The sequence below is a fragment of the Meles meles genome, chromosome 19 (genome assembly GCF_922984935.1).
Source record: "Meles meles chromosome 19, mMelMel3.1 paternal haplotype, whole genome shotgun sequence".
NCBI lineage: Eukaryota > Metazoa > Chordata > Mammalia > Carnivora > Mustelidae > Meles > Meles meles.
In genome coordinates, this window is record NC_060084.1 from 53,034,081 (window position 1) to 53,170,327 (window position 136,247).

General features: G+C 51.2%; 11 protein-coding genes across 14 annotated transcripts in view; 4 read left to right on the forward strand and 7 right to left on the reverse strand.

Moving 5' to 3' along the window:
* LOC123931300 (sialic acid-binding Ig-like lectin 13) overlaps positions 1–2,563 on the forward strand; it is a 9,115-nt gene extending 6,552 nt beyond the window's left edge. Inside the window, exon 9 of one of the 2 annotated variants that reach the window (XM_045988252.1) lies at positions 861–2,563. In XM_045988252.1, the coding sequence (XP_045844208.1) occupies positions 861–1,085 (225 nt within the window). In that variant the 3' untranslated portion in view covers positions 1,086–2,563. The remainder of the gene's footprint in view (positions 1–860) is intronic. The other variant, XM_045988253.1, reaches the window with a different exon arrangement.
* An 18,164-nt stretch (positions 2,564–20,727) lies between these two features.
* Positions 20,728–26,239, forward strand: SIGLECL1 (SIGLEC family like 1). The gene is made up of 5 exons (XM_045986772.1): positions 20,728–20,752; positions 21,991–22,272; positions 22,394–22,499; positions 23,604–23,760; positions 26,231–26,239. Exons 1-5 carry the CDS (start codon positions 20,728–20,730, stop codon positions 26,237–26,239), a joined length of 579 nt encoding a protein of 192 aa, XP_045842728.1.
* An 8,062-nt stretch (positions 26,240–34,301) lies between these two features.
* Positions 34,302–44,165, forward strand: LOC123930556. Its single transcript, XM_045986773.1, has 6 exons — positions 34,302–34,390; positions 34,740–35,021; positions 35,167–35,269; positions 40,630–40,768; positions 40,875–41,126; positions 43,983–44,165. The coding sequence occupies exons 1-6, from the start codon at positions 34,351–34,353 to the stop codon at positions 44,163–44,165; spliced, it is 999 nt and encodes a 332-aa protein (XP_045842729.1). The 5' UTR covers positions 34,302–34,350.
* Positions 44,166–51,842: 7,677 nt separating this feature from the next.
* IGLON5 (IgLON family member 5) lies at positions 51,843–67,170 on the forward strand. The gene is made up of 8 exons (XM_045988307.1): positions 51,843–51,970; positions 59,708–59,786; positions 60,469–60,701; positions 62,056–62,175; positions 63,552–63,686; positions 63,851–63,971; positions 64,511–64,665; positions 65,687–67,170. Exons 1-8 carry the CDS (start codon positions 51,892–51,894, stop codon positions 65,773–65,775), a joined length of 1,011 nt encoding a protein of 336 aa, XP_045844263.1. The 5' UTR covers positions 51,843–51,891; the 3' UTR covers positions 65,776–67,170.
* Positions 67,171–68,913: 1,743 nt separating this feature from the next.
* On the reverse strand, positions 68,914–76,665 carry VSIG10L (V-set and immunoglobulin domain containing 10 like). The gene is made up of 10 exons (XM_045988205.1): positions 75,999–76,665; positions 75,082–75,918; positions 74,401–74,694; positions 73,947–74,231; positions 73,262–73,516; positions 72,534–72,812; positions 72,004–72,297; positions 71,026–71,139; positions 70,649–70,803; positions 68,914–70,167 (listed from the first exon to the last, which is right to left on the reverse strand). The coding sequence occupies exons 1-10, from the start codon at positions 76,240–76,242 to the stop codon at positions 70,096–70,098; spliced, it is 2,829 nt and encodes a 942-aa protein (XP_045844161.1). The 5' UTR covers positions 76,243–76,665; the 3' UTR covers positions 68,914–70,095.
* Positions 76,666–78,741: 2,076 nt separating this feature from the next.
* On the reverse strand, positions 78,742–89,980 carry ETFB (electron transfer flavoprotein subunit beta). Of its 2 annotated transcripts, none has more exons than XM_045988344.1 (6): positions 89,830–89,980; positions 82,452–82,610; positions 82,165–82,323; positions 81,788–81,850; positions 79,589–79,747; positions 78,742–78,955 (listed from the first exon to the last, which is right to left on the reverse strand). In XM_045988344.1, exons 1-6 carry the CDS (start codon positions 89,884–89,886, stop codon positions 78,785–78,787), a joined length of 768 nt encoding a protein of 255 aa, XP_045844300.1. In that variant the 5' UTR covers positions 89,887–89,980; the 3' UTR covers positions 78,742–78,784. The 2 variants fall into 2 exon arrangements, with proteins under 2 accessions (XP_045844300.1, XP_045844301.1); XM_045988345.1 differs by having other exon boundaries at positions 78,742–78,969.
* Positions 89,981–90,754: 774 nt separating this feature from the next.
* CLDND2 (claudin domain containing 2) lies at positions 90,755–92,022 on the reverse strand. Its single transcript, XM_045988383.1, is given in 5 exon segments — positions 90,755–90,831; positions 91,062–91,172; positions 91,400–91,492; positions 91,495–91,527; positions 91,834–92,022. Coding segments are annotated over 5 exon segments (483 nt in total). The 5' UTR covers positions 92,003–92,022.
* Positions 92,023–93,830: 1,808 nt separating this feature from the next.
* Positions 93,831–94,828, reverse strand: NKG7 (natural killer cell granule protein 7). Of its 2 annotated transcripts, none has more exons than XM_045988368.1 (4): positions 94,572–94,828; positions 94,352–94,495; positions 94,135–94,269; positions 93,831–94,039 (listed from the first exon to the last, which is right to left on the reverse strand). In XM_045988368.1, the coding sequence occupies exons 1-4, from the start codon at positions 94,726–94,728 to the stop codon at positions 93,981–93,983; spliced, it is 495 nt and encodes a 164-aa protein (XP_045844324.1). In that variant the 5' UTR covers positions 94,729–94,828; the 3' UTR covers positions 93,831–93,980. The 2 variants fall into 2 exon arrangements, with proteins under 2 accessions (XP_045844324.1, XP_045844323.1); XM_045988367.1 differs by having other exon boundaries at positions 94,352–94,498.
* A 3,846-nt stretch (positions 94,829–98,674) lies between these two features.
* On the reverse strand, positions 98,675–104,108 carry LIM2 (lens intrinsic membrane protein 2). The gene is made up of 4 exons (XM_045988370.1): positions 103,934–104,108; positions 100,141–100,290; positions 98,964–99,098; positions 98,675–98,736 (listed from the first exon to the last, which is right to left on the reverse strand). The coding sequence occupies exons 1-4, from the start codon at positions 104,106–104,108 to the stop codon at positions 98,675–98,677; spliced, it is 522 nt and encodes a 173-aa protein (XP_045844326.1).
* Positions 104,109–105,430: 1,322 nt separating this feature from the next.
* On the reverse strand, positions 105,431–106,666 carry C19H19orf84 (chromosome 19 C19orf84 homolog). Its single transcript, XM_045988365.1, has 2 exons — positions 106,632–106,666; positions 105,431–105,968 (listed from the first exon to the last, which is right to left on the reverse strand). Exons 1-2 carry the CDS (start codon positions 106,664–106,666, stop codon positions 105,431–105,433), a joined length of 573 nt encoding a protein of 190 aa, XP_045844321.1.
* Positions 106,667–119,454: 12,788 nt separating this feature from the next.
* Positions 119,455–126,361, reverse strand: SIGLEC10 (sialic acid binding Ig like lectin 10). The gene is made up of 12 exons (XM_045988227.1): positions 126,226–126,361; positions 125,764–126,147; positions 125,330–125,614; positions 125,024–125,071; positions 124,647–124,910; positions 123,537–123,584; positions 123,151–123,408; positions 122,784–123,068; positions 122,402–122,492; positions 122,122–122,308; positions 120,127–120,425; positions 119,455–119,544 (listed from the first exon to the last, which is right to left on the reverse strand). Exons 1-11 carry the CDS (start codon positions 126,260–126,262, stop codon positions 120,159–120,161), a joined length of 2,154 nt encoding a protein of 717 aa, XP_045844183.1. The 5' UTR covers positions 126,263–126,361; the 3' UTR covers positions 119,455–119,544; positions 120,127–120,158.
* Positions 126,362–136,247: the final 9,886 nt, after the last annotated feature.

The window sequence follows — 136,247 nt, forward strand, 5'->3', positions numbered from 1 at the left end:
TTCTCCTTCTTCTTCTTCCCCTTCTTCCTCTTCTTCTTCCCCTTCCTTTTCCCCTTCCCCTTCCCCTTCGTCCTCCTCCTCTCCCCCACCCCCCTGCCTTCTTCTTCTTCTCATACTAAGTCTTTGAAATCCAGGGTATGTCTCACACTCATGGCACACCTCCGCTCAGAATCTCCATGTTTCATGTACTCTAGGAGCTACCGTATGGGACATGTAGTCCAGTTTCCTTGGTCTGGTGTTCCGTGACCTGTCCTCTGCTGAGCTCTCCAGCCCACTTCCTTCCCCTGTCCACAAAATTAGCTCCTTAACCCCAGGCAGGGCTTGTTTTCTGTAACTTTGTGCCTTTGCATGCATAATTTCCTTTGACCCTCCCCATTTGCACTGGCCAGACCCCTAATTCACCTTTCATGCTCCAGTTTGAATATTCCCCTGTCCTATGCAGGCAGACTGTCACCATGCCTCCCTGTAATAATCACAGGCATGTTCCCAGCATCATTTGAGCCCCTGGTGGATGCTGCTTCTGTGTACCAGATCATAAGTTACAATTTTATCATTTGTGTGTGTGTGTGTGTGACAATTTGGTACTGTCTCCTTGCCCTGATAGGCTGTCTGAGGTCAGAGATCGTGTGCTGAAGAGTTTCTTGACCTTGCTTACTCTGTTTTAATATCTATAAAATGGGGATAACAGTTATATCATCCACAGGGGAGTGGGGGGAGTTGTAAGGATTCAATGCCATCATGAAAAAAAGATACAAATGAATGAATGAGTGAATGAATGAATGGATGGATGAATGCTCAGGAAACGGGCATGAAGTGGATAAATGAATAAGTGCACCCCAACCCCCTCTTCCCTTCTCCAGACCCAAAGGGCAGCTCCCATGCCTTTCCTTCATTCCACTCAGGATCACCTGAGCAAACGCTGCTCAGACAGCCCCTCAGACCACCTGCCCCCAGCTGCGGCCACCTCCCTCTCAGAGAAGGAGCAGGAGCTCTACTATGCCAACCTCAGCTTCCATGGGCTGAAGCCGCACAACTTTCAGAACCAGGAGAACACTGAGTATGCAGAGATCAAGATCCAGAAATGACGACCCCAACCTGATCCCTGCCTCCAGGAGGGCCAGCTCTGACTGGAGCCTGGACAGGACATCTCTGAATAAACGCATAGCAGACACTGATTCCTTAGAAGTTGACAGCACTCGGAGCCAAAGTTTATAAATTGGAATGTGACACTTCTTGGAGTGGCAGAAAATCACAGATTCCTGATTTCAAACATCAGGCGAGGCACTTCACCTCCCCATGCCTCCCTGTGTTCCCTCCTCTGTGAAATGGGGAATAATATTCATCAGGTAGATTGTTCAGTGGGGGAAAAAATGCACCATTGGCATTGTTAAGCATATCCTTATGTGTTAAGTTTACCTCAGGATGGAGGGAGAGATCAGCTTTTGAACATGTATTATTTTGTCTTTTGTTTTCTTTTTCTTTGCATTATTTTTAAAAGTAAATATATTTCTGAATGTAACTCTGGCAAGAGTAGATATTTCCCAATATAAGTGTCTAACGAAGGATTCATTCACAGTATAAAAAGAATATATAAGAATCTTCCAAAAATCAGTAAGAAAAAGGCACACAACCTAATTAAAAAGTGAGATATTCAAAGGGCCCATAGGCATATAGAAAGATGGTTAATGTCAGTAGCTTTCAAGGAAATGCAAGTAAAGACCTCGGTGCTGGTCACTGCACAGCCACCACTATGATTAAAATAGTAAAAATGGTATCAAGAACATCAAGTGTTGAAGACATTACACCAAGTGAAATAAGCCATCACCAAAAGACAAACATGGCATGAGTCCAGTTACACAAAGTATCTGAAGTAACTAAATTCTTAGAAACAGAAGGTAGAGGGGGCCCATGGGAGAGGAAACAAGAAACGGCTTTCAGCAGGTAGAGTTTCGGTTCTGCAAGATGAACACTTCCTAGAACTTAATGATGTACATGTAGTTAACACTATGGTACTACACACTTAAAAATATTTAAGATGGTAAAATTTATGTTTTTTTTAACTACAATAAAAAGGAGTACTTAAAAAAACCCATTATTTAAAAGGGGGTTGGGGATGTGGATGGACAATTAATGGTTAATGGGTATAGAATTTTATCCATTCTAGGGATGGATGATAGCGACAATTGCACAATGTGAATGTACTTCATGCCACTAAACATGCACTTGAAACAGTAGATTTTAAGTTGTGTCTACATTGCCACAATGACATTTTTTCCTTAAAGAATATCAAGTATGCTTCAGCAGCACCTATCCTAAAATTGGAAAGAGCCCAAGAAGATTAGCGTGGCCCTTGTGTAAAAATGTCAGTGTTGGTGAAGATGAGGAGCAACTGGAACTCTCCTACATTGTCAGGGGTGAGGGGAGTGAGAACTGGTACAAGACCCTGGGAAAAATGTTGGTCACTCTCTACTGACACTGCGCATGGAGCCAGCAATTTCACTCCAAGGTGTGTGTCCAGCACAAGTTCATAGAAGCATTCACCGGATGTGTACAAGAACGTTCATGGCAGCTGTGGCTGCCATGAAAAAATGGAACCCGTTCAAATGCCCATCAACAGTAAGACAGGTAAATGGACTGCAGCATATTCACGCAATGGAAGAAGCAAATAACAGCTCTGTACAAGGCGTGAGAAGCTTAGAGACATAATGTGAAATAATCCAGATGCAAGAGTCCTCACTATGTGACATCTTTGATGTGGGGTTTTGAAACAGACAAAACCAAGACGATTATCATATGATCTCTCTGATATGAGGAGTTTCTCTCTGATATGAGGAGTTTGAGAGGTAGGGTGGAGGGTTTGGGGGGTAGGGAAGGAAAAAATGAAACAAGATGGGATCGGGAGGGAGACAAACCGTAAGAGACTCTTAATCTCACAAAACAAACTGAGGGTCGCTGGTGGGAGGGGGTTTGGGAGAGGGTGGTTGGGTTATGGACACTGGGGAAGGTATGTGCTATGGTGAGTGCTATGAAGTGTATAAGCCTGACGATTCACAGACCTGTACCCTTGGGGCAAATAATATATTATATGTTAATAAAAATAATTTTTAAAAAAGAAACAGAAAAAACTGATCTTTGCCATTGGAAGTGCAGATACTGGTTGCCATTGGGGTGTAGTGACAGGAAGGGTCGAGTGGGGCCCTCCTGGGGTCTTCCAGTAAAGATTTGTGTCTTGATCTGGGTCCTAACTGCTCAGATGTGGTCACTCTCTGAAACATTTTTGAGTAAAACATTTGTGGTTTGTGTCCTTTTCTGTTTGAGTAGTACTCTTTAACAGAATTTACATTAAGATTTTTTTAAAAGATGGGGCACCTGGGGTTTCCACTCAGGTCATGAACTCAGGGTCTGGACCAAGCCCAGTACCGGGCTCAGGGGAGTCTGCTTCTCTTCCTTTCTCTCTCCCTCTGCCCACCTCAACTCACGCATGTACTCTCTCTTGAATAAATAAATAAAAATTTTAAAAGATTTATAAAAGACTATCCTTGTAATTATCTAACTCTGATTTCCACCGACTCTGAACTTCCCCAGGGCAGGGACTATGTCTGACCCTGTGGTTTTAGAACCCAGCCTTGGGCACAACACATGAAGTACACTCAGGAAACCGCAGAAATGCCTACCACTCAGATACAAGGGGACAACATGCCTGGGCTCTGCTGGGGCCTCCAGCTTGTATTTCTACCCCAGAGCTCTCTCCTGGACTCTAAACTTATATGTCTTCTTGGACATGTCACACTGAAGGACCACAGGCTCCTCACTTTCAATGCATCCCAGACTGGCTCCATGTCTTTCCTCACGTCTGGTTCTCCCCTCGGTTCTCCATCCAGGATGTGGGAATGTTCCACAGGACATACTGTCTGATACCCGCCATCTTAGCAAGGAGAGCATCATGCTCCCATGTCTCCATTAACTGGTACGTTCCACCAGGGCACAATTTCTGGTCTGGCACTCACTGGGATCTTGTGAAACAGGCCTCTTCCTCTTCTCCAATCTCATAGGCTCCAATTTACACTCCTCTCTGGCTGTTCCTCTAAGAGGTCACTGTCTGAATCACTTCCTGAATCTTGTGAGTCTGCATCTTTTCCTCCCCCACTGGAAGCCATGAGGTCCCCTTGGCCGTGGTATAAAGTGCCCCAAGGAGCAACAACATGGTCCAGTAGTACTCCAGGCCCAACTTGCAGCATTAAGCCTTCTTCCACCCCTTCCTGCTATCCTGGGGAAGACTCTGGAGCTCCCTCTTCTGGAACCCCACAGATCACATTCATCTCTCCACCATAGCTTTAATCTTTAATCACAGGGTCTAGAGACCGTCTAAGTGGTTTTTGTGATGTTGGTAGTGGACACTGGTTAAATGTTTAAGCCCCTTCATAGGAGCCAAAAAGTGGGAACAACCCAATGCCCATCAACGATTGAATGCAAAAACAAAATGTGGTCTATCCCTAAAACAGAATATTATTCAGCCATAGAAAAAGACTGAAGCTCTGATACATATGATGTGCATGAACCTCAAAAATATGCTAAGTGGGGTACTCCAGACACAAAGGCTACTTATTTCATTATTCCATTTATATGAAATATGTAAAATAGATAAATTCATAGAGCTGGAAAGCAGATTACAGGCTGCCATGGACTGTGGAAAAGGTGAAAGTTTAGTGGGTGTAGGGTTTCTCTTTGGAGTGATGAAAATGCTCCGGAATCAGATAGAGGTGGCGTTGCACAACATGGTGGATGTACTAAATGCCACTAAATCGTTCACTTTAAAATCATCTAGTTTTAGGGGCGCCTGGTGGCTCAGTGGGTTTAAGCCTCTGCTTTCGGCTCAGGTCATGATCTCAGGGTCCTGGGATCGAGCCCCGCATCGGGCTCTCTGCTCAGCAGGGAGCCTGCTTCCTCCCTTCTCTCTCTCCGCCTGCCTCTCTGCCTACTTGTGATCTGTCTGTCAAATAAATAAATAAAATCTTTTAAAAAAATAAAATCATCTAGTTTTTTTATTATTTTTTATTTATTATTATTTTTTTATTTTTTCAGCATAACAGTATTCGTTGTTTTTGCACAACACCCAGTGCTCCATGCAATACGTGCCCTCCCTATTACCCACCACCTGGTTCCTCAACCTCCCACCCCCCCACCCCGCCCCTTCAAAACCCTCTGGTTGTTTTTCAGAGTCCATAGTCTCTCATGGTTCATCTCCCCTTCCAGTTTCCCCCAACTTCCTTCTCCTCTCCATCTCCCAATGTCTTCCATGTGATTTGTTATGCTCCACAAATAAGTGAAACCATATGATACTTGACTCTCTCTGCTTGACTTATTTCACTCAGCATAATCACTTCCAGTCCCGTCCATGTTGCTACAAAAGTTGGGTATTCATCCTTTCTTTTTTTTTTTTTAATAAACATATAATGTATTTTTATCCCCAGGGGTACAGGTCTGTGAATCACCAGGTTTACACACTTCACAGCACTCACGATAGCACATACTCTCCCCAATGTCCATAACCCCCTCCCTCTCTCCCAACCCCACCTCCCCCCAGCAACCCCCAGTTTGTTTTGTGAGATTAAGAGTCATTTATGGTTTGTCTCCCTCCCAATCCCATCTTGTTTCATTTATTCTTCTCCTATCCCCCTAACCCCCCATGTTGCATCTAGTTTTAAATAAATAAATAAAATCATCCAGTTAATGTTACACGAATTTCCCCTTAATTAAGAAAAATAATTTAAGTTCTTCAAAGCCATTAAAATGCCCACTTCACCATTTGACCTGTTGCTGCTTCCACTTGCTCCTCCCTCCAATGAAGATAACATTTCCTAGTTCATTTGGTGGTTTTGAGAATGCACTGAATTAACACACACAGGGAGGCTCTGTCCCTAGTATGTGGTGAGCAACTCTTGGAGCCTGGTCAAAGTACACTCAGCCAAGGGCCAAACACTGCCCAGGTAATCATTCGACTGGTCAAATGACCTCTAGGCTTCAACCTATAGACGCGTGATATCAAGTTGTCCACCAGACCCTGATCAAGTGGGTGACTAACCCTGTGGTCCCAGGGAAAGGCCATTAATGTGCAAGCGAGGAAGGAGAAGTATAAGGCCTATTTCAAGTCTTCACAGCCAGGGTTTTGTTTCACTTCCCCCTCTCTCATCGCCCATTTCCATGAGTCACCAAGTTCCTGATCTGCCCCAACCCCCGCATGCCTGGATCAGGTCTTCTTGACCTTTCTCCCCAGGACCATTAAAACAGCCACCTCCTCAGCCTCTGGGCTCCCCGTTAGGCCATCTATCCCTCCCCTGCTAAACATCCTTCTGTGACTGCCCCTCTCCCTCCAGATGAGGGGTCAACTCCAATGAGAGATACTTAGGAATTTTCACAATCTCACTGTCACCTACCTCACCCCTTTCTCTCAACCACCATCCCTCACACACCTCAGCCACATCCTTGTCACTCCCGGAACATCCATGCCCTGTTGTGCTCTCCATGCTTTCTTCACATGGTTCCATCTCACTGAGATAGATGGAGAAAGGGGTTTCTCCATCCTTATGACACATACTTATCCTTTGAGATCCCCCTCAAATCCACCTCCTCAGACAAGCTACATTCCCTCCCTGATCCCCACCCCCTGCCCTGCAGTTTCCCATGTGTTGGATTAGGGCATGGTTTCACAACCTCAGTGCTACTGATATTTGGGCATTAGGGGCTGAATGATTCTTCATGGTGGGGAGCTGTCCTGTGCACTGTAGGATGTTAAGCAACTGCCTTGGCCTCTACCCCCAGAATGTCAGGAGCTTCCCCTACCCATCTTTGACTACCAAAAATGTCTCCAGACATTGCCAAGTGTAAATGGAGTGGGGAGGTTGATGCACAAAGGTCACTGCTTGAGAAACACTGGGTTAGGGCCACCCTTCTCTGCACTTATACAGATACTTCAACAGAATGACCAACTTTCTCTAGTTCTTCTTTTCAAGGTCACCACAAACACCACTTCACTCCTGGCCAGTTACAAAACAATTGAGTACAGTTCCGTTACTTTGCATAACATTCATGAGGGACACCTTGAGAAATCCCTACTTTTCTTTCCATTTCTTCATTCTCCAAACTTTTACTGCATGCCTATTCGGGGAACACCAAGGCGAAGAAGATACAGTTTCAGCCTCAGAAGAGCTCAAGTTCATCCATGGGGTTCAGGGAAGGGACAGAAATACACAACCTATTAAAACACAGAGTGATGAGGCCTCTATAAAGATGGGAACAGGATGTTAAACAGGTAAGTTGAGTCCATGGTCTGACAAGAGTGAAAGCTCTGACCTCTGCCTCAGAGGTGGGAAGAGGGTTAGAAAGGGATTTTGAGGGGAAACTCTTTTCAAGCTCCATCCTGAGGGGCAAGCAGGGCCAAGCCTAGGAGAGGAAAAGCAGCCCAGGTAGTGATAACATCAGATACAAAGCAAGGAAGTGGGAGTTGACCTGGCAGCTTTTTGGGCAAGGAAAGTCAGTTTGCAATAGGTGGAACCTGAGGTGAAGGAGACTAGGTTAATTTTCCCCCTGAAACTCTGGCTGGCATCTGGTCTCCAAGGGCCCCCTGTAGCCAGGCTAAGAAAGCTGGGCTTCATCCTCCAGTCTGCCACATAAAAAAATGAATGGATTTAGATAGGAACTTTGTTCAAAAGGATTATTGCAACAAGAAAAGGAGGACTACTGCAATAGGGGAAGGAGGATTCCTCTTGCCACAGAACAAGTTTGAATAAATCTGAAAAGATAGAAATGATTCAGGGCATCTTTTCTGATCACAGTGGAATGAAACTAGAAATTGATGACAAGAAGGAAAACTGGAAAACTCACAAATATGTGGAAGTAAAAAACACACTCCTAAACAACCAGGGTCAAAGAGGAAATCTCAAGGAACACTAGAAAATAACTCAGGCAAATAAAAGCTAAAACACAGAATACCAAAACTCATGGGATGCAGTGAAAGCAGTGCTCAGGGAAAATGGAAAGCTATAAATACTTACCTTAAAAAGGAAGAAAGATTTCAAATAAATTGCCTAACTTCATGTATTAAGGAACTAAATGAAGAAGAATAAATGAAACCCAATGTTAGCAGAAGGATTGAAATAAAAAGATTAAAATGCAGATGATTGAAAGAAAATGGAGCAACAATAGAGATAATCAACAAGACTAGAAGTTGGTTCTTTGAAAAAGATCAGCAAAATTGACCTACTTTTACCTAGATCAACTAAGAAAGTAAAAGACTCAAATTACAAAATGAGGAATAAAAGTGAGAACATTACTACTGATTTTACCAAAATAAAAAAAGATTATAAAAGCGTACTATGAACAATTGTACACCAACAAATTGGGTAACCTGGACAAATGAACACATTCCTAGAAACGCATAATCTAGCAAGACTCAATCACGAAGAAACAGAAAATATGATAGATCTATAATTAGTAAGATTGAATCAGTAATCAAAAATCTCCCGACAAAGAAAAGCTCAGGATCAGATGGTTTCATGGGTGAATTCTACCAAACATTTAAAGAAGAATTGGGGATGCCTGGCTGACTCAGTTGGTAGAGTGTGTGATCCTTGATCTTGGAGTTCTAAGTTCAAACCCCATATTGGCTGTAGAGATTACTTAAAAATAAAATCCTTAGAAAAAATAATAAAGAAGAATTAATACCACCCCATCTCACACTCTTCCAAAAAGATCAAAGAGAAAGGAATATTTCCTAACTCATTCAATGAGGCCAAGTTTATCCTGATGCCGAAGTCAGGTAAAAATTGAACTTCAACAACTATCATATGATCTCCCCGATATGAGGAAGTCGAGAAGCAACATGGGGGGCTTGGGGGGTAGGAAAAGAATAAATGAAACAAGATGGAATCTGGAGGGTGACAAACCATAAGAGACTCTTAATCTCACAAAACAAACTGAGGGTTGCCGGGGGGAGAGGGGGAGGGAGAGGGTGGTTGGGTTATGGACATTGGGGAGGGTATGTGCTACGGTGAGTGCTGTGAAGTGTGTAAACCTGGCGATTCACAGACCTGTGCCCCTGGGGCTAATAATACATTATATGTTAATTTAAAAAATTGAACTTCATCAGAATTGAACATTTTTGTGCTTCTAATGACACTTTAGACATTGTGAGAAGACAACCCACAGAATGAGAGAAAACATTTGCAAATCAGATATCTGAATCTGGAATTTAAGACACAAAACAAATGAACAAACAAAGGGAAAAAAAGACAAAAAATACACACTAAATACAGAGAACAAACTGGTGGTTGCAAGAGGAGAGGTGGTGGGGGGATGAGTGAAGTAAAGAATGGGAATTAAACTATACAGTTAAGATGATGAGTACTGAGTACGTATAGAATTGTTGAACAGCTATATTGTACTCCTAAAACTAACACCTCATTGTATGTTGGTTAAACTTTAATTAAAAAACATAAAAATAACATTACCCCTCAGGGATGTGCAATTAAAACTACAATAAAGTATCACTACAAAAACACCAGAATGGCTAAAATTAAAGATTAGCTATTACCAGGTGTTGACAAGGATGTGGAGCACCTCTAACTCACAGGTTGCTGGCATTAAGTGTAAATTGGTTCATCCACTTGGAAAATTCTTTGGCAGTATCTCACCAACTAAACACATGCCTAACCTGAAATTTTTTTGTTGCTGTTGTCCATTTAAGAAATATTTACTGGGGCACCTGTGTGGCTCAGGTCATGATCTCAGGGTCCTGGGATCAAGGCTGGCATTGGGCTCTCTGCTCAACAGGGAGCCTGCCTCCTCCTCTCTCTCTCTGCCTACTTGTGATCTCTGTATAATAAATAAATAAAAATAAAATCTTTAAAAATAAATAAATAAAAAAAATCTTTTTTAAAAGGGGAAGAAAGAAAAGAAATATTTATTGATAGGTACTGTGGGAGATAACAAAGATGACTCCGACACAGATCCTGCCCCAAAGGAGCTTACAGTCTGGTAGGGGAGATAGAACATGTGCAGGGGAGACATGGTCAGAGCTATATTTCAGTAAGATGAATCTGATACTGCTAACATGAAACTTTGAGTTCCTGTCCCCTCAGCTTGTCCAAGATTAAATGGAAACGTATTGATGAATATTAAATATCCTCAATATTCCAAGCATGCAAGAAACCAGTGAAAAAAGACAAAACAAAACTTTGCCCACAGTGAGCTTACCTTCTAGTGAAGGAGTCAGACCTTAAGCAAAACCGTAATTTAGCAGCAATAAGTGTTTTTGAAAATGTTCAGTGGGAAAAAAAAAAAAAAGGAAATGTTTAGTGGTTAAGAACGTGTTTAATGAGCAGAACTCATTAAACTGAGTTCTGAGGAACTGAACCATCAGAGTGAGGAAGGTAGAGTGGTTTTCATTAGCAACATCAAGAAAAGCTTCTCTAAAAAGAAAGCCGGCACCCACATTCCCACAGCACCGCCTGATTGGCTCAAGTCCTGCTTGCGGGTTACAGCTGCCTCTTTGATTGGCTGCAGCGTAAGAGCGCGTGCAGCCTCTGCTTGGCTGCGGTAGGTGTGTAGTCGCTGACTGCCTTCAGGTAGGCCTGTCCAGTCGCTGATTGGCTATAGAATAGTCCCATCAACCGCTGATTGGCTGCAGGCTAGACACACCCATCCGAGGCTCGAGGGCAGGACCAAAGGAGACTCCAGCCGCCGCACAGGCCTTCCCGGCGCCTCAGAGGAAAGGCTCCTGGCGTCGCGAGCCTCTCTTGGCTTGTTGGCTTTTCTGGCAACCGTTGAGTGCGAGATTTGCGTTGGGCCTGCCCGGACTGGGCTTCCAGGAAAGCGGGGCTTCTCAGTCAGGCGGTGGGTGCCCGGTTCGGGAGTCAGGTTCGTGGGGGGTGAGGGGGGGGGGCGACACCTTCAGGCTCCGGGTCGGCGACTCGAGCCTCCGGCGGGGCGGGGTCAGTCAGACTCGGCGGCCCCCTGAGAGCAGCCGCCCGCTCTTCAGTCCGTCCGTCGGTTCATCGGGGCCTGACTGCCTTCCGCCTGCCACCTGATGGGTCACCTGGTCAGCCTCAAGGGCCGCCCAGGGGTCACCAAGCGGTCAGTTGGTAATGATCACATTAGTGCCCTTAGGAGTCCACAGGTCGTCCGGTTGCAGACCAGTGACTGAGTTAATCCGATAATCCACCCGCACCGCAGCCCGCCCTGTTAGTTCACGACGCTCCCTCTGAACCAGTCAGTCCCTTAACAAGTTAATCCCCCGGTAAGGCCCTCAGCCGTTGGTCCCGTGGTTATCCCAAGTGAAAGCCAGCTAATCGGCTTCACTGTTAGTCTTCGGCGTTTTCTAGAAAATCAGCTTTCCAGTCAGCTAAGTAGGTCAGTCGTCCAACAGTGAGAGCTTCCCTCAGCAAGTCGGGAAAGCCCTCGGGACCGCTGGGACTCCGCCAAGGAAACGCGCGGTCGCAACAAAGTGTGCTGAGGCCGGTCTAGCCCGGAGCCCTTGGAACAAGAGCCGAAGGTAAACTGGACAGGAGAAATGATGGGCCCAGGGAAGGGTAAGGGGTGGGGTGGGGGGGGGAAGCAGCGGGGGCGCCTGAGGAGTCATTCTGCGTGTAACACCTGGCAGAAAAGGGCAGGAAGGGATTAGCATTTTAGAGTTGGATGGATCCCTGCATCTCCAGTCATAAAACCCACTGGTGTTACAGATGAGGAAGCCGACGGAAAAGCAGGTGAAAATATTTGACCAAGGTTATTCAGTGATTTACTAGCGGAGCTTGGGCCAGAACCCAGACAGGGTTCCCACGTGCAAAATGGGGTTTTAAATCGGAGAAGGGGGGAGGTGGGCAGTGCAAAAAGGGAGAGCAGGTGTGTCTTTCCTCCCTCTAGCTTTCTGCTCAGATGTCACTTCCTCAAAGAGGTCTTTTCTGATCACCCTATCTAAACTGTCTCCCCACTGTCCCCCATCCCATAACCCTCTATCCTATTATCCTGCATTATTTTTTTTTTGCATAGTACTTAATAGCTATCAAATTAGCTTGATTGCAAACTTGTTTACTGTCTGCCTTCCATACTAGAGTGAGGACAGATGCTGTCTCATTCTTGGTTACCACCTTATCCCCATGCCTGGCATAAAGGAGGTGCTCAAAATGTTGGTTGCTGGAGGGAATGAAGGAGTGTGCCATCACTAAAGAATGGGCTTCTTGAAATTCATTAGTGGGAGCAGACTGTGTTTGGAAGTAGAGAGCCTCCGTAGAGTGGCTGGTAGTGAGCTCAGAAGAGCAAAAGGAGAGGGCTACTACGTGCAGAACTTTGACTTTTTCTCTGAGATGAGAGCCACTGGAGAGTTTTGAGCAGAGAAGGGCCAGGATCTTGTTGAAATGTTGGTAGGTTCCCTCCGGCTGCCACTGTGGGGAATAGAATGGACAAGGACTAAAGGTAGAGCAGCAAGGCCAGTGAGCAGGTTACTGTAGCAACCTGTTACAGGGTGAGCGAGGATGGTGGCTTGGGCCAGGGTGGTCCCAGTGGACTGATTTGAAGTGGTGAGATTTTGAATATATTTTTAAAACAGTGCCAGGACGCCTGGGTGGCTCCGTCAATGAAGCGTCTGCCTTTGGCTCAGGTCATGATCCTGGAGTCCTAGGATCATGTCCCGCATCGGGCTCCTTGTTCATCGGGGATCCTGTTTCTCCCTCTGCCTGCCGCTCCCCCTGCTCATGCTCGCTCGCACTCGCTCGCTCTCTCTCTCTTTCTCTCTGACAAATAAATAAATAAAATCTTTAAAAAAATAAAATAAAAAATAAAAGCAGTTCCAACAGGATTTTCTGACATGGCTATGGAATATGAGAGAAAAGAGAGTAGTCAAAAAGGACTCTAAGGTTTTGATTCTTGATTTCTTCCTAGGTACAATTTCATTTGATTTAGAGATGTGTTTCCTAGGTTTGAGGTGATCGATTTTTTTTCCTTCTTCTGACATGAGAGTGAGGATTCTTAAACTTTTAATTTTACTTTCTACCCTTACTCTGTTGCCTGTTGGCCAAAGAATGTAGGTAGTGTACACATTTTCTTCTCTCTTGAAAGTTGGTGTGCGGTGGTCCCTGGGTGCCTCAGTCAGTTGGGCATCTGCCTTCAGCTCAGGTCGTGATCTCTGGGTCCTGGGATTGAGCTCCGTATCCGGCTCCCTGCTCAGTGGGGAGTCTGCTTCTCTCTCCCTCTGCCCCCCTGCCCTGCTTGTGTGCTCTCTTGCTCTCTCTCTAATGAATAAATAAAAGAAAGAAAGCTAGTTGGTGTGGAGAAAGACGAATTTGAGTTTTAAATCTGTCTCCAACTACACTTGCTCAGTGCATTGAGAAAATCACTTATTTCTCCAACCTTCAGTTTCCTCCCCCTTAAGGGGGAAATCATAAGACTTAATTCCTCAGAGTTTCTGGAAATAAATGAAGACTACCCAAATGAGAACAAATTACTTACTCAGAGCTTGCTGTAACAAGAGAGTCAGCCGCCAGCCCTTGTGTTCAGCCAGTGACTCAAAGGCAGGCAGCATCATAGGAAAAAAAAGTTTCAGATAGGGTCAGATTAGAGAGCGTGATCATGGCAAAGCTGAAGTTTAGCCAGTTAGAAGTGGGGGCACCTTATGTGATTGGATTGGGAACAGATTTGACTTTTTTTGATTGGTTCTCATCTGGAAGCAGGGGCAAAAAATAGGGAACTTAGTACTCATTGGCAAAGTTCTGAGTGTTCTGGGCCAGTTGCTGCAGAGACTGATTTGTGACTTCCTGGACTTGTGACTGCAAAGTGAGGCTCAGGGTCATATGCGCCACATAGTTGAGGCTCAAGTGTCACATACGGTATGGCCATTGTCTGTATATTCAGTCTCTCAGGTTGTTGGGAGGAATAAATGGGATGATGTATGTGGGAAGTTGCAGGATATTAGTAGCTAAATAAATATTGTTTAAAATATTTTAAGATTTCATTATGGCCTAATTACGCAAACCTGTCTTTGTTTTCATTTACTAAGTCATCTTTATGAAAAGAATTGGTTGTAATACATAAATGCAAACTTCTGTGGCAAACAATGCCAAAGTGTATGAAATAAAACTGACAATCCTACTTCATTTTTTCTCGAATCACTGCTCTACCCGGAGGTAAGTACTGGTACCAGCATATTATGTATCTTTTCAGATCTTTGTTTTATTTATGTTTATGTATTTATGTATTACATATGAACATATAACTTATATATGAGCATATATATTTACATGTAATACACATATATGAAGCTTTTGTATAAATGACAATGATCAAATTTTCATTTACATGAAATATTTCAGACAAATAGAAAGGTGTAAAATAGCATTCGAGCATGTATCTGCTACCCAACTTAAAATTTAAAGAACTGCCTCTTGTGTCTCGTTTCCCCAAATATATTTCCCACTCAAACCTGGAAATAACTGCTACCTTGGATTTGGCATTTATCATTTTGTGTCTGAACGTATTTAACCTAGCCTGAAGAAAGGTCTGGCCTTTGCCCTTGGCTTCTGGAAGATAGTCTTGAAGTCCGTAGAATGTCATGCCTGACAGGAGTGTTTTTGTTGCCTGGAGGCATCACACTGAATAGTCGGAAAATGTGATTAGCGGCAGCGGCTAGCCACACCAGATCATGTAATATGATTTAGAATAGGGTCTTTTGATCATGTGGTATCAGCTCACCTTCATAAGGAGCTGGAGACGGAGGGTCACCTGGGTGGCTCAGTCAGTTAGGTGGCCGTCTTCAGCTCAGGTCACGATTTAGGGTCCTGGGATCGTGCCCCATGTCAGGATCCTGGCTCAGCAGGGAATCTGCTTTTCCCTCTCCCTCTGCCCCTCCCGTTGCTCATGCTCTCTCTCTCTCTCTCTCTCAATCTCTCTCTCTCTCTCTCTCTCTCTCTCTGTGTCAAATAAATAAAAATCTTTTAAAAGAAAAAGAAGAAGGAGCTGGAGATGGAGACTTAAGATCAGCCATGGGGTAGTCAATCATGACCATATGATGAAGGGCCAGTAAAACCTCTGGGCACCAGGCTTGGGTGAGCTTCTTTGGTTGTCATATTCCATGCATTTTGTCACACATCATTACCAGGAAATGTTAGTTATACTGTCCATGACTCCACAAGGAAAGGGCGGCTGGAAACTCTCTGGTTGGAACTTTCCTGGACTCAGCCTATGTGATTCTTCCTTGGGCAGATTTTAATCTGAACCCTTTAGTTGTAACAAACAATAACCATGAGTGTAACAGCTTTCAGGGATTCTCTGAGTATTTCTGGTGAATTGTCAAACCAAAGAGTAGTCTTGACGACCTTAAAACTTGCATTTGGTGTTAGAAGTGAGGGTGGTTTTAGAGACATTTGAAATCTGCAGTTGATGTCAGAAGTGAGGACATCTTTTTAAACTATTCACTAACTTCACAGTTGACATCAGAAATTTGGTTTGTGAGAACTTGGCTCAATGAAACATAAGTGCTGGGAAGCACAAGCCCAAGGATGTGAAGTCAGGAGAGGATGAAACTTTCATGTCCCGAAAGTCACTTGTGGGCACGAAAATGCAACTGTTCTGCAAATAGTTACAGGAGGTTAATGTTACCAATTAAAAAAAAATTATATGGATCCAACTCTGTCTGGAAGAGTTGACTTACTGGATGCATAAAGAAATTCAAAGTCTCAAGAAACAAGCTAACTATACAATCTTTTGGTTATTTTTATCTGTAATAGTGAAAATGAAAGTAAAGAAAAGGGCTGGGGTGGAACCTAACACTGGGCCAAACTTTGGCTCTGTCCAGTCTGAGCTATGGCTGCTAGCCTCACGGCTGCTGTTAAAGAGAAAAGCCATGTTGAAACAACAGGTAGCAAAGAAAATTAGAGTGATTCACAGGAGAATGAAGAAAGATGAAGGGGAGGGGTCACTGGGTGGCTCAGTCAGTGAAGCCATGCTCATGCTTGTCCCTTCCCCTCTACTCCTCCCCCCAGTCATGCAATCTCTCTCTTAAATAAATAAATAAAATCTTTTAAAAAAAAAAAAAAAAGGAAAGATGAAGGGAAGTGTCAAAGGAACTCATCCCCGTGGAGAGGGAAATCTTTAAAACTTACTAAGAAATAGAGTGGACATTGATGGGGTCAAAACAAAGATCTTAGTGCAGTGCTCTTGGGAGTTTGGGTGGACCGGGGTGGGGAACCCCAGATGGTCTCTCAACTTTGAAGGATCTTAATCAAGTCCCTTCAAGTTCTATAGTTAGAGGAATTTCAAAAGCCAGAAGGCAAATGTGACAATGGGACCCTAACTTCAAATTGCCCGAGGTGATGATTCCATTATCTAATCAAGATAAAGATTGGTAAAAAGACCCGGGTCCCTTGGCTCCATGCCCAGCTGGAGACTCAAAGCCATAGGCACATTAGTGGTAAAATGGTCTGGAGAAGCATTTCTGGGACTCTTTAAACCAGAGGCCCAAGCATTGTGAGTCCTAGTGAGAAATATAGTTAGATTGGGAAGATATAAGAATACAAGGATTGGGGGGATTAAAATGAGGGTTTAGATGAAAAATGGAATACTTGAACAGATTCTATGTAAAGCCATTGTGTTTCCTCCTTTTTCTAAATATAAGTAGATACTGTGTCTGAAACACGACATGTATTATGAAACAGGAGGCATGTAAATCCTCCCTTCAACCACTTTGATCGGACATGCTAAATGGGAACCAATAAACTTGTCCAAGCTCACACAGGTTATTAATTTGAAAAATATAAGATATCTGGTGAAAAAAGCATGTCAGAAGCCTAGTGTTTGATTGGTTTATTTGGATTTTGGATGACGCATATTCAGCATTTAGGGATATGGCTAACCCCAAACCATAAAATTACTAGAATGAAGTCTTGGAGTCCTTATACAGACAAAAGCCAGTGAGCACCACCCAGTGGTGGCTCCTGGGGTTTTCTTTTCTTTTCTTTTTTTTTTTTTTTTAAAGATTTTATTTACTTATTTGACAGATAGAGATCACAAGTAGGGAGCGAGGCAGGCAGAGAGAGAGAGAGGAGGAAGCAGGCTCCCTGCCAAGCAGAGAGCCTGATGCGGGGCTCGATCCCAGGACCCTGGGATCATGACCTGAGCGAAAGGCAGAGGCTTTAACCCACTGAGCCACCCAGGCGCCCCTCCTGGGGTTTTCTTAAATCAGAAAATTTCCATTTGAGAGACAACGAGCTGCTGTTGGGCTTTGATTGAACCTGCTCATAAGACTAAAGGAAGTAAAATAATCCTGAAACCTAAAATACTCATAATTATCTTCGGTAATGTTGGATAAACATGCTAATTAGGAAGGCCGTGCCCAGAGGATTTCAGTAATAAAATGGAAATGGTTTATAGAGGAACATGTTGCTACCAGGGGAAAGTATTCAGGAGCAGGTGGTCTTCCCCCCTCTCCTTTTTTTTTTTTTTACCACCTGAGGAGCTGCCAGATCCTATTGCCACTTGGATGATAGCAGTGAATAGCTCTCGAATGACTAACAAAGAGCTGTTTGGTTTATGGAAGGCTGTTGCAAGATGAATGGTTTCCTTTGAGTGGGAAATATTAGCAAAGGTATGCTAGTAAATATTTAATAACCAGATCTCCAAAGGGAAAAAGAAGCCCTGAACTGTAGCATTGCCAACTTCCACTGTGTAGACACTTTGACCATAGACAGTTTCAAGCTACTGACTCATGATATGAAGTTAGGAAGAGATCCAATAACACACCACTATGTAGTATTTCCATCATACAAATACAATAGATGTAAATAACCTCAAGAACACAGATAACAGTGAGATGTGCTAGAAAAATTAGGTCATAGTTTCAAGTAATTACTGCCTTTGTTTTTAATATAATTTGTGAGTTTATATAATTTAAATTATAATAATGGCTGTGTTTGACAACCAGCTTGCAATATTCTTAAAAATTTAATAATCAGCTTTTTTAAAAAGTTGGTTTGTACAGGTTATTATTATGGATATTACTTAGAAACCAAGATATAGGTGCTAGGGATGTTTATCACTATGGATGTGTCATTGCTTCTAGGCTATTTCAATGAACAGAATATGGAACTAGAATTTTTTTTTCTTTTTTTTAAAGAAACAATACTTTTTTAAAAAAGATTATTTATTTATTTGTTTATTTGACAGAGATCACAAGTAGGCAGAGAGGCAGGTGAAGGGCAGGGGTGGGAAGCAGGCTCCCTGCTGAGCAGAGAGCCCAAGGAAAGACTCAATTCCAGGACCCTGAGATCATGACCTGAGCAGAAGGCAGAGGCTTTAACCCACTGAGCCACCAAGGCACCCCTAGAATGTGTTTTTTTTAAGCCAAGAGTTTGTACCAATATTGCAAATTAAATTTAAACTTTACTTTCTTCTCTTAAATTACTGTATTTTATATTGTTTTTCTTTTTCATTACTATGAAACTCTTTAAAACATAAGTAGTTTCAGAATTACAATACCAACACTGATAGCTTTCTTTGTCTCCCTTAAAACCCTACGGCCAGAGGCCAATGTTCAAAGGTCACTTGAAATAGATATTCTTCCAGAATTGTTCTGTTATCATTGTTTTCATTTGTTTACTAGATCTTGTTTGTGTTCAATTTTAGGGTTTTGCTTTCTTTTTCCCTTCTAGGTTTAAATGACCTTTCTGAACAATAAAATATCAGTATGGTTGGGAAGGTTTTTTTCTTTGACCAGATCTGTGCCACCTGACTACCAGGATATACATGTAAGAGAACCTGGGAACATTAGTATTTATTATGTTCAGTCTCTGTAGTGGAGGCAACAGGGACAATGGTGCTGGGATACCTGTTGAGTCAGAAGCCAGCAGTGTCTGCCCCAAGGTCTTATAGACTGGGGACACATCCCCTCATCCTGCCTTTTCCAGGAATTAATGCAGAAATGAGGGACTCATGGCCCAGAAAGGGAATGGATTCGTCTATGGTCCTCCAGTGAATCAGTGACATAGCTTACGTAATTGGTGTTCAAATCCTGGTCTCTTGCTCTTAAATCAATGCTTTGCTAAAAAAGTGGGGGGAGGTGAGGATTGTTTCTTGAAAAGTGAGACTGACATTTGAACATTTTATCAGTGACTATCAAAGATCATTTTCTAACCTCCTCTGAGGTCACAAAAGTCTGTTTGATGTAGGGCCTTGCCTTAAAGAGCTCAGTCTCAGGTAGATTCTCTTCTAAGACACTTGGTTAGTTTCCCAACAAAAGTGACCTGATCAAACGAGAGTTTGTCTTTCTCATGTAAGGAGATGGACAGAGATAGGCTGTGAGGAGCTAGTGCAGCAATCCCACAAGGCCGTCAAGGACCAGGCTCCCCAAATTGTTCTGCAAGAATGTCCTTCATGCGTGGCATCCATCTTCGTGCTTACCTCATGGCTGCCAAATGGCTGCTCGACCTCTAGCGTCATACCCATATTTCAGGGAAGAAGGAGAAGGAAGTGACAAGGAAGAAGGAAATGAGAATATCAGGAAAGGAAAACTTTCCCAGGAATCCCCAGCTCACTTCCACTAAAACAATGTCATGTGCCCCATCTTAACTACAAAGGAGTCTAGACCAAGTGGTGCTTTAGCTTTCAACATTGCACCCCTAAACAAAGTTGGATTTTTTAGGAACGGAGAGCAGGGTAGGTAGATGTTGTCTGGCTGCACAAAAACAAACAACTCTAGTAGGTGGAGAAAACGGATTCTTTCCTCAAAAAACAACAAATGAAACAACTTAGTAATTCTCAAAGGGGAGAGATCTACCCACTTCTAACTGGGTGGGGAGATCAGGAAAGGCTGCATGCAGGAGACGGCATTGAACTCAGCTCTGAAATTGAAGTAGGATGTGAATGTGGATGGAGTGGAGTTGCAAGAGGAAAAGCTGTGGAAGGGAGAAATCCTGAATGACTGGAAAAGGATGATGAGGGTGAACATTGGAGAAGGCAGCATTTTCCCTTTGGCATGGAAAATGTTGGGAAAGGCACAGGGAGGCAGAAAGCAAGGGTGAGGCAAATTGTGGAGAACCTCATTTACAAAACAAAGAAGTTTGGACCTTTTCTTATCAGCAGTGGGAATTCCTATTCATTTTCGTTTTCCCAAAGGATCTGTTAAGGCTTTTCCACCCTCTCCATCCCTCACAACCCACACAGTAACTCCAGCGTGTCATTCTTTCCCAACCAGCATTCCAGGCTCCTCCCTGGCCACCTGGCTGGAGTCGCTCCAGTCTAGGCCATTTCTCCTGTGTCCTCAGTGGGTTATTCCAAACACCCAGATTGGCCCTGTCCCTCTGAGGTACACAGCCCTTCCATGAATCCCAATTAGCTTTGAGACTCTAAATGAGCTCCTCCCAAGTGGGCTAGGACTAGGAGGGAAAGATCAGAGGAGAGAGAAGGACATGTGGCATTGGGGCCTCACAGAGGTCATAGGGGTGCTGCCTGTCCCTTGATGCTCTTGAACGTCTCATCCCGTGTGATTCCTGCTTTTGAGGGCAAACAGGCTTCCGGAATGACCAGAGACTAAAGCCTGTGTCTTGCTAAGTATACTTTCTGCCCTCCCATCCCCACATCCTCTTTCAGTTACTCATCTTCTCATCTTCTGAACCACACGGCTCTGATGTGAGAGCCAGCTGCGGTGAAGGCCCTAGCCCCTCCTCTTCCTGAGGACCACTGCTGCTGCAGATGGCAGAACCCTTGCCACAGCTGGGTGAGTGGGACCAGTGAGTTCTGGAGGTGCCTAAGGCTCCAGGACGGGGGCGGGCTGGGCTGCGGGGGTATGAGAAGAGAGGACAGAAAGGTGTAGGGTACCAAATAACCAATACAGACTAGATATCTGTGTGCTGGGTCCTGGCAGGGCTGGGAGCGGCTGGGGTGAATAGCAGATTGGGCCAGAGAGCAGAGTTGGGGGTGAGGGTGAGCACTCAGCCAGGGTGGTTGAAGATATGAGAGCATTAGGAGCTGGAAGGCCCAGGGTTAGTCAGGTTGCCCATATCTTCCAGCCACTGTCCACAGGCATGCTTTCCCAGATGTAAACATAAATAGTCCAGAGGACAGCAGTGGGGGAGTCCCTTCAAATTCTTCATCCCCCCAAGTGACCCAAATAAAAAGTTCAAATCAAGGGCTACTGTTTAAGAGAAAATTAGCCCTTTCTTCTTGTAACCTCAAACAAATCCAGTAGAAAAGCATGTGGAAACACTAAGAACTGATTCCTCATTGGAGACCTTGTAGAGTGTGACTATTCTTTATTAACTGACAAAATCACCAAGTGGACAATATATCCTACCTGTTCTACATAGAGTGAGGCAGGCTCAAATATTCTTACCCAGAACATGCCAAAGCAATCTCTGCTTAGGATAAATGCTCAATCAAAGGCAACCTGGGGCTGGGAAGAAAGAAGTCTAGAAAGGTATTCTGTTTATTGAATGGGTAACACTTTACCATATACTCAGCTAGTAACACTGTCAACCTTAGGGCATTCATTTTACATCCATGATAGCAGGATACAGGTTCAGCGAATACCCCTATTTTCCAAACTGGGAAAGAACAAAGAAAAGGAAAGTGACTTGGCCACCAGCATCCAGACAGGAGAAGTTGATCACAGGTGGAGCTAGGAAGGAGCAGAGCCTGAAGGATGGAAGGAAGAGGAAAGTAGGAGCTGAGGTGGGGAAGTCTAGCCTGGGGCTGGCAGTAGGGGACAGGTAAGGAGTCAGAAGCAGTGCAGATCCTCAGAAAGTTCCCTTGCCATTAGTTAGGTCCAGTGTTCACTTTCAGGCCAGGTGAGGAAGAGGATAAAGAGGAACTGGTCCGTGAAGCCTGGCTCCTCTGGGCTTCCAGAAGGTCTTTCCAAAGCTCCTTGGGAATCATGAGTAAGGAAAGGCTGGGTCCTAGAGAAGTGGAGAAAGGAAGTCAGGATGCTTTCTAACTGCTGACCCTCCCTCCCCACAGCACCCACCAGGCTGCTCTATTCCTCTTGCTCTGCGGAGAGGACTCTGCAGTGCAGCTGTTCCTTCCATGGGATCCCCACACCCTCTGTGCAGTGGTGGATGGAAGGTTCTCTTGTGGATGAGAACAACAAAGATGGCAACCTCCAGGTGACTTCCACCATAATTGCCCCCTGGGCCAACAGTACCATCAGCTTGGCGGAGAAGCCAAAAATGAGCACGAAGCTTCTCTGTAAGGGGAAGAACCAAAATGGAACCCATGCTTTGAGCATCCTACTGATACCAAGTGAGGATAGAGGGGGCCCAGTGACTGTGTGAGGAAGAGTGAAATGGGGAGGAAGAAGAACTTTGACTCCAATTCCAAGGCCTCAGGAGAGAAACCTTTCCCAAATGCTCTCTTTTTCCAGGAAAGAGTCCTTCATCTAGCAAGACTTTCCTTAATGGGCTGATCCAGGGCATTGTCTATGGAGCTGTTGCAACTGCATTGATGTTCCTCTGCTTCTCCCCACTCATGTGAGTACTAGGGATAAAATTCTACCTGGCAGGCCCCGAAAGGCTGCCATGGAAAGGGAAAGACAGGACCCTTGCACCCAAGGAGCTTAGAGTCTGGCAAGGGAAGAGGGCAACAAAATGCTCACCACAGTCCAGGGCCATCAGGACAATGCTGAGCCACATACAGTTCCCAAAGACAGAGGTTTTCAGCAAATTTCATAAAGGAGAAAGTAAAGCAGGAAGCGGCAGCCCTGGAGGAGGCAGCAGAATCCCCGGGGTACTGTCTGAAGTGGGCCTGGGGGGGTTGAGTACTCATTTATTTGGTGGAAAGTAGTATATGTGTATCCCAAAGACACATTTGAGGAATTGCCAGTGTCTTTGTGCAATGTCAGGTACATTGAGAGTGATAGGAAATGGCTAAAAATGAAGTTGAAAAGGCTTCTTGATGTTAGTTCATAAAGACTCTTGAAAGTTGGCTAAATGTATTGGCTACAAGCCCAGAATGAGAAGGGCAGAGTTGCCAGAGGTCAGGCCAGAGAGTTTGGCAGGGGGGCCTCTGGCCAGTCCAAGTGTCTTGGACTCAATCCTCAGTTGAGAGCCATGGAACAGTGCTTAAGTGGGAAGGAAAGCTCCTAGGGGAAGGTGTCTGTACAGAAACCAAAGAGCCGGGGCCCAGAGGCATGAAGCCAGGCCGGAAGTTGTTGCCATAGACTACACAGCAGAGAGCCAGGTTTGAGCCAGGCAAGTGATGAGGGGCAGTCAAAGAGATGGGACTTGAGACTGACTGACTATAAGGGGTGATAAGGGAGAGGCCCAAAGCAACAGGGCAAACTGGGGAGCTATTTTTAAAGTGTAATCAGCTGGACTTAAAGACCAATAACAATCCTTTACAGTTTGCAAAGCCCTTTCATAGCTGACCTCATCTGAGCCAGCCAGATAAATAAGGTCTCCCCATCTTACAGGGGATAAAACCAATTCCCAGGGAAGCTGTATGGCTTGCCCTCGATAACAAAACAAGCCAGTGGTGTCACTGAGGCTCTAAACCAGAACTTCTGGTCAAGGCTGGAGCCCATTGGGGGGAAAAATAACCAGAACTAATCGGGGGGGGGGGGGTCACTTCCTTAGAATGAAATCTGTCAGAATGAAGCTGACAAAGGAAGTTGCAGCAGTCAAAGCAGAAAACAACCCTACAGTCAGACCAAGCCAAGAAGCCAAGATGCCTCTGAAGCCTAAAGAGCCAGGAAAATCCACAATCAGCCCATCTTCAGAGAACCAAATATTGGTGGGTATCCATTGTGTCTGGAATCCAATCTACCAGAATGATGGCAATAAGATTCACAAAGAGAGGCACATACAGTGTTTAAAGGAATTATCATCCTCAATCCTACAGGGCATCTAGAATACCAGAATGTGCTGCCAGATCATCTTATAGGTGATGAAAAGAAGAAGGATGAAAATTAAGAGAAATAAAGACTAATTAGAATCAGCAATGTACACACACACACACACCCCGAATCCATATTGAGAAGGGGGTCAAAAGAGCCAACAGTGGTTGTGGCATCAGAGTAGAAACCAAAGGCTTTGGTCTCTTGAGTGTTTGGCAGGCTGTGGTTAACACAGTCTGTAGATGCCACAGGCCCAAGTTAGCCAGAAGTGCTTGAAGACCAGTCCTAAACCAAGGTACTTCTAAAGCAAGGTACTCTCAAAGCCAAGGTACTCTTTCATTTACCTTGGACCCCATATCCTTAGCAGGGCTTGGAAGAGACAGGCCTCACTGTTATTTACCATTTATAAGTCTTTGGGATCAGAAATGCCTGGATGCCCTCCTTACACTCTGCAATAGGAACTGGTGTTCCTTTGTGGATAAACCATGCATCTTAAATTCCAACAAAATGTCCTGCAGTATCTCCTAACCTCCATGTTGGGCAATGCTGGAGTCTCAGAAATGGGTGAGACCTGCACCCTGCCCTCAGAAAGCAATCGGGCTAGTAGAAAGGCAGCCTTACAGTAACAGGGCTGAGATGGGGGTTATGGTTGCCCAGAGGAAGGAGGAACTAACCCTACCTGGGCAAGTCAGACAAAACCTCCCAGAGGAGTCTGAGGAACACTGAGTGGGCTCCTGGTGCTGGGAATGCACATGGAAGACCAGCAGGATAAGACAGGGTTGCAGACTCCAGCCATGAGATTCTGAGAAAAGGTAAAGTCAGTGCTTGCTCCACATTACTATAATTCTGTGCTCAAAGAGAGAGACAGGATAATTTCCTTTTTAAGGTTTGGATACCTCACCTCTAGACCTGTCCCAACATCCTTCTTTCTTTTCCCTGCTCTGTAGCATCCCTTACCCTAAACTTCCAGTAAAAGCAAAATAAACTGGAACTGATGACACCTGTGAAGACTACATGCCTACCTGGAGTCCCCACTGTCCATGGAATTATCACAGTCTACAGAATTCTCAGCAATGCCAGAAACCCTGGAGTCTATGACAATCCCAAAGTCCCTGGAGTCCCCTCAGCTCCCAAAGATCCCTCAAGCCCCACCTGTCCCTCACACTGGTTCTCCATTGAATAGGGTTACTTTGGGACCTGGTCTTAGAACGTTTGAAAGCAAACTCTATGATTTGCTGTTCAGGTTAACTAGAAGAAATATGCTCTGGCCTGGGATGGTGTCAAAGGAAGGGAAAATTAATGTGAGACCATGGTCCACCAAAAAATAGCTTTTGAGCCCCCACTGTATGCCCAGAACCTACTGTATGCTCAGGCTTTAGACCCATCATACATGGATTGAATACCAACTTCAGGGCTTAGTGGCTTTATCTTTGGATAAGACCTTTCACCACTGCCCTGAGAGATACATGGGTGGAGAGTGAGTGAAAGGTGGTGTCCAGAGGTAGAGGTGGAAAAAAGACACTAAGTGAGTCCAAGGGCCTAGAGGGAATCTATACACTGGAGCTTAGATGGAAGGCTGAGTTCCTGAGGTCCCTGAATGCTAAGATAAGGCACTGGAGCTTTATCTGGTATGACCTTAATCCTGATTCCCTTAGAATGTAAGTTCCACAAGAACAGGGATCTTGTCTTGTTTTCTGCTTGTACCAGTGGCACCTAGAATGGTTCCTAAAATATAACAGTCTCTCAAAAATGTTTGTTGAATAATTGAGTGAATGAATGGAGGGGTGGATGGGTGGATTATAAGCTGTTGCAAGGTTTGAAGCAAAGTAGTGGCCAGATTTGCAATGATGTGGATGGAACTAGAAGGTACTAAGTGAAATAAGTCAGTTAGAGAAAGACAAATACCATATGATTTCATTCATATGTGGAATTTAAGAAACAAAACAGATGAACATAGGGGAAGGGAAGGAAAAAATAAAATGAAAGTTGAGAGGGATGCAAATCATAAGAGACTGAACTCTAGCGAACAGTGTTGCTGGAGGGGAGGTTGGTTGGAGAAATGGTAATTGGGTGATGGACATTAAGGAGGACACTTGATGTAATGAGCACTGGGGTTATATGCAACTAATGAATCACTAAATTCTCCCATTGAAACTAAAAAAAAAAAAAAAGTAGTGGCCAGATACATAGTGAAAGATCATTCTAGGAGTAGTTATTGAGGATGTTCTTAGAAGAAGACTGGAGGCAAAGAGATCACTTAGGAGATTAGTGGAGTATTTCTTGGCTAGGCTGAAAGGCAGGCGTACAAGGAATGAGAACAGGAATCTGGCATGAGAATGGGCCATAGCTGTGTACTGTTCCCCTCAGAATGGATGACATTCCCTTCTGGTGCAAGATGCTGGCAATTTTTAGAGGCTGCAAAAAGGGTCATCTCTTCCCTGGGGCATTATTTGTGTGTAAATCCAATAGTTCTCCATCCAGCACTAATGTGATGGTTATCTTGTACGCAAGAGCAGATGTTTATATAAGCCCTCACATGTATGGACACCCTTTTGGCATGCGGTTCACATGTTCCACAGAGACAGGAGCACATGCTTTGTGCCAGATAATGAGGTGAACAAGCCAGACACTGGCCTTGCCTCCATGAAGCTTGTGGTCTACACAGGGTCACAAGGAAATAAATGCAAAATTGCAGCTTAAAATATTGACAAGTGCTAGGAAGAAAAAGGACCTAACACTATGAGAAAATATAAGGGACCAGGGAGGGAACCTAGTTTGGATTAGAGAATTAGAGAAGGCCTCTCTGAGAAAGTGACATTTGTGCTGAGGCCGGAAGGATTATTAGGGGGTCAGCAGATTCTAGGCTCTGGGATAGGAGAAATTTAGTGTCCAAGAGCCCAGAGAGGGGGTCTATACACCCAAGCCCAGATGGAAGGGTGAGATCCTGAGGTGCCAGACCTCTCAGGGTTTCAAAGGTTCTGGTGAAAAGTTTAAGTTTTATCCTCACAGAGAGAGGGTTATTTCCTTGTGTGCTTTGTAATTTCAGAAAGTGGGCTCCTAAGGAGTGGAGAATGCCATCTAGAAGAGAAACGGGAGAGAGGATGGAAACTGGGTTGGGAATAGGTCGGGGATAGGTTTTTGGTTTTTTTGTTTTTTTTTTTTAAGATTTTATTTGACAGAGATCACAAGTAGGCAGAGAGGCAGGCAGAGAGAGAGGGGGAAGCAGGCTCCCCGCCCAGCAGAGAGCCCGATGTGGGGCTGGATCCCAGGACCCTGAGACCATGACCTGAGCAGAAGGCAGAGGCTTAACCCACTGAGCCACCCAGGTGCCCCTGGCGATAGGTTTTGACAGAGAATGGAGAACTGGGTCTTCCTCAGGTGTCTTGGTTCCTTGGTGAAGGAGACCCTACTTGCAAGAAGGAAAAGGGGGTACCAAGATGCCTATGGCCCTGGGGGTCAAGCACTTGGCATTTTGTTTCTGGTGGATGGCTTTCAATCCATCCCATCCCCTGTTTGCCCACAAGTACTGGCTTGAGGAAGGAGTGTCCCTTACAGATTGCCCCACGTCTCCAGGGCCAGCAGGGGTCTAGAACCTCTGGCTCAAGTTAAACGAAACACGGGTAGCTCCAAGCTGCCTCAAGCGCAGGAGACCAACGGTTCTACTTCATGGTTTCTCCCTGTCCCAGCAGCCCCCACGTGCATCCTCAGGCCCTGATTGGCTCTGGAGAGATTCGCGAGTGCTCACTGGTATGCTTGAGGGGCGGGGCTTTGGGGAGCAGCATCCCCACGTGACCTCAGGCCCTTGGGACGTTGGTGAAGCTGGGGACTCACATGCCACCTAGTGAACTGGTTATGAGTGAGCTAATCAGTTAGCTTTCCTCTACCTTAGTCCCTTCCCAGTGAGTCACTCAGAAGTTGTACACATGCTTATTGCACATGTCTGGGTTGTAGGAACCCATTAAATCAGCCAATCAATTCCTCCCTCTGGAAAGTAAGTTCCTGTAAGTAGTAAGTCAGCCAATGGTGAGGTTGGCTAAGTCCGCGTGATGCCCTTAACCAAACTCAAGGAGGACGTTGAGTTGTCAAGGAACTAGCAGAGTGGAGACGTGCTGAGGACAGTCCAGGCTGGAGCTGTGGGCACCCAAGACGAGGGTAAGTCTGGAAAGGGAAATGATTCTTCAGTGGGAAGAGGAAAGAGGTTTCTTGTGGAGACAGCCCATGGCTGCACCAGGCCCTGGAGAAGGGAGAGACTTGGAAGAGATCATAATTTTGAAGTCAGAAGTACCATTACACATGGGCAGTAACACCTGCTCCTTTTACAGATGGGGAAAATGGGGGAAACCAGAGGGGGAACAGCACTTGTCTAAACTTTCCAGCGAGTTACTGGCAAAGCCTTATCTGGAATCACCCCAGAGTTCTCCTTAATCTTTGATTCAAGGTTGTAAATAAATCACTATATTCAGTTAAATTCTGAGAATTCATTTCTAATTAAATTTTTTAATTTCAAAAATAAAAAAAGACCTAATCTAACTGAAAGGAGAACTAGGCTAATCAACTCTCCCCTCTCAGTAACTGAGCAAGCAGATGAAAAAAAATTGGTATGGATATAGAATACCAGCAACTGGGGTGGCTCAGTTGTTTGGCCCAGTTGGCTCAGTTGGTTAAGCATCCGCCTTTAGCTCAGGTCGTGATCCCGGTGTCCTGAGATTGAGCCCCAGGTTGGGATCCTTGCTCCGCAGGGAGCCTGCTTCTCCTTCTCCCTCTGCCTGCCACCCCCTGTGCTTGTGCGCTCTCTCTCTCTCTCTCTCTCTCTCTCTCGTCAAATAAATAAGTAAAATCTTTAAAAAATACCATTAGCCAAATTGACTTAAGTGACATTTATAGACTATCCCATCCAACAATATAGAATACTCATTGTACTCAATAGCTCCTGGAACACTTAGACCATATTCTGAGCTATAAAGTCTCAGCAAACTTAAATGAATTGTAATCATATAAAGTATGTTTTCTGACCCCAGTGGAATTAAACTGGAAACTAATAGTTGGAAAATCATCAAGATATGTGCATATTTTTTTCAGACAAGAAACTTTTTAAGACCCTGGAGGACACAGATCTATTTGATATAGGATCTTTCCTCAAGAATCTCACTCTTGGATAGTTCCCCTGTAGGATATTTGACCAGTTTCCCAAGTACAGCAACAACCGAATGAAGAGGAAGCATATTTGTAGGCTGTACAAGGTGCATGTAGCAGCTCCACAAAGCTGTCAGGGAACCAGGACCCCTATGTAGTTGTTTACAGTATCCTTAGTCTGTGGCTTTGATCTTTATGGTTATCTCATGGTTGCCAAATGGCTGTTCCGCCTCCAGCATCACATCCATATTCCAGGGAAAGAAGTGGAGAAGGAGGAAGAAGGGACGGGTTTTGAAAAAGAAGAAAGCAACAAAGAGAAAGTGGTGCTGATATCAGAAAAATAGACATCTCAAAAGTCTTTGGCAGGTAGCTTCATGGTTTGTATTCTAAGTAGACAAGTCTCTCAGAATATTTGCTTAATAATAAATCTAGCAGGGGTGCCTGGGTGGCTCAGTGGGTTAAAGCCTCTGCCTCTCGCTCAGGTCATGATCCCAGGGTCCTGGGATCGAGCCCCGCGTCGAGCTCTCTGCTTGGCAGGGAGCCTGCTTCCTCCTCTCTCTCTCTCTGCCTGCCTCTCTCCCTACTTGTGATCTCTATCTGTCAAATAAATAAATAAAATCTTTAAAAAAAAATAAATCTAGCAGAGTCCAGAGCTTTTATTTGCATTGCACATGTGGGAGAAAAGAAGAGTACAGTCCTACAGATAGGTGTACAATTTAAGAAAACAGAGATGTCAGTTACAATATTATTGTTATCAGAGCAAGAAGTTATCAAATAAGACAACTGGTCAGAATTCTATTTTATTTGAATATCATTTTCATAAGACATGGAATAATTTCTAATGTCTTTAGAGTCTCATAAGACCACTTTATTTAAATTGTTCTTCCAAGGGTGGATTTGTATCAACAGAGAACAGAACAAGTCAGTAACAGTCATGAATATTCATACAAAACTGTATATTGCAAAGGAGAACATAAATTATATTCTTATAAACATTCTCAGTTTTGTACAATATCAAATCAGATTCCTTGAGTCCTTTTATAACACAAAACAATATCTTTTGATTTATAGCTTCAGGAGGAGTGAACATCTTTTTCAATTCTTTCTAAGACTTGTTTCCTTTCATTATGAAAACTTATTTTTTTAAAACCAGGGTCTGGAATTCCATTAGCTAGCATTATATGCAAAAAGCAGACCCTCAGAGCTCAGTTGTAATGGTAAAGAAAGTAGGGTAAATGCTGAATAGGCTTTTATCCGCACAAGACATTCTTCTTGTACTTGTACTTGTATTGGCCACAACTAAGTCATACGTCACAAACCATTCCTGGATGTAGAGGAGGCAGAGAAAGTTGTTTTTTTGTTGTTGTTTGTTTTATTTTGTTTTGTTTTTAACTGGGGGTTGATCATCTGAACAAATTTGAAATTATAAGGATACACAGGAGGGTGGTTATCAGGTAGGCAATTCTCAGAGTTTGTCTGAGACATTGCCCTAAAAGAGATGAATGGATAGGGATGTTGAAGTGAGTCTAGGAATGGAGGCTTCTTTCTGGTTGTGGAGCTCATGGAAGGCTACCTGACGAGAGTTCATTTGGCCTGGACTTAGAAAGAGGGCTAGGATTGAATGTGGGCAGAGGGGAGAGTTGCAGAAGAAATGTAGTGAAAAGAAGAGTGGCCCAAGTAAACATACAGAGACAGGAATGTATAGACTATATGTGGAAAGGTACTTCTCCCTTTCACAGGCAAAGAATAGCAGAGGCTAGGGAAAGAAGCAGTGGAGATAGGGCAAGTGTGGAGCAAAATCATGGACAGTCTCAAATGGCAAGGCAAAGGAGTTTGGAATTTATCCTGTTGACCTAGAAATGTCTTCTGTTGTTTAAATACTACTTAAATATATTCTGTCCTCTCTACCCGCATGGCCACTATTTCTTCCTCTTGAACTATTTCTTTCTCCTTGATGCAGATCCATAATTATCTTTATGACACCCAAATATGTTCCCCATGGTTCAAAACCTTTGAAAGTGATTTTCATGACTTCCCCCATCGACTTGGGAGAGAGGTCAAACTTATCAGTCTGGCAGTTGAGGTCCTTCAAAGAGGGAAGGACCTGGGGGTGATGACTGAGGAGAAAGAAGAAAGACATGGTACTGGGGCTTCAGAGAGAGTCTCGGAAACACTGCTCTATCTTTGAAACTCCTTAGCATCTGTTCCCATGAAGCTCCTAATTCTCAAGTTGAACAGAATTTAAGAGTGGTTGAAGAGACAAAAGCCCCTAGTAGGCTATGAATTTACCTCATCCTCCACCTCAAGCCTCTTACTGCTGATTCTCTCTTCATCCATTCCAAATCCTGCCCTCCACAACATATGGATGAGGCCCGACTTAGCAGCCGGATATGTCCTGGCCCTTTCTTGTTCCTGAGATCCTGTTGGTGCTGATGTCATTGCCACTGTTATGGTTGGGTAAATAGAATGAGAATCAGGGTGGGAGGTGTCTGAGGAAGTGAAAAAAGAGTAGGGGTGAGGTGGGTATGGGTGGGGAGTGAAAGACAAGGCTGAAGTAAGGTGAAGAGGTAAAGACATAGAGAATTAAGTACTTGATAATTAATAAGTAATAGATGTCTTCCATGTGCATATTCTGTGACTCACAGTGTGTCCCATTTCATCTACCCAAAAACTCCCTGAGGAATTATTGTCCCATTTCACAGATGAGGAAACAGGCCTTGGGAGATTCAGCAACTTGCCACAAGTCATTAGAAATTTCACTATTGGAGTACCCAACTCCTGTGACTCCTATTTCCATTTTAATGCCATGCCCATGCCACTCCAGAACTTCAATGATAAATGTATACACACCTGCTTTCTCAACACCATCATCTGTATGGTGGGTGTTATTAAGTCTCGTCTTAGAGAAGAGAAATAGCATGGTGTTCCAGAACCAAGAGTGTTGAGATCCCTGGTGGTGATGTTTTGGAATACTGGACTTAACATGTGGAAAACCAGGTTCTAGTTGATGCTGTTACTCCTTTCTCTATAACCTGAAGCAGGCCCTTAACCTCTCTGAGCCCCAGTTTCTTACCTGTCTAAGAGACTATAAAAAACCATTATCAGGATGGCTTAAACTGATTTCTATGAAGGCGTTGGGAAATCTATAAACACTTATACAGGTCAGTATTACAACCATAATTTTAGAATGGCATTACTAGAAGTGGCCTCAGCCCCCCTCCATTTTATACATAAGGGACCTGTCACCTGGGAAATGAAGAAAGCAGGGAAAAGAATACTTGTTCAGTGAGAGTCAACAGCTAAGTTACTAAGTTCCCTATAGTATAGGGAACTATGTGCATCTGTAGTTAATATCTCTTAATTCCCACAACATTGCAGCTCTGGTAGTATTGTGCCCATTTTTCTGATTGAGAAACTGAGATTCAGAAATGGAGCTACATGGCCAACTTCGCAAGATAAAATTACTACCAACACTAAGAACAACAGAAAAACCCAGCAGGCTAAATTGGGGTGGTACACTTAGGAGTCCACAAGACCACCCTCAGGTTCAATGATTCACAAGAAAGACTCACAGAACTCAGCAGAACTGTTATACTCTCAGTTGCAATTTATTATAGCAAACAAATGGGGATTAAAATCAGCAGAGGGAAGAGGCATGAAGGACAGGATTTAGGAAAGACTAGGCATGAGCTTTCAGTTGTCTTCTCCCAGTAGAGTTGTGCATACAGTATTTATTTCTCCTAGCAATAATGTTTGGCAATATGCCCAGTGTTGCCAGGCAGGGAATCTCACTCAGCTTTAGAGTCCAGGGCTTTTACTGGGTGCCTGGTCCTATAGGCATGACTGACCTTAGTCTCTAGCTCCTCCAGAGGTCAAGCTGATACCACATATGGCCCAAGGTCCCCACCATAAATCACTTTGTTCATATAGACTATCTGGCATGACCCATGGCCCTAGGTAAATAGACAGTCTTATCAGGAGGACATCCAAGGGCTTAGAGGTTACCTCCCTAGAGCTGGGAAAGGGTCAAACCTTTCTAGGGTAAGGTTAATGCTTTAATGCACAAGTGGGATACTGGAGGACACTAAGTTAGTCAGTTTTTCAACTTAAATCCCTCCCCACAGGGTTACTTTCTCATGTTTTGGTGGAACTCAAGAAGATACAAGTGGAAGATGTGTAATCCTTTGAATATTTGAACTTCCCAAGGAATCCCCAAGCAATTCTGTGCCCATGGCCTACTGGCTCAATAAAAATATGAGGTCTCATGTAGCTATAAATCGACCCAGTGCTACCATAGATAATAACACCAAGGGCAGATTCCCCACTATTTAAAATCTTGAAGAACAAGACTGTACCCTGCTGATCCACAATGTACTTAAAAGGGACACCATGACATACTTATTCTGTGCAGATCTAGAACACGAGAGTCCTTCCTGTAGAGGATATCAAACTCACCATATCAGATGACAATCTCATTCAAATGGGTGGTTTGTAAAGGAGGAACTCCAAGAAGATGTTCTGGTAATTGTTTGGTTTTTACTTCATAGAGCTTTATAAAATCCTAGGTATTTCATTTTTACAATAATACAATGATATGGTACAATTGATAACTTTATTTTTCCAAATAGAAATGCAAAGAGGGGGGAAGTGACTTGCCCCACACCATCCAGCAAGTAAGAGGTGGATGGGGAAGCGATCACAGATCTGCTGGAAAGGGACAGAGCCTGAGGGGAGAGTTGGATTGGGAGGGAAGATGCACTTGTAGGAACTGACCCTAGGAGGTGTGGGCTGGGGGACAGGTAAGGAAGCAGAGGCAATGTAGATCTCAGAAAATTCTCTCACCCTTAGGCTTGAGAGTCCAGGGTTCAGGTTCAAGCTCTGCCTCCTTAAAGAAGTCTCCTCAGTTTGCTCACCCAGTGCAGGGAAGGGAAATATCCATGTGAAAATATATCCAACAGTAACAGTATCAGGTTCCATGAGGTTATCAGAGTGGGGAGGGGGTACCAGGTGAACTTATGGGTGAGAAAATGCTTTGTAACCTGGAGACACTGTGGATCATTGAAGTATCCATGAGGATCTCTCGTTTCAGTCCAATCTGTCTTTCCCTTCAGGGCAGACCCAGAAACCAGAGCTCCACATCCTAGAGATTCTCGTGGCTGGGGATCCTATGACCTTGACTTGTACCATTAAAGGCACCGAAAAGAAAACAAAGCCCCTTTCATTTCCTGGAATTGGTCCACCATGTTCACCAGCACAGATGGCTCCAGCAACTCCTCCTCCTACTGCTGTATCTCACCCTGAAGCCCCAGGATTATAACACCACCCTCAGACGTCATTTGAATTTCTCCCCAGCTATGTTCTCTGGAAGTGCCACGGTTGCATTCCAAGTGGTCTGTGAGTGCTGGTGGGCAAAGGAAGATCCAGAGTCTGGGAGAAGTGGTAGGCTCAGGAGAAATTCCTGAGACCTGGGGCAGGGTTCGGTGGGAGGATTCTGGCAAGCTGTCACATCTTTACCAGGCTTCAGTGGCTGAAAGACCAGAGGTAAGAGCTGAACAAGAATCAGACACAGGTGAGGAAGAGGATGAAGGGAAACTGGTCTGAGAAGCCCGGCTTCTCTGGGCTTCCAGAAGGCTTTTCTGAAGCTCCTTGGGAATCAGGAATAAGGAATAGAAATAAGGAAAAGGAGAAGGTGGAGAAAGGAAGTCAGGATGCCTTGGTGACTGCTGACCCTCTCTCCCCATAGCACCCACAAGGCTGCTTAATTCCTCTTGTTCCTTGGAGAAGACTCTGCAGTGTAGCTGTTCCTTCCATGGGCTCCCCACACCCTCTATGCAGTGGTTGTTGGAAGGTGTTCCTGTGAGTGTCAACAACACAAATAGCATCTTCAAGGTGACTTCCACGGTAATTGGTGCTTGGAACAACAGCACCATTAGCCTCACTGGGGAGCCAGATTTACTCATGAATCTCCGCTGTGAGGGGAAGAACCAATATGGAATCCATGCTTCACGTGTCTTCCTCCTACCAGGTCGGTACACAGGGGTCTACTGACTGGGCTAGAACACCACCGGGGGATCAAAATGAGGATGGGTGCAGGGCCAGAGGAAAGAGTGGTAGCTCACTCTTCACAGCTTTAGGAGAAACCCACCACTCTCACTTCCCTCTGATTCCAGATAAGCATTCAGGTTCCAGTGTGTTCGTGAAAGGGCTGACCCAGGGCATTGTATATGGATCCCTCATCTCCGCACTGTTCTTCTTCTTCCTTGTCCTCCTCACGTGAGTATCAGGTTAAAATTCATCATCAAGCCTTTTCCAACATTTACTACATTTATTTATGTTCTTTATTTCCTTCATTATAATCCTTCCAATCTGTTCTTCTTTGCCCCCTTAACATGGTCTCTTATATCATTTAATTTAGCCACTCTTCTCCCAATATGTGAGTGTAAGGCTATCAGTTTCCCTCTAAGCACGACTTTAGTTGCCTCTCACAAACTTTGGTATAAAATATTTTAGTATCTCTTGGTTAAAATAGTTCTAATTTCCATTTTGATTTTTGACCCAGGAGAGTTTTTCTTAGACATACCAATGTATTCTAATGATCCTATTTTCTTTATTTCTAGCTTAAATCCAATAAGTGGATTTAATACTATAAATTATTTCAATTCTGTATTTTCTTTTGGCAAAATTTTTGTGTAGTTTTTATAAATATTCCACACAGGCTTAAAAAGAATGTGTATTCTACATTTGATGAAGACAGTTTTCAACAGATACATAGGCTTTTTTTTTTTCAGATACATAGGCTTTAAAGCAAGTTCATCTTTTCTAGTTGTATTGTGATTTCTGCTCAGTGCCCTTCTCTGCACTTCACCTCCCATCCCTGCTCCCCTCTCTCACCAGGCTGACATTCCCTCATCATTAAGGGCTCAGCTCATAGCCTTTCCATCATGTGTTCCAGGAAACCTTCCCTGGCACTGGCTGGGTGCCTTTTCAGGGCCCCCACAGCCATCTGGGCTTTTGGATAGTATTAGTGCTAATGGTTCTACTCTGATGTGACTAAGTGTGGGTATCTGTTTTGTTTGTTTGCTGTTAGGTACATCTGCTTTGCCTCTTTCATCTGTGCCCTCGTGTCTGTTTCCTCCATCATTTCCTTTCACTGTGGACTTCTCATTTAATATTCTCAGATTTTCTTTTTTCCTCTGTTTGTCCTTTTGCCCTATGTCTTGCATTTTCCAGGGATATAGACAAGTATGCAAGTGCTAGGTTAAAGGTCCATATAAGGGAGATACTAAGGGGACCCCACCCTTCAGAATCTCCATCCTTGTAGGGGAGGGTGGCATCCATACTGCCTAGAAATCCTCCCACACAGGACACCTGGGTGGTTCAGTCAATTAAGTGTCTGATTCTTGATTTCAGCTCAGGTCATGATCTCAGGGTCCAGGAATCAAGCCCCACATCAGCTCCTTGCTGAATGGGGAGTCTGCTTCCTTCCCTCTCCCTCTGCCCCTCCTCCCCACTCTCTCTCTCAATAAATAAATCTTAAAAAAAAAAAAAGGAAATCCTCCCACACACACCCCCGAGAACCTTCCCCAAGGTGACGCCTTATCAGTATTACAGATGCTTTCTTTCCTTCCCCTCTTATCTCCTTCCCCTTACTCGGCAACAAGTTTTACCTACTTCACAGGAAAAAAGCAACTCCCCAACACCTACAGAGTTACTGCCACTGGCATTGGTGATTTACTTCTTGCCTTTTTCAGAGAAAGAGGCATCCCTCTTCCTGTCCAAGGTTAGCCTCACCTCCTTTGCCTGGGAATCCATCTCCTCCACACTCCATTAATCATCCCTTCTGTCTCCTAAATTTTCAGTCATTCTTTCTTCCCCAGTTCTATCTCTGAAGGGTATAAACGTGCCCAAATCTCTCCTACCTCAGCCCCACAAGCACCCTCTATGTACCAACCAATTTTTTTTGAGAGAAGAGCTTACACCCACTGCCTGATTCTCATCACCCTTACATTCGTCAGTCCCCTACAATCTGCTCTCCAGCACCACGCCATTGAAATGGCACTGTCTAAAGCAGTCAGTTATCCTTATTCTCAGAATTATTCTCAAAATCCAATGGCAGATGTTCTATATTTTTCTTGTTCACTTTAGGTAGCATTTATGATTCTGGTGGGTGGGGTGAGGCCCTCCTACCCATGGGTTGTTTTTTTTCACAGTGAAGGAGGATGGTGAGGCCATCTGCTGAAAGATGTGGGTGGGAGCAGGGGTGAGGGGAAGGGATCAAGAAAAGTGGTGATGGTGATGAGGTGATTGGAATAGCCACTGAGGAGAATGAGTGGGATCCACATGAAGACAAGGAAGATAATTGGTGACTAGCAGCAAAGGTCCAATGGTGACTGGAGATTGTTCAATATTAGCAGCAACAATGTCATTGCTGTGTGATGTTTTCTCCCAGTCGTGGTCATTGGAAGAGAAAGAGTGAAGGGTGGCATTGATCTAGATTTGGGAATTTGCAGACAGGATGCCATGGAAGGATGATGGGGCAGAACACCAGAGAGATATGAAAGCTGGAGGGAAAGAGCACTTTGAGGGGGTAGCTATTGTTCCCGGTGAGGCAGGGAAAAAAGGAAGAGAAACCAAGGTGCTAGAGAATGTGGTGTCTTGGATCTGAAGCCTCCATCTGTGAGATCAGGAACAGAAACCGAAGACTGAAAGAGAGCATAAGGAAGCTGAATAGGACAGAATGAGGCACAGCATAGAGTATTGGGATTTAAACTGTCATAGGTGGAAAAGTTTTGGGGAATAATGCATAAGGGATAATGGCTAAAGGAGATAAGTCACATTAGTTAGGACTCTTCCAGTTGTGAGCAATAAGAGCTGAATTCAGCAAGCTCAAAGAAAAAGGGAACAGTTATGGCTATTTGTTGCTATATTATAGTCCCATAAACTTAGTGACTTTAAACAATGGTCTATCACTTTAAACTTTAAACATTTTAGTATACTGCACAATTTCATGGATCAGGAATTTGAGTAGGGCCCAACTGAATGATTCTTCAGGTTCCTATGGTATCCACTGAGGTCACTTGGCGGTATTTAGCTAGTTGCTAGGCTGGGGCAGAGGGTCCAAGACGCCTTCACTCACATGCCTGGCATTTTGCTGTGGAGAGCCGAGGACGGGGCTCACCTGGGCCCCTCTTGCTTTCCATGCAGTGTTAGAGCCTCGTCTGTCATGGTCCCTTCCAAGGCCAAGTTGCCAGTCCTTTTAAGGCTAGGCCTGGAATTGATAGAATGTCACTTCCATCATATTCTCTCAGAACAAGTCACAGACTAGCCAAGATTCAAGGGGAAGGGAAATAGACCCCGTTTCTCCACGGGAGGAGTGCCAGAAATTTGCAGCCATCTGTACATAATCTGCTACAGGAACATATTGACCATCTGTTAAGTCTAAGACTTCAACAACAGAGATTTATTTTCTCATAGTTCTGGAGGCTGGAAGCCCAAGATCCAAGTGTCAGCAGGATTGGTTTCTCTTAAGACTCCTTGGCTTTGCACACGGCCACCCTCTTACCACTTCACACGATCATCCCTATACGCACACACACTTGGTGTCTGTCCCTCTTCTCCTTTTTTTTTTTTAAGATTTTTATTTATTTTAATATTTTTAAAAAGATTTTATTTATTTATTTGACAGATCACAAGTAGGCAGAGAGGCAGGCAGAGAGAGAGATGGGAGGAAGCAGGCTCCCCACTGAGCAGAGAGCCTGATGCGGGACTTGATCCCAGGACTCTGGGATCATGACCAGAGCCAAAGGCAGAGGCTTTAACCCACTGAGCCACCCAGGCGCCCCAGATTTTTATTTATTTTAGAGAGAGGGCAAGAGAAAATGAGTTGGGGGAGGACCTGAGGGAGAAGGACAAGCAGACACTGTGCTGAGTACAGAGCCCAGTGCAGAGCTCCATCCCACAACCCTGAGATCATGACCTCAGCCAACATCCAGAGTCTGCCACTTACCAACTAAGCCACCCAGGCACCTGTCCCTCTTCTTACAAGGACACAAGTCATATTGGATTAGGACCCACCTAAAAGCCTCAATTTAACTTAATCCCCTCATTGAAGGTCCTATCCAAGTACAGTCACGTGGATTAGGGTCCATCCGTATAACCTCATTTTACCTTAATTACCTTTTTAAAGGTCCTTTCTTCAAAAACAGTTACGTTCTGAGGAATGTTGGGATGAATTGGGTGGGATGAGGAAGACACAATTCAGCCCCTAACAGGGAATATCTATACTTCAGACATGACTGGATCTAGGTATGCAAATGACATTATTAAGGGTCTACTGTCCCCGTGCCTTTGCTCTGCTTCCTTCTGTGTGTACTTGACCCCTGGAGGTTCTCTCCGCCTAGTGGCAGGATGGCCAGGAGCAGCCACACGATTGTATCCTATCGCAGCAACTCTAGCTGAGACAGGACTTGTCTTCCTCTTGAGGGTGTATCAGTCCAGAGAAGACTCTGATTGTCCCTGCTTAAGTCACAGGGCCATCCTCGACTAATGTCCAGGTGCGTGAGGTACTTTGGTGGGCCAGTCCTAAACTTGCCTACTGTGCCATTCCAGTCCCATAGAAACTGTAACAAAAGCTCCCACATGTGCTTCCGCCTCCTACTTCCCTGACCAACCCTGGAGCTTCCCTGTGTGGGCCTGTGTGGCATGGTGTGCCCCTCTTGTGAACTTTGAGATTTTTTTTAAAAAGATTTTATTTATTTATTTGTCAGGGAGAGAGAGAGCACACACAAGCAAGAGGAGAGATAGAGGGAGAGGAAGAAGCAGACGCCCTGCTAAGCAGGGAGCCCAACACAGGGCTTGATCCCAGGGCCCTGGGATCATGATCCGAGCCAAAGGCAGAGGCTTAACCAACTGAGCCACCCAGGTGCCCCACCTCTTGGGAACTTTGAATAACAAACTGTCTATTCAATGGCAGCCATTCCCCAATCTGTTAGCTTCATCACAGCTGAATACAGACAAAAATCCCATGTGCATTCTCACTCCTGGGGAAGAACCAGACTGGGCAAAGCAGGGGGACCCATGAGCAGGGCAGTTGCAGTTGCCAGGGCAAGAAAGGAAGGGAACCAATTATGTAACCAACGATACATCTACACAACAGAGCACCACGCAACTGTGAAAAAGACTAAGGAGGCTGTCAATGTACCAATATGCACAGATACAGTGGAAATAGTAAAAGAAAAAAGGTGCAAAAAAATTAGTCTAGAAAAAAAATCATGTACATATTGAGACATCACAGGGCTGGGAGAGAAGCTGAGGAAAGGCACCACCGTGAAGGGACTGGGTTGGGGAGGGCTGGGACTTTGTCGTGGGGGTGCTGGGGAGCCATGGGATGGCTGGGAACAGGGAAGACGCAGCTCAGCTCTGGGGCAGGAGACTGGAAAAGAAGCTAGGAAGAAGATCCAGGCCAAGAGAGTAGGGATTTGTATGCCTGTTTGAGGAGGAGAGGGAGTTGCTGGTCACAGAACAAGCAAATGGAGGGAAAGGGTCTTCTGACCCCCAGCCCAGGGCTCCTTCTGGGAACAAGGAGGGGACGGGGAGACTGAGCACAGTATTAACCACAGGGCTCATTACTTCAGAATGAAGATGCTTCAATGGTGGGAGGACAGTTACATTTCCAAGGCTAAAGAGGCCCCAATTATCCAGATACCAGCGTTGCTGGAAGAGCCAGAAACCGCCATGAAGTCTGAAGCCAAAAGCACTGAGCATCAGTTGGAGGTAAGTCCCTGGGCTAGGACAGACACCAGACAGACTGCTGCCCAGCCGAGGCCAGCTGGCCTCCACATGCTGCCTGAACTCACCCACTGCCTGTTGACACCACCAGGGAACACTCTTTAGAAACAAAGGTTGTCCGGGACCCCTAGACCTGCAAATCCAACCCCTCAGGGTCAGAGCCCAGAGGTTCTGCACTGCCAGCAATGTCTCGGACTCATGCCGATACGTGGCCACTGGCAGGACGGCGCCTTACCCGAGTGTCTGTCTGGTGCCTCAAGCCGAGTCCCCTTCCAGCAGCAGAGTCCCCTTTGCTGTGGATGGTGAAGAACCTGAGGGCCTCCTGGCCCAGCCCCTGCCCCAGGTGGGAAGGCAGACTTGGCCACAAGTGGCTGCTGCCCTTCTAGGAGTAAACAGAAAATACTAGGGCGTGGGCCTTATTATTATTAGTCTCCTCAAGGCTGCCATAACAAAGTGCCCCAGACTCAGGAACAGCAGGCATTTTCACAGATCCGGAGGCCAGAAAACCAAGATCAAGGTGTCCGCAGGGCTGGTTCCTTGTGAGCGCTCTCCTCGGCTTACCGACGCCACCTTATGTGGCCTTCCCTGTGCACGTGTCTGTGTCCTAATCTCTTTATGTGAGGACACAGGTCAAAATGGATTATAGCCCACCCTAATGGCCTCAGTTTAATTTAATCATCCCTTTAAAGGTCCCGTCTCCAAATAAAGTCAGTACCAGGTACTGCAGGTGAGGGCTTCAGCATATGAATTGTAGGGGAAGGGGCTTACAAGGGGGAGGGCACGGTTTAGCTGGTGACACAGGCATCAAGGAGTTAGTCATAGCCTTCTATTGGTGGGGACCCAGAGAGGGGAAGGGCTTGGCCAAGGCAGAAGAATGACAGGATCTTGTTCTCCCACAGTCTAGCACTCTTGAGCCAGAAGGACTGACCACAGTCAAGAAAGCTCCCAGACGGATCAAGACAGACGCGTGGCTCTCAGATGCCTAGATCCACCAGCCCGGTCAGACTTCCAGACCTACAGAGCAGGAGCAGTATCTCCATCCAGAGACTCTAAGACCAGAAGCCAGCGCCAGGAGCTCACGCATTCACCCCACAGGGACTCCCATGAGCCGGACCTGTTTGTCAGTCCCCTCCCCAACCAAGGACCTGCCTGCTCTCTGCCCTTGAGCAACGTGGTCTGGGCAGGCCTGCCAACGCGCAGGACCACAGGTGACATACCCGGGACCCTGGGGGGAGACAGCACCAGCAGATGGGCTAACGCTATTCTTCACACGGGCACTGTGACCCAGAGTGACAGTGACCCTCCTGCAGCTTCAGGCACTGCCAAGCAAAGCTAACCTCCGCACGCTGCAGAGGGAAACTGAGACCTGTGGAAGGTAAGCACTTGAAACACCAATGAAGCCCCAGAGGTCTCTCTGCAGGGATACTCACAGGGCCCCCCCTCCACACCCCCACATTGCAAATAGGGAAACAGAGGCTCACAGTGCCTCGGGCCACACAGCAAGACTGCACAGCCCAGGACCCCCCATCCCCATCCCAGGACCCTTGCTCCCTGGAGCAGTTTGTCCCTGTCCCCTGGAGATTTTCTCCTGAGCTTATAAGACTATAGTGAGGAGGCTGCAAACTCAAAAGCCCACAGGGGCCGGGCAGGTAACAAAATGAGTGCCCCTGGTCCATATGGGAACCAAGTGGTCCTGAGAGCAGGTGCCCCACCTGAAGGGGGCAGCAGAGAACTCAGATCCGACTCTTACCTGTCCCCTCCTCCAGCAAGAATGAGAGCTGCTGGCTCTTCTGGTTTCTGTTTTACCTGTTTATCTATTTATTTGTTTTCAGAAGAATCCAGACATCTAGATTCCGGTGTGAACTTTCTGTATTCGAACTGTTAGTTACTGTTTTTAAAAAGCAGCATGGGCCCCCGAAAAGCCATATGTGGACCTATCGTTTGCAAAGTCTGGTCAGAACCATAGCTGTGGAAGAGACACCTTTCCCCTAAACACACCTCCTGCCCAAAGGTGTTGTTATTCAGAATGCAAATGCCTTGCCCAGTGGAAACAGAATCCCCAGACCCTGGGCAGAGGCTTGGGTCTGGAAGGATAAGGAAGAATTATTTAGACAGAGGACATTCCAGGAATTCATTATAGGTGTTGCCACAAACAGCTGTGGTGTCCCCATGTGGCAGGCCTTGGGTTGGGGACACCGATGAGTGAGGTTCATGTCCTGCATGCAAGGCCCTCCGGGGTCTGGTCGTGGCCTGCAGGGTCAAGGCTGCAGACAGGGGGCATCAGGGAGGGGCAGGGGCCAGTACTGTGAAGAGAGAGCATGACTGGGAGAACTGGGAGTGGGAGCATCTGGGCAGACATGCTGGGAGCCAGGAAGCCACAGGATGGAAAAGGGGAGACCTGGCATGCTCCAGGGAGGGCAGCACCGCAGGGGGCAACCGCAGGAAGGAATGAGCCAGTCAGGGCACCCCAGGCCGGCCAGAGGAAGCTGCCCGCTCTTGGGCCTCAGTCATCATCCAGCCGGCTCTCAGAAGCAAGAGGGACTGATGCCTGAAGGACACACAGGGCAGGGACAGCACCCTGGAGCTCAGCTTCGGAGGCCCAGCAGCCTGCCAGTTACCGACTCGTGGACGCCGGGATACCTAGCTCAGGAAAAAAAAACAAACATGCTGTCCCCTGGGTGGGTGTCAGGGAGCCAGCAGCAGCTCCACAAATGAAGATGAGGTTGGAAAGTGGATCTTTGACCAAGGAGCAGCTGCCCTGTGGGGTCTCTGGTTCACCGCTCACCCCTCCTCATCACTCTCTGCGTCCGATACCACCCCTCTCTCACCCACTCCCTCTGTTCCTCATCTAATACATGTTTTCCCAGGGCCCCCAAGTGCCACACTCATGCTGAGCCCTGCGGGGGACACCGGCATGGGTCCCTCCCAGTGCAGGTGCCTTGGGGGGAGGGGACTGTGAGTGGGGGACCACTGAGGTTCAGAGATGGGTGCCTAAGCTGCTTTATCCATCAGAGGAGGATGCTTCTGTCCCCATCTGGCCTGAGGTGACTACTCACTCCCCAGGACAAACCTCCGGTCTCTGATTGTGATATGACAGTCACTCATGTCACTGGGCAAATCTTGCTATTTCCTCACTCCACCTGGAGAGGAGATCATGGGGGAGGTGGGCTTTATAAATAGCCCTCCCCCATTCCTTCAGGAGATGACAGGCACAACCACGCCGATGGCACTGGCCAGCGCCCAGCGCCCTCCGAGCCCTCAGGCCTTCTTCATGCACAGAGCCCAGCAGCACTGTACAGCGGGTCTGGTGGTCATGCGCATTTTACAGAGGAGGAAACTGAGGCCCAGAGAGCTTCAGAAACCTCCCTATGGGGGCGGGTGAGGGGTGGGAGGGGGGAGAAACCTCCCCAAGGTCATACCTCAACTTTATGAGACAGGAGCTGGTCCCACAAGGGACCAGCTTTTCCCACAAGGAAGCTGACATTCAGAAAGGGGAGGGTCCTTCCCACCTGCTCCAGCACTTCTGCCCTCTCCTGCCCACTCCTGGGAGCCCCGTCCATCAGCATGACTTCTGCTGATCACGGGAGACCTGAAGGCTGCAGTTCATGCTGGGGAAGGAATGTCTCTGGGAGCAAGTCCCTACTCCCCACCCATCTCACTCTCATTCAACAGCCCCCATCTGGTTCCCTTCTTAGGTAAGCCTTTTTGTGCCTGCACCTTGCTAGGTTTGGAGGATGGTGGAGGACAGGGCTGCCACTGTCCCTTCCTCTCCAGGTTAGGGATCCTCACTCATCACTGCAGTGGGGCTGCGGGCGCATGAACCTTTGTGGCCGGCCACGCGGTACCGGTGATGGGATCCCGGCACCGCCCTGAGTGTGGGCTGATCATGCACCCCGTTTCCAGCTTCATCTGCAGAATGGGAGCATTACATCATGTGTTACTGTGAGCTGGGAATGTGTTCATGGCTGCCTGGCACCGAGCAGGGCACTGGGGCCACCAGAATGGCAGCTCATGTTTGTTGAGCTCTGTGTGTGCACCAGGTCCTGTTCTCAGCACGTTAAGACCCGTTTGTATCCATCAGCTTTCAACCCGAGAAACAGAACCAGTAGCCGACCCGTATTAGATTCAGTGCACAGAATTGGCTTATGTGACTGTGGGGCTAGGCAGGTCTGACGTCCTTCGGGCAGGCAGTTGTCAGGCAGGCAGGAGACTCTCAGGCACGGGATCTCTTGTCCCCAAGCAGAATTTCTTCTCCTGGGAATCCTCCGTTCTGCTCTAAAGGCCTTTCAACCGACTGAGTCAAGCCCACCCAGATAATTGAGAATTATCTCAACTGATTAGAGATGTCAGCCACATGTACAAAATCCCTTCAGGGCAACAGTAGCTGGCGGTTGACTGATGGGGGACTCTGGTCCAGCCAAGTTCATGGATAAAACTGGCCATCCCACCATTTGATCCCCACCCTAGCCCTGTGAGGTGGGAGCCGTTTTGCACATCCTCTGGAGAGGGACAAGGAACCTGCCTGATTGAACACAGGTGGAGGCGCTGGGAGCCGGGGCTCGGACACCCCCACCACCCCCACTCTGTCTCAGGCAGTGAGTGTCTTCAGCTGCTGTTACTAACACCCAGCACAGTCCCAGGGACCTGACAGTGGCAGGAAAAAGGAAAGTGTATTACAGGGTAGGTGGCCTTGGCTGACCTTTTGCGGGGAGGAAGCCAGTGAAGAGGGTAAGGAGTTATTCTTCCAAAAAAATGTATTGAGAGCCCTACTGTGTGTGAGGCACGGAGGGCATAGCACCCATGGGGGCAGACAAGGTCCCTGCCCTCAGGGAGCTTAGAGTCCCATGGGGGAGAAAGACACTAAGCCAGTGGACAAGAATAAATAAATGGGATACGTGACAAGTAAAGGGTGGTAAGGAAAACCATGGGTAACCCTGGCCAAGGGGCCAAGGGTGGCAGTGAAAAGCCTCTCTGAGGAGGTGAAGGTTTTAGAAGAGAGTCTAGGCAGAGGGCAGAGATGAGCAAAGGTCTGGGGGCTGAGTTCCCAGTGTGTTTGCAGAGAGGAAAAAAGTCAATGCAAGAATTCTCCAGGAGGAAGCTGCAGTTCCCACAGGACCCAACTGAGAGCCCCTTGAGAAGCCACAAACACAAGGTGTGGGCCACTTCCAATACCACCTGTTCTGATTTTAACTGCCAGCTTTTCGCTTTAGTGAGTTCCTCATTTTCAAAGAGGCTTAGCAGGTACACGTTACAAAGGGGAACAAAAGGAAAAAGCAAGACCCCTGCCTCATCCCACTCCTGAGAGACAACCATGGTCCCTGGCTCCTGTGTTTCTTCCCAGAGCGGTGGTTCCTCAAGGGAGCAACATTGCCCCTCCCTGGAGACACTCTGGGTTGTCCTGACCATTATGGGTGGCAGGAAGAGAGTTCCTTACATCTAGGGCTTGAGTCCTGGGTGCTGTTCAACATCTTACAATGCCCAGCTCCCGAAGAACACCGAGTAATAACACAGCCTGTGCTAGCCCTGGGACAGCCTCTCCAGTAAGGTTCTTTTTTTTTTTTTTTTTAAGATTTTATTTGACAGAGACACAGGAGAGAGGGAACACAAGCAGAGGGAGTGGAAGAGGGAGAAGCAGGAAGCCCGATTCGATGCAGGGCTTAATCCCAGGACCCCCCAGATCATGACCTGAGCAGAAGGCAGCTGCTTAATGACTGAGCTGCCCAAGCACCCCTTCAGTAAGGTTCTTAAACACACTTTCTGATAAGGATGCCGCTTACAGAGGTATGCGCAGGATTAGGGCTTCCAGGACCCAGCTACAGAAGGAGAGGGCTCCTTCTAGATTCTGCTGCACCCTGGAGAAACCAGGGGGAGAAATGTGCCCCTGGGGTCTCACTGAGAACCAGGGCTGGGGCAGAGGAACCACCTGACAGGAACCAAGGAGGGCAGCAGGCAGGGAGGACAACATTCTCCAGCCATCCATCAGTGTTCAGTCTGGGCCTCACTTTGGCCAAACCCACCTTCAGGTCCAAGGGTGGAGGAGCTTGTTGGTGTGATCAGTAGAGGTCAGCCTCCCAGGCATGTGTCAGGGGAGTGGAGGATGGTGGAGGGATGCAGTGAGAGGCTGAGTAATGGTCTCCAAAGGTATCAGATCCTAATGCCTGGAACCCATGAATGCTACCTTACAAAGGGAAAATGGTCTTTTCAGATATGATTAAATGAAGGATCCTGAGGTGAGGGGTTTATCCTGGATGACCCAAGTGGGCCCTAAATACAATCACAATACCCTTATATGAAGGGCAGAGCTTGGAGCCATGCAGCCACAAGCCAAGGAATGTAGGTGGCAACCAAAAGCAGACCGGCAGGGAACAGATTCTCCCCTGTCCCACCCCAGAAGCCTCCCTAGGGAGCATGGCCCTGTGGACATCTTGGCCCTCCCAGGAGCATGGCCCTATAGACATCTTGCTTTTGGCCCATGGAAATTGATGTTGGACTGCTGGCCTCCACAACTGGGAGGGAACAATGTGTGTGGTTTTAAGCTACCATGTTTTTGGTAATTTGTTACAGCAGCCACAGGAAGCCCGGGCAGATGGGGATGGTGATAAAGGGAGAGACAGCAGCACCGCGGAAACCAAGAGAGCTCTCCCTCCTGCCTGGGTGCTGGGATAGGTGCTGTTCCAATGTCAGGAAACTCCCTTCATGCTCTAGCAACTCCAGGAACAGGAATTATTATTACCCTCAGTTTTTTTAGATGTTGAAATGAAGGTACAAAAATATTAAGTAACTTGCCCTACCAAGCATTTTCTTTTTTAATTTGAACAGGGAAAATTTAATATAAGGAATTATTAACTTTAACAGGTAATATTCTATAAAGGGGTAGAGGAATACCATAGGATTCGGGCCCAAGGAGGGAATGAACTTGGAAAGGAACCTCCCCACCAAGGCTGGGGTGCAGCCCACACTGTAAGATATGTGGTTGTGGATCCCTGCACGGTGGGGAAGGTGGCTGGCTTGCCCAGACCAGAGCTGGTCCACAGATGCTGAGCAAGCAGAGAACACACCTCCCAAGTGCTGGCAGGGTGAGGCTGGAAAGACAGCTTCTAGGACACATCGGGAAGGCATCAGTTGGGAAAACACTGAAAATTGATGAGATGCCATCCACACGGGCACCACTGAAACCTGATGGAAGTGAGCACATGTGTCACTGGTGACCACTGGGTAAGAGCAAGAGGAAGCCCAGGGAAAAGTCAGAACAAGAGAGAAGCCCTGTTCCTTCTGCAGTGTCCCTCAGGCTCTCTCTACTGACAAAGCTTAGCAGCCCACTCACTGCAAAGGGAGACTATTTAAAGGTTCCATCCTGGGGCGCCTGGGTGGCTCAGTGAATTAAGCCGCTGCCTTCGGCTCAGGTCATGATCTCAGGGTCCTGGGATTGAGCCCCGCATCAGGCTCTCTGCTCCATGGGGAGCCTGCTTCCTCCTCTCTCTCTGCCTGCCTCTCTGCCTACTTGTGATCTCTCTCTGTCAAATAAATAAATAAAATCTTTAAAAAAATAAAAAAAAAATAAAGGTTCCATCCTTATTCTTGACAAGCAGGTAGCAAAGGGTGGCTTTGGAGCATAGAGGCAATAGCGAAGTAGTATGATTATCTGTTCATCGTGCCAGGTCTGAGAGGGATGGGATATTCTTTTTATGTGATTATCAGATGTCCTGTGTGTGTGTGTGTGTGTGTGTGTGTGTGTGTGAAGTGCCTGTTCAAGTCTTTTTGCCTAGTTTTAAAAATTAGTTGTCTCTTGTTGATTTGTAGTAGTTCTTTATATATTCTGGCTACTAGTTCATCGTCAGATATACATATGACAGATATCTTCAGCCATGTCTAACGCTTTGGGAAATTGCTTCTCTGTGTCTCTATTTCCTCATCCATGAAATAAAGACAAAACACACCTTATAAGGATGTCATGAAGCTTCAAGGAGGTAATATCAAAAAAGTGCTCAGAAAGATGCCGGCACATAGTACACACACGTGTTGCCATCAGGCCTGTCATGGGCCAATCCAGGAAGGGGAATCCGTCCTCATTCTAAGTTTGGATGGTCCTGAGTTCAAGGGGAGCAATAAATGATCTTTGCCAGGGCCACAGCACATCTGTACAGTGGTGTACTGATGAAATGACCCTCCAAAAAAAAGGTCTGATTTGTAATGTTTGCTAGTTGCCATGGTATAAATACTCACTTCATAGCCAGTTTCAAACTAACAGTGGTTTAGCATCCAGTTTGCAAAATGACTGGCAATCTAGCAGTCAGTACTCCGGAACCAGTGCAAGCCATCTGCAGTGTCCCCCTAGGTCCTGTACCACCTGGTGGGGTTAACTTGGGTGGAACTCTTCCTCTCTGTGGATCTTCATCCCCTCACCTGTCTAAATGGGACAAGTCATCCAACTCATTCCTGCAGTACTGATTTAGTGAGTACCTTCTCTGTGTCAGTTACTAGGTTTGGCTCTGGGGACGCAGACTTGAACAAAAGCAGAGAAGACCCTCCCTAGCAAAGATATTCTGAAGGTAGTGTTGGGGGAGGGGGGATTGGGTAATGACTGAAAATAGACAGCAAGTGCATGAAATAAGGGAATCATAAGAGCTATGGACAAAATAAAGCAGGTATCCCAGCTCTTGTGTTGGGAGGGGGTTTACTTTGGTTAGCATGATTGACGAAGGCTTCTTAAAGGTGACATCTGATATGGGGCACCTGAATGGCTCAGTCAGTTAAGCATCTACCTTCAGGTCATGATCCCAGGATCCTGGAATTTAGCCCAGCATTGGGCTCCCTGCTCAGCTGCTCCCTCTTCCTCTGCCCCTCTTGCTGCTTGTGCCCTCTCTCTCCCTCAAATAAAATCTTTAAAAAATAAAGGTGATACTTGATAAAGAGTCTGGTCCCAATGTGGTGGGAAGAGCATTCCAGCAGAGGGAATAGCCAGTGCAAAGACCTGTGGCTGCCACAAGTTTGGCTTGTTTGAGGAACAGAATGAAGGCCAGAGCAGCTGGAGCTGAGTGAATGTTTGAGGTGGGGGAGGGGCATCAGCTGGTTTCTGTGTTCAGTGGTTGTGGATCTGAAGGTGCAGGGTGGACCGGGACACTGGCTGCTGTAGTCAGAGCAGTCCTACAGGGGGCAATGGCGGCAGCTCAGACCAGTGAGATTACCCAGGACAGGGAGGGGTGGACAGAGTAGAGACCCATTTTAAAAGCAGAGGAGACTGCTCTTGCAGACATACTGGATTGGGGGGGTGGGGGGCGCGCGGGAGGATGGATGTGTTTGTGAAGTACAACAGCCCCTGTGGGGTGACTGCAGAAACTCCTGCCTGCACCTGCCAAGACATGGAGGAAGCTGAGACTTATCTTGCTTCAGAAGCCAAAGCAGGGGACAGGGACACCTCACCTGGCAGGCCTGGAGGGAAGACCTTACTTAGTGACGTAGGAAAGACAGCTTGAAGTGATGGCCAAGAAAGAATTCTTGAGACATCTTTGGTGCAAAAAGGTGGTTTTATTAAAGCACAGGGACAGGACCCATGGGCAGAAAGAGCTGCACTGGGGTCACGAGGAGGGGCCCGTTCTATACGTTCAATGTGGGAGCCGGTTAGGGATAGCGTAAGGCTCCCAGGTATTTTGGAAATGAGGTTTCCAGGATCCTGAAGGGGGTTAGCTATTGTTAGGAAAAGGGCATTTATTTATGACCGGGGTCATAAATACGAGGTCATGAGACCCTTCAGATGTATGTAGGTGGGACATATGCTTGGAGGAGATTGTCAACATGTCTCTTGAGGGGGTAGAAATAAAGGAAGTTTCCAAAGGAATTTTTATGTGTTAAAGTAGACTTACAGGATCCTGGGGGTCAGGCTAAGATTGCCTTTTGCCCTTAGCAAAGTATCAACATCAAGGCAGCTGAATTCCTAGAGGAATGTCACTCTGCCCGATTCAAGGACTTGTCAATGGGCTGCAGACAGTAAGGAAACTTAATATTTTCTTCTGCCTCTGTTTCCCACATCACCTAGTAAGTGTGTGCCTGGTGGGACCAGGAGGAAAGAACTAACCACAGGTTTTTGGGATACTGGGCTGAGCCAGCCATTTCCCCAGGATCCCTTCTCTTTTCAATAACCTTGGGAAATAGAAATGATTGCCTCTTGCAAGGCAGGCACAGAGGTTCTGGGAAGAGATGTGACTCGTCTAAGGTCACACGGCCAAATAAGAAAGAATGGGGAGTCTAGATTTTCTGCACCTTACCATCTCCTCCCCACTCCCACAACCAGGCCCCCACTCCTGCCCCATTCCCCCTGTTATCCTGAGGAGGACTGGAGTAAAGAGAGAAAAGGGAATTTTACCCCAAAAGTCAATGTTATTCCTGAAAGTAGAGAAACTGAACCGTGTCCCACAAGAACTGTGCCCACAAGAAAAGGAACTGGGATCCTAGAATCCTGGTCTGAGAGAAGAGGGGCTGGGGGCCTGGACTCCCGGGTCTCAGGGAGGAGGAGCTGGGACTGGACTCCTGAGTCTGAGGGAGCAGGGGCTGGGGGTCTGGACTCCTGGGTCTAAAGAAAGAGGGGCTGGGGGCCGGACTCTTGGGTCTGAGGGAGGAGGGGCTGGGGTCTTGAACTCCTGGGTCTGTGGGAGGAGGGGCCTGGGGACCGGACTCCTGGGTCTGAGGGAGGATGATATCGGGACCTGAAGCAGAAAGGAGGTGGGCTCAAGAAGAGTCCCCGACCCGGGGTTCTGGGGATTCGAGATGGGAAGACGTGGGGACGCCCGGGGCGGTAGGGGGTAGGGGCCGGGCCGCAGTAACAAAGGCCTCTCCCTCCAACAAGCAACCCCCCCTCGGCCCCGCCTCCCCGGCCCCCCCGCCTCCCCTGATTGGTCGGCCTTCCTGCCCGTCAGCGCCGCCCCCCTCCCCGGGTCTGCAGCAGCTCCGGCCGCCTCGTCGCGCCCCCCCAGCCCCCTCCCCCCGCCCCCGCCGCCCCCCGGGCCGGTGCAGCCGCAGGCGGGGTCCCCCTCCCCCTCCCCCTCTCCCCCCGGCCTCGCGCGCCCCGGACCGGCCCCCCCTTTCCCCTCCCCCTTCGCGCCGCCGCTGCCGCGATGCCCCCCCCTGCGCCCGGGGCCCGGCTCCGGCTTCTCGCCGCCGCCGCCCTGGCCGGTCTGGCCGTCATCAGCCGAGGTACCGCAGCGTCAGGGGCGGGGGGGGGGGGGGGGGCTCGGCCGGGACGCCGGGGTCCCGAGCGGGGATTGGGGGTGGGGGGCTGCATCCCAGGCGGGGAAGGGGAGGCCCCCCCGGACGCTGAGGTCTGGGCGCGGGGGCGGGGGCTGCACCGCCCGGCTGGGAAGGGGACGCCCGGATTCGTGCCCCGGGGGCAGGGTTCCGCGTCCCGGGGCTCAAGCCTGGGCCTAGGGGCGGAGGTCGGCTTCTCCGGGCGGGCGAGAGGGTCGCGGACACCTGATCCCGGCCTGGGGGCGGGAGTCTGCGGCTCCTGATCAGGGCGAGGGATCAAAAGCTAAAGTAAGGGTGCTTGGGCAGGCTCTCTGAACTGAGTTAGGGTGTGGAGGGGAAGGGGATGCCCCGTCGGGGGTCTTCATCTCTGAGTGAAGACGGTCCCTTAGGGGGTCCTGGCCAGAGGGCTGGGTGGGCGTTTCTGGGCAAAGGTGGGGGGATGGTGTCTTTCCAGGGTCTGTAAAAGAAGGCGGCAGGGGTATCCACAGACCTCCTTCCCAGGGCCAGGAAAAGAAGAGGGGCTCTGGCCTTCCACCTGGGTCATCGAGGTGGGGAGAAAGTGCCAGCGTTTGGGAGGTTGCAGTTATGTAGGGGAATGGAGCTGGTGATCCAGGAAGTTGGGGGCCCTGGGTTGGGGACTCGGACGCAGGAAGCTCTGGCTGAGTAGCAGGGTTCAGAGGCTGGACTGAGGACGAGAGAGGGGCAGACTGGGAAGGGAGGGAAGGGAAGGGTTAACCTGGGGTCAATGGGTTAATCTCAGCCCTGCTGAGAGTGGGGAGGAGTGGGGCTGGGGGCTGGTGTGTGGAGTGGGGAGGGGCGTGCTGGCAGTCTCTGGAGAGAGATGTGGATGTCTGCTGGGACCCTGTGGCTCCCCAGTGGGCTGGCAGCCAGGGATGGTCCAGGACATGCCCCCTGCGGAGAGGAGGTGAGAACAAGTAGGCAGGAGGCAGGGATCAGGGTTAACTCAGAGCTTCTGGAGGATTCCCCCAGGCCTTGCCTTGAACCAAGGATCACAGCCAGGGACAACCTAGAGACCTCAGCAGTCTCAAGGAGGCAGTCACTCTCAGCCTCCCACACACACACACCGGGTCTCTCACAGACACATAAACAACCGTCACCGGTCTGACCCAGAGCTGCGCCTGCAGACACCCACAGTCACACAAACAGGGCCCCGTGCGCAGGACCCCCCAGCCCCAGGACCTCAGCTGACTGGAGCCTCAGTGGGTTGGAGCGGGTCAAATGTTCCTCCAGCCTGACCTGTGTGAATCACCGTCTGAGGCTCTGCCTGTCTGCATCTCTCTGCCTCTGTCACTCGTCTCTTTAGGTCATTTCCAGAGGCTCTCTAACTCTGGGGGACATCCTGCTTGTCTCTTTCTCTGGGTCTCTGTCTCTCCATCCCTGCCATCCTCAGTACAATTTCACATCTGCCCTCCCTGCCTTGGGCCCTGCTTCTCATCATCACACACGTGCACCTGTCTCTTCCCAGCCCCCTGGTTCCTCGCTCCTATCACTCCTGGAAAATCACATCCCATCTCGGTCACTGACACCTCCCATTTTTTGTCCTTGTCCTTTCCTTGTCCCTGTCTTCTCCTCCTTTCCGTGCTCCTCCTACCCTCATGACCCCCGTCCTTCTCCTCCTCTCCCTTCACCACCCCTTCTCTTCCTCAGTCTCAAGATAACTTCCCTCTTTCTACTTTGAATCTTCCAGATCCCAGAAATTGCTGTTGTACACACATCCTGGGCTGGGAGCTTCTTGGAGCCAGGAGGCAGCCTGTGACCTAGGCCAAGTCCTCTCCCACTCCCAGGCCTTGGGTTCCCCATGGGAGATTGGGGGGCAAGAGGCGTTGGGGGGTGGTCTGAGACAGATCTAAGTGGCAGCAAGCAGCCCCACCCACTGACAGTTGGGGCGCTCTGAGAAAAAGCCGGGTGGGGGGGAGGGACATACACAAAATCGCATTTCCTCTCCTCACCGGTTCATTTGCTCTTTTTCACATTCCAGAAGGAATGCATGCAAGTGAGCATTCCTCCCCAAGTATGTATTAGAGCAAATCCCACCTTGTTCTGGCCCCGCCCCTCCGACACGCACTCCCTGCACTCTCTTGAGAAAGCCCAGGTCACGGCTTCCCTCAGTCAAAGTCAGACACGCAGAGTTGAACACATGTAAGGTGTTGGTTTGTTGGCTGATGTTTTCCCTGAGACAGAAACAAAATCAGCCCATTTCTCCGCAACTGGCTTTTTTTCTTCCCACTTAACTTAAGCTCCCCAGCATCCAGAGATATGGTTCTATCTTTAGTTTCTTTTCTAAATTCTTTTGCCAACACTCACACTCATACATACATATATTCACTTCCAGCCCGTGAGGGGTGCTGGACGGAGTGGGACAGGCAGAACGGGGCGTGCTGGCCACTGTCCATGGTCCTCTGGGCACCCGGTGTGTCCGGACTGGATATTTGACAAATATTTACAGAGCACAGAGTCTCTGTTCTGGGCACTGGGGATGTGTATATACACGCCAGTGAGCAAGCCAGATGAAGTCAAGGAGCCCTCAATCTTAGTGGGATGGAGAAGGATCAAAGTCTAAAAACAAGCAAATAAGTACACAGGTAATCTCAGAGAGTGACGAAGGGTAGTATAAAGAAATTAAGAGTGATTTCAGGGACGACCATGGGAGCTCTGGTGGTTGTAAGAGCCCTGTCTGAGCTGCAGGGAGCAGAGTTCAGAAGGAAAGGAGAGAAGGCAGCCTTTAAAAGATCCCAAGGGAACAGCGGAGGCAAAGGTCCTGAGGTGGGAACCAGCAGAAAGGAGCAGCCAACGTATAATGAAATTTCCAGGGTTCTTGGCTCAGAGAGTCCAGATATCTGTCCTGGGAAGGCCCCTACACTTGGAGGTCAGCAGAGAGGAAGGGGACTCTGGGGGTTCCAGCCCCTTCTCACCAGCTCTTCCCTGCCAGAGCCACACCCCCTCCCAACGCATCCCCCACCCCTCCCTGGGTCCAGCCTCACTTCTGCCACAGCTCCCTGAGTGACTGCCACAAGTCACGCACCCTTGTGGGCCTTGGCATCCCATCAGTGGTTTCCAGAACTGTGGAATCCAAGCTTTCCCCCACTGGAGAGTCCCAGCTTCACCAAAGTTCCCCCTTTGAGGGGTGGCAGGAGGTGCTTATTTCCAACCAGAGGCCCTCCACCTGTTAGAAATCTCTTTCTCACTTAAGGGGAGGAAACTCACCTACATGTGACCTTCATCGCTTAACTTATCAAGGAGTATGAAGGCTAGTAGTACAGACCGGCAGAGACCCGAGCGGTCCTTCCAGTCACCACTGGCCCCCCAGGCCAGCTGGGGCACCTGCCGCACCATCATCCCATCAGCCAGCACACGTGGGGGCTGTGGGCAAGCACTCAGCTAGCAGGCTCTGCATTGAACCTGTTGCTTGGGTGACCTCTTGTCATCCTCCTCACCACCCGCAACGCCATGCAAGAGGCACAATGATCATCCCCACTTACATAGGGGGAAACTGGAGTCCCAGGGAGGTGAAGGAATTTGTGCAAGTAACTGACGGTACGGGGACTCGAACCCCAGCAGCCCAGATCCCCAGTCTGTTCTTTCAGCGGCCCGGTTATGCTGGCGTGGTGACGACAGAGCAGACGCTGACAGGGCAACCAGACATGAGCCGCCGACTCAACTCCGGTGGGTGCAGGGCACAGAGCAACGGGTCCCCCACCCCCACCCCCGGGGACTGACACCAAACCACGGAGAGCAATAGATGTTTCTTAAAAAAGAAGGTGCTGTTAAGAAAGTTAGCATTTATTGCACCATTCCTGCATGCTAAGTGCTGAGCTGAACATTTTGCTTGCATGTTCTCATGGAAAGTCCCACAAAACCCTCAGAGGGAAGGACTGTTGGGTTTTTTTTTTCCTTTTTATAGATGGGGAAACTGAGGCCCAGACTGTCTAGGGCTCACCTAGCCAGGAAATGGTAGGGCAGACATTTGCTCTCTTAGCACAGATTCCTCCCAGCTTTCTTATCCAGTCTCTCAGGACCATTGATTCTCCCTACAAACACTTCCCTGTTCTGGGCTAAACCCAGCTCTGGGGGACACAGCCAAGATTCAGGCTGGGGAGGCACCCCTGAACACTGTCCCAGCTGAGTCAGAGGGTATCCAGTAGAAAGGGTTGAGACTCTCTGTCTTGAGCAGTCAGGGAGGCCCTCCTGGAGGAGGGGGCATTTGAGTTTGGATCTTGAAGGATGAGTAGCAGTTCAAGAGTTGGAGACACATACTGTACGTATCTCTTTACATTTACTCTTTCAACAGATATTTTCCAAGGACTTCCAGGGTCCGGCCATATGCTGGGAGATGCTGAGGATACAGACCTGAGTCAGACCCAGGCTCTGCCCTCAAGAAACTGCTAGTCTGAAGGGGGAAACAGACAACAGATGGCCACCATGGTGTGATGTGAGCTCTAATGGAGGTAGTCCAGGCACTGTGGGAATACAGACCAGGCTTAGAGGGGGTAAGGAGGGCTTCCCAGCATTAAGGGAGCGTTTTCCAAGCAGAATTCCTACAGAGTGGATCTCATGTGCACCGGCTTTTTTATTTTTATATTAAACATCTTTTGAGGCCTCCTGTGGGCCAGGTCTAGAGCCAGCAATGCTGGAACCCTGGAGGTGGGTCAGACCCAGGCCTCTCCCTGAGGGGCTCCCATCTGGTGAGGGACACAGGCTCAGACAGGGTCCAGGGTGATCAGGACCGACACAGAGGGAAGAGCAGTGCTCAGGGACTGAGTAGGTGTGGAATGACTCACCCAACCCCTACCTCCACTTACCGAAGGCAAGGAAAGAGAAAGGACTTGCCCAAGGTCACACAGCAAGGAGGAGGGTCCTGATCCTGGAATCTGGGAATTGTGTGAGACAGGCATGCAGACTCATGACACAGGGACCAAGAATCCAAGACCTGCCTGAGACATGGATTCCTTCATCTCTTATCTCCTGGGACTGCCCTCAGCTGAGCCTGGATCTGGGCATGCTGGGGACACAGATGGTCTGAGCCAGGCTCTGCCCTGCAGGAGCAGGTGGGGGAAGCAGATGACTCGGATCCAAGGTCCCCTGGGAGGAGGGCAGGAGCTCGTACACGCTGTCTCTCCTAGGAAAGGTCTCATTATAATAGACCCTTGGAGGAGCATTTTTGTCATAAGCAGTGAGACAGAGGGACGAGGAGAAAAGTGGGGAATGTGGAGCTGGGCCATACACACACACTAGGGGAGACAAAGCAGGAGAGTGACTCCAGGGTCTCAGACCCAGGTTGAAGGGGGCTGAGTTTTGTCCTGGGGGCAGTAGGGAGCCACGGGAGCAGCAGAGGCAGCTCTGAGTATTAGGAAGATCCCTCTGGAAGGAGTGTGTGTCTGTATTTCTGTCTGCCAGGACATAGGATTGAGGTCCGCCTGTGTCTGTGGGCCTTGCTCACACCAGTGGCAGCTGGTGTAGCCCAGGGCTTAACTCGGGAGCCCTGGGCCCCTGAAGCCTGGGGGACCTTGGACAGCTCTGTCTTCCCGGCTAGGCCTCCTGTAACCTTGGACAGTGGCTGTCACCGGAGGAGGAGGGGGAATTTTGCCCCCTACGGGGCATCATGGGGCAATGTCCAGAAGCAGTTGTGATCGTCACCACTGTGAAGCCGCGGAGCTACTGGCATCCAGTGGGTAGATCCCAGGGATAGCAGTATGGAGTCCCCACAGTCCCTGGTGGGGACAGGACAGTCCCCACAGGGGAGAAGCATCTGGCCTCAAACGTCAGTGGGGCCAAAGTGGAGAAGCCCGGGTCTGGGAGCATGTGAGCAGGAGTATGACAGGTCCCGTGGCGTGTGTGTGTGTGTGTGTGATCTGATCCTCAGTGACAGCGTGACTGCCTGCACCCGATTCTTGGCCCAGGGCAGCTCCTTTGTATTTGAGAGGCTGTGACAGGGTAACTGTTTCCTCGCACACTGTCGCTTTCTGCACAACTTTCCAGAGTGCCGGGGCGGGGGGTGGTGAGCACGGGCCCTTCGGCTGGTAGTGTCAGCGTGACTGATGAGGCTAGTGTGTATGTGTGTGTGTGTGTGTGAGGGAGAGAGAGAGAGGGAGAGAGAGAGCCACCAATGGCCCCCCGGATGGGGCTGTAACCGCTTGCATGTAGACAGCCCCCACCCGTGTGTGGGGCTGTTGGTGTCAGTGTGACGGTGTGGGTCTATCTGTGTACAGTGGGGTGACCTTCTGCTGGGCATGGGTCCCGGGCTGTGTGTCAGCAGGAGTGTGTGTACCCTGGGCCCCCGAGCAGGCCCCATTGCCCTCTGGGTGTTGGAGTGTCAGACTGTTTCCTGGCCCAGCCTGGGCTCTGGGTGTCTTCCCTGGGCCCTGACGATGTGTCTGTCTCTGTGCGTGTCTGTCTACCGGCCGTCTCCTGCTGTTACCAGGGTTGTGTGTGGCTGCGTCCACTCTGCACAGCTCAGGTGCAGGCAGCCCCCTTCCCCGCATCCAGAAGTGACTCTGGCCACGGTGAAGGGCTGCAGGGCTCACCCCAAACCCCAGGACCTGGGGAGCCCTCCACACTGGCTCTGCCCCAGCCCAGTCCTGAGGGGCTGCTGATGGAGAGGGCCCATGGGAGTCATTGGGGCGGCCCGGGCAATTAATTCATTAGATTAATTAGCTCCTCATGCGAGGGCGGGGGCAGGGCAGCCCCATGCTGAGCCCTCCTTCCCCAGGCAGCCAAGGTCATCCAGCCTCCTCTCCCCCGCCCCTTGCGGCTCCATCCGCCTCCGCCTCTGCGTGCCCAGCCCCCACTCCCTGGCCCTGGTCCAGCCCACTGGCCACGGTCCACAGACATGAATAGGTGGGGGGTGTGGGCTCTGCCGGGCGATGGTGCCCGTGAGCTGCGCTGGAGGGCGCGGGCTGGCGTGGGTGTGTGCCTGCAGGTGTGCCCCGCGAGCACGGGCAGGCGGGTGTGTCTGAGTCGCGTCCTTGTGGCTGCACACAGGGCCCAAGGGCGAATCTGTGCACCCGGGACAGCTGTGTGTCTGAGCGGAGACACGCACGCGCCTGTGTCTGGGAGCACATGTTCGCGTTTCTGTGTCCGTAGGTCTGCGCACACGTGTGGGTGACTCCGTATTTCCCTGTGTTTCTGAATTGCTATGCGTACACGGATCTGTGTGTGTGTGTGCGTCATGAGCCTCAATATGTAGGTGCCCGTGTACGTGTACATCTGTGTGTCTGTATGTGCACCTGTGTGAGCCTATATATGGCTCCGTGTGTCCTTGAACTTTGAGCGTGTGTGTGTGTACACTGTGAATATGTGAGCATCTGTGTGGACACGTGTGTGCATGTCTGCATACACATTTAAGCGATTGTGTATCTGCCTACGTATATGGGTGTGCCTCTGGGCACGGCCTCTGTGAATATGTGTACGTGTGTGTGCGCACACACGTGTTTGTGTGCCATGATTAGGATGTGGTCTCAGTGTCTTTGGAGGCATGTAGGCCTGTGTGTCCCAGTCTGTCCAAGTCAGCGCGAGCTTGCGGAAAGGGACAGGCTGCGTGTGTTTGCTCCGAGCGCGTCTGCGGTGCGTCTCTGGAAACATCGATGACTGTGTTTGCCACAGGGTGTGGGAAATGTCTGTGGGTGCAGATGTGTCCAGCCCCTGCTGAGCTGCGCCCCCTGTCCACAGGGCTGCTGTCCCAGAGCCTGGAGTTCAGCTCTCCCGCGGACAACTACACGGTGTGCGAAGGTGACAACGCCACCCTCAGGTACCTCTGATCTCAGGGACTCTGAAATCACCCAGTCCCGCTCTGTTGCCTTCCTCAGAAGACAATCCTGACTTGCACGGATAGCCTGGCCCCTGTCAGTCAGGAGAGGTGGTTAGGGGCATGGACTCTGTGCCTGGATCTGTGCCTGGGCCTCAGTGTCCCCATCCGTGAAATGGGTGGAGGGATGATAACCACTATGAGGGCTGCCAAGGGGATTCAAGATTTTGTACACACATTCCGAGTTTGGAGAGCACGGCACACGGTGACCACTTAATAGATGGGAGCCAGGCTTATTCCCCTGGCTCAGTGCCGCTCCCTACACTAGATCTGCCCTCGCTCTGGGTCTCTGCCCCCCTCTCCCTGGGTCTCTCTCCCTCATCTCTGCATCTCTGCCTGTCTCTCCCAGAGTGCTCCAGATACTTTTCCAGTCTCTAGCACATAACATTCACTCAGTAACCATCAGCTACCCTTCCGCTGTGCACTTGGGCTCAAACTTGAGGCTCAGTTTACCCACCTGTAAAGTGGGCCCAGTCACGTCTCCCGCGGCTTCCCAGGGCTTCAGTGGGAACTGACGATGCAATGAGCCTTCCTCTCCCCACCTCTGAGCCCCCACGATGGCAGAACCTGGAGGGCCTTCTGGGGTGGGGGAGAGAAGAACCCTCCACCCTTGTCCTCCCTGAAGCTGCTTCATTGATGAGCATGTCACCCGTGTGGCCTGGCTGAACCGCTCCAACATCCTGTACGCGGGCAATGACCGCTGGACCAGTGACCCGCGGGTGCGGCTGCTCATTAACACACCCGAGGAGTTCTCCATCCTCATCACCCAGGTGGGACTTGGCGACGAGGGCCTCTACACCTGCTCCTTCCAGACCCGCCACCAGCCGTACACCACTCAGGTCTACCTCATCGTCCACGGTGAGCCCTCGGCTGGGCATTGGGTGGCGGAGGGGATGGAGGGCACGAGCGAGAGGGAATCCTCGCATCCTTGCCAGTTGTCTGATCCCCAATCCTAGGGATACACAGTGTGGAAGGCAGACACACACCCTGCCCTCGCAGATTTCAGCCAAGCAGAAGGAGGGACAGCCACCCAGAAAGCGATCTTTCAGCATAACAGCTTCTAGGGCAGGAGAGCTGCAAGGGTGAGGGGGTGCTCAGGGAAGACCGGCTCCCCTCAACTCTGTTTACTGAGCACCTACTATGTGCCGGCATTGCTCTAGGCGTGGGGGTCAGAGAAGGAGCCAGGCGGGTTCTCCCTGCCCTTCTGAAGCTGACTTTCTAAGGAGGCGGCTTCCCAGGCATAACCTCTGAGCTGAGACCTTCAGCTGGGTGCAGTGCTGGTGCCAGACACGGAGCAGCGCTGAAGGGGTCGGAGGAGAAAATGAGTCGGGTGTGCAGAGCAGGTCCCGTGTGGCTAGATGCCCCAGAATTCAGAGGGAAAGGTGGGCAGGAGACAGAGAGATCAACAGGGGACAGAGCTCAGGAGGGCAGGGAGCAGGTGGAGAGACAGGGACCCAGAGAGAGAGACAGCCCAGGGGGCCCGTGACAAGCCCCGACTCAGAAACCAGACCACCCAGCAGCTGAGGGACCCAGAGCAAGCCGGGCGGCCTCGGACTCCTCATCTGTAAAATGGGATGACTGTGTCATGCATCAGATCCAAGATATGGTCAACTGGAAGGGGCATCTTTATTTTATGCTCTGCCAAAAAAGAAAAGAGAATAACCCCGCCAATTAAACTCCAGCATCCTCTGTTGGCAGGCCCTCCTGATTGGAATAAGGTTCCAGTGGGTGGGAGAAACAGCCATGTGTGTTGGAATTGATGACTATAGCGACATCTACCCCAGGGGGTGGCAGGGTGGTGAAGGTTTAATGAGCTAATTTGTGTCAAACACCGAGAACAGGGTTACCATGCCAGAAGCACCGTATGAGTATTTGTTATAGAAATAAATTGTCTAAAATAAGAATAATAACAATTAATAAATAAAAGTAGACAGAGATAAGTTGGGAGGAGTTCCGACCAGCAGGCAGAGAAACCACGCTGGGATGAAGGGGGAGAGAGAGAGACAGAGACTGCAAACAAACAGGAAAGAGAGACCAGCAGTTAGACAAGGAGCCAGACCCCGAGGCAAGGGAGAAACACAGAGGAATTCTCAGAAAGATGGAGGGAATGTTGGCTGGACCCCCTCAGTCTAAGGGAGGAGGGGGCCAGGGCTCTTGGGTCCTTGGAGGCCATATTCGGCCTCTCGCTGACCTCTCCCCTTCTGGCCTGCAGTCCCCGCCCGCATCGTGAACATCTCCTCGCCTGTGACAGTGAATGAGGGGGGCAATGTGAACCTGCTTTGCCTGGCCGTGGGACGGCCGGAGCCCACAGTCACCTGGAGGCAGCTCCGAGGTGAGGACCCCACCCCTGGCCCAAAACCCCTTTCCCTACTCTGCAATCTGGGCCCCTCGATCCCCCTTATCCCTAGCTAGGTTCCCAGACTCCCCCTTTCTCCATCCCTCATTCCCCCAAGCCTTGTCATGACTTGCTTTCCCCCTTCCCCACTGACCCCGTTATGTCGCCAGCAGCCCTCAGAGCCTCAGAGCCTTCAGCACCTGCAGGGCTGAACCACTGCCTCTAATTCACTTGCTGGACCCCAGCCTGCTCCCTGTCCCTACCCCAGTAGCCCTGGTCTCTTCCCTACCAGCTAACTTAATTCTGGGTCCTCAGTCCCTACCACTAACCCTAAGTCAGGTTATAACCAGTGGCCCCTGCCTATGTTCCCATCTCCTGGTCATTTCACTACATCTCCTCTGCCAGATGCTCTAGCCCAGCCGTTCTCAGACTGTGGTCCCCAGACCAGCAGCATCGGCATCACCGGGAGCTTGCCAGAAATACCCCTTCTGGACCCACTGCAGGCCTAATGAATTAGAATCTCCCCCGCCCACCGCCACCACCACCAGTCTGTTTTAGCAAGCCCTTCAGGTGATTCTAGTGATGGAACTGAGAACCGCTACTCTAGGCTCCCCCCAAACATAGCCCCACGGTACCTGAACGTGATATGCAGCACCTCGTGTGCCTGGATCTCCACCCCCACCCCCCAAATCCCTAGACCCTCACTCACTGGGTCTTTAGAGAGCAATGGTGCCAATCACTCTATCCCCGAGACCCCAGAACCCAATAACTTGGTCTCAGATCCCGGATACTTTCGCACCAGGTCATCTGAGCCCCACAGTCCTGGGCTTGAGATCCTGGATCCCTAGATGCCCTTTGTCCCAAAGGGTCTTCCGAGCCTGGTGATGAGTCATGAGCCCCGAGATATCTGAATTACTGATCCCAGTTACTTGATCCTGATTCCCTGAACCCAAGAATAACATCCCAGAACTCTGGACCGCCCCCTCCTTGGGCCTGTATTATCTGGATCTTTTTGAGCTCCAAGATCCTGGGATCCCCTCCCCCCCACTGGGTTCTGTGTGCCTCATGATCTGAAAGGTGAACTCCCAGATCCCTGGATTGGTTGCATCCCCAAATTCTAGGACTCTCCCAATTGGGTTCTAGTTACCAGGCTCCTGACCCTCATTCCTTGCCCCACCCCTAGCAGGAGATCCCAGGCCAGGGATCCACAGCCCTGCCCCAAAACCCTGCAAACCCTTCCTGGCTCACACTGACCCGGGCACTCCAGGCCCTGTGGTGCCTGCCCCGCTGATGTGTGTCCGTGTTGTGCCCGTGTTGTCCCGTGTTAAGTGTTTGTGTCCGGCCCCGCCCCCTCCCATTCCCTCCCCGTGCAGACGGCTTCACCTCCGAGGGCGAGATCCTGGAGATTTCTGACATCCAGCGAGGCCAGGCCGGGGAATATGAGTGCGTGACTCACAACGGGGTCAACTCGGCGCCTGACAGCCGCCGTGTGCTGGTCACAGTCAACTGTGAGCCCCCTTGGCACTCCTCATGAAAGGGGGGCAGACCCTGGGTCCCTGGGGAGGAGCATGGGCGTGCTGGACGCCTGGGAAGGACGGAGGAGGGGGATGGGGACAGAACCCCTTAGACCTCACCTCGCTAGGAGAATTCACTGACTCTTGCCCCTGGCCAGATCCTCCAACCATCACGGATGTGACCAGTGCCCGCACGGCCCTGGGTCGGGCCGCCCTCCTACGCTGTGAAGCCATGGCCGTGCCCCCTGCGGACTTCCAGTGGTACAAGGATGACAGACTGTGAGGACAGCACCCTGGCGTGCGCAGCGGGGTGGGGGTGGGGGGAACGTAGCGAAGCCCTAGGTCCCGAGAACTGGGGATCCAGCTTCTAGGGGATGAGGTCCTCTGGGCCCCAGGGAGGTCTCAGGGAGCTTACTGAAACCTTGGGCCCCACGATATGAATTTGGAACCTTGTCTCTTCGGGCTGTTCAGGGAAGTTTGGGGGTCGATGCTCAGGATGTGGCGGGGAAGCTTCAGAGGACCATTGGGGTTGAGGTCCAGCAGGGTCTGGGAACCTGTAGAGATGGGGGGCACACACTGGGAGAGTCCAGTGACCCTGAGGGGTAGGGGTGCCTGGAGAGGGGTGCCTGTGAGAGTGGTCCGGGGACCCATGGGGAGCTAGAGCCCAAAGCTAGGAGTCTTTGAGGTAGGGGGCAGAATGAGGGGTTTCTGGGAAATCGGGGAGGATGAGAGTCGGGGGGGGGTGGAGTGGGATCTGCACCTGAGGGGTTCCCGGGCCAGGGTCCCACGGCCTGGTCCCTGACCCAGATCCCCCACAGGCTGATCAGCGGTGCAGCCGAGGGCCTGAAGGTGCAGACGGAGCGCACCCGCTCGATGCTTCTCTTCGCCAACGTGAGCGCCCGGCATTACGGCAACTACACGTGTCGTGCCGCCAACCGGCTGGGAACGTCCAGCGCTTCCATGCGCCTTCTGCGTGCGTCCGAGCGGGAGGGGCGGGGCCGGGCGGGGGGCGGGGCCGGGACTGCCCCAGACTGACCATAAACTTGGGAAAGTGACCCAAGCTGAGACCCAAGCCATGCGAGTGAGCGAAAGACGCATCCCTTCAGTGGGTGTCGATTCGTTGAGGGCCCACTAGGGGGCGGAACTGAGACTCGAACGGTAAGAAGCAGCCAGCCCTGCCGAGATCTGCGGGAAGAGCTTTGCAGGCCGAGGGAACGCTGTAGGTACGCGAAGGCACAGCAAGGAGGCTAGCATGGCCTGAGCAGCGTGATCACCGTGGAGCCTCAAGCTAAAGAGGGAAGGAGAGGCAAAGTCTCATGGGCCGTGGAAAGGATTTTGGATTTTATTCTATTGCAGGGTGAGGCCCCTGGAGGCTGCTAAGCAAGGGACTGACCAAGGGGTTGACGGTTCTAAAGAGTCACTGACTGCTGTTTGAGGAATGGCTTGTAGGGGACGCAAGACGGAGCCGAGGGACCAGGGAAGGGGCGACCGCGGTAACCCAGGCCAGGAGCGGTGGTGCAAAGTCGCTGTGGCGGGGAGATGTTTCGAAGACGGAGGGAAGCAGGAAGCGGAGTCTAGGCGATCGCAGGTGTTGGCTCGAGTAGCCGGGTGAAGGGGGACGTAGTAGTAAAGTATTGAAGTGGGGGCCATAGCCTGTCTGGGGAGAAAAGCCGAGTCCGGCGCGCTGACTGCCAGATGCTTCGTAGCCATAGTGGATAGTATCCGTACTGGATGGACCTCAACGACGTGAAGATCTGAGAAAGACAGGGGCTGAGAGGGAGGGACTGAGTGGCAGAGAGAAGCCATGTCGGGCGAGATGCTGAGACTCAGATCAGGGCGGGGAGAGCAGGCACACTGAGCAAAAGCCCCAGGAAAGCCCGTAGAGAGGGAGGCTAAAAGACACCCTCAGAGACAGGGCGGACACAGGGAACAGCGACACACACACGGGGTCTCCCCTTTCCAGGCCACCCCCGTGACGCTCTCTCCTTCCCCAGGCCCAGGATCCCTGGAGAACTCAGCCCCGAGGCCCCCGGGGCCCCTGACCCTCCTCTCCGCCCTGGGCTGGCTGTGGTGGAGGATGTAGGAAGAACCCGATGCAGCTCGCCTCCCCCTGCGCGGGGCCTGAGGCCGGGAGCGAGAGAGAAAGGGAGAGCAAGCGCCGTGGGTCTCGAGGGGGCGGAAGAGCTCTCTGCCACCGAGGAGGAGGAGGAGGAGGAGGAGGAGGAAGAGGAGGAAAGCTCTTTAGAGAACCCATCACTGTGAGGGATAACGCAAAATTATGCATCTTTCTACAGCCATTTTCGCCACCGTTCACGTTTCCGACTGTGACCCACCCCCGGCCACCCCACACCCCTCTCTTAGCTCAGGCTGTCAACCCGATCGTGTGTATGTAGTGGGTGTGTGTGAGCATGAGCCTGCACGCGTGTGTATGTGTGGGGGGGGGAGGGGCTGAGCAATCTTCCCTCCCCCGAAACCCCCACGCCCACTGCCCCCAATGCTGCTGCCTCTCACCTCTGGCTGGAGGTAGGTATGTGGGCTTCGTGGCAGAAGCTGTGAGGAGAGGATTTCCAGGCTCCCCGTGTCCCCCGCACCCCCTCCGCTCTCTGTTTAGAGAGTGTCTTCCCGGCAGGTTGGGAGTGAGGAGGGGTGTCGCGCACTCGCCTGTCAAGCTTTCATTCAGCCTTTGTGAGCAGGTGGGAGAGCTCCGTCTTGGCTCTGGGCCTCCTTGCCGTCTACCATCAGCTGCCTGCAGCCCGAGCGAGGCCCCATCACTGGCTCAGCAGCCTGAGACCCTCCCACTCTCTCTGCCCCCCTCCCCTCCCCTTACTTTCTGGCCCCATCTGGGCCAATCGGTGCTTCCATCCAACTGTCAGACTGGTGCCTGTGGTCACCTGTCTGTCCCAGTGCTTTGCCCTACCCCACCCCCGGCTCCCTTCAGCCTGCTGCAGCCACCCACAGGTGTGGGCTTGCTGGTCTACCACCCCCGACCTCTCCACCCACTGTACTTCCCAAAGGCTGACCTGACCGCCCTCACACACACTCTGATAGACACACACACACGTACCAGCGACTGTGACCAGCAATAGCCCCCCGGCTCCAGCTGTCCTGCAGCTGGTGACCAGCTTGTAGTTCCCCTGAGAGTGGGCAACTTGTCAGGAGGAGGCTCCGAGAGGCTGTAACCTCAGCTCTGTTGGGAGGAATATGCAGTGTGCGTACCACTTACACAGAGTGGGGAAGAGAGAGGCATCACCGACATCCCCAGTCCAGACCAAGATGTCAGGTCACCAGCTCTGACTCCTGGGAGACCCGCTAGAAACACTCACCCCAAACCACACTACCCAGAGCTTGGGGAGGAAGAGATCAGAGCAGGGGTGGGGGGAGGGGGCAAGGGGCAGTGACTGTACCTCAGACGGGGGCGTGGGCCCCATCCCACATTGTCTTCCATCCCCAGGGTCCAGGGGGTTGGGGAGGGGTGGGGGAGGGACGCCAGGGAGGGGGCGGGGGGGCCCTGGGGGCCGTGTGTTCCGACTCATGGGGAGTGTTGAGACCACCACACCAATAAACGCCTTTTTCCAAAGTCTCTGCCTGCAAGTATCAGGGTCATTAAGGATTTGGGTGAGTGGAGGGCCAAGGGTCATTGGTGGTGCCTTCCCGGCATCGTTTCTACCCTCTCTCTCTTTCAGTAGATTTGGAATTGACCCATTACATAATGATGTGAGATCTATCTAGATCTGCACCATTGTTTTTCCCTGTTACATGGAAGATCTTGGGTCTGTGGGAATAACAGTGGTGGGGAAGATAGTATGTACAGGCCGAGAATGGTAGAAACACTACAGAGTACAGAGACGAAGCTCTAAAGAAACTGAGTCCATGGTGACATCGTTTGAGTAGCTGGATCAAAGCTTACCTGATGCCCACCTTCATTTACATAAGCAATACAGTCTCCTGAAAGGATAAGCCAAGTTGTGTTAGGTTTCTTACCAGTGACTAAAAAGGAAATGAAAAGTCTAACTGATATAGAAAAGATAGAGAGGACCCAGGTACCCAGGACCCCAGCCTTCACCTTTCCAAAAAGATCCAAGAGCTCTATTTCCCTAAGGGCCTCTTTCATCCCAATCTTGAACCAGAATACCTCACATCCTTTTCTTCCCTGAGACAGATGCATTAGTTTTTTCCTCCTCCTTTGCTAGCAGACCCACCTCCCATGATACAAGCTGAGATGTTTGGTTTCCCAGCCTCCCTTGCAGTGATGTGGCTAATTTGGGGTCAATAAGGCAAGTTGGCTAATGGGTTTCCAGGAAATTTGTTTCCTCACTCCTGAGGTTGGTCGAAGGAGGGAGTGTGGGAAGGGAACCTTGCTCCCTTCCTTTTGTCTTCAGATACAGTTGCATGAAGAGGTGATGTCTGGAGCTCTAGCAGCCATATTGCTACATGAGACAATATGCCAACCCGGGTTGCTACGTTGCTGAGCCAGCCTGAAATCACCGTTTATTTTGTTACTTGCAGTGCTCGCTTCGGCAGCACATATATTTTGTTACTTGCAGCCAAGGGAATCTTCACTGATGCACTCCCTACATTTCCAATGAGAAACCCAGCTAAGAGAGAAAAGGCATCACACTGGACAGAGAAGTGGTAAGCCCAGCCTTCGGCTGGCGCCAAAACATTTGCTCAGTCAACCAGTGTTTATTGATTGCCTGCTGTGTGCCAGGCTCTGTGTTAAGTGCTGGGGATAATGGCATGGTCTCTGCCTTCATGATGTACTCAGTTGAAGGAGGGAGGCAGAGGGTAAGCAAGTTTAGTACATACAAAGTTACGTGAGAGAAGCCAGAGGTTCAGAGGCTGTGAGACTGAACCCATGACCAAGGCAGCCTCCTAAGCTGGTAATGGTTACATTTTTAGGGTTTCTGGACCCAATTCCAATATTGGGGGGATCCCCCACACCAATTTTCATACACCAGCAGGTGTCTGAGAATTCACCTCCATTCTGACACCATCTCCCCAAAGATAGCTTGAGATTCCAAAGGTGAAGGGTCCCTCCTATAAAACTGACACCCCCATTCCCCACTTTGGATTCGAGCTGCAAGCCCCAAACTGCTACCCGGGCTTCTGAGCGACTGCCTACAGCTGGAGGTTCCAAAGACCTCTTCCTTGGATTTGATTAATTTCCTAGACTGGCTGCAGAACTCAGGGAAACACTTACATTTACCAGTTTATTAAAGGATATGAATCAACAGCCAGATGAAGAGATACCCAGGGCAAGCTCCCAAACAAAAGAGCTTCTGTCCTTGTGGAGCCTGGGGCCTGGCTCATGGTACAGCGGAGCATTCTGGTTCCCCCAGCGTGGAAACTCTCCGGAAATGGACCCAAGAGCTGGCCTCTTGGGTTATATGAAGGCTTCATTATATCGTTATGATTGACTAAGTCACTGGCCATTGGCTGATTCAACCTCCAATCCCTCCCCCTCCTGGAGAGGCCGGCAGGGAGGGGTGTGAGAAAGTTCCAGTCCTCTAATCACAGGTTTGGTCCTCCAGGCAACCAGCTCCCCCTTTGGGTGGGGTCCAAAAGTCACCTTCATTAATAACAAGCCACTCAATTTGCCTTTAGGGCTCCGAGCCGTTTTTCAAGAACTGTGGATCAATCGAGAACAAAGATATCCGAGAAACATATTTGGTCATCTGAATGAGCAAATACATGTTTCCTATAAATCATTGTAGCTCAGTTACCATTGTTCTTGAGAAGTGAATAACCCGGGGCAAAGAGTGGGGTTCCAGGCAAAGCAAACTCTGGGGCAAAGCCCCGGAGGCAAAATAGAGCGGGGTGGAAAGCCTGTTAATTGAGTGGCAGGGGTGAGAGTAGGGGAAGGGGAGGTCAGAGGTCAACGGAAGCCCAACCACAAGGCTCTGAAAATCACAGTGAGGAGTCGGGACAATATCTGAAGGGCAATGGGCCCCCCAGAAAGGTTTAAAGAGGAGAGGATGTGTTCTGAGCTATTTCAAGATGCAGACGCTGGGAGCTGAATGAGTATGGCCTGGAGGAGACCAGCAGACCGAGGAAGACCTTCTGAGAGAATGAGGCTGGGCGCCCCCTGGGGTTTGAAGCGGCACAGGACAAGCCTCGCCTGTCCACCAGCCTGTCCAGCACCAAGCCCGTAGGTCCTGCCTGGAGGCTGTGCAAACCACATGGGTAGATCGGCAGCAGTCTCTCCCAGCCCGGAAGCCACAGCGCCTTAGTTGCACAAATGCAGGCAGAGTCTTCTGCCCTGAGAGACAGGAAGTCCCATGCCCAGAGACAGCCTTCAGTCACAGTAGGACAGGAGGGCACTGCCTGCTTTCGGCTTTTGGGATGAAACAGGAGGTCCTACCCAGGAAAAAAAAAAAAAAATCCTGCACGGAGCGGGCCTTGGTTACACCTGCGTGGCTGCCCGAACAGTCCTCGGGCCCCCAGCCGGAGAGATGACTGGACTGAGACCAGCAGCCTGCAAGAGAAAGGAAGGGAGGAGGACAACTTCAGGTGTCACCCTGAATGTGACATGACTCACCTTTTTTGAGAGCTAGCTCACATCAGTCAGAGTTAGCCGGGTTCTCTTCATTTACAACAGGGAAAAAAGAAATGTCCGCCCACCCTTGGGAGAGATAAGACAGGCGACAACCCAGCTTTCACTGGGGAGGGGGAAAAGACATTCCATCCCACATCTGATAGAAGATGGAAGTTTGCCAATTTTTATGGAAAAGAATAAAGGAGTTCTCCCTCCTTTGGCGGGAAATTGGAATTTTATTCTTACTACAGCAAAAATGTGATGGGAATTCCTGTCCAATATTTATGTATTACAAAGGGAGGGTGGTTATTTACCGACTTTGTAAACCAACAAGGAAAGCTGGAGGAAGAAGACGCATCTCCTCTCCCTAAAACACAAAAAATTCCACCCCATTCCAAGACACTGGGGCACCGACACTCACTTGGTGGGCCCCGTTTGGGCTAGGGTCCTCCAGCGGGACTTTGAGGGGCAGAGGCTGTGAGGTCTGCACTGGAGTTACGCTCTGCATCTTTTTTTCCAGTGGGGGAACCACAGGGGTCAAGGAGGGCAGATGCTTCTTTTTCTTGAGAGAGTTTCCTAGAAAGATGAGGAACGAGAAACAGAAGCACGGCATTGGCTGTTGCAACACGTCAACCCAGCTAATGACCAGGGGAGCTCGTTGAGGGGCGAGGCCTCACTCTGATAGGCTGATAGGGAGGTAGAAGGCGGGATGAATAGCCTGTGGCCGTGCTGATTGGTTCAGCCCGGTCTCCAATGGGCCTCTTTCTAGGGACCCTCCCCAGTGGGCCCCTCACTTACCCCTGAGGCTGCACAGGCAGCAGAAGCACCGGTAGAGAAGTGCTGCCAGGAGCGCCAGGCCCAGTAGGGAGCCCAGGACGATGCCAGCAATGGCCCCGGAGCCCAGGGTGGGACCTGGAAGAGACAGAGCGATGGAGGATAAGAGAGCAGGAGCTAGGACTGGACCCAAGTTTCCTAAGTCCCCTGCTCCAACACTTTTCGGAACCCAGTTCCTGGGACCCCAGACTCTCAATTCTTTTAGCATTTCCTAAGTAAGCGGTGCGCCTGGCGTTCTACCAGATGGTAACAGTCCACCGGTGAGCAAACCCAGATACCTACTCTCAAGGGGATTAATTTTTAGGGAAATCAGAAATGAACGCACCAATTAATAACAATTACAGGTTGTACTAAGAAGAAAAATAAATGTGCTATGACAGAAATAAGGCGCTATCACAGAAATAGAGTCGATCTTCTGCGAAGACTCTGTTTCCAAATGAGGCCACATTCACAGGTACCGAGGGTTAAGATGTCAACATATCTTTGGGGGGAGACACAGTACAGCCAATCAAGTCAAGAAGAGATCATCAGGATGAGCCCTAATCCGAGATGACTGGAACCCTCATAAGAAGACAGAGACACGCAGAGGGAGGAGGATGCTGTGGGAAGCTGAAGGCAGAGACCAAGTATTGCAGCTACAACTCAAGGAAGGCCAAGAACCGTCGGCCACCCTCAGAAGCTGAGAGAGACCCGCAAAGACTCTGCCCCAAGTCTCAAAGGGTGCACAGCCCCGATTTCCCGCAGACGGAGCACTGACCCCTTGATTTCTGACTTCTGGCCTCCAGAGCTGGGAGAGACTAAATTGCTGTGGATTCAAGCCGCATGGGTTATGGTCCATTGTGACCGTAGCCCCCCAAAAAGGATATAAACAGACAAGCAGGATACAAGGAAACAGACTGAAGGGAGGCAGCCCAGAAAAAGGCTCCAACAGCCCCAACTCACTGGCCTGGTAGACTCGGCTTTGTGATGGGGTCCCTGGCTGCCCCCCCAGGGTGGGGAGGATACGGAAGGCCCAGGTCCCAGGGTTCCAGTGAGGAAGGGGCACCACGGCTGACCGCTCCTGAGGCCCCAGGAAGAGCAGGGAAATCCAGTCCTTGTAGGGAGTGGCTCTACCCAGGTCAGGGCCCTCTTGTGCCTGGATCTCAAAACCACTGATCAGGGCCCCGCGTTCCACATCCCAGGTCAGCACTGCCGCATCCTGGGCTCTCTGCAGCCTCCAAGAGGAGATGGAAGGTCCTGGGGAGGATTGAGGTGGGGGTTGAAGTTATGGGTCCTAGAGGGGAGAGGGAGGGGGGCTGCAGACCTGGGCTCATAGGTCCTGGGAGCAGAGGGTCTGGGGAGACTTCTAGGCCTACAAGAGGAAGGGACTGAGGGCTTGAACTCTTGGATCTGAGGGAGAAGGAGCTGGGGACTGGATCTGAGGTTAGAGAGGGCTGGAGGACTTCTGGGATCTGGGAAAGGAATGTACTCACCAATGAGAGTAATCTGGTTGCCCCCAGCACCCAGTGCCCCGCTGCACAACACGGAGTAATTTCCCAGGTCCCAGTCCAAACTGAAGTTGCTAATGAGGAGCCTGTGCCCATCTTGGCTGAGCCGGAGGCGACCCCCACCTCCAGGAGCCACGGGCCGCCCTTCCCGAGTCCAAGATGCTCTGGATGGTGGAGGGCAGCCAGTGGCCTCGAGCGCCACCTCTGCCTCCCCAGACGGTGTTTCTTCCACTGTGGGATGCAGCAGCACCTCCCGAGGGGCCTCTGCAGGTAGAAGAAACCCAGCCAAGTCAAGACGTCACCCTGGAGTCCAAGCCCCGCCCTTTGGGGAAGGAAACCGCTGTCAAACTTCAGCCAAACAAGGAAGCACTGCTCATTCACTCACTTGCGTTCAGTCATCATCAGATGTCCTTAATAACGCCTTATGAGATACATACTATGGCCTAAGTTCTGGACTGGGGAATTCATATTGTTTTCAAGCCTTTATTGCTCAGGACACGTAGGAAGGTGTCAGCCCTCTTCCTGGGTCCAGGAAAGAAACTGTGGCCCTTTTCCCTGCTTGCAGTTTAGGAACAACCTTGGTCCTTCTGTGGGGTTTAAGATGAAGGAAATCTCTTTTCCCGGAGTTAGAAGTCTGCCTTTCTCATTTCCTAAAGGAGCTAAGAAATACGCCCCTTCTCGGGAAACAGGAAAGAAGTCCCATTGGCTCTCACCCGGGGTGACAGTGCAGGTGCGTGTGGTCACCAGGTGACGAGCGAGGCAGGTGACGGGGACTCCGCTGAGCCGGGGGTGGGCGGGGACAGCCGCCAGGAGCGCGGAGGGCACGGGCCCCGCGCGGACGCCTTCAGGGAGACCCTGGAACTGCAGGGAGGCGGCGGGGACCCCGCCGGGCCACGAGCAGCGGAAGCGGAGGCTGCGGTCCCCCGGACCGCCTTCGACTGAGCACTGTGGGGACCCGGGAGGCAGGTCTGTGGAGTGGAGGGAGAGATCAAGGGGCCAGCCTCTCCCCCTCCACCCCTCCAGCCCGCCTCTCCGCGCGTTCGCGCCGACCCTTCTGCACCTGGCACAGGCGGGTAGGCGCCATCCGCGCCCCATTCTCTTGCCACCCAGCTCCCTCTCCCAGAAACGTCCGGGGTGAGCGGGCAGCTGCTGCCCCACCATCCGCTTCTCTTTCCCGAGAAGACTACATCTCGGCACTGATTTCTTTCCTCGCAAACATAACCCCTCCCACCGAGTTACTCTGGGCCTTCTGCCAGACGTCTGTGCCCTCCTGTTGCGCCCCGTCCCACATCTAAGACAACTCGCTCATTTCTAGAACGACCCCGCCCCCTCTTGTGACTCCGCCCCCTTCCCAGGTAATTCCTTTATTTGCTGATCCCACCTACGGGCCGCGCTCACCCGCCACGGTGAGGTTGAGCAGGGAACGGCGGCGGTGGCCGGTGCGCGGGTTCGAGGCGAGGCAGGCGTAGGTGCCGGCGTGGCCCGGCCCGACAGCCGGCAGTAGGAGACGTGGGCCGGAGGGCACCGCGGCCTCGGCCGGGTCGGCCAGGCTCCAGGTGATGTCGGCCGGCGGCCGCGAGGCGGCGGTGCAGCGCAGGGTCACGTTGCTGCCCGCGGTAACATACAGGGCGGGGGCGGCGTCGCGATCCGAGGACACCTTGATGACCGGCGCATCCGGGCCGTCTGCAGGAAGCCATCCGGACCGGGAGAGTCAGGGTCACCCGGGACGCCGCCACGAGCCTGGGGCGCTCCAGGGGACCTCCCGGGACCTCCAATCCCGGCTCAGCCTCGGACTCAGGAGGCTGAGCTCCCGGATCCCTGATCCCGGATCCCGACCCCGACCCCCACTCACAGAAGACACTGACGTCCGCCGCAGCCTCCGTGCGGCCGAAGGGGCTGCGGACGCGACAAGTGTACCGGGCCTGGTCGCCGCGCACAGGGCGCATGATGAGCAGCTGGTCGCCCTCCGTGCGGATCCGGGGTGGCTCTGCTCCCTCAGGGTCGGTTGCCTCCAGGGTGCGTCCGTCCCGGCTCCAGCTCAGCTCCCCACGACCCGGCCCCCACCCTAGGCAGCGCAGTCGCAGTTCGGCCGCCCCCTCCTCTGTCTCGGGGTTCTCGGGCTGCACCGACAGCTGGGGTAGCGGCTCTGGGAGAGGGAGACGGGTTCAGGACCCGGTCCCTGACCCCCTCTTGCTATATAGTCAGGACTCCAGGCCCCAGCCTTCTCCACTCCTCCCACCCAGGACTTCCGGGCCCAGCCGCAGGAGTCCCCCTCCTCACAGACCCATAAGTCTGAGCCCCCCACTCTCTCCTCTCAGAGACTCAGGATTCCGAGTCTCCAGGGGTCTGGATCCCCAGGTCCATTTTCCCTCAAGAACCCCTGTCTTGACCCCCAGCCCCTCTTATCCCTCCTCCCTCCAACTTAGAAGTCCTCTCTCCCCTGTCAAGGGACCCCTACCTCAGGGGAGAAAACATGTCAGACAGCAGCCACCTTCCCAAAGGGCCTGCACTCTGGACCTCTGTGCCCACTTACCATACACACCCACAGTGAACTCCTGAATCTGCCGGGAAACCCCAGCCCGGATAACCTCAGCAGTGTACACCCCAGCATCCTCTAGCTGGGCGGAGGCAAGTTCCAGGCTCCCCTGGGCCTGGTCAAATCGTAAGCGGTCTCGGTGAGCAGGGTCCAAGCTGATCAGGGGGGCCCCTGGCCCCAGGCCTCCGGCTGCCAGCACCTTGGAGCCTTGACGCCAGACAACCAGAGGAGCAGGAGGGCCCGGGCTGGGAAACGGAACTAGAGGGAGCTGGATGACGGTCCCCACTAGCACCGAGAGAGGCCTCGCCACTTGCTGGGGGAGGCTTTCCACGGGGTGGGCTACTGCAGTTACTTTAGATTCAGGGTTCTGGGCAGAGATTTCAAGATCTTGACCCTCAGGGGAGGATTCTGAAACTGGGGTCTCAACGGATGCTTCAGGGTCTGGGCCTTGGGCTGAAATGTTCAAAGTTGGGGTCTTAACAGAGGGGGGCTCTGAGTCTTTGGCAGGAACTTGAGAACCCAAGACAGAAAATACTTCGGAACCCGGGATTTCAGAGAAGGCAGGATCCAGGCTCAACTTCTGGCCCTCAGCAGAAACATCTGACCAGACGGACAGAGGCACATCACTCAAATTCGAGGCCTCAGGAAACCATTTGGAATGAGGGACAGCAGCAGTGGTTTTTGGACCTGGAGACTGATCTGGAAATTTCCAGCTGGGGGGTTGGATGGAGACTTCTGAACCTAGGCTCTGGGAAGAGCTTTCTGAGTTCCGGGAGAAACTGGGTTGCTGAACTCCAGAAGAGACTCTGGGGTTGAGGACCCCTCCTCCGGAGGCTGCAAGGACAGAAGAAGAGGCCGTTGGGGGTCTGCTGAGCAGGGGAACCAGTGGGGAAGGGGCTGAGCAGGGGACTTACCCAGGAGCAGGAAGAGCAGCAGAGCCCGTGAGGTGTCCATGGTGCTGGCCGCACCCGTGAGGACACTGCAGCGAGACTCCAGGGCCTGCACCTGTGCCTCCCTGGTCAACGAGTCCGACAGGACTGGTAGCTTCCTGGGCGGGGAAGGAAGCCAGGCCCAGTGGGAGGTGCCAGGATCCCCCACCCCCAATCTAGTGGCAGAGCCAGCCACCCTGCCCCACTGGTCCTCATCAGCTGGTCTCATCTGACCCAGGCACTCCCCACCCCTGCGTGAGGATAGGGAGAGCTGGGTCTCCCAGCGGAAACATGGTAGCACACTCAAGGGAACAGAAGCCAGGAAGACCTCTTGGAGGAGGGCGAGGTGACCCTTCAGAGAGCTCCACCTCTGATGGCCTTGGCCTCAGTTCAGGCTTCCTCTCACCAGACTGTGGACTTGAGCCCACTCTGGCCCGCCTGCAGCCTCAGATACCTGCATCCGACCCTCTTCCTGCTTGACTCCCAACTCCTCCCACGCTCCCTGTTGCCCTCAGAGCAAGTCTCCACAGGCTGTCTTCCACCCTCTCCCAAGACCCAGAGTTGCATTTCCCTGCTCCCTAGGGCCTCAAATGCCCTGTGTTCCACCGAACTCAGCATCTTCCCCCAACACAACCCCTTTCCTGGGTCCTCCATCTCAAGTGTGATTCCACATCTATGCAGAGGCTGGGAGCCCTCTTCCCTCCTCTCCCCTCCTGCTCTGCCCCTTCCTCTCCATTCCCACTGGCCAGACCCATCCTCTCTCCCAGCCTCCTCCCTCCAGCCTCCAGCACTCCGCGGATCCACACTTGACCCCTTTCTACCCCACCCCTCCTGTGCCTGGCTCCCCTGTGCCCTCAGGAGACATCCAAGGTCCCTTCCAGACCCAGAGTGGCCCAGACCTACCCACTCCAGTCACACCGTCCACCCTCTTACTCTTTGAACATCCAACCATTCCTATGCCCCATCTCTCCCCTCCCAGATTTGCAGGCAGTCTTTCCTCTGCCTGGAATGCTCTGCTCATTCCCTCTGCCACCCCCTGCCCCAACTTGTCCAGCAGCCTCACCTAATTAAGAATCATAATAATAATTACCACTTTTCCTGCGCCAAGAACCATGTGACATGCTTCCCAGGCATTATCTGCCCGAACACTTCCAAATGCCCTATGAGCTGGGGTGTCATTATCCTCATTTTACAGGCCAGGGGACCTGTAAAGGGGACCTGCTCAGAGAGGTCCAGGGACCTGAAGAAGGTTGCACAGCCAGAGGGTGAAGCTGGGCTTTGGCTCAGGGCAGTCAGATGCTCACTCCCTTCAGAAAGCTCCAACCACTCCAGACTGGGCTCAGGGCCGCTGCTCAGCTCAGAGTCAGTCCTCTGAGCTTATCAGTGAGTTCTCACCATGCTGATGGTAACGACAATGGTCATCATACAGTGAGCACCTTCCTTGTGTCAAGTGTGCTTCTGGGGGGGCTGCACTACCGGACTAAGTTTTATAGCTTCAAGATGCCTGCATCTTTAAGGAGGGGTCTATGTCCCCTCCCCTCAGATCCAGCTGGCTCTGACTACCAGGCCAAGAGAGCACAGCAGAAGGGACCCCATGCCAGGGTCTGCATCTCGGCCCACAGACTGGCATTTTCCACTTCACATGTGACGGAACGCTCCCTCTTGGAACCCAGTCACCATGTTGTGACAAAGCTCCTGCAGCGCCCTACCCCCACCGCCCCAGAGGAGTCGTGGCCTCTGGCCAACAGCCAACTCAAGCCAACAACCCCGGCCGGCTTACAGGCCGCATAACTGAGTCATCTTGGATGTGGATCCTCTGGCCCCACTTGAGACCCCAACTGAGGCCGCCTGGAGAGGTGAGCTGTGCTGCCAAGCCCTGCCCAAATTTCACATTTATGGGCAAAATAAACAATCACTGGCTTAAGCCTCTGAGTGTTGGCGTGGTTCGTTATGCCATGCCAGACAACCAGAACACGGGTGTTATTACTAACTGCCCCGGGGGAGGAGGGAATCCAGGCTCAGGGAGTGGGAACCTGCCAGAGTCCTCCCAGAGCCAGGGAGTGGCCTGGCTAGGGCCTCGAGGGCGAGACCCCGAGCCCTTAACCACTGCACTAAGCCCTTCCTATTCTGATCAGCCAGATGGGAAACCGAAGCTCAGATACGGTATGTCACTCACTCGAGACCCCCCCAGCCAGTAACTGCGAGCGAGGCTCTCAGATCCCCAAGTTTAACTCCGGGCCCCACTCTCCATCCCCACACGAGGTTTTCATCTTTGTCTGTCTCCCCAGCCAGACCCTGAGCTTCCAGCTTCGTTCCCTCTTGTACCCGAGTCTCGGCCAGGGCCTGGCACCTGGGAGCCCCGGCAAACACTCTGTAGATGAAAGCCCTTCTCCCCACCTCACGGAAAGGCGTCCTTCAGGACTCAGCCGAGATGCCCTCTCCCTGGGAAAGCTCTCTGCCCCACGTGCCAGCTCAGGTGCCCCAGGCGGGCTCTGAAGCGCGTGGTGTTGCCTGTGCTCGGAGGGTACAGTGCTCTGCATGCAGCTGCCTCTGTCCATCCCCCCGCCCCGGCCCCCTTCAGCATGGAGCTTCACAGGGACTGGATGTGACTCACCTGGGTCCCCGGCGTCACCCAGTACAGGGCCTGGCAAGCAGGAGATTTAAGCAAATGTTTGTTGACTGAACCAAAGACCAGGTCTCCAGGAAATGAATTAAACAGAGACAGTCGTCGGGAGGGTCACAGTTTTATTGCTGAGTTTCAGGGAAGGGGCTCAAATCCGCCCAATCTCCCTCAGCTTGGCCACCAGGTCCTCCGTGGTCTCTACCTTGACGCCGGCTGTCCGCTGGGGCGGGTCCTCCACGCTAACCACGGAGAGCTTGGAGGTCAGGTCCACACCCAGGTCTCCGGCCTTGATCACCTCGATCTTCTTCTTCTTGGCTTTCTGCACACGGGTGGCTGCCGTTCACGCGGCTGCTGGAGCCCCTGCGGCCCCTTCCGGCAGCCTCCCCCCACCCCGCGGCGACTGCCACGTCTGCAGAACCAATCCCACTGCCCGACCTTGTCTGGACCCACCCACCAACCAGGACAACTGGGACCTCTTCCTAGGCCGGTAGAGATCATGTCTGTGGGCGGGGACGGCCCGGGAAGCCCTTCTATTGAGGGTCCTCTTTTAGTCAGTTGCCCTGGGAGGCCCTTCACCGGCTGAAACGGATTGGCAGCGTCGACCTTCTGGCCGTAAAGACTCGAACGACTTTGGGCCAAGCGGACCCACTGAACGCTCCCTATTGGCTGAGCTAACTCACAGAGCCCACCCTACTGGATGAGATGACGCACCGTGACCTCCTATTGGCTGGGATGGCATACTAAGCTCTCCCTATTGGCTAGATTGACCCAATGAACCCATCCTACTGGCCATGATGGACAGTGAACTCTCCTTTTAGCCAGATGAGCCATTCCTTCGGATCAGAAGTCCCTTGGATCCCCTCTCCCCGCGTCTGAGCACCAGGGAGGCACTGGGCCTGCAATGCACTCACCCACTCCCAGGTCCTCGGGGACCCGTGCACCAAGCACTCACCATGATGTTGGGCAACGTGGCGTAGCGGGGTTCATTGAGCCGCAGGTCAGCGGTAACCACGGCAGGCAGCTTCAGCCGCAGGGTCTCCAAGCCCCCGTCGATCTCCCGCTCCACTTTCAGCTTGTCCCCTTCCAGTGTCACCTGGGAGGCGAATGTGCCCTGGGGAGAGGAGGGTGGGGACGAGGTTAACTCAAGACAGGCACAGGGCAGCGGGAGCGCATGCACAGATGAGAATGAATGAGAGAACAGGAGAGAGTCCCACAAGGTAACCTCTAGACACAAGTTCATAAACAGGACGAAGCCACCGAAAGGGATCTCAAAAATCTAGGGCGGATATCTGTACTTTCACTGGGAACCAAGGTGCGGGTCCTAATGACCTGAACCTGCCAGTTAGGTTCCTGCCTATCGTCAACTTACCTTAATAATGATGAACATGTATGGAGGGGAAGGGTGCTGTTCTAAACAGCCATCAGGCCCTCATGGAAACACTGTAAGGTCAATGCTATTGTCCCCACTTGACAGATGAGGAAAACTGAAGCAGAGAAAGACTCCAAAATGTGCTCATTGTCACCCACCAGCAGTCAAGCCAAGAACTGGCTCCATGCCCTGCTCCCGGTACCCACCATTCTGTCCCCTGGGGCTCCCTTCCATGCCCCTCTGCTAGGCTGACCCTGGAAACTTCTGCCAGGACCCGGTCTTGTTCGCTTGGTGCCCAAGCTCTGGCCAAGCCCCTTGGTCCCCAGTCCTATATCAACACTGGCTGATAGACCTGCACCCTCTTTGTCCAACCAACCTGTTCTCTCCACTCATTCACTCACTGGACAAACCTTTCAGGTCTTAGCTGGAGGGTCTCATCCGAGGGCCCCATGAACCAGCCTCCAGATACACTGTGAAAACGACCAAAAAGGCCCAGGCTTTCGTGCGCATTTCTTCTGGCCGGGAAGGCTGCCAGAAACCAAATACATACCCGGCAGCCACAGGACTAGAGTGTCTTCTGAATGTAGGAAACGTGGCTAGTAGTGCAATTGTGGGATGGGATTTTTCATCTTAATTAATTAATTTAAATTTAAAGACCGAGAGGTGCCTGGTGGCTCAGTCGGTTAAGCGCCCGACTCCTGATTTCAGCTCAGGTCATGGTCTCCAGGTCATGACAGCGAGCTCAGTGGGGAGTCTGCTTCCTTCCTTCTGCCCCTCCCCCTGTTCTCTCTGTCTCTCAAATAAGTAAATAAATCTTTTTAATAAATAAATATACTTAAAGATCCGTAAGCCAAATATATTATCATGATCGTGATGATGGCTTCATGGGTGTGTATGTGTGTCCAAGCTTATCAAACTGTCACTTTAAATATGTGCAGTTGATCAGAAGTCACTTAATCTCAGTAAAGTTGCTATTTAAAAAAAAAAAAGATATTTGATGCAGTTCCAGAAAACTTGTAAGTCTGTTTGGAACAACCTGGGGTATGTGAGCCTACTTTTTCAACTGTGAGTTTTGGGAATCTAAACTAAGTTATTTCTTTTCTTTTTTAAAAATAAACTAAGTATTTCTGATAGAAATTCACCATCTTAACTGAGATGTGCTGTAGGTATATAATTCACAATGGATTTCGAAGACTTCATACAAAAAGAGAAAAGAATGTAAAATAGCTCAGTATTTTCTTATACTGATTATATGCTGAGATAATCACACTTTAGATGTGTTCAGTTAAATAGAAGCTTATTGCCATTAATTCTGCCTGTGTCTTTTTACTTTTTTAATCTGGCTATGAAAAATTTTAGATCACTGGGTGGCTTATGTTCCTATTGGACCAGCATAGGTGGGGAGGGGGCATCTGGAATTTCATAGAGGGTGGGCAAGGAAGGCCTCTCTAAAGAGCTAACAAATGAGCAGAGACCTGAAGGACAGAGTGGGAAAGCCATGAGGCAATCTGAGAGAATCATGTCCTAGGCTGCGGGGGAACAGCGAGTGCAAAGGCCCTGGGGCAGGGATGAATTTGGTGCAGGAGTGATAGAGCTGATGAAGGCAGAGCACCAAAGGCCTAGATAAGGCCTAGTGTCTTGGCCATGCACATTTCCTTCCTGCCCGCTGGAGAAGCCACCCTCTTACTAAGCCTGCCTCCCTCCAAAAGGGCAGGGACAAGAGTGACTCTTTTCTGAGCCCCCAGATCTGGCCCCAGGAGATATTCCCCACTCCAGCCTCACCTGTGGCCAGTCTAGCAATCCAGCTGTCATCTGTCCCGTCTGGTTACAGTCATCATCAATGGCCTTGGTGGAGAAAGAGAGAAGACCGTATGACAATGTGGCTTTTCACATACCATTCAGGCCTTTGTCTAGACAGGGATTTGGTCACACATCTGTCCATGGTCCGCCAGCCTCCTGTTCCATGCGGACCATCACCATAAACCCCAGGGCTCCAATCCTACCTCACAGGACCCCAGGAGACTTTCTGACGTCCACAGTCACCCTGGCCACCCCGTTCAAACTCTCCACTAGGCCTGGGCCCACTGTCGTCACAGCGCCTGCCCCCACCTCCACGGTGCTGAGCAGGGAGGGGAGTGCAGGGGTGGAAGCGCGCTCACCTGCTTGCCCAGCAGCAGCAGATCCACCTTCTCCTTCTCTGCCAGCTTGGCCAGGACCCGGGCCACCTGCAGGGGACCCAGGCGGTCTGCCTCTGCAGCTGGCACCTCCACGTGAATGCCTCGGTCTGCACCCATGGCCAGAGCAGTGCGGATGGTCTCCTGTCAGGAGAAGGGACATGACTCAGCTTCCAGCCCCAAGGGGACCCAGGAGCCTGGTCCCAAGCCCTCCTCCCCCAGACCCAGGACTCGGGGCCCTGGCTGGCACCTTCTCCCCAGGACCTGAGCACCTGGCACTGGGCAGGCCCGCAGCTGACCGCGATGACCTCTTTCACCAGCTTCTTCTCCTTGAGCCGCACAGCTTCCTCCACAGCGATCTCACAGAAGGGGTTCATGGAGTGCTTCACGCCATCCGTGACAACGCCTGTCTTATCAGGCTTTACCCGGATCTGCCGAGTCAGCAAGGGAAGGGGGAGGGTTGGGAAACAGGCAAGAAGGCAAGGAGGGCTGGATGGGGACAACCGGGACCTGAAAGGGGCAGGGCCTTGTCAAGGTCCCGCAGCTCTGGGGACATAGCAAATGAGAATTCACAGCCAGAGGGTCATCCTCTCATGATGTCACTCACATATCCACTGTTTAGTTAAGTGGAGCACTGGGGGACATCGGACATGCTTGTCCAACTCTGTCACTGCTCCTGGGGCCCAAGACAATGTTTCTCGAATTTTGGCTTACTGTAAACCACAGTGTGAAATACACTTTAAGATACTCCTGAGTATATTACAAATACACAACATACACTTCCATACCAACATAAATACAGCAACGCGAGATTCAGTGAACAATGCTTCCCCTGATTTGCACACTGTACCCTGACATTTTTTGCTCTTTCTTTAAATGTCAGCCCTCCACACGGATCTCACGACTGCCACGTGGTCATGATCTAGTTTGCAAAACACTAGCATCACAGGTCTATTCTGCCAAACAGGCAAACTCCACTCACTCCTTTCCTCACACGGTCCGTCTTAACTGAGCACCGACTGTGGGCTGGCCCAGAGCCAAATTCTGGGGACACCGCCTGGACCAGCAAGGGAGCAAGGCCCACTGGCCCAGCAGCTCTGGGGCTAGCATGGGGTGGGAGGCAGTATGAAAAACTAACCGTCCCCCTATTGGCTGCCATTCCAAATTACTGCTGACTCAGTGGCTTACTGTCTCATAGCTCCCAAGGCCCGAAGTCCAAAATCAGTTTCATTGGGCTGCAAGCAAGTTTGGCAGGGCAGGGTCCCTCTGGCGGCTCTAGGGCAGAATCCCCTCGGCCCCTCCAGCTTCCTCTGCCTCTCTCTTATGCAGACTCTGGAGATGGCATTAGGGCCCACCTGGGTGATCCGGGGTAACCTCCCCATCTCAGAAGCCTTAACTCAGGGCCAACTGTGAAAACCCTGCTTCTAAATCAGGCCTGGATAGCCTGCTCGGGCCACTTCCTAGCCCACCACATTCCTCTCAAAAGCCAACAGAGAGAATATTACTGGCCACCAGCACTGAAGGAGAATCACGCAGGAGCCCTGTTCTAAGCACAGAACCTAACTCATCTATCTTGCTGACAGCCCAACGAGGGAGGAGCAGGCATTGTCCCTGTGGGCAGATGAGGAAACTGAGGCACCCAAGCAAAGTAGCTGGCCAGTCAGTGGTTGCTAGGACCCAAGCGCTCAAATCCCCTGCTCTGCCACCTGCTAATCCCTGAAGAAGTCTGGGGAACTCGGAGAGGATGATGGGGGCCTGTGACCCAGTCTGGCGTGGGAGGCTATCAGGAAGGCCTCCCAGAGGCAGTGGCACTAGAGGGGACACCTGAAAGATGAACTGGAGTTGAATAGGTCAAGAGACGAAGATCAAGGCCGATAAAGAGGCGAGTGGATGTCGTTCCGGGTTCTCGGTGCGGAACTGCGAGCACAGCAAGGGTGGAAAGTGGGGAGACGGCTGGGCGGCTGTTAGTCACCGAAATGAGGAATGACAGTGTCTCGGACCGCCGAGCCAGCAGAGACGGGGAAGCCGATGGACCGACCACAGGGGTCCCTGGAGGTGGGAGTGACAGAGCTCTGTGCTGGGCAGGTGCCGAGAGAGGGAAGAATCCTGCAGGACCCTGGGGCGTATCGTGGCTACATCCTACAAGCGGGAGGGGGGAGGTAGGTGGGTTCTGCGTTTAAGAAGCCCACTAGATGCCCAGAGGAGCCTTCCCTGGGCGCCTACATGATCCAGCCCAGGACCTGGCCTGCCTCTCTCCTCCCGTGTGGCTGCCACCAAGGGCTCAGGCGGCAGAGACCCGGGATGACAGCCTGGCCAAACTGGGGACACTGGGACACTGTCTCTTACTACCTCCCTGCACATTCTGTCCCTTCCCAGTCTGGATGCACCTCATGGACCCGTAACACTGAGGAGGAGGAAGAAGAGAAAGAGGACAGCTATCATTTTCTATCACTGTTAGTTCGTTTTTTAAAAAGTCATTTGAAGATTTATTTATTTGAGAGACAGAGCGTGAGCACATGCAGGGGGAGCAGCAGGCACGAGGCTCCATCCCAGGACCCTGATATCATGACCTGAGCCGAAGGCAGATGCTTATTAACTGACTGAGCCACCCACGGGCCCCTAAAAGTCATTTTAACACCAAAAATAAGGCTCAAATTTCAGAACTAAATAAATTAATTTTACTAAATACAATTAGAGCCAATACCATGTTCTGAATCCATGCTTTTTCACTAGGACCTACCTTGAGCATGTGCCACACGATCCCCAGAATTTGCCAGAACATGCACTGGCTTGACCCTGACCTCTGCTGTCCCTCACCTCCTATGTAAACCCCGTCCCTTGCAACTCTCCCATCCCTTAACCCTGTTTAACTCTCACCATAGCACTGGCCACCCCTGACATACGACATATGCTGGACTGATTGAGAGTGACTATCAGTCTTCTTCCCACCAGAATGTCAACTGCCCACGGACAGGAATTCCATCAGCTCTGTTCAGAACTGTACGCGAAGGCCAAGCACCTGCCAGAACCATGCACAAGAACCACTCAAACACTTGGAAACAGCAGGGAAACTAAATCACAAAATCCTTCTCACTACCGAAATAAAATCCAAGTCAGAGGTTTCCCCTTTCAACAAGAAAAGCAGCCCCACCAGTAACAGGCCAGAGCTGGCGAGCCAGCGGCTGGTGGAGGGCACCAATCCTGCTCTTGCTCTGGGGGGACTCCTTGCACCAAGCTCCTGATGCCCATGAACCAAGGGATGAGAGCCTCTGGCCCTGGGAAACTTGCCAGCGCATCTTCTCGGTGGAAGACCTTTTAAGCCTGAGTTGATTTCAAGCTTCAAAAACACTGTTTAGTTAAATTACGTAAGTCAGGAAACCATGGTTGGTCTGAAAGATCAGGGCCAGTCATTTTTTTCTATTATTATTATTTTAAATAATGAGGTTTTATAAATCAAAGAAGATAATCCTGCATGAAGCTTTTACTCTTTCTCTTGAACTTGCAAAATGTGAACCTTCAACAGAAACAGCCAGACAAGTAGCGCTCCAAGGGCTTTACGTGTATTAATTCATTTAACTGCCCTAACTGCCCGGGAGGTTAGTTGCTGCCATTACCATCCCCATTGACCAGATGGAGCAAACGAAGCACAGAGAGGCCAAGAGCCTTGCTCGAGATCACACAGCAAGGAAGTGGCAGGACCAGGGGCCTAACTCCAAGTCTGACTTGGGAATCATGAGACTCTCTAGGATGAGAAATGGGCCCTCAAGAGGTGGGGGAGCTGGTCCTTTTATTCCTGGCCATTTATTCGTGGCCCTCTGTCTCAGAGCAGGTGTATATAGTGACTTCTGAAAGCTCTCCCTGAACTTTTCACACAGCTCAAGGACTTCTCTGTGGTTTTGTCCTCTAGTTTTTTCTGTTACGCGAGTCACTCACTGGGCATGTGCTGGGACTCTGGGCAGAGCAGAGAGCACCCAGGACACAGAGTGACCAGGACAGCCGAGGCCAGATGGGGAGACAGTGGCCAGGGAATGATGCCAGTGACAGATGACAAAAGCGGTGGTCACCACACTGAGACCTGGGGAGACAGTGGCCAGGGAGTGACGCCAGTGACAGATGACGAAGGCGGTGGTCACCGCACTGAGACCCCTCTACAGCAGATCTCATCTCAGGCAGGCAAAGAAGACCAACAACAGCCTCACGGAGCCGACACGTGTGACCTGAGGGATGAGGAGGGGCCAGCCCTGCCGAGAGCAGGAGGTGCAAGGGGAAAAGGCCAGGCGCTCCCAGAACTGATGGAAGGCGTGGCTGTCTGGGATTAGGCCCAGAGCTGGAAACGGGTTTTCTGGGGCCTGAAGTTTCCAGCCTTTGGGGGAGCCTCTTTAGGAAAATGCATACCAAATCACGAATGCAAAATTGATGGTCTCTGCCTGGGCCTTGAAAGAAACGCTGAAGGTTACGGCCTCATCGGCTCATGGAAGATGTATCCTGGCCAGAACTGAGTATTCTTGAATTACCAAATGCTTATGAATTAACACCCTAGACAAACAATCGCAATCATACACAAAGACACACACTGAGCAGAGCATTTGTGTTCTGAACGGACGAATAAAAGAATGTCCATTACCATTTCTACCAATAATAGCCACCCTCCCTGAGGGCCAGCCAAGGCCGACTCTTGACCCTGAGCCAAGCACTGTACTAGTGGCCCATTTAAACTTCACTGCCACCCAATACAGAAGGTAGTACTGTTATCCCCTTGGTAGAGAGGAGGAAAATCGGGCTCCGAGTGGTTAAGCAACTCCCCAAGGTCACACAGCAGGAAGCAAACTTGATTCCAGCTGTGGCTGGCCAGAAGTGGGCCCTGAACTGAGAGTCTAACAGGTATCTAAGACAGTACCAACTACGTCAGACAGACTCTCCTCTGGACCCTGGGGCTCGAATTCTGGAAGGACACAGACACCAAAGTGAGCGATCAGAAAATCGCCCTGTGGATTACAAAGTGATAAGAGGATGGGAGAAATTACAGCAAGGGAGGGCACAGGGATGATGGGGGCTGCAATTTTAGGTCCGTGTCCAGGGAAGGCCTCACAGAGAAGGTGACTTCTGAGCAAAGGCTGGAAGAAGGTGAAAAAGCCATGCCGGGAACAGAGTGGGTGAGACCCGGCACTCACCCCGAGGGGCTGTCATTCTGGGCGTGGGGGTGACATCTGGGTGAGCAGAGGATCCCAATCCAGTGTGCGAGCGGAGCTGAGAGAGGCAAGCCCAGGGGGCTGCAGGAATGTCCAAGGACACATCAAGAAGCCCGAGAGGGTTGGGGTAGAGGGGCTCCCTGGAGGAAGTGATCCCAGAAAATCACTAAACTTTTGATACAATTGACAGATCAGAGTTAGGCCGGACAAGGGAGGTACAAGGAGCAGAGATGGAGGGAAGGGTGCCCAGGCAGAAGGCACAGCGAGGGGCAAAGGTCCAAGGCAAGAAGGGGCCAGGTCTGTCAGGAAAGACCAGGTGAGGGAGCCATGAAAGCACAAAGGGTAAGCGCGGGACCCGGCACTGTGGATGGCAGAGCAGGGGCCGCGGCCAGACCACGAAGGGTCTCGAACACCAGGCTGAAGGGCTGTGACTTTGTCCTTAGGGTGCTGGGGAGCTTCAGGGCAACTCGGGGGTGGGGGAGAAAGAGCCCTGAAGCTGAGAGAGGATGGACCAAAGGAACAACTGAGAACCAGGGAGGAGACCCTGTGTGGGGCCAGTTGGGAGGAAGAGAAGCCTGAAAGCTGGGCCCATGAGGACGGAGAAGGGGACCAGCTGTTAAGTAACAGGTGGCGGGGTTGGTAAGGGAGGGACGGCAATGGTGCTGGGGCTCTGGCCCAGTGATCAGGTAGTTGGCAATGTTTATTTATTTCTTCAGAAAGGGCACCTACACACACAGCCAACAGATAGGATGCAGTGTTGGGAGCCCCGGAGCAGCACACACCCCTGGGATAGGACAGTGGCTGATAACTTCTCTTTGTTCTCTCATTCAACACACACCTGTGTGCCAGGCCCTGTGCTGGGTGAGGCTGGGACCCAAAGCTGGTCATTTTCGGGTCTGCTGGTGGGGAAGACAGATACGACGCAGGCACCTCAAGCCATGGAGACCAGGGCTGGGGCACAGGGACACCCAGAGAGCAAAAGAGCTCAAAGCAACAGCTAGAAGTAGGAAGAAACCAGGAGAGAAGGTCCCCAGGACCCCCAAGAGCAGCTGAAGACAACACCCCTGCCCTTGGCTGTCAGGGCTTTGCTGCAGCTGTGGAGTGAAAAAGGAGGAGGGGCACCTGGGTGGCTTAAGGAGTTAAGCTTAAACTCAGGTCATAATCTCAGGATCCTGGGATCAGGCTCCCTGCTCAATGGGGAGTCTGCTTCTCCCTCTCCCTTTGCCCTCCCCTCTTGTGTCCTTGCTCACTCTCTCTCTCAAATAAACAAATAAAATCTAAAAAAAAAAAAAAAAAAAGGAGGAGCAGAGACTAGTGCACTTCGATCCTTATGGTAGCTGCCTGGAGTGGGGTGGTCCAGCAAGCAACAGGACCTCCAAGGACCTCATTTTCCTCACCCGCCCAACCGGCTTCATAATAGCAAGCAAGAGGGTACTGAAAAGTACTGAATGAGTCAGTGTCCGTCAAGGACTTGGAGTGCTGCCCTTCGCACAGTAAGCACTCACTAAACGTGAGCAGTTATGATCACTGAAGTTTCCCTGCCAAGTCGGGCTCCCAGGCCCTCCTCCCCACCTCACTCCCCAAGTGGGCAGGGATCCTGGTTTCATGCACCAGGAGGCCTCTGGCATGCCAGGCCCGTGCTGGACAATGCTGGGGACATATAGGTGTAATCCCAGTTTGATGGTGGGGACAGACACGGATGGGCAGTGACCATCTACAGTAGATGGGCAGACCATCTACAGTCTGCTTTAAGGCAAGTATTTCGAGAAACTGGCGGGAGAGGCTGTGTCTGATTCACCTCTGTCCCGACCAGCTACTCTCCGGGTCAAGCCAGGACCTTAAAGACGCTGACCCCCACCCCCACCAAGCCCTCTCATGGGGAATAGGAGCCATTCCACCAACTCAAACAGAATTTCATCTCCTCCAGCAAATATTTCTCCCTCCCTTCCTGGCTACAGCCTCCTTGCCCACCCCGCGGCTCTGTAGGGGTGAAGGCTTCTGGGTTCCCAAGTTAAGGCAATTGAGTGGGCAGTGCAGCCTAAAAGGTGAAGTGTGGCTTGTGTGCAAAGCAGTAGTCGCGCTGAGGAGTCAGACGGACCTGGAGGGGAATCTCAGCTCTACCCCATCCTAGCGGAGTGACCTCTCCGCGCCTCGGTTTCTCCAAATGTTACATAGGGGCCGCGGCACCTCCAGCGGGTAAGAAACAGAGAAAGTAACTCGTACGGCACACAATTATTAAGACAGTGAGTCCAAAACCTTGAGAAAAGGGAGCGGGGTCATGACCCCAAAGGGGCTGGGTGTAAATTAGGAGGGTCTGAAGTCTGAACCTCACGGTCCTTGATCTTTGCCCTCAGGTGTGACTTTGACTTTTAGGAGGAAGAGCGGCAGAGATCAGACGTACGAGAAGACCCCCCCATAAAGTTTCGGGATCCCCGGGAGGTGCAAGGAGGGGCCCGGTCACCTTCACGGCGAAGTCGATGACCCTCTTTACAGCCACGAGCGCGCGCAGCTCCGCCATCTTCCTGCAGCTCCCACCGGCGGGGTGAGTAGGCTCACTCGGCCTCTGGAGCCGGACGTCCCGGCCCCCTCTCCCGCTCCCCTCTTTGCGCCTGCGCCCCGCGCCGCCGGCCAATCAACCACGACGATGCCCGCCTCCACCCTGACAAAGGACCAATCGGGGGCCCGGAGGGGAGGGAGGTGTGGCAAGAGGATTCGGACCAATGGAGAACGGATTCCGGAAAAAGAGGCGGGACCAGAGGGAAGGGGAAAAGGACTTAGAGAAGGGGGCGTGGCCGGGAACTAGGGGAAAGGTCGTGCGCGTGGGGAGGTGCTCCTGCAGTGCTGCTCCTCCCGAGCCTGCTAAACCTTTCCCCACGCCCTCGGATTTATCCCTCCCCCAGTTCCCCACTGTTTCCTCGCCTGTTTAAGTCGCTGTGCTCGCATCCCCTGCGCCCTCTTGTGTCTGTCTCCGCATCTTCTTGCCATGTTCCTGGTCCCGCGACCATGCCTCTTGGTCCCTATGTCCGTTTTTCCGCGTCCATGTCCCTACATCCCTTCTGAGCACCCATGTGCTCCCCTGACCCCACCATATGCCCCTTCCCCCTCCGAGCCCATGCGCCTTGTCCACCCCACCCATGCTCGTGTCCCCATGTTCCTCGTTCCCTATAGGTTCATGTGCTTATGTCCTCCCTGAACCTCCACGTGTCCCCGTGTCCCAGTCCCCCGTCCTCTTCATATCCATGCTCCCGCGTGCGTTCCTGTCCCCCGTGTCCTCACGGCCCCCAGAAAAGCACGCGGAGCCGCTTCCTTTATTCCTTTATTTATTCACGTTCCTATTAAAAGGAACGTGAAAGCCGTTCCTTTATTCTGCCCCAGGCAGGCTGCGGTCACAAGCACGCGGGGAATCCACTGAGGGCATCCATGCTCTGCACGATCCTGTCCGCCCGCAGAAAGCAGAAGCCCGGCGGGAGGGGAGTGGAGGGCAGAAGCCTGGGGGACGGTTTGTCCTGGGGCAGATGGCCGGGAGCGCCCCGGGGACTGGGGCTTGGAGCCCCAAGGGCGTCCCTGCCGGGTCTGCGGGAGTCGGGAGCGGAGTTTGGTGACGAGTCCCTGGGAGGGCGGCTGGGAGTCTGCGGGGAGGAGGAGTCCTCCGGGCAGTCTCCTCCACCCTCTTCCCGCTGTCCAGGTTACCCGCAAAAATAGAGAAGGGTAAAGCCAGCCACCCCGAAAAAGAGGACCACGAGACTTCATTCTTCCACGCGTTCTTCACTGTGTAGCCTGCCAAGGCGATCAGCAGCAGCAGACCTGGGCCGCGTGCACTCGGTGCGCTTGCTGGGGGGCCGCACCCAGGCCCCACCCAGAGTACGCCTATCCAGGGCCACGCCCCTTCCCTCAGCCACGCCCCTTCCTCTGGGTCTCTGGGTCTCTGGGTCTCCGGCCCCTGTCTCCACTCGCGTCCCCGCGACCCCTGGGCCCCTGTCCCCTGCAACCCCCAGGCCCACCCTATGACTGTGGGCCCGCTGCCGTCTCACCGTAGAGGAAGAAGATGCCGCTCGTAGTCTGGCCCCGCGAGTCGCCCTCGTGGCACAGAATCCTTAGCCCCATCACCAAACCCACGATGCCGCCAGCACCATGCACGCCCTGGTCACCGCCAGCATGGCGGGGGAGAGGGACCGCCTCATCCCCGCGCCGGCGCCTCCCCCGGTCAACGCCCCGACCCGCCCTTAAGGGGCTGGGAGCAGAGCTGACAGTTTGGATGGGGACTTTGAAGTTACTTCATGAGGGAAGTAGGTCCCGAGTCGGGGGATGGTGGTAGTCTCTGTCGCAGAGGAGCAGATGGGCCTGAGACAGGAGTGGAAGGGGTAAGGGTTTGGCGCCGCACAATGTGTCCTGCTGTTGTGCCATCGGTGGTCTGTGCTGGGGTCTGTCTGTCCGGTAGGGGACCTCTGGGCGGTTCGGACCTCACTCTGGCAGGGGATTTTGGAGCAGGTGCCACCATTACACTCCTGCCACAAGCCACTGTGGCCCCCGGGGTAGCGGATCCAGTAGTTGGTGGCAGTGGAGAAAATTGTGAGGATTTTGGCCAAGAAGCCCAGCAAGGTGCCCCCGCTCTGGAGGCTCCGCTTCACCCCCATGCCAGCGCGGCTGCTGCCGAGGGCCACACACGCAAGATTGGCCGACACTCCTCCCGTCCCCAGACCCCTCTCCCGGGTCCTTCAAGTCCTTGAGACCCCCTCCCACATGTCCCTCCATGTCTGATTGCACCCCAGCACCGCTGTCCGGGGATGCCTCCTTCAGGCCCTTCCCGAGACCTTCATGGCCTATTGTTCCTACTGGGGGCCTTGAGGACCTACCCCCAAGGAATCAGTGTTTAGAGACCTCCCTGTCTTTGGATGATCTCCATGCCCCCGAGGAATGTCCCTATAGTCTGTCCAGTGCCCTCCCCCACCATGCACACACCCACCTAAGTGACTCACACTCAGTTCCCAGGGCTTCTTAGACGCAGAGTCCAGAGGGTGGGGGAAAGGAGACCACGTTTCTGTGACACAGGAGGAGTTCTAGAATCCCCTCTCCCATCAGTCATTTAAAGAGATAAGCTTCCCCCAACACACACACACACACACACACACACACTCACACACCCTAAGCAACTCTACTAGCACAGAGACCACTCAGAGTCAGATGGCAGAGCTCTCTTTTGAGAGAGCCAAAAGGCCATGGCGTAACAGACCATAGCCTTGTGAAAACTCTTCCCTTGATTCCATAAGCTCTGCAGGTCCCCGTCTCTGTGACTGTGCCCTCTTAGGTTCCCACGCAAGCTCCCGCTCCTCCTCCCTCCACTTCGTGCCTGTTTGCCTGGAGCCTCCATCCTGCCCCTTCTCACCAGAGGAGCAACCTCACTGGGTCTCTGTTCCAGACCCCCAACAACCACATCCCGACTGAGCTCAGCATCTTCCACCAAACCATGACTCCGCCATCCCACCCAGTTGGTTGTGCCAGACCCCGGGGCACTGCCCTTGCCCCCCTCTGACCCATCAATCCACGAAGCCCCCAAATCCCTGTGTCTGGTTCCTTCTGCCCCCCTGCATCTGGCTCCTTCCTTCTTTCCCATCTCACGCCCTGGTCCCAGTTGCACCCATTGGTTGCCAAGCTCCTCTCTCCCTTTGGGCCTCCCTCCATGCCCCAGAGGAGTCTTTCTGGCACCTGGAACTGGCGTTGACCCTCCCCAGCTCAACAACCTTCTCCTAGCTTCCCACTGGCCTCAGGAGGGAGTCACTGTGACCATTGGGGCTGTTTCTCCCACCTCCTTCTCCATCCCCTGAAAACTTCAAGCCTTTTCACACCTCCACCTTTGGGTCCCTCTGTCTGGCTGATCTTTCCTTGGCCCTGGAGAAGCCCCTGAACACCCTTCCCCCAGAAAGCTCCCCTCCACCCCACCCGGCAGAGTCGGTCTTTCTCCCCACCATCTTGGGCTCTGCCTGCTGTCTCGCTTCCCCCACCAGACTTGCAGCCCCCAGTGGCCAGGGCCTGGGGCAGCCTCTCATCAGCATCCCCAGTGAGACTGAAGAGAAAGGATGAGCTCAGGAATAGTCAACTGAAGGAGTAAATGAATTAACGAAGTAAGTGAGGAGGACCAGAGTGAAGACAAGGGTGACAAAATCAGAGAGGGAGTGAGAAGGAAAGAGCACTAGAGTGGGAAAGACAAAGGAGAAAAGAGAAAAGACAGGGTCTCAAGGTAGAAACACGGAGAAAGACAAGGGCCGGAGAAGGGAGCCGACATGGGGCCGTGCCTGAGTCCACACCAGCCCCGGCTCCACGCCCATCTGTGCCCATCCATGCATGGGGGCTGCCTGAGGGCACACAGGGGTTCTGACTCCTTCCTGGGCTCCTGGAGTCGCCCACCAGGGAGCTGCCTTGCCCTCAGCTTATGTCTTGGCTGAATTAATCTCAGAATAACCAGATCTCAGCAAATTGTTGTTGAATGGATGAAGAAACAAACGGCGGGGTTGGGGGAGGGCTAGGGTAGGGGCTAGCAGGAGGGCTCTGGGTGCCTGTGGCTCCTGATGAAGTCTTCGCCGAACAATGCTTCATCCTGCTCGGCTCACCTCTGGCTTACAAGGTCTCATAGCCAGGCTGGGGGCCACTACAGTGAGCACCCAGACTCAGGCTGCCTGGGAGGGGGGAGCAAAGAGAGGTTAACATTAGCCCCCGCCCCGCTCTCTCAGAGCCCCCAGAAGGCCTCTCCAGGTCCCGGAGCGGTAGTCACCTGTGCAGAGACAGAGGACAGCTGAAACCCAGCCCAGGTAGAACGACCAGGAGAAGAAAGTCTGGATCTGAGGGTGTCGAGGCTGGTTCCACCGCTCGCTGGTGTAGACCACCATGGCCACCAGAGCAAAAATGGCTGGTGATGAAGATGAGAGAGGACTCAGCCCCTCCGCAGGAACTCACCGGTCCCCAGAGCCCAAGTGCAGCCCGGAGCCTACCTGCAGCAAAAGCCATGATAGAGGAGAGGGGCCCGTAGCTTCGAACGGACAGTGAAGGGACGTAGGACAAGATCAGGAAGATCACCGACACCAGCACCGACAGGGCGGCCAGAATGCTGAGGCTCTGCGTTGCGCGGATGTAGTCTGCTCCAAGGTAAGAGTTCAGTGCCTGTCCTCGGACAGCCCACCACCCGCAACAGGAGACACCACTGTCCCTTACCTGGTACCTCACTGTGAGGCTTCTCTGGCCAGAGCCCCGAGTGAGACGAGAAGGTGGGCCCCACGGCCACGAACCAGAAGTCCGTGCTCAGAGCAATCAGGATGGTCACCAAGCCCAGGGAGCCAGTGAGGAGGGCCAAGGACCGACAGAGCTCCATCGAGGTGGTCCTAGGCGTCCAGGTCCTGTGGATGTAGGAGCCAGTGATCTGGACGCTTGAGCCCTCTGAGCTTAAGAAAGAGAAGCCTTTAAGATTTTAAAACCAGGCCGTTTGGTTTCACACAGTTCCGGGTTGATGAGTCTTGCCCTATAACCCCCCCTTCCCGGTTGCCTTGACAGCTTCCTCCCCCCACAGAGGTTGGGTTCCCCTCACAGCATGTGGTGGGGAGGGTGTCACATCATCAGTGGTTTGGTGGTGGTTCAGAGCTTGCCTCTGCTTTACGTTCTATACCTCCCACCCTTGGAACCCTCAACATCAGAGGAGACTTCCTGGAAGAGGTGTGAAAGAGGCTTGGGGGCCCCAGGGTGGGAGGTGGTAGATGAGACCAGGGTGTGAGTTGAACAGGGGGATGTGGCCAAAGGGGACAGTTGGTGGTTGTGTCATGCTCTCCTGTCAGTTCTGCAACCTTCCATTCTGGAAGAGGGAGGCCCCAACTCTAGTGTGTCCACGGAAGGAGGGGGGCTGGAGACTAGGCTGCTTGAAGCTGAAGGAAAAGAGGGCTGGAGGCCTGGACTCGGGTCCTGAGCCGGAGGCGGACAGTTCTGGATCCCTGCCTGGAGCTTATCCCGAAGGCAACCAACGGTGGAGGATCACAATCCTGCCAGTCTGTGGAGAGCAAGACGTGTCCACATCATCCTCTGATAAGGGTTCGCAGACAGCTCTGCCTTGAGCAGGGCCTTCAGTGTGGCGGGCTTCATCCCCAGGATCAGGGTGTCTCAGGGGCAGAGGTGGGCACACAGGACCATCCCATCCTCCCAGCACTAGCCTCCTCTTCCCATCCCAGCAACAGGTCCTAGACAGAGCCTCGCCTCACCGATGAGCAGGAAGAAGGCGAAGGTGTCGCAGCCAGGTGGAAGGGGCAGGCTCATGTGACTTTCGAATCGGGGGAATGGCCTAGAAGAAGACCTCTGTCACAGAGATGACACGAGCCAGCAGTCCCACAGCAGCCGGTGAGGGGGACACTCAGAGGGACTCAAGAGGCCGGGCGGGGCCTCTTCCGTTACTGGAGTCTCCAGTTTGCAGGCCCCCATCTCTCACCCAGACCCTCACCACCGAGGTAACTGGCCACTCCTGAGAACGTGCTCATGAATGCAGGCTCCCAGGGACAGATTCGGGTCATAAGCAGCAGGGGCACCGACGCAAAAATGGCGGTTATGTGTAGCTCTAGTGGAGAGCAGCGGACAGGCTTCAGGAATCCCGGCCAAGGGAGTGTCAGAGCCCAGAGGTCACCTGCAATCTCTACCCCACCCTTAACTCCACTCCTCCAACACAACCCCATTCTCGTCCCCAGACCAAACCCCAAACTCAGCCCCATCCCTAACCTCCTCTCCAACCCAAACCCAACCCTGTCCATAACCCAGCTCTACCCACAAACTCAACCCCGTCCTGATTCCTAAACCAAACCCTGTTTTCATTGCCAAGACCGGCTCTAAACCCAGTCCCATCCCCAACCCCAAATACAACCCAGTCCTTAACCCCAGCTCCAACCTCTAATTTAACCCCATCCTCCAAACTAACCAGACCTCCACCCTCTTATTCACAAACTCAGCCCCAACCCCATGTCCAAATCCAAGTTCAGTCCCAAACTCAAACTCATCCTCATTCCGAGACTTAATGCTAACCTCGTTTGGAACTTCACACCAGATCACACTTCCAGCCCCATCCCCCACTTCCTCACGTTCTGTCCCACCCTCTGTAATTCCGACCTCAACTCTACTCATATTCATCTCAATCCCACCTGTTTCATCCCCCCCCCCCCCACACACACACACTGTAGAGAATGGACTGTGGAGGCAGGCAGGGGGAGGGGGAGCGGAGGAGGGGCAGAGCTGGTTAGGAGGCTGAAGCCATAAGCCAAGTGAGACAAGATGTGAGTCCTAACTGGGTGAGCAAGGAGCCTGGACACATTTTTAAGGTAGAGCCAATGCCCTTTGCTGGTGAATCAGATGTGAGAAGCAACAAAGCAGCTGGTGATGATCCCAGCACTCTTGGCAGGGTCAGCTAGATGACAATGGGGCAAGATGGGGAGATATGGGAGGAGTTGGTGTGGGATGTGGGAGAGACCAGGACACCCGAGATTTGAGATGCCTCTTCTTTTCAAGTGGACACTGGAGATGAGCCTGGAATTACCACATTATTATTATTGCTAGAAAAATAAGCAATAAGCTGGAATAAGCCTCAATAAATATGTCTCCTTAAATAGACCTTAATAAATTATGATTAGAGAAGGCCTCAATTGCCATTATTAGTAGAGGAAGCCTCTATAAATACAGAACTATTGTTATTTGTGAAGTACCCAATAAATATTTCTAGGGAGTAGAAATATTGTTCTGTTAATATAACAGTTTTAGCATAGGCTGTAATTAATATTCTTATTATTAGACTGGGCCTTGCTAAATAGTCTTATTAATTTATGGTGGATATTAGTAAATCTCATGGCAGTTGGGCACAGCTTATTGAATGAAGTAGAGAGTGACTGAATGAGAAGGTGAAGGGCACGAACGGTATGTGAAGAGTTAGGACAGGGTGTGGATCAGAGATCTGGTGCTTCTAGGTGGTGGGGCCCATCCAGGGAGAGGAGGGGCGGTTAGGAATGCTGACTGGAGATGGTGTGAGCAGACAGGTGGTTTTTTTTCACAGACCTTTTCGTTTATCGTATTATCCCACTGATATTATGATTCATAAGAAACATATATTTGTTCTTTGTACTGTTCCTGGCACGAAGCTGCTAAAAACTTTGGAATTTCGTAGGTGGATGAGAGCCTTGAAGGTGTATTTGCTACTTAATGGTTAACGAGGCAACTGGGGGTGAGGGGGTGGGCAAAGCACTGGAGGATGAGGACAGGTTGCCGGGGGAACCAGCCAGGTGTCTGGAGGGTTGGAACTTTCAGTCTCAGCCCCCAATCTGAAGACTGAGTAATCAGCAGTAGCCATTGGTGCACTCAGGATGCCTGTGTAATGAAGCCACCATGAAAACCCAAAAAGACTGGGTTCAGAGAACTTCCAGGTTGGTGAACGTGTGCATAATAGAGAGAATGGCCCCCTGAAAAGGGCACAAAAGCCCCTTGCCCCTTTCTCATACCTTGCCCTGTGCGTCCCTTCCATCTGGCTTTTCCTGAGTTGTATCCTTTTATAGTAAACTAGTGATCTAGTAAGTGGAATCTTCCTTCAAGTTCTGTGAGCCGCTCTAGCAAATTATTCAGACCCAAAGAGTGAGTCATGGAAACCTCCACGCTACTGCTGGTTGACCAGAAGCCCAGGTGACAAGCTGCACTTGTGAGGGCATCTGAGGTGGGGGTGGGGGACAGTCTTTAGGACTGAGTCCTTCACTTGTGGGATCTGACAATACCTCCTTATAGATAGTATGACTTGAGTTGCTTGGTGATGTGGGATTAAAAAGAAAAAATCCAGAATTGGACCTACACATCTGTTTCCTAGAAGTCATAATTAACCCCTGGCTGGAGACTGTGTGGTTCTTGCCTATCCCCATCCCTACAGAGACTGAGCAGGTTGGCCTGCAGTCATCCAGCCACCCCCACCCTGTCCACCACTCACACCTGTTTCTCATCACCCCAACCCCTCAAGGACCACACCTTAGTAGTTTCACATCAGTTTTATTAGACTCTCAAAAAGTCGCTCTAATGGAGATCCCATTTCTCTAACACCCCCCTTCATGGGCTGGGCCTTGGGTCTTCTCAACTGCCTCCCACTAGGCCCCATTCTTCTTCCTTCCCCCTTGGGACACAGGAGTCAGAGGCCTCTGCCCAGAGTCCACGATTGAGGCCCCTCCTGCCCACAGGAACCAGGACTTCAGGCCTCTAGACCCTCCCCCTCCTTTTCAGTGGCCCCGTTTTAACCTCCAGATGAAGTTAGGGGTACTTTGGGCTCAGCGGGGAGCAGACAGGCGCCGACATTCATGCATCCGGTAGGCACACATGTAGAAAATCCCTGCGTGAGAAGAGATCCCATTTGGCCCCCCAAAGTCCTCCTAACCTGGGCTCCCAACCCAAGACCCCAAAACAGCACTCCCTTTCTCCCTGGGTGTCTGCAGCATCTCAAGTCTGTCTCCTGGCTCAGTGCTGGGGGGCCCATGTGGGACACCCCATCATCTGACCCTCTGAAGTGCTGCCCACTCTGCCACAGACACTGACCTTCCCACCCCCAAACCCTCATACCTGCGAAGAAGGCCATGAGCAAGGCCACCCAGCCCAGGATGTAAGACCAGGAAAAGCGCCAGTCCCCAAAGCGGCGACCAAGGAAGCTGACAGTGACTCCAGTGTAAATGGCCAAGGCCAACAGGACAAAAAAGGCTGGGGAGAGAGGATGGGGGGAGGTGGGTGGGAAAAGGGGTAGGGGTGGGGCTTGCAGATGGGGGTGGGAGTTAGATTGAGGAAGGGGAAAGGCCCGGGGGAGGGGTAGAAACGGAAAAGGGGGAGGGTGCCTGGGGAGTAGGGTTGGGGTGGGGATGGGACAAGGCTGTGCTGTGTAATAAAGAATTTGACCGGGGCTGGTTTGGGGCTCTGGCTCCTGGGACGGAGACCCTAAATCCCTGGAATTTCCCGAGTGATAGGAGCTGAGCCTCTTGCTGAGCCTCTTGGGTTTTTGTTGATGAGCTGAGCTGACAGTCAGTAGGACCTGGTCCCCAGAAGGACCGGCCACAGGAACAGAGCAGCCACCAGGGGCTGTGAGCCACTTGGTATCAGACCACCTTCTGGGGACGGAAGCTAGAGACTAAGTTCAGGCATAGGGTCAATGACACGATAGGGCCTTGGTAATGAAACTCCAGCAGGAACTCCAGATGCCCAAGTGTGCCAGAGCTTCCTGGCTGGTGAGGCACTCAGGAGGACACCATGGGAGGAGGGTGCAGAAGCTCAGCCTTCAAGACCCTCTCAGGCTTCACCCCATGCTTCTCTTGATTTAGCTGGTGCTGAGGTGTAGCCTTTATAATAAATCTTTAATTGTAAGTGTAGTACTTTCTGGAGTTTGGTGACTTCTGGCAAATCTTTGAACGTGACTAGGTTCTGGGGACCCCTGAACCCACAGCCAGTGGGTCAAAAGTGCAGATGACCTAAGGACCCCTCTTGCAACTGAAGTACGGGCAGCCTTGTTAGGAATCGCACCCTTAAACCTGGCGGGGGAGCAGGGGGAGGTTAGTGCCTGCACCGAGCCACCGGACAGCAACTGATATAAGAGGCTGGCATTAGGCTTTTGAACCAGTCTTGGAGTTGGGGTTGGGGTTGGGGGGAGACTAGGTTGGCCATGGGGCTGAGAATGAGGAGTGGGGCTGGGGATGGAAATGGGCAGGGAAGTTGGGGGTGGGAGTGGGGAGATGGGGAAGTTGGGTCCACTCACTGGAGGCGAAGAACATGATGCCCGCAGAGAAGGGCCGGGAGAGGCGGGTGAAGGTGGGTTGCTGAGCGAAGGCCAGGATGCCCATGATGATGCCCGAGGTGGCGCACAGGGAGGACAGGATCATGAAGGCCCGGGTGGCATTCCAATAAGCTGTGGTAGCACCGATCCGTCACTCCCGTGCCCCTCCCCCAGGAGGCCTCCCTCTCCGTCCTTGACCCAGCTCCTCCTCCACCTCTGCAAACAGTCGCTCTCTTCACCTGGCAAAGCCCTCATCATCTTCCACAGCCCAGCTTCTAAATCCCCTCTGGGAAGCACCTTTTCACCCCTTAGGTATCATCCTCACCCCCAGCTCCCAGCTGTGGCTCTTGGCTCATTCCCCCTTCCAGTCCGATTGCTCCCTGAGGCCAGGGTTCTACCTCGGGAATATTCCCAGCACAAGACTGATTTGCAAATGGGCCTGGAGAAATATTCGTCGGATGGATGGACGGATGGATGAATGAGTAATGAATCAGTGTTGATTCCCTGCTATCCGCCTGCCACTCACTGCCTATCCTCTCTCCCATCGCTCGCTTTCATTTCCTGGATAACTACTTGCCCATACTTGAAAATGACCTATTTATTTATTTTTAACTTGTTTATATCTGTCTTTCCCTGCTGATCGCCCAGTTCTCTGAGGACAAAGGTCTTGCTTCCTCATTCACTGCACGGATGCCTGGCACATAGTGGGGGCTCAGGGCACATGCTGAGTGAATGAACGTGGAGCCCGGGGAATCATTTGTCTCTTGTGCTTGGCTCTGGGCTGACCCTTTAGGACATGCTCTGGGAATAATCGTGATGATTTCATTCTCCGTTTAGCAGCTACCAAATACGTGTCAGACATGCATTCCTTGAATGAGCCTGTTTGTTCCTTCCAAGAGCCCTATGCTCTATGTACTATTTTTAATGCCCGTTTTTCAGGTGAAGAAACTAAGGCTCAGAGAGGTAAAGTGACTTATCCAGGGTGCCCTAATTGGCAGTGGGACTGGCGTTGACACCCAAGCATCAAAGCCCTTGTTCTGATCTGCTTGGCCAAACTGGCTCTTGGAGGACCCAGGACACCTGCATCCCTGGGACAGAGCCTGGATCCCACCCCCGAAAAATAAAGAGTCTGGATCTTTGCAAAATGCATTCTTTTGTCTCATGTGAACATCAGTGAGAAAAAAATTGCTGGCTGTTTCTCTGTGGATGTTGTCATGGGTTGAACCATGTCTCTCCCCGCAACCCCCAAACTGTATGTGGAAGGAAGCTATAATCCCCAGAGTAGGACCTTATTTGGAAATAGGCTCATTGCCAGTGTATTTAAGGTCCCGCTGTAGCAGAGTGGATTCCTAATCCTAACTGACAAGTATCCTCACAAAATGGGAAAAGATAGAGAAAGACAGACATGCGGGAGGGTGGGGAGCACCATGTGAAAATGAGACAGAGATCAGGATGACGCACTGACATGCTAACAAGTGCCAAAGATTGCCAGAGAGTCTCCGCCAGAAGCCGGGAGAGAGGCAGAGGCAACAGATCCTCCCTCCTGGCCTCGGAAGGAACCAACTCTGCTGACCTCGGTTATCAGACCCCCAGCTTCCAGAGCTGCGAGATGGTACATTTCTGTTGTTTGAGTCACTTGGTCCATGGTCCTTTGTCACGGCAGCCCCAGGAAACTACGGATGCCTCCAGGTATTTAAAAGGCTGGAAGACTTACGGGGCACGTTTTTGCCTATGTCCTCCCCATGGTCCTGCTGAGGTAGGAGTGCAAAATGCAAACATCTCTGAGGCTTGCCTGCAGCTGCAAAAAAAGAGAGCAGCTTATCTGTCCCCCAGCAGGCTGAGGTGGGGGCTGCGGTGAACAGGGCACGTGTGTCCCATGCCAGGTGACCCATTACTGCCTCTGAGCTCCATCTTCAGAGAAAACTCTCCCTGTTCAAGTCATGGTGTGCCACCCGTCCCTGAGGGCCCCTGACTGGGAGACCACCTTTGAAGGAGGCAAAACTGGATTTTTCAAAGACAGCCGCAAGTCCAGATTTTTCTGGCAACATCAGAAACTTTATAAAACACTATACTATACACACGTGTCTGTGGCTGGAGTTGGCCCCCCGCGAGTTCACGTATGCCTGCTCTGGGTCTGGTGAGCCAGTTACAGTTGACCAGCACTGGGAGCCAGCTGCGTGGACAGATACCCAGCAATCTATCAGGGTGAGGATTTTGACTTTAAGGTCAAATGGACTTGCAGACCTGCATTCTTCCTTCCTCTCCCCCATCCCCAACAGAGAAAAGATAGACTGGGATGGGGGTGTCCTGGGGGCATTCCCAGGCTGAAGTGGGAGAAATGGTAGAAGCATGACGAATGAGACCTCCAGAAATGAAAGGGATGCATGAAGTCAGGAGGCCAACTGAGCTCAGGAGCTGGCGGCTGGGGTAAGTCTTTCCACCGCTTCCTGCCTCGGTTTACCCCTCCTGCACATGGGCATCCTGTTTCCTCTCCCAGACAGGTTCAGTGAGATGAGGCGGTTGAAATCTGCCCTAAGGGCTTGGGAGGGTTGGCTCCTCCTCCCAAAACCCCCTGGAGAGAATGTTTGGCTTTTTGAGGGCAAGGCTCATTTTTTTGTTGTTGTTTTTTTGTTTTTTGTTTTAAGATTTTATTCATTTATTTGACAGAGACGGAGACAGGGAGAGAGGGAACACAAGCAGAGGGAGTGGGAGAAGGAGAAGCAGGCTTCCCGCTGAGCAGGGAGCCCAATGCGGGGCTCAATCCCAGGATCCTGGGATCATGACCTGAGCGGAAGGAAGACGCTTAAGGACTGAGCCCCCCAGGCGCCCCGAGTCTCTTGTTTTATTCACACACACAGTGGTACTACCCTCAGTGTTGTTGGGAGACCAAAGGGCATTAATCCACGTCAAGCACTTAGAATAGCATGTAGGACTCAATGACTTTCAATTAACGCCAGTCATCATCATTATTATTATAACTACTACTATTCGGTACATAGAAAATATGTGACATTATATATTCTTAAATTATTAATATATAATACACCTTATATAGTCTTAATTTATTATTATATATGTATATTGTATATTAATTTATTACTATATAGTGCATATTAATTATTATATAATATAAAATATATGTACGTATCTCTCCATATATATGTATGTATGTACATATGTATATGTATATGCATATGGAGAGAGATATATAGAGATATAGAGTATATTATATTATATATTATCTTATATATATAATATGTTATTATAATGTAGCTTGAAGAACTATATGTTGGAAGAGATATTTTTCTCCATTTTTACAACATATATTATAATGTGCACATACACACATATACATATATAGACATATATATATATTACAAAGCCTGGCGCACAGTAGCTATTAATAACTACCATCCAGTATTTAGCAAATTTAGGGTCCGTATTGCATCTGTATCCCACAGTACGCGACTGGTTCCTGATACATCGTGGATATTTAGGAAACGCTATTCTGACAGCCCCGACCCCCGCAGCTGCTCCACCGAGTCCATGCCCGGAAACTGTCACCTGTCTACTTAACCTCTAGTACATTTCATAATTGCACCGGAAAAAATTCCTGAAATCCCAATTCTGTCTCTTTCGTGCTAAGCAATCTCTGGCTGGTCCCTTTCCCTCTCTGAGCCACAGAGTTCCCCACTGGCCAAACAGGTGGCAAGGGTGTGCCCCGAGTGGGGGCTCTGAGCCCACCCCTAGCCCGGCCCCCGCCCCAGAGCCTTACCGATGCTCTCTGTCTGCAGGTAGCACTTGTTCCCCAGGCAATATCGCCACAGGCCCTGGTGGGCGAAGGACCCCGACAGCCGGTACTGCATCCAGTGGTCTGTGGCTGTGGCCACCACCAGGAGGATGGTCCCCACCCAGGCACAGAAGAGGCCGCCACCCATGAAGCTGTACATGGTGATCTGTGGAGACGGGGAGAGGTGGAGTCAGGAGCTGGATTCCCGGTCGAGGGAGGAGGAGCTGGGGACCTAGACTCCCAGATCCCAGGTGAGGAGGTGGCTAGTGGCTGGGACACCAGGTCCCTGGGAGAGGAAGGAGCTGGGGGCCTGGGCCCCTGGGTCCTGGGTGGGCAGGAGGCTGGAGGCCTGGGCTCTTGGGTCCTAAGTGAGGAGGGAGCGAGGGGCTGGGACACCAGCAGGCCCCCGGGGGAGGAAGAAGCTAGAGCATGGACCCCTAGGTCTTGGTGGAGGAGGGAGCCTAGAGGTCCAATGCCTGGTCCTTACCTGAGCGGCAGAGCCTATCACAAGCCCTCCGTCTGCCTCGGCCCTTCTGTGCAGACTGAGCCGAGCCAGGTTGCTGGCCTCTCTGCTCCCTGGGTCCCCCAAATCCCTTAAGCCTCCCCACACAATGGCCGTGTGACCCAGCAGCTTCCAGCAGGCAGAAGTGCAGTGGTGGCAGAGGCCCCAGATGGAATTTGCTGAAACAGGGATCCAGGCGTTCCCTCCCCGCAGCCCCTGGCCCCGCTGGCCTCTCTCTGTGACCCTCCCAACGACCCCACCACCCTTTCAGAGGCCTTGCTCACAGCACCCACTGGGTTAGCCTGAGCTGCGTAAGCACACACAGAGACACAAGACATAGGGGCAGCCATCCATTTATTGTTCGACCAGGGGGGAGGGAGGCGGGGCAGCAGGTGTCTGGGTACATTGGGCCAATGTCCTTTGCAGGTGGGTCACAGGGCATGTCACGATGGGGGCTGGGACCAGAAGAAGGATGGGACGGGGTTGGCTGGGGTCAAAGATGGGCCGGGTTTGGGGTCAAGTTTGGGAGGCAGTTAAGGATGAGGACTGGGTTGGCCTGAGGTAGTAGAGAAGCGGGGTGCAGAGCTAGGAGATGGGGGCGGAAATGGGAATGAGTGGGGTTGGGGATGTGGTATTGGGAGCGGGGATGGGCCTGGGCTTACAGAGGCGGGTAGGGACAGGGTTGGGGCCGTCACTGTAGTTGGGTGGTGTCGGGAATGGGGCGAGGCATGGCTTTGGGCATGGATATGAGGCTCAGGGCTTTTGCTGGTGTGGGAGCCCAAGTCAGCTCCAGTTTTCATGGGGGGACTCGCCAGACCCACTCCTGAGGCTGTGGTTTTGGGAGAAGAAACATGGGAGGATGGTGTTTCTTGGGGGAATTTCTGCCGTAGCTGAGGTCACCCTGGGCTCCAGGAAAACCCTCCTGGTGACCCTGGGGGGGACCCCCTCTCAGGAGTCTGGGGAGCTGGACCTTCGGGGTCCTAGTACTCTGCCTCCCAGTCTTCTGCTGCAGCAGGCGGCGTGTCCTGGGGTGGCTCCTGACCTCGGGCTTCCTTCTTCCCATCCAGACCAGGCAGAGTCGGTGGTGATGTTGGCATCGCCAGTGGAGTCTTGGGGCCAGCCCCAGACCCCCGCGGCCAGCCCCTCTCAGCGCTTCCAGGTTGCCATCGCTGCTGGACCAGGCCCCGGCCTGGCCTGCGCTGGACGCCCCAGCCCCCGCGTCCCCTGGGTGGCCTTGTGGCCATGCCTGGCTGGGTGTAGCTTGCCTGGGGGGTGCAGCATGCCTGGGGGTTGCAGGGGCAGGAGGGCAAGGACTGCTGAAGGGTGTAGGCCCCCAGCAGGGCGCTGTGCAGGAGGTAGGAGAGGGCGTCCAGACGGATGGGGACGGTGACAGAGGCCAAGCTCTCAGGGAGCCCCAGGTGGGCTGGATCTGGGGTGCCCAGGGGGAAAGGTGGCAAGGCGGGGAAAGGTGCAGGGGGGCACGGCTCAGTCCTGGGTGATGGCGGGGACAGGTTGTTCCTGGAATGACAAGAGTACAGGTCAGTAGTTCTCACCATCTCTCTCCAGCCTTCCTACTGCGGTCCAGCCCGTCTCCTGGGAGCCCATTCAGCTCAGCATCCAGCTCTGATTCCCTTGCCTGCTTCTCTCTCTCTCTTTCACTCAGTCTCTCAATCTTTCTCTCATCTGTTTTTTCCATCTCTTTTTACAGAGAGACAGACAGTTCAGCCAGGACATCAGAATCGGACAGAATGAAATTCCAGCTCCAGGCTGTCTTGACTAAGGTGTATTTCCAGGCCAATCACTTCCCTGTGCTAAACCTTCATTTTTCACATCCAAAGATGGCTTTTGGTGGTACCAGAGGTGCATAGGCAAGGCCTAGGTCTGAAAATTATTATTTCTCCTGCTCTATGGCTATTCCTGACATCTTTGATTCTCCTGGCTCCTTCGTGAAATTTCTCCCTGTTCCTCCAATATCTGTTTCTAGCTGTGTCCCTATTTCTAAGTATCTTGCTCAGCTCTGTCAGTAAGATTGCTAAGATTCTGTTTCTAACTGATGACACGTGAGCCTTTTTGTTGTTGTTGTTCTGATACTCTTTGGGTCAGTCCACTCTGCCTCTGATTTTCTCCGCCCCTTCCCTCGCTGGCCTCTGTCCTCCCCATGAGGGGTCTTGCGTCTCTCACCCCTCAGGCCCAGTCCCTTTCTCTTGCTGTTCCATCTTTACAAGGGTGTCTCTGGTCTCTTCTAGCACCTTCGCACGATTTCTCCAGGACCCAGGGAGGCGCGGAGGGGTCCGGAAGAAAGTGCCCGGGACTTTGTCTGGAGTGGGGCGTGGCCAGCGGAACGTGAGGAGCCCTGGGCAAGTACGCTGGGGTCGCAGGATCTAACTCCTCAACCCCACACATCTTAGGCTGCAGCCCCCATCTCCCTGAGACCCAGAAGTCTGGTCCTTGAGCGTCTTCCGCGCTCAACCTAGCAATCCGGACCCCCGGACCTCTGCTCCCTCAGACCTAGAAGTCAGGACTCCAGCCCTTTCCTCTCTCTCCGCCTGTATTTCTGGCCTTTCCGTCTGGGGGCCTGATGGTGTTCTTTAGGACTAACGGGAAATCAGGGCATCTGGATGCTCTTCAGGACAGAGGGAGAAGTAGATGTGTTGGAGTCGAGGCAGACGCTTAACTCACTGAGCCACCCAGGCGCCCCTCTCATGGAATACCTTTGTATTCTGTTTACAGAATTTGTATTTCTGTTTACAGAAAAGTTACAAAGATAAGACAGAGTTCTCATACAGTCCTCACCCTGCTTCCGCCAATGTTATCTTCTTACATGGTTGTGGAAACTTGGTTGCAACTAAGAAACTAACATGACTATTAGCCAAATCCAGACTTTGAAATTTACCGGTTTTCACACTAAGGTCATCTATTTTCTGTTCCAGAAGCTGATGCTGGTTGCCATTTATCACTCAATCCCCTTTGTCCCCTCTGTTCGACTGCAGCCTCTCAGTCTTTCCTGACTTTTTACAACCTTAACAATTTCGAGGAATGCTACTCACTTATTTTATAAAATAGAGGTCCATTTTAATTAATAATTCTAATTTATTTTTTGAGAATTCTAATTTATTTAATCCTCCCTTCACAGATGATCAGACTGTGCCTCAGAGAGTCTCAGTAAGTTTCTCAAGGTCAGAGAGCTAGGAAGTGGCACAAGTGAAATTTGAACCTCAATTCTGCGCTTTTTTTTTTTTAAAAAAGATTTTATTTATTTATTTGACAGAGAGATCACAAGTAGGCAGAGGCAGGCAGAGAGAGAGGAGGAAGCAGGTTCCCTGCGGAGCAGAGAGCCCGATGCGGGGCTTGATCCCAGGACCCTGAGATCATGACCTGAGCGGAAGGCAGCGGCTTAATCCACTGAGCCACCCAGGCACCCCCAATTCTGCGCTCTTAATGGACACTCAGGTAGGAGCCAGATTATGTAGGACATGATAGGCTGCAGAGAAGACGTTGGGGTTTGGGGGTGTTAGGTTGTTGGGTTGTTTTTTTTGTTTGTTTGTTTTGTGTTTTTTTTTTTTTTAGAACACTGAGATGGCTTCAAACATTTGTAAGCTGAGGTGTGACATAATTTGACTTATGTTTGAGGAAAAGCACTGTGTCAGCAGTTTGGAGAACAGGCTCTGGTGGAAAGCAAGGGAGCATGCTGGTATCCTTCAGGTCAGGAGTGGTGGTGACGCCCAAGCAGGGGTGGGTAGGGAATGGTACGAATAGATTTATTCATGGATAAATGAATAAATTTATCATTTATAAATGATAGGATGGGAAGATATGAATAGATTTAGGACGTTTTTTGGAAGAACCATCAGAATTTGGGGCAGGGCTCTTGGGGGTGATTAATGAGGAATCAAGGATGATGCAAAGTCCGGGATGCCTGAGTGGCTCAGTTGGTTAAGCATCTGCCTCTGGCTCAGATCTTAATCCCAGGGTCCTGGGACTGAGTCCCACATGGGGCTCCTTGCTCAGTGGGGAGACTGCTTCTCCTCTGCCTGCAGCTCCCTGCTCATGCTCTCTCTCTACCAAATAAATAAGTTCGGTTTTTTTTTTTTTTAAGGATAATGCAGAATTTTTGGCCAGAGCAGTGTCTTTGAACCTGTTTTTTTGTTTTGTTTTGTTTTGTTTTTGTTTTTTGTTTTTAACAGAACTTCACAACATCTCACTTTAAGGATGGGAAAGCCCAGATACCTACGACCTTCGATTTATTGAGTTCTCTGGAATCCACGACCTGTGCTGGATGATGCTGGTGCCTCAGAGATGTTACCTGCCCTCCAAGCAGTCTGTCTTGAGGGGTGTCAGACATAGAGGTCAGACACAGAGATGGACGGTAACATTCCCAGGTGATGAGAGCTTGCAAACAGGAACAGGAGGCGAGCAATGAGTGATGGTCCTGAGGGTAAAGGGGTGAGGTTGGGGGCCAGAAAAACATTGCTGCGCAGTCAGGGGGCTTCTTTGGGGTTTTGTTTTGTTTTGTTTTGTTTTTAGGAAAGGTGGCCTTTGGTCTAGGTCTAGAGTGAGTGGGTATTTGATGTAGAAGAAATCGTGTGAGCAAAGGCCAGGTGGCTGGGATTAAAAGTTTTGTTGTTGTTGTTGTTGTTTAAGATTTTATTTATTTGTCGGACAGAGAGAGCACCAGCAGGCAGAGAGGCATGCAGAGGGAGAGGGAGAAACAGGTTCCTGGCTGAGTAGAAAACCCCATGCCGGGATCGATCCCACGACCCTGAGATCATGACCTGAGCTGAAGGAAGACGCTTAACCGACTGAGCGACCCAGGCGTCCCTGGAATGGGAAGATTTTTATCACAAAGCAGGGGCTTTCCTTTCCGGGCGAGTATGATTAAGATTCGGGTCTCATCCATCCGCTACGCCCTATCCCGAAGAGGCAGGACTATTTTGTTCAGACAGGTCTCCAAAGAGGGGTTCGAATCCCCGCTCCGCCACTGACGAGCGCGGGACCTAAGGCAAGCTGCCTAAGCTTTTCGAGTTCCCGCTTCTTCGCCACTTGGCGTTTCCTGCTCGACTGCAGCAGAACGGAACTGCTTCCCATTCTGCTCTGTTTTCTCCTGCTTCCCTCATCAGGGTCCGATCGTCAATTTACCAAAGGCCCCGCTCTTTGCGGTCCTGGGCCCGCACTAGAGAGCGGAGGCGGGCTCTTGGGTCTCTAAGGGAGGGTCCTTTATGCGTCTTCCAAACTGGACAGGGACCTTCTGTGAACGTGACCAATCAACCCCTGAGTCTCGGGCAGCGAAACTTCCGATTCGCTGGGGAACACAGCCGGCTATACGTTGGAGCTCCGCCCACTCCGTATTACGTACGCAGCGCAAGACAGTCATCCTTGACTCTGACTGGCGAGTGAGCTCGCGCTGCTTTCGAGTCCCCGCCCCGCTGCCATCATATCCACGAGCCAGCCCTCTCGCTCTTTGATTGGGTATATTTCTGAGCGCTCACTCGCTCTTGCTCTCTGATTGGTTGTGGTGGTCTCTCCAGCCCTTCTCCGGGCCTTCTTGTGCTGGACGCCGGGGCGGGGAGGTGGGAGGTGGGGGGTGGTGGAGATCCTCCCCAGGCCTGGAGATGCCAGGTGAAACTTGGAGGGGGGGATCCTGCCCAGGGGTCTTCTTGGCGCACGAGGGAGTCCACTGCCTCATCCCCACCTCACCTTAGGATCCCCTTCCTTTCACGTCCCCCACGGGCCTTGGGCAAAGTCCCAAGACTGGACCTTCAGGGCCTCCATTCATTCCTTTAAGTCCCCGCTTCAATCCCCTCCAGGGGACCCTGGGATGCCCTTGGGGTCCCTGCTCTCTGCCGCCCCTACCCTTACATCCTCCCTCTCCCCCGAGTCCTCCCCCCCCACCTCCCTTCCTTACCCCCCTTAGAGACTCTCCCCACCTCTGGGGCCTCTGGCCTCACTGCGTTCCTCCCAGCCCAGGGGTCACTAGACTTTGACCCAAGAGTTACACCTTCTTCCTAACAGAATCCTGCAGACTGAGGAGTGGTTCCCAGCCCACGAGGTCAGGATTCCCCCACTTGTTGTTTATGCCTCCCCTCCCCCAACTTCTAGGCCCTTCAGAAAGGAGATGGGGCCTCCCCACCCTCAGGAGTCCAGCCTCCTCTCCTTCTAGCCCCTTTATCCTTCCTTCCCAGCCCACCATCCCCTTGGGAAGTCCTTGAGCCCTCTAAGGGGGGACAGCCATTCTGAAGGCCCCTCCTTCAGGAGATCCCAACTGTCCTTCATATCCGGGGGGAGAGGGTCTCCAGGGACATGTCTGCCTTCAGACCTGTATTTCTTCTCCTTCTTGTTCCTTAGGTCCCAGCCCCTCACTGCCATTCTCCCCTCCCCCAACCCCATCTTTCCAGGTGTTTTATTGACACTTCTGAAATTCAGGAGGTCATCTGTAGGACACCCTCACACTTTCATATACACACTCCCCGGACCTGAGGGTCTTCTCTGCCAGCTCCTCTGCTGGGTTCCCTCCCTTAGACATCCCACTGTCTCCCTAGGACCTCTGTCCTCACTGCTAGCTCCCTCACACTCAGGATGCCCCAGGGTAACTTTCACATAAAGGGGGTCATTCCTGCCCTGCAAACCTCCCTCTTTCTTGAGGCTTCCCCTCTCACAGCCCTCTCCCGCACTGTCAAGAGGTCTGTAAAATTGAGGGTCTCTCCCTTTTTTGGAATCGCCCCTTCCCCTTTGCCATACATTTGGGACAACCTTTTCCATTGTCATCTTTTTTCGGGGTTACCTGCATTCAGGGGGGCACCTGGGGAGCTTCCCCACATTTGAAGAACTCCCACACAGCAGTGTGGAACTGCACAGAACTCCCCAACTCAGTGACAGTCCCCTCAGCCCTCAGAGCAGAACCTTCTTGGTTCAGAGAGTGATCATCAGGGCGGTTTCCCCTCTCCCTGGGCTTCCTCTTACACTCCCAGAAGACCCAGCATCTTCCCCCCCCATTCTTCCAACTGTCTCCCACAGTCACTGTCCTAAGACCCCTCTTTCCTTGGTTTCCCTATTATCTCGCTCCTCTCAGGCTCAGTCTCCCCTAAGTCATCTTCAGCATCCAGGCCATCAATCCCAGGACCTCCTGTGTCTCCCAGCTCATCAGCATAACCTCCTGCACTCTCCCCTTCCCCCCACACCTGGGCCTGCCTGCTCGTGCCCTCACACCTCCCACAGAATTAACCTTGAGGCACTCCCAAGGATCTTCCCCTCACACTCATCACAGACAGAATTCCCTCTCTTGTCCACTTGGCCTTAGGATTCTCGACCTTCTCACTCCTTCCCAGCCTCATCCAGACTCTAATTCACACTCCAGGTTCCCAGGACCTTTGTCTCATACATGGGAAGGACTTTCCTGCCGGCTTTCGTGAGGAAGTGGAGGGTCCAGGTTACTAGGCTCCCAGTCAAACATGCTTAGGTCAGCAGTCACTGCTCAGGCTTGCGTCCCATGTGGGGACTTGGAGCTGGGCATGTTCGCCTCCACCCTGTGGTGGCCACAGTGCTTGGCAAGAAGTTACTGGAGTGAGGGGGTCAGATTTGTGGGCTAGGTCTGAAAGGAGTCCCCCTGACGCCATGTGGCTATGAATGATTTTCAGACCACTTGAAAGTCGAGATTTGCTAGAAGTGTCTGCTAAAGTGGCAGTGGGAGTCTGGAGGCCTAAGGGTCCCAAAAGGGAGATTACATAGACATGTTCCCTTGTATTATCTCATTTTAACTTTATGATCATAATCTTTCAAAAAGCGCTTAATATGTTTTGTGTTCATATTCTTTTAATACAAGTAAATGAACTCTTTTTGGTGTACAGTTCCACATTTTGGACAAATGCATTTTGACAAATGTGTAGCCATGTAACCACCACGACCATCAAGACACAGAATACTTCTCTCATCCCCCCCAAATTCTCTTGAGTTGTCCCTAAGTCATAATAACCTAAAAACAAACAAACAAACAAAAACAAAACAAACAAAAAGATCCAGCATCTTCCTGGAGGACAGTTTGGTCTTATCTAGCAAAATTAAAAGGCACAGCCCCTTAGACCTGATGATACTACTGCCTGGGGGTTACCTATGCATGGATTAGTTACCCCCCATTTGGAAAAAAAAAAAAAAGATTTATTTATTTGAGGTGGAGGAGGGGCAGAGGGAGTGGGAGAGAGTATCTCAAGCAGGCTCCCCACTGAGCACAGCACCTGACTCAGGGCTTGATCTCAGGACCCTGAGATCATGACCTGAGCCAAAATCAAGGGTCAGCCACTTAACCAACTGAGCCACCCAGGTGCCCACCCCTCGCACCATTTTACTGACCAATAAACAATGCTCAGAGAAGTCATTCATGTCATTTTGGCAAACATGCAACAAAACCAGCCAAGACAAACTCGTTTTGATGCCAGAGCTTTGTCTTCTTCCGCATGCTGCATTCCAGACCAGCGACAATGATGAGGTCATAGCGGGAGAAAATAACACATTTTTGGAAAACTCGGAGGTAACTGGACTCTATTCCAAGTGCTTTTATCTAGTCCAATCTCACAGCAGCCCTAATAGGTATTATTCTCATTTTACAGGTGAGGACACGAAGGCACAGAGAGGTTAATGTCTTGCCCAAGGTCAGAGCTGAATGTATGGCCTTTCTGAGCTATTCTGGCTGCCTTCCTTCTGAGTTTTTATGTTCTCTCGGAGCCTTGAGGAAAATGAAGGGATTTTTGAGGTGACAAATTAGGTGGAAATCCACCAGTAGAGAATGAGATCTACTGAAAGCTGTTGGGAAAGAAAGTGTTGAAAGCAGGCTCGGAGAGAACAGGACAGGATACCTGTGATGTAAGATAAAAAATGGTAGTCCAAAGCTGGCATGCATTGTACAATAAAGATTTTGTCAGGCCTCTGTTCCTGGCTCCTGGGAGAGAACCTCTAAAACCCTTGCAATTTTCTGAGCCACAGAAGTGTCTTTGATATTTACGATGAGCCCTGAGACCACACCTAAGTTATGGTAACAGGGCGACTCGTGGTGGGCCCCTGGATGGTTTGAAGGTGGGGGATTTCCATGCTGGAAAGACCAACCAGTGCTTAGGGCTTTGAGATTTGAGCCTTGTGATGTCAACCTGACCCCCCCTGGGAGGGAAAAGGGTCTAGAGACTAGGGACTGAGTTCAACCACATCATGTGGCCAATGATTCAACTCATTGTGGCTACATTAAAAAAAAAAAAAAACACTAAAAACTCTGGACACCAAGGCTCAGGTGAGCTTCTTGGCTGGTGACCCGCATCCACATGCTGAGAAGGCAGTGCATCTTGAGGACACAGAAGCGTCACAGTTGGGACCCTTCCTGACCTCCCCCTACAAATCTCATTTGGCTGGTATGAATTTGTGTCCTTTTATAATTTTTAAGATTTTATTTATTTATTTATTTATTTGAGAGAGAGAGGAACAGAGAATGAGTGGGGGAGGAGGGGCAGAGGGAGAGGAAGAACCAGTCTCCCTGCTGAGCCCGATGTGGGACTCCATCCCAGGACCCTGGGATCATGACCTGAGCCAAAGGCAGACACTTGACCGACTGAGCCACTCAGGTGCCCCACTCACCTGTAACCTTGACTGTATCCTTTTATAGTAAGTCAGAAAACATAAGAAAGAATTTCCCTGAGTTTTGTGAGCTATTCTAGAGAGTTATGAAACCCAACGAGAGGGAGGTGGGAACCTCCATCTATGGCCAGCCCATCAGAAGCACGGGCAGCATCTGAAGCAAGGGAGAGGGGCACCTTTGTGGGACCGAGCCTGTCCCCTGTGGGACCTGAGGCCACCTCCAGATAGAGAGTGTCAGAAGGGAGTTAAATTGTAGGACAGCCACCTGGTGTCAAAAAATGGCTCAGTGTGTAGCAAACCCACACCTCTGGGGTCAGAAGTGAAATGTAGTAGCTGCGTGGGAGTAAAGGAGAAACACGCAGGGCAGAGAGAAGGGCCACCATTCTCATGTCAAGAAGCAAAGGAGTCCAGAAAACCTCGCTGAAGCCATCCAAGTCTTCACACTTTTGCCTCATGAGAGAGCCAGTCTTCGGACACCTGCCACCCAGGACACAGCCAGGGTTAGCCAGAGAAGCAGATTCAGCCCTCAAGAGGCCACTACTGTGGCCAGCTGGGTCAAGAGTCACTTGTCCCCGTGCCTGCCCCTCCTCCAGGCCCCCAAACTTTTGGGAACCAGGGATTTAAGTGGGATTAGAGAAAAGGTGTGTCTGGGGTGACTGCTCTCCCTCTCTTCTCCGAGGAGGCAAGTCCCAGCTTGAACCTCCACTGGATGGAGAGGGAAGCTGAGGGGAAGGTGTAAGGAGCTGTAATAATCAGAGTTTTAATAATCAGAACTGACTGGAAAGTTAGGGTATCTGAGACACTGTTAGGGACTGAGAATAAATGTTTTGACAGAGAATGATTGCATCAGTGATCAGAAACATAGAACAGGCTTTTTAAAAAAGATTTTATTTATTTATTTGACAGAGATCACAAGTAGGCAGAGAGGCAGGCAGAGAGAGAGGAGGAAGCAGGCTCCCCGCTGAGTGGAGAGCCCGATGTGGGGCTTGATTCCAGGACTCTGGAATCATGACCTGAGCCGAAAGCAGAGGCTTTAACCCACTGAGCCACCCAGTTGCTCCTCATAGAATGGTTTTGTATTTATACTTCCTGGGGCCAATAGTCCCCGGTTAATTAGAGGGGTTATCTGGCAACGTGGAGAATCCATGCCTTCGAGCCTGCTGTCACTCTTATTTTCCGTTTACACAACTTTGCCTTTCCCCCGGGTCCCAGGTAACCGCCCAGCTCCCTCCAAGTCCCATCATTACTGCAAAAGTCAGGACCTTAGCTCACATAGTTCAAGGTTCTGACCTTGGTCAAACCTGTTGCCTTAGCAACACACCCTTTGAAATTTCCCAGGTCACAGCAACTTTGAAGGACGGCTTTCAAGGCAGGATCTGGGGGTTCAGGGAGGGGAACAGAAGCCTCCCCAGCATCCTCCCCACCCCAACTGTGTTAAAAGGAATTACTGTGCAGTGCTCATCCATTCTAGGACCTGTCTGAGTCTGAATTTCACTTCTGCCATTTCCCCACGTGGCCTTAGGCAAGCCGCCTCTATAAAATGAGGTGGTTGCATTGGGGTATCCCATTCTGAGTTCTTTCCCTCTGTGTATACTGACTCCTAGTGGCCAACCGCCGTCCTTGCGGCTAATTTACTGTTGAAGGTTACGCAGTCCCCAGCCAGACTGCTGCACTGAAGAGCATGACTGAGCGGGTGTCCCGACCATGTGTATCATCAACCACCCAGTAACAACCCCATCAGGGCTCCTAGGGTGACTACGGAGGAAGAACAGAGAGAGCATGGAAGACAGTGAGTTTTTGTATCTTGTTCTCGCCCTTGCTCTGTATCTTATTCTCCAAAGCTATTTGCATTCCTGCTGCAGACTGGAGCGCCATGGCTGATGCAACCAGGCAGGATTTTAGAAGTTGATAAGAGTTAAAATATTATAGTTGCCATTAGCAAACATGAGATTTGGATCTCAATAAATTCTCTCTTCTTCTGAATCAAAGAAGAATACCGCCCCCTACTTAAATAATCACACTTAGGGATACTCAGATTATCATAGTCAATGTCTGGGGATGGTTTGCAGTTTGTAAAGTACCTTCATCTATGGTTTCTATTCAGTCATTACAACACGACTTGAATAGGGGTATCACCATCATTTCCATATACGGGGAAAAAGTCACTTGCCTTCACTAAGTCGGGAAGTAAGTGGTAGAATCTGGACACAGGTATAAGACCTTTGCCCTTGCCCTGTACCACAGCTGCACACCTCTTTATAAGGCACCCTCTGTCCAACCATCCACCAGGAGACTGCTCTAGGGTCATGACCAAGAGCCTGGGCTCTAGAGTCAGACTGCCTGGGATTGAACCTTACTAATCATGTGTGTGGTATTGCATTAGTCTGTAACCTTTCGGTGCCTCGGTTTGCTCAACTGTAAAACAGAGTTAATAGTATCTGCATAAGGGAACCCTTGGAAAATTCCAACTCAAAATCTCCCCCTCCCTTTTTTCAAGATCTTATTTATTTGAGAGAGAGAGCATGAGCAGGGTGAGGGGGAGAGGGAGAAGGAGAAGCAGCCCTCCGGCTGAGCAGAGAGCCCAATGCCGGACTGGATCCCAGGATCCTGGGATCATGACCTGAGCCAAAGGCAGACGCATAACTGCCTGAGCCACCCAGGTGCCCCCCCCCTTCTTTCTTCTTCTTCTTCGTTATTTGCTGTGTAGTGATCTTCTGGGAACCAGAGCAATTCTGTCACCAGGAGATCCTTGGTACCACAAAGCTCAGGCCATTTCATTCACAAGAGGGAAGTTTTATAAGCTGTGACTAATAAAAGGAATAAAGTTAGGAGCTGTTCATCAGTTTTCACATCTGACCCTATGTCATAAGCATTATTACCTGCTAACGTCTTTGTAATATTTATATTAGAGAAAAGTCAGAACCTATGTTTTAGTGGCTCAAATGAGGAGAAAAGCTGTGATTGAACATGAGCCCTGTCAGTCATTTCAGCTATAAAGAGAGGAGAGCCTGTCACCTCATCTTGGGAGGAAGCTGTGTTCAGACTGTGTCCATACCGCTGGTCACTGTTGATGATTTCTTTGTTTGTTTTTTGTTTTGTCTTCCTAAGAGTATGGTGGTGGGGATGGGAAGAAGGGGTCTTTACTCTTTAAAAAGATGAACAGAGGGGCGCCTGGGTGGTTCAACGGGTTAAAGCCTCTGCCTTCGGCTCAGGTCATGATCCCAGGGTCCTGGTATCGAGCCCTGCATTGGGCTCTCTGCTCCGCAGGGAGCCTGCTTCCTCCTCTCTCTCTGCCAGCCTCTCTGCCTAGTTGTGATTTCTCTCTGTCAAATAAATAAAATATTTTTTAAAAAGATGAACAGAATTAGATAAGGAAATCTTGGGATGCCTGGGTAGCTCTATCACTAGGCATCTGCCTTCAGCTTGGATCATCATCCCAGGCTCCTGGCATGGAGCCCCACGTTGGGGCTCTCTGGTCAGCAGGAAGCCTGCTTCTCCTTCTCCCTCTGCTGCTCTGCCTGCTTGTGTACACACACACACTCTCTCTCTCTGTCAAAAAAATAAATAAAATCTTTTTTTTTTAAAGGAGTTTCTGTATTGAGTGGGATAAGCATTAAACAAAGCACGTGGGGTAAGCATCCAATATATGTCAGTCAACGCTACAAACATTTCCACAAAGAGATAGGTCTGGAATTTGAGAGGGTTTAGCTGAAGTGGGGGTTATCTCTGAATAGTCTGTTACTTTCTCCCTCAGGACACACAGCCTCAAGCCCCCAGCCAAACACCTCTGCCCAGGCTTGGAAAACATATCCACCACCAGCTTCTTCTTCCCCGAAGTTGCAGCCTTTTGAAATCATATGCCTTCCCTTCTAACCTGTCCCCTGCTCTTCAGCTCTTACCCCCGTTCACTATAAACTTGGTCTTTCATGGGTCTTTCACGCCTCAGTCCCGCCAAGTGCCCTGGATTCCCGCCTGGGGGTCCGAGTCCTTGTCACTCAAGAGCGCCCCCTTCAGGAAGGATTGCGAAGCAGTGGGGAAAGCTGGGATTCAGAGCCAGACAGCCTTTGCTGGGGGAGATGGCGCTCCTGGTTCCACGGATTTCTCCTGTGTGGCTTTAGAGAAGTTAGTTCACTTCTCTGAGTCTGACTTCTCCACAACGGGGATGCTCTTTACCGCACACCAGCTGTTACCGAAGGAGGTAATTATTTAGAACTGGCTCACAGTGTGATACATGGCAGATGCTCAAAAATGTTATTTTCTCCTTCCTTCCCCTTCCCTTTCTCTTATTATTTATTACATGACAACTTAAACAGGGTGAGTTCCCTGAGAAAACTCTCTTTGACCTCCGTACATATTTTTCTGCATTACGCATAACCTCTTCTGCTTTATCGGTAATTTTTTTTTCAGCTCTCCCTGTCTTCCAAGTGTGTAATTTAAAACTTTTTGAGGGGGTGGGGAAGAGGAACCTGGATGGTTCAGTGGGTTACGTGTCAGACTCTTGGTCCCAGCTCAGGTCTCCATCCCAGGGTCATGAGTTCAAGCCCCACATCCTGCTACAGCCTACTTAAAAAAAAAAAAAAAAAAAATTTAATGCAAAGTCCAACATCTATTCTGGGCTCCTCAGTTTTCTGCCTGACAAGTGGTAACCATGCCCCAAGAAAGCTTTTGGTGAAGCATTTAGAATTCTGATCTCTGGAGAAGGAGGAAGGGAAGGAACGCATCTGTTCTGAGAAGCAGACCCATTTTCTCTCTTGATTGATTCAGAGTATATTCTGGAGTTCGTTTTGTTTTGTTTTTTTAAGATTTTATTTATTACTTGACAGAGAGAGACACAGCGAGAGAGGGAACACAAGCAGGGAGAGTGGGAGAGGGAGAAGCAGGCTCCCTGCTGAGCAGGCAGCCCTATGCGGGGCTTGGATCCCAGGACCCTGGGATCATGACCTGAGCCAAAGGCAGACGCTTAACGACTGAGCCACCCAGGTGCCCCTGAAGTTTGTTTTTTTTTTATTCCACTTGGAAAGCATTTCCACTCCCACGCCCCTCATGTGTTTGCTCTTCCTTAGGTTCCTGGGTTGGAGAAGGCATCTTCCCCTCAACCTCCACATGGTGTCCTGGCCCTGAGAGACCTCATTCTGGGGACTTCCTGTCTTGTCACACAGCTAGCCATTGTGACTGCTCTTTTTTTTTTTTTTTAGATTTTATTTATTTATTTGACAGAGAGAGATCACAAGTAGACAGAGAGGCAGGCAGAGAGAGAGAGAGGGAAGCAGGCTCCCTGCTGAGCAGAGAGCCCGATGCGGTGCGGGACTCGATCCCAGGACCCCGAGATCATGACCTGAGCCGAAGGCAGCGGCTTAACCCACTGAGCCACCCAGGCGCCCCCATTGTGACTGCTCTTGAACTCATTCTTGGCATCTGCTTCTGTTCCTCTTCTATAGAAATAAGGGTCTGCGATTACTCTAGATTAAGATTCCGCAAACTCTTCCTGCAAACGACCAGACAGCAAGTACCTCAGACTCAGCTCCGCCTGACATGGGCTGTGGACATACATAAAAGAATGCACGCGACTATGTCCCAATAAAACTTTATTTATGGACACTGAAATTTGAATTTCTTATCATTTCCACACATCACAAAACATCTTTCCTCTTTTGATTCCTGCCAACCACTTATTTGTAAAGATTATTATTATTTTTTTATTGTTATTGTTAATAATCTCTATACCCGGCTCGGGGGCGCCCACTTGTGACCAGGAGATCGAGAGTCACGCACCCTTCCCACTGAGCCGGCTGGGTGCCCCTCTCCCCTACCATTTAAAATGCAAAAAGCACTCCTGGCTCAAAGTTAGGCAGCGGGCCAGACTTAGCCTCTGAAGTTAGCTTGCTGACCTCACAGAGCAGTAGTTTAATTGTCTTTAAAGTCCCTCCCACCTCTGAGAAACTGTGGCAAAGCCAAGACTTTTCCTGCCTCTCAGAATAGTGTGCTCAGGTCTGGGATGGGAGAAGCCATCCTTGGAGGACGAGAGACAGACAGACAGACAGACAGACTGGTGGCTCATTTTCCTCACCCTCTCCATTCTGCCTGACCTGGGTCCCAGCCTCAGTGGAACCTGATGTCTGTGTACTCTGAGCGGGTTTCCTTGGGCTCCTGGGTCTCCCGTGGTCTGAGGCCTGAGAAGTGGAGGGTAGCATAATGGAGCTCCTCTTGGTTATTCTGTGATTCTGAGGCTTGAGTGAATGATTTGGGTCCTGGACAAGTGTGGGCAACAACATGGAGCTCCTTCTGGTTCTTCTTCAATTCCAGGGAATGAGCACCGGGAGGAGGGGCTCGTGAAGGACTGCGCTGTGCGGCTTTCCGATTCGGAGCCTGAGGGGAAAACAACCATCCTTCGTTCCTTCCTCCCTCCCTTCATTCAGCAGATGCTGGAGACCTTAGCATGTGCCAGGTGCAGGTTGAGGACCTGGGGATTGATTACATCTTGGGGCAGGAACAAACAGTATATAACGTCTGTGGCTTAAGCCACCCGTTCTGTGGTTCTTTGCTGTGGCAGCCTGAGCAAACAAACACAGGCGGATTCCTGTGGCCGCCACCACAGTCAAGATGAGAACTGTCCCATTGCTGCAAAGCTCCTCCCTTGCTATTCCTTTATGGTCCTCATCAGCCTCCTGTCCCCAGCCCTGGCAACTATGAATCAGTCCTACATCTCTATAATTTCACCATTTTCAGGGTGTTATAAATATGGAGTCATGCGTATATGACCATTTGAGGTTGGCTTTTTTTTTTTTTTTTTTGGTCTCTAAGGTTTTTCACCCAGTAGCTTCTTTTAATTGTTTGTTCCTTCCTTTTTTTATAATTTTAGATTTTATTTATTTGACAGAGAGAGAGAGCACAAGTAGGCAGAGAGGGAGAGAGGGAAAAGCAGGTTCCCCACTTTTTTTAGTATATGTGCTGCCGAAGCGAGCACAGGTTCCCCACTGAATAAGGAGCCTGACACAGGGCTTGCTCCCAGGACCCTGAGGTCATGCCCTGAGCCGAAGGCAGATGCTTAATGGACTGAGCCACCCAGGTGCCCCTCATTTGTTCCTTTTGATTGCTGAGTAGTACCCCATGGGGGTAGACGGACCTGTTTGGGTAAGGATAGCATGCTTGTAAAGGATAGCATGCACGAGAAAGAGAGCCAGGCGGTGAGAGAGGAAGCAGGGGGCATGCACAGGAAATGGGGTCTGGTGTGGGGTGGCAGAAGTGGTTTGGGTATATTTTGAAGGGGATTTGCTGATGGGTTAGTTGTGGGGTGGTAGAGAAGAGAGGAGCAAAAGATGACTTCCAGGATTTCAGCATAGGCAGCGGGGCGGATGTGGTGCTGAGATGTGTGCTAAGATGGGCCGGGGGGGAGGGGAAGCCTACAGGGTAGAGTTAGTCTTAAGTTCTGTCTCAGGCAGGCTCAGTCCAAGACGCCTGTTAGACATCCAAACAGAGGTTTGTAAATGCTTTACAGGTACAGTGAGCATGATGGACCCTTAGAACGATCTCAGGTGGAAGAAAAAAAGAAAAGAAAGAGCATGATCCTAGGTAATAAGGATTACTATTTTCCCCCCATTTTATAGGTAAAGAAACTAAGGCACAGGGAAATTAAGAGATTTGTCCATGAACGCACAATGATAATACCAGGATTGATCCCAGACAAGCTGACTTCAGAGCCCTGCTCTTAATCACTAAATACACTGCCTCTCGACGATATTAATAATGATCACATCATTAACTATAATCAGTAACATCATCAGAGTGGTAATCATGGCACGGCCGTTCCATTTTAAGCAAGTGCATGCTTTCTAATCCTTGAACCGACTCTCAGAAAGAAGCAGAGGGAGAAATGGAGGCTCTGAGGGAGCGACCGATTTGGTCAAGGTCTCACAGAGAGTAGGTGCCAGAATCAGGACTTGAATCCAACACCTGCTCCTTTTCCGCCTTGACATCCCTCCGGGGAAACGTTGCGACAGGACAGGAGAGGAGCCAGGGGAGAAGTCTGAGCCCAGAAAGCACACGCAGCCCAAGAGCCACTCACCAGGGGGCCAGGGTTAGGGAACACGTTGATATAGTCCAGGATTGTGCTTCTCCGTGCAGGCCTGGGCCTCAGCGGCATCCCTGCTGGGGCCGGAGTCCCCACCTGGGCCGGAGTCCCCGCCTGGGCCGGAGTCCCTGCCTGGGCCGGAGTCCCTGCCTGGGTCTGTTTCTTCCTCAGAGTCTTCCTGCTGGGGGAACAACCAGCATGTGCCCCTTGGAACCTCACCAGCCCCAGCCCCACACACCAGCCCCACACACCATCATTCTGGCTCCTCACTCACAGGACCAGGAGGAGGCAGAGGAAAAGAAAGGTCATGACGCCAGTTCCCAGAAATGTTCCATTGGAGAATGCTTGTGAGGCGAGACCCTTATCTGACAAGAAAACAGACAGCCATCTCTAAGCCTCTCCCATTAACCTGGAGCCTCACGCCCACAGGCCACAGGGCGTTTAGGCTTTCAGCTCCCTTCCCAGACATTTTATCTGAAGCCCCTTCTGTCCAAGTCTTGGAAACCCTGGGGCACCCCAGGCCCAGGTGACAGGACTTCCTGTTTGGATTTCCCTCTGCATCCCTGGCCACAGGGTCTGAGTGCCCTTTCCCAGCTCCTGCTCCAACCACAGGAAGCTGGCCCCTGCCCCATTCAGCATCCAGTTGGTGTCTGGACCTGGGAGCAGCAGGACCGCGGCGCTCTGTTTCCCGTGCACATTCCAGGCTTCACAGGTGACTCTGAGGCCGGAGCCCAGCGGCCCACTGAGGTTCAGGGAGCTGTTGGCCCAGGGCCCAGCAGAGCTGGAGGTGACGGTCCAGGAGGCGTTGCTGTGGTTCCCCTCCAGCAGCTCCTCCCCCAGCCGCCAGCACAGGGTGGGGGCGGGCTGGGCTCGGGAGGAGCAGCTACAGCGCAGCCCCTCGCCCTCCCAAGAGCAGGAGGGGCTGAGCAGCCGCGGGGGGTCTGCGGGAGAAAGGGAAAGGGTCAGCGGTGCCCCTGCTCCCCAGGCCCTGGGCAGCCTGCCCCCAGGGGTTCCCACACTCACAGACCACAGAGAGATGCAGGGAGATGTGCCCGGAGCCCAGTGCGTTCTGGGCTTGGCAGATGAGGTCTCCTTCATGTTCCATTTGTATCTGAGGGAGCTCCAGGATCCCAGGGTGTGCGGGCTGGGAGGGGCTCAGAGTCTGTCCCCCCAGGACCCAGCTCAGCTGGGCTGGGGGGTTGCTGTGGGTAACACAGAGCAGATGCAAGCTTTGGCCCTCCGGGACTGGGAGGGATGTGCCATTCCCAAGGTTTTCCAGGACTAGGAGGGGAAAGAGACAGGACAGATGCTCAGCTGAGGGCACAGGGACCCTTCGGGGCGCCAACATTCCGACACTGAGGCCCCAGAGTGGCCCCACGAGGCCATGGTTTCTCTGGCCTCCTTCCTACCTGTTCTATTTGCATACAGGGTCGTCACTCTCAGGTTCTCTGGGGCGTCTGAAACAGAGACAGGGTTCTGGCTTTAGACAAGGGGCAGCCCTCTGGGCGGAGAACCCTCCTTGGAGACCAAGATGGCAGGACTGGGTTGGGGGTGTGGGGGCGGGGGAGGGGCGCGGACTGAGTCAGCAGCTGACCGATTCTCCTCCGAGGGGCCCAAGGGAATAGATAGGTAAGGAGGGCTGGTGTCTGTGATTTGTGACTTATAATAAGAAATATCTGTTTGGTCTCTGTCCGGTTCCTGGTGCAGAGCTCCTAAAACCCTTGGAATTTCCTACGTGATGAGAGTCATAAAGGTGTCTTGATATTAATAACAAACTCCTTTCCACTACACCTGGGTTTATGCAAATGAGGCGATTTTCGGAAAGCACCTCCGTTCGGCCCCACCCCTGACTTCCAGGGAGGGGAGAGAGGCCGGAGGTGGAGTCTGTCCGCAATGGCCGGTCATTTGCTCAATCCTGCCTTATTGAAACCTCCATAAAAACCCAAAAGAACGGGCTTCGGAGGGTTTCCAGGTGGGTGAGCGCGTGGAGGTGGCAGGACCAGGGCGCACCCGGAGAGCAGCCCTCGCCTCGTGCCTGCCCCGCCCCCCACCCCCGAGTCTCTTCCACCCGCTGTTCCTGTTCTATCCGCCAGTGGTAGCCCGAGACCGTCAGTAAAATGTTCTCGAGTTCTGTGAGCTACTTTATCACATTAATTAAATCCGAGGAGGGGGTCACGGGAAACTCCGATCTATAGACGGTTGGTCAGCCTGGGCTTGAGGCTGGCCTCTGAAGGGTGGGTGTGTGTGTGTGGGTGTGTGTGTGTGTGTGTGTGTGTGTGGTCTTGTGGGACTGATCCCGCCCCCCCGCAGGATCTGACTCTGCCTCCAGAGTGTGGTGGAGCTGAAGCGGTAGAACGCCTAGCTGGCATCAGAGGACTGCCTGGTGGTGTGCAGGGGGAGCCCACATCCGAGATGGAAGTGGGATCGTCAGCCCCAAAAGGCCTGGGACCCTGCCCCTAGCCCCAGCCTCCTCATCCCTCTCCCTTTCTGGAAACTGGGGCCCGGCAGGTCGCACTCACACTGCACAGAGAGGTCCAGGGTGCGGCTCTGGGAGCCAAGCCCGTTCTCCGCTCGGCAGGTGTAGCAGCCCGAATCCCCAGGCTTTACCGCGGGCAGCACCAGCTCCAGGGCTCCAGAGCCCCCCGGGGGGGACCTAGAGAGGACCCGGTCCTCCAGGGCCCAGCTCAGCGTGGCGGGGGGCCGGCCGTCAGCGGCGCAGAGCAGTCGCAGAAACTGGCCTTTCTCAGCCTCCAGATGCGCGCTGTCGCCCTGGGGCTCCAGGGCTGGAAACAGCAAGAGAAAGGCTGCAGGGAGGAACGACATCTCCCTCGCCCTCCTGACACCAGCTCGTCCTCCCGCCAGGACTAGCCCCCACCCTGCCCCGGGCCCTCCGTACCTGATGTGTCGCCTCGGGAAACGCTGATAACCAGGTCTTTGGGGGCATCTGCAACAAGATTGAGAGCTGGCTCTGGGGAGGAAGGTGGGGTTCTTGACCGTCTGAGGGAACGCCCGCGGGGTGGAGGTGGGGAGAAAGTGGGACGACCCTCGGGACACAAGTGACAAACATGGGCTGAGGCAGTGTGCTGGGCTCCTCACGGGCCTCTCTGGGCTGCCCCCCGCCCTCCCGCCAGCTGCGGCATCTCTCCACCTACACGACCTCCGTGCCCATCAGCACGCGCTGATGCCCCGCCACCAGACTCACAGGCAACGTTAAGTCTGGTGGTTCTCTCTGTGCTCACGCCCTTCCTGGAGAAGTCCACACGGCAGGTGAGGTGAGCGCCGTGGTCCTGGGGTCTCGGAGTGAGAGTAAGCACTGAGAAGTAGGAGGACCTGGGTCTGGGCCCTGGGGCGGAGATGGTGGCCCCCAGCCAGGAGAAAGTAGGGGCTGGACAGTCCTCAAAGTTCCAGTTAAACACACAGATGACTGTCACCGGACGTCCTGGCTCCAGGATCTCTGGGACGTAGACATCTGGCTTCTGGGTGAGGGCTGGGATACAGAGAGGCACATAGGAGCCCCAGAAGGGGGTGTTGCAGGGGGCGACCCCTGGTCTGTTCCCCATAGTACCCCCTTCCCAGTGGGGAGAGGCGGGGGATGGCAGGGAGGAGGAGAGGCCCCACCCCTGGTCAGTTCCGCACCTGTCACTTGCAGATAGAACTGGTTTCTCACAAAACTGTATTGCACGTGACGGCCTCTCTCCACCCGAAAGAAGTACACTGCCGAGTCTTCCATCTGGGCCTCTCTGATCAGCAGGGAACAACTCCGGTTCTGGGGATTGCCAATGAGCTGGAATCGGTCCCGGGGCACGGTCTGCACTGCTCGATTCGGGTTGTTTGTGGCCACTGGCCTTCCAATGCTCGAGTCTGTCCCGGCGAGGAACCAGTAGCCCAGAGCGGGGGTGTCCTCCGTCCAGCCAATCGGGGGGTAGGAGAGGGTGCAGGGCACGTGCACACACAGGCCCTCCTGCACCGTCACCACCTGCTGCACTTGCAGTGAGAATCCCCAGGACTGAGCCAGAGACCCTGTGGGAGACAGAGGTTCAAGCTCCAGCCCCAGGACCGGCCCCCACCCAGGCCCCTTCTGGCCCTTGGCCCACTCACCGCCCCACAGCAGGGCCAAGAGCAGCAGTGGGAGCATCTCTGCACAAGAGGTGCTTGGGCCGGCCCCCAGACGCTGGGAGGAACAATGGGCAGGGCCGAAGGGGAAGAACCCGGCAGAGGAAGCTGAACCCCAGGCGCCTGGGCCCCACATGACACTCCCCGTCCTTGCCACTTGCCACTCCCCACCCCAGCTCATCCACTGGCACTCCAGGTCTTCTCTGGGGTGCCCGCCCGGTGCACAGGACCACAGAGCTGGTCCTTCCGGCAGTCACCTCCCCAGGGAGGGAGTGGAAGGCGTGTGAGGCGGTGGGGCTGGGGCCAGTGGAGGGTAGGGGCTCTCCCCCTGGGCCCTGGGTCACTGGGGAAGCAGAAGTGAAAGTACACGGTGAACCCTTCTTCAGACAGGGGCCCTGGGGGTGGTGGTCAGTGCAGAGATGCCTTTTGGGGAGTGGGGGAAAGGCTGGTCTTGAAATTCAGAATGTCCAGCTAAAGTCTTTTTTTTTTATTTTTAAAAAGATTTTATTTGAGAGACAACACGAGAGAGGATGAGCAGAGGGGAAGGGCGTGGGGGGGGGGGCGGGGGAGGGACAAGAAGACGAACCGCTGAGCAGAGAGCCTGACTCCGGCTAGACCCAGAGATCATGACCTGAGCCAAAAGCAGACGCTTAACCGACGGAGCCACCCAAGCATCCCTAAAATTCACTGTCAATTAAACAATGAATAATTTGTTTTGATGTAAGTATGTCCCAAATATTGCAATGGGACATCCCTGTATTAAAATTTTTTTGTGTGGGGCCCCTGGGAGGCTCCATTGGTCGAGCATCTGACTCTTGGTTTCAGCTCAGATCATGATCCCTGGGTCCTGGGATCGAGCCTTGAAGCAGGCTCCTCACTGAGCAGGGAGCCTGCTTTCCCTCTCCCTGCACACCCCGCTCCTCTTTCCCCTGCTCCTGCACACACACACTCTTTCTCAAATAAATAAATAAATCTATAAAAAAATAAAATTATTTGTTGTTCATACCTGAAATTCAAATTTAACTAGACGCCTTGTATTTTTAGTTGCTAAATTTGGTGACCCTAGGCCAGTCTTAGTTCCATCCCTTCCTCCCTTATTGGTGGGCTCACTGATCCCCTGGTCTACCAGAAGCTCCCACCCCCAAAACCTTAGTCCACTTCTACAGCTCCTCTTCTTTTGCCTTAAGATTGGATGCATTTACTTGTGGTTGTTTTTTTAAATTTATTTGAAAGAGAGAGAGAAAGCTCACAAGCAGGGGGAGAGGGGGCTCAACCCCAGGACCCTGGAATCATGACCTGAGCCGAAGGCAGATGCTTAACTGAAAGAGGCACCCAGGAGTCCTTGGATGCCCTTACTTATAATACTTGTGATAAGAACACCTGCACCCATAGGTAAGGGGGTGGGACTGAGTGGAACAAGCTCCCAGATGTTGTCCCCGTCACCCAGCCCTTCTCCCTGTAATGACCCCGGTCACACAGAGACGTGTTGGTCCACTGAACCTCCGCGCTTGGGGACCTAGTGCGTGGCAGGTGCCATGGTACACGCCGGAGACACAGGCAAATCAGACACGGTGTCTGACCTCAGGGGACCCAGTTTGGTAAATGAAGCTTCTGAGAAACAGAAAAGCACTGAAGTACTCATAACTCCTCCCACTGCCAACCCCCTTCCCCACACTTGCCCTGAAGCCCATGCTAGGAGAGACGGTGATGAGGAAGGCATGGTCCCTTCCTCCTGGAAAGCCAGGAGAGGTCTCCTGGGGGAAGGTGACCTGTGGCTGCCTCTGTCCTTGCTCTCATGTCTACTGTGTTCATGTGCTCGGGCTGCCATAACAAAGCACCACAGACTGAAGGGCTTAAACAACAGAAGAAATTTTCCCCACTGCTCTGGAGGCTGGGAGTCTAAGATCAAGGTGTCAACAGGGTTGGTGTCTTCCCAGGCCTCTGTCCTTGGGGGTGTACACACCATCTTTTCAATGTGTCCTCACATGGTCATCCCTCTGTGTGTGCCTGAGTCCTGATATCTCTTTCTCTCTTTCTTCCTTTCCTCTTTTCTTTCTTTCTAGTAGGCTCCACACCCAGCGTGGAGCCCAAAGCGGGGCTTGGACTCATGACCCTGAGATCAAGACCTAAGCTGAGATCAAGAGTTTGACGCCTCACCAAATGAGCCACCTGGGTGCCCCCAATGTCCTCTTAGGAGAATGCCAGTCCTACTTGATTTGAGTTTGCTCAATGACCTCATTTTAACTGAATTACCCTTTTAAAGGCCTTATCTCCAAATACAGTCACATTGGTCAGTACTGGGGTTAGGATTCAACATGTGAATGGGGCAAGGGAGGGAGCTAATATGCACCTTCTGCACTCTGATCCTGGTCCCCACTGCCCAACCTGGGCGTTATCAGGGGACAGCCAGCATCCTTCTCCCAGGGAGCCTCCTGTCTGGGGACTTCACTACGTGAAGCTCATAAAATGCCTCCCACAGGGAAGAGGGACAGGGAGGGAGGGATACCTGGGTCCTAAAAAGTCCCTCTCTTCCTTAGCTTGCCCTGATCGTGTTACTGACAATTCCTTGATTTTCCTATTGTACTTAGTTGTGGAAGATGATAACATTGGGAGACACCTGGGTGGCTCAGTTGCCTAAGTGACTGCCTTCAACTCAGGTTATGATCCCGGGGTCCTGGGATCGAGTCCAGAAGCAGGCTCCTTGCTCAGAGCAGAGTCTGCTTCTCCCTCTACCTGCTGCTCCCCCTTCTTGTGCGTACTCTCTCTCTCTGACAAATAAATATAATCTTAAAAAAAAAAGATGATAACATTGGAGGGAGGAGGTTCAAATCCATGGGATGTCCCTGTGCATTTCCTTGCAACCTCCTGTGACTCAATAGTTTCTTCTCGATGAAGTTAAAAGCAAACCAAAATAGATCATCACAAAATGCAACAACAATGAACAGGCTGATGACTATAAATTGCATCTCAGCCCTGACCCTTTCCTGTTCATTAGATACCTACTCAGAAATCTACAATGTGCGTCTCAAGCTTCACGTGCTTCATGCCACAATATTTCTCACCGCAACCCGCTTTTCAGCTGTCTAAATATTACCATGTGGCACCAAGTCCTGACCACTTCCTGTATCTCCATACACCACCACCCACAAGACCCATCAGTTCAACTTCTTGAGTAGTAACAAGGTCTATCCACTTGTCCCCATCCCCACTACCATTCCTTACCCTGGTCCAAGATGTCAGTCTTAGCATTCTTGACATTGTGAGTCAGATCGTTCTGGGGGAGGGTGGGTAGGATGTCCAGCAGCAGCCCTGGCCTCACTCCTCAGATGCTAGTAGCGGCCGTCCAGCCCAACTGAGACAAATGAAAATGCTCCCGGACATTGCCGCCTGTCCCCTGGATGGCAAAATCACCCTCGATGGAGAATGGCTGCCCAGATCCGAGCCACAGCCCTCACTAACCTGTACAACAGCTGTGATCAGTTGTCCTCCCTGCTTCTACTCTGCTCCCTTCTTGGTGGCTTCTCCACACAGCAGCCAGAGAGAGCATGAGCAGGGGGAGTCACAGGTACAGGGAGAGGGAGAAGTAGGCTCCCTGCTGAGTAGAGAGCCTGACATGGGGCTAAATCCCAGGGCCCAGGGGTCATGACCTGAGCCACCCATGTGCCCCAGAGTTATTTTTCAAATAGAAATCAAACCAAGTCCCACTCTTATTTAAACATTTCAATGGTGTCTGGTTATCTTTGGGAGAAAATCTCAACTGCTCACAGTATCTCCCCCACCATGACCTCCCCAAACTCACTTTGAACCCTATTCCGCTTTGTTTCTGCATTCTAACAGTGCTCACCCCTCCCACCCCTCAGTTCTCACCCCTGCACCAAGTTCACTCCCACCTCTGGGGATGATACTTGGGGTTGTGGCTGCCCCTCCCACTGTTTGGAGCTCAAATTCGTCCACAACAATTCCCCGGTCCCTTCCTGGGCCCCCTCAGAATTTCCCACCCTTCCTCAGTGTGACCAGATCACCTCTGCTCCTCCCCCAGTCTTGCCCAGACAAGAGCCAGGCTGCTACCTGAGGTCAGGAGAATCTTTTTGGGTTATCCTCGCACCTGTCCTCTCTGCGCAAGAATGTTCAGATTTTCTCTGAACATATTCCTTTAAGACAAACAAACACCCAGGGGTGCCTGGGTGGCTGAGTGGTTAAAGCCTCTGCCTTCAGCTCAGGTCATGATCCCAGGGTCCTGGGATCAAGCCCCACATCTGGCTCTCTGCTCAGCGGGGAGCCTGCTTCCTCCTTTCTCTCTCTCTCTGCCTCTCTGCCTACTTGTGATCTCTGTCAAATAAATAAATAAAATCTTAAAAAAAAAAAAAAGACAAACAAACGCCCAGCTCTGCAAGTCTCCCCTCTCCTCTCATTAATAAATGTTGAACACCTGCTCCTTCTTCCGCTGATGTCACAACAGGGGGCAAAGGTATATGTTGAGAGGAAGTGAAATGGAGATGGGGAAGTATGGGGCAGGCGAGGGTAGGAGGGGGGAGAGAGAGGTAGTTAATTCAGGATGCTCCCTGGGAAGGGTGCAGGGGTGTGGGCCGGAGGACTAGAGCAATGCGTTGCGGGGATGTAGGGAAGGGTCCTGGTGGAGGGTGAAGAGCCCAGGTTTGGCTGTAGTTGAGGCCCTGAGGGTGCTGAGGAGTCTTTATTAGGGGAAGGGGGCATCTTATCCTTCGCGGCTACACCACACACACATCCTCTTCCTGTCATCTGGCCCCGTAGGTGCCTCGCTGCCTCTGCTGCAGTTCATCACACAACCTCCAGGGGGCGCTCCATCCCCCGCAGCACGGACCCCTGTGGGAACCCCAGGCACCAACCAGGGTCTGTGTGGGTGGTGGTCCTGGAGAACCGCAGCTCTCTCCGGGGACTCTTTCCCTGATGCTGAACACTTCCTACAAACGTGGCTCTTCCCAAAAGGTTGCATTAGTTCTCGCTGCACCTACAAATTATGACTGTGCTCCTTCCACGGCACCTCAATAAACCGAGTCTCTGCCAGGGGAAGCCTATGAAAGAAGTCACTGTGTCCGCCCTCCTTCCCTCACTGCAAATCCACCCTCCCCAGATTTAAGACACTTGGGTACCGCCCGGTGCTCACGCATCATTCTCAAATGGAATCCCACTGAGGCACACTCACCAAGTGACGGCCAGGGAAGAAAATGCGATCTGTGGTGGGTTCGTCTGGGCTTCTGTAACAGGGATCTCACAGGCTGGGTGGGTTAAGCAACGAACACTCACTTCTCATAGGCCTGGAGGCTGGAAGTCCAAGATCAAGGAGCTGGCAGATTCCGTGTCTGGTGACAGCCCACTTCCCGGTTCGCAGAGGGCCATTCCTGGACCGCCATGCCCTCCCGTGGGGGGACGACCAAGGGAGTCCCTGGGGCCTCTTTTACAGGGTCACTGGTCCCATTCATGGACGCTCCACCCTCATGTCCTAATCACCTCCCCAAGGCACCACCTCCTGCGACCATCACGTGTGTGGGGATGGGTTTCAGCATACAGATTTTGGGGGGACACAGTCTATAGCAGTGGAGTTATCAGGTCCCATCTTTTGCATCATCTCTGTTGGGGTTGTATTCCAAGATAGCATATTAAGAAGCAAGAAGGTGAGAAAAACACTACTATAGGATAAATTTGAATTCGTTAATTTCTAGTAAAGGAAAAATTTTGCGAGTTCAGTACTTTATTATCAGACGCAATTGCTACTCACTGGCACGTGTTTTGACAGTGTGAAGTATCTAATTTTCCAAAGTGAAATGCCAACTCTTCACGTGAAGACCCAAGGCTGTCCGTGATCTGATCCCTGTTTACTTCTCCAGCTTTCCTATCTTTTTACTCCATTACTTTAAGTTTTTTCACCCTTTAATAAAGAGTAAAGCAGCCCCTGCTGGCATTCACATCCAGGCCCTGGTGTTCCCTTTTAGATACAAATGATTTCCCAGGATTTCACACCAGACACACCCACCCTGTGACTGCAGTGGAACAAGGTAAGGACAAGATTACTCCATAGTCATACCTTAACACATACACAAACAAGAACTTTGTTTAAGCCACAAAATGATCACATAGCCCCCTCCCCCCAACCCCCAATCCAGGGTAATGTAAATGACTGTGGAATATTTACCAACTACAGCTTTAGCCTTTGCTATGGACGGAATGTTGTAACCCTCCCAACACTCATATTCTGGAGCGCTAATCCTCACCGCAGTGGCATTTGGAGATGGGATCTTTGGGAGGTGATTTGGTTGTGAGGCTAGTTTGCTAAATGAGATTTGTGCTCTTACGAAAGAGACCCCAGAGAACACTCTTGCTCCTTCTGCCATGTGAGGACCCAGTGAGAAGCTCCTCATGAATCGGGACACATGCTTCCACCAAATACCAGATACGTCCATGACTTGATCTTGGATTTCTCAGCCTTCGGAACTGTGAGAAATAAATTTCTGTTTTCTATAAGCTACCTAGTCTTTTTATTTTATTTTATTATAGCAGCCTGAACTGACTACGACAGATACCACGGGAGCTCAGAGACATCACTTGGTGAGCTGGCATATATTCATCTAGCTAAAACCCTTATCAAGATATTGAACGTTTCCATCATCCTAGAAAATACTATCCATCATGCCTTCCCTATCAATGCCAGTGTTCAGAGTTAGAGCCTCTGCCCTGTGGATAAGCAGCAGCTTGAAGAAGAAAGCCCCTAACTTCTCAGCTGTGTTCATCTGGAATTTAGCCTCTTCAACAAAGCTGGCAAGGAATGAGAGGTGCTGGCAGCCTGCCCTTTCCCGGGAGGAGATGAAGCCTTGTGTTCTTGCTCTACCCACCTGCGATGGAGTTTCCACCATCTTGAACTGGAATAGGGATGGAAGTGGAACTAGCAACATTATTCTTAAAAGCCAAAACTGGGAGGGGCACCTGGGTGGCTCAGTGAGTTAGAGCCTCTGTCTTCGGCTAGGGTCATGATCCCAGGGTCCTAGGATCCAGCCCCACATCAGGCTCTCTGCTCAGCAGGGAGCCTGCTTCCTCCTCTCTCTCTGCCTGCCTCTCTGCCTACTTGTGATCTCTCTCTCTGTCAAATAAATAAATAAAATCTTTTAAAAAAAATTTTTTAAAAGCCAAAACTGGGAATGATTGAAATGTCTATCAACTGGTGAATGCATAAATGAAATGTGGTGTGTATTCATCCAATGTAATAATATTAAGAATAAAATGCTGTTAACTATGGATGTGTGCTCTACCATGGTTGAATCTCAGGAACTTAATGCTTAGTGAAAGATGGCAGACACAATAGACTTTATGTGATTCCATGTGTATGAAATATTCATAAAAACAGTTCATTAGAGACTGAAAGCAGATCAATGATTTCCTGGAGCTGTGGAGGGAGTGGTATTGATTGCAAATGGGTGTAAGGATCCTCTTTAGGCTAATCAAAATGTGTGACAATGACTACACAACTCTATAAATTTACCAAAAATCACTGAACTGTATACTTACAATGAATTAATTTTATATGTCATAAGTTATACCTCAATAAAACATAATTAAAAGCCTGTTGGGGACTTCTGCTTCTGAGCATGAGAGGGTAACAGGGCCCAGAATGATCCTCCTGTAAACAACTAGAATACCAAACAAAATACGAGAAACCTCTATTTTCTTTTTTTTTTAAGATTTTATTTATTTATTTGAGAGACAGAGATCATAAGTAGGCAGAGAAGCAGGCAGAGAGAGAGGAGGAGCAGGCTCCCTGCTGAGCTGAAAGCCCAATGCGGAGCTCGATCCCAGGACTGTGGGATCATGACCTGAGCCAAAGGCAGAGGCTTTAACTCACTGAGCCACCCAGGCGCCCCAAGAAACCTCTATTTTCATACATGGAACGCAGACAGAGAAAAACTGTGCTTCTTGAGAGAAGGACAAAAATGAAGTCAACCATATAATCATCCAGGTTTTTTGAGAGGAGGGTAGCAGTTTGTGGATAGCAGAGTGAGAAGGTGATGGGGGCACAATAAAAGGGGCCACAATTTCACTGAGTTGAGGAGCCAGACATTGAAGGTTAAGGAGACTGACCCAGCTAAAATATGTAGGTCAGAGTTTCAGACAGGAGAGAGTATTGTGGAGAAAGGGTTCAAGGTCTCCATGAAAGGTCTTTGAGTAGTTGGCAGAATACCAATATGCATGTTCACAGGCTGAAACCCCATGAGGCCAAACAAGAAAATTTCTAAGGAGAGAAGCAATTACTGGAGAGCTATTAGATGGGAGATTCCCAGGGCTCACAAAAGGGTCTGGAATTGTGCATATCCCCTCCAGTCAGAGTGAAGATACCTCCTTGAATCCATGGGCACTCAGTAAAAGTTCTAAAAAGGCCATGGCATTCAAGTGAAAGAAAATTACCCCGACACTAGACCTATCTTAGGAGGAGCTAAAAATTAAGTAGTCTTTTTTTTTAAAGATTTTATTTATTTATTTGACAGAGAGAGCAATCACAAGTAGGCAGAGAGGCAGGCGGGGGGTGGAGGGGGGAAGCAGGCTCCCCGATGAGCAGAGAGTCCAATGCAGGGCTCAATCCTAGGTCCCTGAGATCATGACGTGAGCTTAAGGCAGAGACTTAACCCACTGAACCACCCAGGCACCCTTAAAAATTAAATAATCTTAAAAATATTGGCCCAGAGGTGCCTAAGTGGTTCAGTCGGTTAGGCATCTGCCTTCAGCTCAGGCCATGATCCCAGGATCCTGGGACTGAGTCTTGCATCAGGCTCCCTGTTCAGCAGGGAGCTTGCTTTTCTCTTTCCCTCCACCCCTCCCTATGTGTGTGCTCTTTCATTCTCTCTCTCTGTCAAATAATCTTAAAAAAAAAAATTGTCCCGATATGCAAGTAACTTAACTGCCTTAAAAAAAAGTTGGTTTTTAAAGAAATACAACAAAACCAAGCAGTCAGACACACAAAATTGACAATGTCCAGCATTCAATGAAAAATCACTAGACATACAAAGGCATATGAACACATGACACTCGACAAGAGAAAAGTCATCCAAAGGAATCATGATCAGACATGACACAGGAGGCAGAAATAGGAGACAAAGACATTGAAAGAGTTGTTACAAGTATGTGCCAGATAGACTCAAGGATGTAAATGAAAACATTACCATTATATATTAAGAGAAGAAGAAGATTAAAAACAGGAAACGTAACTTTTTTAAAAAGATTCTATTTATTTGAGAGAAAGCATGTGTGCGCACACACGTGCGTGTGAGAGAGTGGGGGTGGGGGTGGGGTGGAGAGGGAGAAAGAATTTCAAGTGGACTTTATGCTGAGGGCAGAGCCCAACTCAGGGCTGGATCTCATGACCTTGAGACCATGATCTGAGCCAACATCAAGAGTTGGACACTGAACAACTGTAGGCATCCCCAGGAAATGTAACTTTTTAAAAAATGTTTGTATTTATTTATTTGACAGAGAACGAGCACAAGCAAGGGAGAAGCAGGTGGAGGGAGAAGCAGGCTTCCCACTGAGCAGGGAGCCTGATGTGGGACTTGATCCCAGGACCCTGGGATCATGACCCGAGCCAAGAGCAGATGCTTAACTGACTGAACCACCCAGGCACCCCAGGAAACATAACTTTTAAAGTTATGTTAAAGTTACATTATCTGAGATGAGAGTTCCACTGAATGGGATCAACAGCAGATAGAACGTTGTAGAAGAATCATCAGCAAAGTTGAAGATGTAGCAGTAGATCCTGTTCAAACAGCAAATAGAGAGCGGAAGAAAGGATGGAAAATGGAAAACACATGTTCAGGGCCCTGTGAGAGAGCATCAGGCCATATTTCATATGTAAAAGGAGAGACCCAGAGATAATGAAAGAGGAAGAATAGGAAAAAAATACTGAAATAAATATTGGCTTTAATTTTTATCAAATTTTTTTTCAAATTTGATCATAATAGTAAATCCAGATCCAAGGTACTCAACAAATT

Excerpts from the sequence above, each read along its gene's own strand:
- C19H19orf84 (XM_045988365.1), bottom strand. The coding sequence starts at position 106,666 with ATGGAACAGCAAGAGAAAGGGACTGGGCCTGAGGG. Across the intron at positions 105,969-106,631 it reads AAAGGGACTGGGCCTGAGGG|GAACAACCTGTCCCCGCCAT; the intron begins GTGAGAGACGCA and ends TTGTCATTCCAG.
- IGLON5 (XM_045988307.1), top strand. The coding sequence starts at position 51,892 with ATGCCCCCCCCTGCGCCCGGGGCCCGGCTCCGGCTTCTCGCCGCCGCC. Across the intron at positions 51,971-59,707 it reads TCTGGCCGTCATCAGCCGAG|GGCTGCTGTCCCAGAGCCTG; the intron begins GTACCGCAGCGT and ends CCCTGTCCACAG. Across the intron at positions 64,666-65,686 it reads CGCTTCCATGCGCCTTCTGC|GCCCAGGATCCCTGGAGAAC; the intron begins GTGCGTCCGAGC and ends CTCCTTCCCCAG.
- ETFB (XM_045988344.1), bottom strand. The coding sequence starts at position 89,886 with ATGGCGGAGCTGCGCGCGCTCGTGGCTGTAAAGAGGGTCATCGACTTC. Across the intron at positions 82,324-82,451 it reads GCGGGCCTGCCCAGTGCCAG|GAGACCATCCGCACTGCTCT; the intron begins GTGCTCAGGTCC and ends TTCTCCTGACAG. Across the intron at positions 79,748-81,787 it reads GATTGCTAGACTGGCCACAG|GGCACATTCGCCTCCCAGGT; the intron begins GTGAGGCTGGAG and ends TCCTCTCCCCAG.
- SIGLECL1 (XM_045986772.1), top strand. The coding sequence starts at position 20,728 with ATGGCAGAACCCTTGCCACAGCTGG. Across the intron at positions 20,753-21,990 it reads AGAACCCTTGCCACAGCTGG|CACCCACCAGGCTGCTCTAT; the intron begins GTGAGTGGGACC and ends CCCTCCCCACAG. Across the intron at positions 22,500-23,603 it reads CTCTGCTTCTCCCCACTCAT|AATGAAATCTGTCAGAATGA; the intron begins GTGAGTACTAGG and ends TCACTTCCTTAG.
- VSIG10L (XM_045988205.1), bottom strand. The coding sequence starts at position 76,242 with ATGAGACCAGCTGATGAGGACCAGTGGGGCAGGGTGGCTGGCTCTGCC. Across the intron at positions 70,804-71,025 it reads CTGCCTGTGCAGCCTCAGGG|GAAACTCTCTCAAGAAAAAG; the intron begins GTAAGTGAGGGG and ends TCATCTTTCTAG. Across the intron at positions 70,168-70,648 it reads GCCCAAACGGGGCCCACCAA|GCTGCTGGTCTCAGTCCAGT; the intron begins GTGAGTGTCGGT and ends TTTCTCTTGCAG.
- LOC123930556 (XM_045986773.1), top strand. The coding sequence starts at position 34,351 with ATGTTCTCTGGAAGTGCCACGGTTGCATTCCAAGTGGTCT. Across the intron at positions 35,270-40,629 it reads TTCTTCCTTGTCCTCCTCAC|AATGAAGATGCTTCAATGGT; the intron begins GTGAGTATCAGG and ends TCATTACTTCAG. Across the intron at positions 40,769-40,874 it reads GCACTGAGCATCAGTTGGAG|GGAACACTCTTTAGAAACAA; the intron begins GTAAGTCCCTGG and ends TGACACCACCAG.
- SIGLEC10 (XM_045988227.1), bottom strand. The coding sequence starts at position 126,262 with ATGCTCCCACTGCTGCTCTTGGCCCTGCTGTGGGGCG. Across the intron at positions 125,072-125,329 it reads CACCAGACTTAACGTTGCCT|ATGCCCCCAAAGACCTGGTT; the intron begins GTGAGTCTGGTG and ends ATCTTGTTGCAG. Across the intron at positions 122,309-122,401 it reads CTCTGCCTCCTCCTGGTCCT|CAGGAAGACTCTGAGGAAGA; the intron begins GTGAGTGAGGAG and ends TTGTTCCCCCAG.
- LIM2 (XM_045988370.1), bottom strand. The coding sequence starts at position 104,108 with ATGTACAGCTTCATGGGTGGCGGCCTCTTCTGTGCCTGGGTGGGGACC. Across the intron at positions 99,099-100,140 it reads CATCATGTTCTTCGCCTCCA|CCTTTTTTGTCCTGTTGGCC; the intron begins GTGAGTGGACCC and ends CTCTCTCCCCAG. Across the intron at positions 98,737-98,963 it reads GCTCATGGCCTTCTTCGCAG|GGATTTTCTACATGTGTGCC; the intron begins GTATGAGGGTTT and ends CTTCTCACGCAG.
- NKG7 (XM_045988367.1), bottom strand. The coding sequence starts at position 94,728 with ATGGAGCTCTGTCGGTCCTTGGCCCTCCTCACTGGCTCCCTGGGCTTG. Across the intron at positions 94,270-94,351 it reads TATCATGGCTTTTGCTGCAG|CCATTTTTGCTCTGGTGGCC; the intron begins GTAGGCTCCGGG and ends CTTCATCACCAG. Across the intron at positions 94,040-94,134 it reads TGTCCTCTGTCTCTGCACAG|GCAGCCTGAGTCTGGGTGCT; the intron begins GTGACTACCGCT and ends CCCCCCTCCCAG.